The 133,149-nt window shown below is 42.1% G+C and overlaps 2 protein-coding genes across 5 annotated transcripts; one reads left to right on the top strand and one right to left on the bottom strand.

Moving 5' to 3' along the window:
* Nucleotides 1-16,879: 16,879 nt before the first annotated feature.
* Nucleotides 16,880-78,507, bottom strand: LOC122548958 (D-serine dehydratase). The gene is made up of 8 exons (XM_043687978.2): nt 78,374-78,507; nt 70,583-70,789; nt 64,411-64,691; nt 55,018-55,198; nt 31,435-31,556; nt 29,595-29,784; nt 25,883-25,988; nt 16,880-20,037 (listed from the first exon to the last, which is right to left on the bottom strand). The coding sequence occupies exons 2-8, from the start codon at nt 70,729-70,731 to the stop codon at nt 19,948-19,950; spliced, it is 1,119 nt and encodes a 372-aa protein (XP_043543913.1). The 5' UTR covers nt 70,732-70,789; nt 78,374-78,507; the 3' UTR covers nt 16,880-19,947.
* Nucleotides 78,508-90,574: 12,067 nt separating this feature from the next.
* klhl18 (kelch-like family member 18) lies at nt 90,575-131,795 on the top strand. 4 transcript variants are annotated; one of them, XM_087986583.1, is made up of 11 exons: nt 90,575-90,702; nt 90,819-90,949; nt 92,793-92,933; nt 95,299-95,497; nt 97,373-97,533; nt 98,861-98,997; nt 100,964-101,186; nt 104,538-104,642; nt 107,020-107,131; nt 126,041-126,110; nt 129,613-131,795. In XM_087986583.1, the coding sequence occupies exons 1-10, from the start codon at nt 90,586-90,588 to the stop codon at nt 126,095-126,097; spliced, it is 1,383 nt and encodes a 460-aa protein (XP_087842709.1). In that variant the 5' UTR covers nt 90,575-90,585; the 3' UTR covers nt 126,098-126,110; nt 129,613-131,795. The 4 variants fall into 4 exon arrangements, with proteins under 4 accessions (XP_087842709.1, XP_087842708.1, XP_043543915.1 ...); XM_087986582.1 differs by lacking the exon at nt 126,041-126,110; XM_043687980.2 differs by lacking the exons at nt 126,041-126,110; nt 129,613-131,795 and adding an exon at nt 111,670-118,182.
* Nucleotides 131,796-133,149: the final 1,354 nt, after the last annotated feature.

Below are 133,149 nucleotides of genomic sequence, written 5' to 3'. Positions count from 1 at the left end.
TGGTGGGGAAGTTGCTGGAGAAAGTACTGAGGGATAGGATCTATTTATGTTTAAAAAAGAATGAGCTTCTCAGTGATAGGCAACATGGTTTTGTGCAGGAGAGATCATGCCTTACCAACTTAATAGAGTTCTTCGAGGAAGTGACCAAGTTGTTAGATGAAGGAAGGGCTGTTGTTGTCATATACATGGACTTTAGTAAGGCATTTGATAAGGTTCCCCATTGTAGACTAATGGAGAAAGTGAAGTCACATGGTGTGCAGGGTGTTCTAGCTAGGTGGATAAAGAACTGGTTGAGCAACAGGAGACAGAGAGTAGTAGTTTCTCGAAATGGAGAAAGGTGACCAGTGGTGTTCCACAGGGGTCAGTGTTGGGGCCACTGTTGTTTGTAATATACATAAATGATCTGGAAGAGGGCACTGTTGGTTAGATCAGCAAGTTTGCAGATGACACAAAGATTGGTGGAGTAGCAGAAAGCATAAGGGACTGTCAGAGAATAAGGAGGATATAGATAGACTGGAGAGTTGGGTGGAAAAGTGGCAGATGGCTTTCAATCCAGACAGATGTGAGGTGACGCATTTCGGCAAGTCTAATTCTAGAGCGAATTATACAATGAATGGAAGAGCCTTGGGAAAAGTTGATGGGCAGAGAGATCTGAGAGTGCAGATCCATTGTACCCTGAAGGTTGCTGCACAGGTGGATAGAGTGGTCAAGAAGGCATATAGTATGCTTGCCTTCATTAAACAGGGTATTGAGTATAAGAGCTGGCAAGTATTGTTAAAATTGTACAAGACATTGGTTCGGCTGCATTTAGAATATTGTGCATAGTTCTGGTCGCCACATTACCAAAAGGATGTAGACGTTTTGAAGACCGTGCAGTGAAGGTTTACGAGGATGTTGCCTGGTATGGAAGGTGCTAGCTATGAAGAGAGGTTGAATAGGTTAGGTTTATTTTCACTGGAGAAAAGGAGATTGAGGGGGGATCTGATTGAGGTTTACAAAATCATGAAGGGTATAGACAGGGTGGATAGAGACAAGCTTTTTCCAAGGGGAAGGATTCAATAACCAGAAGTCATGCTTTCAAGGTGAGAGGTGGAAAGTTTAAGGGGGATAAAGTCATGGAGTCATAGAGATGTACAGTATGGAAACAGACCCTTCGGTCCAACCTGTCCAGGCCGACCAGATATCCCAACCCAATCTAGTCCCACCTGCCAGCACCCGGCCCATATCCCTCCAAACCCTTCCTATTCATATATCCATCCAAATGCCTCTTAAATGTTGCAATTGTACCAGCCTCCACCACATCCTCTGGCAGCTCATTCCATACACGCACACCCTCTGCGTGAAAAAGTTGTCCCTTAAGTCTCTTTTATATCTTTCCCCTCTCACCCTATACCTATGCCCTCTAGTTCTGGACTCCAGGGAAAAGACTTTGTCTATTTATCCTATCCATCCCCCTCATAATTTTGTAAACCTCTATAAGGTCACCCCTCAGCCTCCGACACTCCAGGGAAAACAGCCCCAGCCTGTTCAGCCTCTCCCTATAGCTCAAGTCCTCCAACCCTGGCAACATCTTTGTAAATCTTTTCTGAACCCCTTCAAGTTTCACAACATCTTTCCGATAGGAAGGAGACCAGAATTGCATGCAATATTCCAACAGTGGCCTAACCAATGTCGTGTACAGGCGCAACATGACCTCCCAACTCCTGTACTCAATACTCTGATACATGCGGCAAGTACTTCACACAGAGGGTGGTGGGCGTTTGGAACGCATTTCCTGCAGAGGTGGTAGGGGCAGGCACGGTAGATTCATTTAGGATGCATCTGGACAGAAACATGAGTAGATAGGGAGCAGAGGGTTACAAATGCTTAGGAATTGACCGACAGGTTTAGACAGAACATTTGGATCGACTCAGGCTTGAAAAGCTGAAGGGCCTCTTCCTGGGCTGTAAATTTTCTTTGTTCTCAATCTGCTCTACCATTCATGGCTACTCTAGGTGTGGCCCCAATTTCGCATTCCAACCTACTCCCGATAAACTTTGACTCCCACAAGCATTATTAAGTTTTAACAGTTTTCCTTTAGTGCCAGCAGTTCCTTAGATCCTAAGCTCAAGAATTATCTCCCTCGACCTCAAATAACATTCCTTCTTTGAGACACTCATTAAAATTCACCTCTTTGTCCAAAAATGTGGACATCTGACCTAACATCTCCTCATGTCGTCCGTTCCTTTACTTTTTACATAACATTCCTGTCAAGAACCTTAGGATTTGTTACATTAATTTAATAATATAATCAAAACAAAAATAAATATAAAATATTGTGGTTGCTGAGCCTTCAACAACGTGTTCAATAGGAAGTCAAGCGACCCCTCCATTCATCCATCCACTCAGTAATGACCCTGCCTCCTCTCTTTGCATATTCACACATGCACCCTCTCCTTTATCTGCACTAGTCCATTAAGAGAAACTGCATATCTGAAGACATTGCCATCCTTTAAACTCTACCCAAATGTAACTTTACCACTGGACAATGCTGCTATAGACAGAATTATTATAATAGAAGTAAGGTAAACTTTGTGTAGAGGTAACTAATTTTCCTGTATTGTCTAAACATCTCCAAAAATATAAATTCATCTTCATTGAAAACAATCGTGAAGGAAACATCATCAGTGCAATGGAAATTTTGTTTTGTTCACTTTTATGAACTCTTATTTATTAGTTGTAGAAGTATTGGACTGGGGGAGTAAAACAAAAACAACAAAGACAAGTATTTGTGGACAGTTTTTCACAACCTCAGGATGAAAGGGTTTTACAGCAATTAAGTACTTTGTTCAAGTGTATGCTGTGATTCTGTGACTGTGGTATGCAGTATACTAACTGACTTTTGTCCAGCCTTCCATGGTCTAGCCTCCATAAAGATGAGTTCATCTATAACTTGTCTGCCTATATGTTTTACATGTATCTTCCTTGTGTTCACTAACAGTAGCTCCTGGTTATGCAATGCCTCAATTTTACACTTCTCATCTTTGATCAAAATCTCAGATCACTAAATTACTATTTTTAGCAATACAGGTTGATAAGGTCACCAAGAGAGTGAACAGTTCTGAGGTTCATTTCTAGAGAATTTGGGTAAAATAGTTAAATTCAAGTGAAAACTCAATTAGTCCATTAAAAAACTGTGCAATTTTATTCGCCATATTATAAAAAGAGCATAATTTTTAAAATGTGGATAATGTTTAAGAAGGGTTTAGAGGAATATGGGCCAAGTACTGGAAAATGGGACTAGATTAACTTAGGATATCTGGCCAACATGGATGAGTTGGACTGATGGGTTTGTTTCCATGCTGTACATCTCTATGGCTCTATGACTCGAAATGAGAAAATCTAATTATTAGTAAAAATTAAGCAGACTAAGTTATTTTCTCTGGAAAGATGATCTAATTAATTTCTTTAAAATTTTGAACTATTTTCATTGAATACAAATTTATTTTTATTTACTTGCGGTGCTGAACGTCACTGGCTGGCCAGCATTTATTGCCCATTCCCAGTTGCCATTGGAAGTGGTAAGCTCTCTTCTTGAACTGCTGCAGAACATGTAATATAGAGATAAATCTACAATGCCTTTAGGGAGGGAATTCCAGGATTTTGACCTGGCAATGGTGAAAGCAATATATTTTCAAGTGAGAATGGTGAATTACTTGAAGGGCAACTTGCAGTTTTTTTAATTTCAAAAATATACTTTATTCATAAAATTATTTGGATACCATTCTTGTGCACACATTACATTGCTTTACATACAGACATCAAAATTTATTTTTCCTATATACAAGTCTGTACATTTACTATCCAGCTCTTCTGCTGAGGCGTCAGTGGAGCCCAACTGACTGCGTGAGGCCCCTGCTCTTCTTAGGCAGGCAGACGTTACACGGTGGTCTTTCCCCATCGTGCCTTGGTGGCAGTTGCCCCAAGCTCAGCGCGTCCCTCAACACGTAGTCCTGGACCTTGGAATGTGCCAGTCTGCAACACTCAGTCGGGGTCAACTCCTTCAGCAGGAAGATCAACAGGTTTCGGACCGCCCAAAGAGCGTCTTTCACCAAGTTGATGATCCTCCAGGCACAGTTGATGTTCGTCTCGGTGTGCGTCCCGGGGAACAGACCGTAGAGCACGGAGTCCCGCATCACGGCGCTGCTCGGGACGAACCTCGACAAACACCACTGCATTCCTCTCCAGACTTCTTCTGCGTAGGCACATTCCAGAAGGAGGTGTGTGACAGTATCGTCCCCCCCTGCAGCCGCTTCAAGGGCAGTGTGCGGTGCGGCTGAGAGTCCGGGAGTGCATAAAGGATCTCACAGGCAGAGGCCTTCTCACCACCAGCCAAGCCATGTCTTAGTGCTTGTTGGAAAGTTCTGGCGATGAGGCATTCTGCCAAATGGCTTTGACAGTCTGCTCAGGGAACCGCTCAATAGGATCCGCCCTCTCCTTTTCCCGAAGGGTCTCAAGGACACTACGTGCTGACCACTTCTGGATGGACTTGTGGTCAAAGGTGTTTTTCTTCATAAACTTCTCCACGAAGGACAGGTGATACCGAACGGTCCAACTACTCGGCAGCGAGGCTAGGCCCATCCTTCACAACACCGGGGACAGGTAGAACCTCAGTACGTAGTGACACTTGGTGTTTGCGTACCGGGGATCCACGCACAGCTTGATGCAGCCACACACAAACGTGGCCATCAGGGTGAGGGTGGCATTGGGTGTATTTTTTCCCCCATTGCCCAGATCTTTATACATCGAGTCCCTTCGGACCCGGTCCATCTTTGATCTCCATATAATCTGGAAGATGGCCCGGGTGACTGCAGCGGCACAGGTTCTGGGAATAGGCCAGACCTGTGCCACGTATAATAGCAATGACAGTGCCTCACACCTGATGACCAGGTTTTTTCCCGCAATGGAGAGCGACCGTAGCTTCCATTTGCCCAGTTTCTGCCTCACTTTGCTGATACGCTCCTCCCAAGACTTGGCGCACGCCCCAGCTCCCCTCCCCGCACCCCCCGAACCAAATACCCAGCACCTTCAGGTGGTCGGTCCTGACGGTGAAGGGGATCGAGGATTGGTCGGCCCAGTTCCCGAAGAGCATGGCCTCGCTCTCGCCTCAGTTTACCTTGGCCCCCAAGGCCCGTTCGAACTGGTCACATATGCACATGAATCTGTGCACGGACAGCGGATCCGAGCAGAAAACGGCGACGTCATCCATGTACAGGGAGGCCTTAACCTGCAGGCCCCCGCTGCCAGGAATAGTTACCCCTCTCAGGCTCACATCCTTCCTGATGGACTTGGCAAATGGCTCTATGCAGCACACAAACAAGGCAGGAGAGAGGGGGCAGCCCTGCCTGACTCCAGATCTGACTGGGAAGCTATCTGATTCCCACCCATTGATTGAGACTGCACTGACAATGTTGGTGTAGAGCAGTCTGATCCAATTGCAGATTCCCTCCCCAAAGCCCATTTTGGAGAGAACATCTCTCATATACCTGTGTGATATCCTGTCAAAGGCTTTCTCCTGGTCCAGGCTGATCAGTTGTTAGAGGTTAGTCATCTCAGTTGCAGAGATCAGGAATTCTGTCAGGGTAGTGTCCAACATGCACAAGTCTCACCTGCCACAGAACTGATCCCAAAGCCTCAGAAGTTGTTCCTGTTCCTCTTACAGCTGTTGTTCAATCACACAATCCTCCTGTACTTAGGATGAGTAGCAAATTACAGTGAGAGTAATTCTGAGATTATTGCTCTTAAGGTCCTGCTTTTTAATTTCTTCCTAACTCCCTGAATTAAGGATCTCATCGCTCTTCTTACCTATGTTGTTGGAACCAATGTGGACCATGACTTCTAGCTAATATCCATCCCTAAAAAGAAGCCTTACAGCCACTCTGCAACATCCTTGATCTTGACACCAGGGAAGCAACACACTATCCCGGAGACATGATTAATGCCATTGAAATACCTATGTGATCCCCTGACTACGGAATCTCTGTCACTATTATTCTTCCATTCTTCTTTCCTCCTCCTCTGTACAGCTAAGATGCCTTGGTGCCATGGATTTGTCTCTGGGTGCATTCATCTGAGGAAGCATTACTTTCCCTAATATCAATTTTTAAGCAAGATAGACTCAGGAGATTCTTGCATTACCTGCCACATGCTTTTAGACTGTACAGCTGCAACATGACCACCCAACTCCTATACTCAATGCTCTGACCAATAAAGAAAAGCATACCAAATGTTTTCTTCACTATCCTATCTATGTGTGACTCCACTTTCAAGGAACTATGTCCCTGTGCTCCAAGGTCTCTTTGTTCAGCAACATACCTTACCATTAAGTGTATAAGTCCTGCCCTGATTTGCCTTAACAAAATGTAGCACCTCATATTTATCTCATTTAAACTTTATCTGCCACTCCTCAGTCCATTGGCCCATTTGATCAAGATCCCATTGTATGCTGAGATAACTGTCTTCACTGTCCATTACACCTCCAATTTTCGTGTCATCTGGGTCTGTTTCCGTGCTGTACATTTCTATGACTCTATGATTGCCTGGAGTAGTCATCCATTCCCTCTCTACCTGCATGTTTCTAATATGCAGTGAAACTGCCTCCTTAAACATGCTATCCACGTAGCCCTCTGCCTCCAGCTGCTGCTCAAGTTAACAGCTCAATCTTTTACAGCCAGTGATATTTCCTACAGATATGTTTGTCTGAAACACGTGGTACGCCCATGACCTCATACATCCCACAGGATGTACACACCTTTTGTCCCCACTGACATGCCATTTTGTAAGTCTGAAAACTATTTGTTACTCTTAGAATAAATAAATTATAAAACTTACGAGCAAGTTAACTTTACTTCACTTATGTTAATTTTACTTTCCTTTGGTTTCACTTTATTATTTAATTTTACTTTGATTTGATTAAATTTTAATTTGCTAGCATTCCTTCCTGAAACAAAAATAACTGCTTAGTCTTTATAAAGTTTAGCACTATTTAGAATCAGTCCCTAACAGCAGGATCTCACAAACAAGAAATGTACAGATTTCCTGTGAAATTGCTCTTGTATTATTTTCCCATTCCATCACTCTGGGTGCTGTGTTCAGAATGAAGCCACTCCCTGCTCATCACACTTATTTTCAACTTGCTGCTGCCTTCCTTTGGCACTGTATTCAGAATAATGCTATTCCCCAATCCCTATTCTCCGCGTTCTTTTTCACCATTCTGCCGCATCTCATGACATTGTGTTCAGATGAGGCCATTCCTGCTCTCCACACTTGTTTAAAATGTGCTGCTGTCTCTCTTGGTACAGTGTTCAAAATGAAGCCATTGCCTGCTTTCCACACACCTTTTGTACTTGCTGTTTCTTCTCTTGGTGATATGTTCAGAATGAAGCCATTCCATACTCTTTCTGCATGTTGGTGCTATGTTTATGCACACTCTTAACACATTTGTTGTTTTCAATGTTGTGGTGTTGAGCCATCTTTCTGGTTACCTGTGTTTTGTTCTGAGGTCTAGCTTGGCCTTTTTATAGAATCCCTACAGTATGGAAACAGGCCATTTGACCCAAAACGTCCACAGCGACCCTCTGAAGAGTATTCCATTACCCTATTACTCTAAATTTTACCCCTGACTAATGTACCTAACCTACCGATCCCTGAACACTATGGGCTACTTAGCACGGCCAATTCACCTAACCTGCACATCTTTGGACTTTGGCAGGAAACCTGAGCACCCAGAGGAAACTTACGCAGACACGGGGAGATTGTGCAAACTCCACACAGATAGTTGCCCGACGCTGGAATCAAACCTTGGTCCCTGGCGCTGTGAGACAGCTTTAAATGCAGCATGCAGTGGTGCACAGGGGATGGGCATACATGAAGAATCTCACAGGTAGTGCGCTTTTCCCCACTAGTCAAGTGATGTCTTGGTGCTTGTTGGAAAGTTCTGGCTGACTTTGACAGTCTGCTCAGGGAACCACATGACAGGATCCACCCTCTCCTTTTCTCATAAGTTCTTGAGGACACTCCATGCTGACCACTTCCTGATGGACTTGTGGTCAAATGTGATTTTCTTTGCATAATTTTTCATGAAGGACAGGTCATATGGAATGGTCCAACTACTCAGAGTGTTCCGCGTTAACGAGGCCAGGCCCATCTTTTGCAACACTGGGGACAGGTAGAACCTCAGTACTTGCTGTTTGCATACCGAGAGTCTATTTACAGCTTGATGTAGCTTCACACAAAGGTGGCCATCAGGATGAGAGCAGTATTGGATAAGATCTTCCCTCATTTTATCCAGAGCTTTGTACATGATGCCCCTTTGGACCCACTCCAGTTTTGACCTCCAGATGAAGTGGAAGATGGCTCGGATGATTGCAATGGTGCAGGTTCTGGGAATGGGCCAGATCTGCACTATGTATAACAACAGAGAGTGGCTCAAATCTGATGACCAGGTTCTTACCTGCAGTGGAGAGCACCTGCAGTGCTCCCAAAAGATCAGTTTCTGCTTCACCTTGGTGATATGCTCCTCCCAAGGTTTTGTGCAAACTCCAGCCCTTAATCTTCAGGTAATCTGTCCTGACAGTAAAGGGAATAAAGGATCAGTTCCCAAAGAGTGTGGCCTTGCTCTTGCCTCAATTTATCTTGGCTCCTAAGGCCAGATTGAACTGGCCACAGATGCTCATGAGTCTGTACACCAACAGCAGATCTGAGCAGAAAATGGCGACATTGTCAATGCTGGCTTCCGCTGTCTGGAATAGTCATCCGTCTCAGGCTCGCATTCTTCCTGATGGACTTGGCAAAAGGTTCTATACAACATAAAAACAAGGCAGGAGAGAGTGGGCAGTCTGTTTGACTCTGGATCGGATCAGGAAGCTTTCTGATTTGCATGATTGAGACTGCACTAACCATGTTGATTAAGTGCAGTTGGACCTAATTGCAAATTCTCTCCGAAAGGCCATTTTGGAAAGCACATCCCACATATATGTGTGCAATATCCTGTGAAAGGCAGCCTGAGGAGCGTGAGGATAAGCACAGGTTTCATCAAGGTGGATCACCAATCCCGGAGCAAACCTGATCCGGTTAGCAATGACCTTAGACAGGATTTTGTAATCTGCATTCAGCGATGAAAGTTTGGTCACCAATTTCTAATTTCCTCCCTCTCCCCCTTCCACTTGTGGATCACGATGATGTTACCTCTTCTCATGGATTTACACGTAGAACATAGAACATAGAAAAGTACAGCACAGAACAGACCTTTTGGCCCAAAGATGTTATGCTGAGGATTAATCCTAATGTAAAATAAAATAACCTAACCTACGCACCCCTCAATTCACTGCTGTCCATGCGCATGTGCATGCGCTTAAATGTCCCTATAGACCAAGTTATCCAGACTGGAAGATTATCTGGGACTACTCCAAGGCAACTGTTATATACAAACATTACAGGCACAGTAGTATCTAGGCTAACATCAAGCTATTGGTTTACAATTGAACAATATGTTTCTAATAACATGTTATGTTTCAAGTGATCCTGGGATAAGATGAAGTATGATACCTTTATACCTTCAGGTCCCATGCTACGATACAGTGATGGTAATATCAAGGGAGTGTGAAATACTGATCAGGAAACATAAAACAACAATCACAATTTTTTTTTTTGTTTTATTCAGTTGTGGGATTTGGGTAACTGTCCACACCTAAAAGCCCTTGAGAGGATGGTGGTGAGCTGCCTACTTTAACTGCTGCAGTCCACATGCTCACAGTAGACTCATCAAACCTTTAGAGAGGGAATTACAGGATTTTATCCCAGCCACACGGAAGGAACAGTGATATATTTCCATGTCTGGATGGTGAGTGGTTTGGAGGGAAGGTGGAATTCCCATTTATATGCTGCCCTGTCCTGGATGGTAGTGGTCATGGGTTTGGAAGACATTGTCAAAGAAGCTTTGGTGAATTTCTGCAGTGCATTTTGTGGATGGTATACACTGATGCTACTGAGTGTCAGCAGGTTGAGCAATGGTTGTTGTGGATGTGATGCCAATCAAGTGTGCTGCTTTGTCCCGAATGGTGTCAAGTTTCTTGATTGTTGTTGGAGTGCACTTATCTAGGCAAATGGGGAGTATTCCATTACACTCCTGATTGGCGCCTTGTAGATAGTGGACAGGTTTTGGGAAATCAAGAAGTGAGTTACTTGCTGCAGTATTCCTAACTTCTGACCTGCTCTTGTAGCCATTGTATTTATATGAAAAGTCTAGTTTCATTTCTAGTGTAGTCAGTTCTGATCAATCTCTACTTGCCTTAAAAGTCTGCTGCATCTCCCTGAGTACTTGCAGTTACAACTGGATGACTTGCGAGACCATTAAGAGTGAACCATTTGGTGTAAGAATGAAGTAATATGTCAGCCCATGTGGTTGATCCCTGAACTGTCCTCTGAAGTAAACAATCAACCTTTCAATTACATCAGAAGGTACATCACCACCACCCCCCCCCCCCCCCCCCCCCCACCAGTGTACATAGTGTACCCCTCCATAGTTAAATGACCTCACAGCACTTACTACCGAGTTCACACAGATCATTAGCTATAAGCCATTGGCTGCTGCTGGAGCAGGAGTTTTTATGTTCAAAGCAAGTTACAGAGGTATCAGTAAAATATCTGGAGACAATTCAGTACAGTTTTGGAAGGGCTATACAGTTTTAGAAGAGATGTTAAACAGTGATCCTATCAGGGGGGCATAGAAATATCCCAAATAATATCATCCTTTAGATGAGAAGGGGCTTTCTCCCCATACCCTGACCAAATAAATTCCTTCAACAAACATGTCTGAAACAGATTTCTGGCTACTATCTATTTTGTATTTGTGGGACCTTGCAAACAAAAGTAAATGAAAGAAAGACTGTCATTAGCCTATTGATCTCCCTCAGTACTGCATTGAGGTGTGATCTTGGATTTAAGAAACAATTCATTTACTAACCCAGCACTCCTTGACCCAGCTGCATCCTCGCTGACTCCCAGTCTTAACTAAAGCTCTCCACCTTAATTTCTTTTTTAAAACACTATAGAATCTACATCTTAAACAAAGCCATTTGGCCATCTGCCTCAGTCTCACCTCTTGTGTGATTCAATGTCGAAACTTGCCTTATTACACCCTTATGAATCCTCTTGGAACATTTTGTTAAGCGAATGTTGCTATGTCAATGCAACTTGTTGCTGTAGATCCTCAGGGATGCTGACGAGAAAAGTTCAAATCATTAAACTGGTTGTTTTTCAGGTGTACTTGTTATTCATCCTTTTGCTCCAGGTGATCTTACAGCAGCTTTGAAGATGCTTCTAGTTACTTCCTTGACACCCAAGTCCATCCCTCACACTTTCTTCTCCTGATCGTTGGGCAAACAGTGTTTACTGCAGCCTCTCATAAACTATTCAAGTCTCATACTGACCATCCCCCATTCCTCTCTCCACCGCTTTCCCACCCCCACCACAACTCCCCACCTCCAGCCCCCCAATACCCCGTGGGGGGGATGGGAGGTGTGTTTGACTTTTAAAGTGACAGATGGATGCTTCCTGCTTAACAATAGCTAGCCCTGGACATCAAAGCAGGCAACTGATGTTCCGAGGTGTGTGTATATGCATTCCAGGCCTATATGCTCCTGCTGGGGAGGAGTCAGGGAGGGAAGTGGGCTTACAGCTGTAAAAAAGGCCAATATTGAAGAGCAATAAAAAGAGATTAGACTCACTACACTTAAACTGCTCTTTTATTCCCTCAGAAGGAGCTTTTCTGTCTCCTTTTAGCCTCAGCTTTTTCTTTAAATAAGGATTTTTTGAAATTAAGAAAACCAAGTCTACAGTGAGAAGTCTGTTCCCAAGAGTAGAATAAAGATAAGATAAAACGAGATTAGAGATTAATTGATACTATGTTTGGATTTTGACCTATTGATTGTCAAGAGGAGAAGGAAAATTGAGAGGGACAGAAGATAAGAAAGAATGAATTACATGTGGGTGACTATGTAAGGAGTTAAGGTAAATCTATGAACAAAATCCTATAAAGAACTTGCATTTAGCTCATATCACACCATAAAGTTTTGATCTACTGGCGCTGATGTACAGGGGAGTACATTTTGAAATTGAAAGTATTTTTAATTCATCGATCACTATGTGCATTCTGGATCAGTGGTGCTGGAAGAGCACAGCAATTCAGGCAGCATCCGAGGACAGGCAAAATCGACGTTTCGGGCAAAAGCCCTTCATCAGGAATGGATCACTATGTGCAGTCTGCTGAGTGTGAACTTGTATTAAAATCCCAGCCATTTCTTAAACTCCTGTCAACACAATCCATACCAGCCAATCATGCTGTCTTATTTGGCAATTATAAACTTAAATATGCATTTCTGAGTTGAAAAATTGAAGCTCTTTTCTCATGTGAATGTAGCCCAAAACTTGTATCAATTAGATGAAAAATGGGAAGTCAACTTCTATGCCAAATATAGGTCTATACATGCATTTTGACATCTAAAAAGAGGGATTGTCTTACCTGCTGGGTTTACTTATAAATAACATGCTATAAATACCATATATATTACATATCTACTATATATGTCTTTCATAATCTCAGGTTGTCCCAAGCTAAACTAAACTGTAGTTTCTATTGTAATATAAATTCCCACCGACAAGGAGCAGAATCCTCTCTCCACAGGATATGAGAGTGAGTAACGGCCATTTCTGGTCCCGATTCAACTCTTGCTGGCAGGATGCTAGCCAATGAGATCTTCCCAATGGTGAGCAAGTAGATTGTTGCCTCCAGGTCTGCCATCCAATTAAAGAGAGTAGGTGACTTGCAGAAGCCCAATCAGAAAGCCTGGAGCTCTGGAAGTATAGTGACCCCACACCCACTTCTGTTCAAAGAGGGCACTGCCACAAGCAGAGGGAAAACCACATGAACAATAGCCATAGCTGTCAGGCCGCTGCTACAGGGCAAACATCTCCACAAGATGGTCATTGGCAGTGGTTGATGACCATGGCTTCTGGGTTAGTGTAGGAGGACTAGTGGGCTCCCCAAGACAGTCACTAACAAACTAGGCAGCCACGGACGTAACCCTCATTGGGGAGCTGATCCACCGTAGAGAAGATCCCAGTTACATCTCTAAACAGCACACAAATAGGCAGTAAATAACGCAAATGGGCTACCTCCTGCTGTTGTGCATATAGCTCCTACAGGTACTGAGTCACTATTTGAAAATAATTCTCATGGACTCCGGGCCTCACTGGCTAGGCTGACCTTTATTGCCCATCTCTAATTGTGTTTGAGAACTGCTGCAACCCTAACAGCATCCATAGTGCTGTTAGGAAGGGCATGTTGACCCACCCACAACAATTATGTTTCTAGGTCAGGATGGTATGTGGCTTGAAGTTTCTAGAGTTGGTGATGGTATTCCCAAGAATCTGCTTCCCAAGTCCATGGGTGGGGCAGGTTGCAGGTTTGGAAGGTGCTGTTAAAAAGCCCTTGGCGAATTGTTGCCATGCATCTTGTATATGATGCAATGTGTTCCTACTTTGCATCAGTGATGGGGAAGGTAAGAATATTGAAGGTGGTGACGGGTTCCAGTCAAGAAGCTGCTTGGATTTGGATGATGTTAAACTTCTCAAGTGTTATTAGGAGTGCACCCATTCAGGTAAGTAAAGAGAATTCCATCACATTCTTGAATTGTACCTTGTAGATTGAGGACAGGCTTTGGGGAGATAGGAAATTAGTTGCTTGACACAGAATTCCCAGCCTCTGGCCTGCCCTTGTCATCAGAGTATTTATATGGCCAGGAAAGTTCAATTTCGGGTCGAATGTAGATAGTAGGGGATGCACTGATGGCAATGCCATTGACTGTCAAAGAGAATGGTTAGATTCTGTCTATCCAGAGACAGTCATTGTGGGCACCTTTGAGGTGCCAAAGTTATTTGCCATTTATCAGCCCAAACTTGGATATTATCCAGACTTTAGGAAAGACAACGCAAAGGGGTAGCACGTCAGGCCACGAGCCTGATGTCCACTACTGGAAAATTCCTCCCAGTGTTGCATTGTGGGGCAGAAAGAATTTATCCCAAAATGTGGATAGCAATCTTCCTCAAACAAAAAATGTAATAAATGGAAGTTAGCTGATTTCACTGATTCTGTTTGAGGGGAAACCATTGACTAGAACATTGTTTCCTTTCAATAGTACGATTAAAATTTATATGTCCACCTGAGAGAGGGCCAAAGGGATCAATGCGTTGACTGAAAACCTGCAACTTCAGCAGCACAGAATTCCCTGGAGTGTCAGCCAGGATCATGAGCTCAGTTCTCTGGACCGAGGCTAGAAACCACAAACCTCCAAAACTGAGGCCACCACTGAGCCACAGCTGACACTTGAAAGAGTATGAGATTATTTTAACACAGGATGCAGGGGGACAAGAATGTGAAATGACGCATTCAAAGCTTGGGAGCAAAGATTCCGAGGAGCAATCCCACGGTTCTAATAAAATAAACACTTTGACAGAGACCTCTAGAGGTGAAAAAATAGGTGATATTTTCGAAGAGTGTGACAGAGTCAGAGTCATGGAGATGTCTAGCACGGAATCAGACCCTTTGGTTGAACCTGTCCATGCCGACCAGATATCCCAACCCAATCTAGTCTCACTTGCCAGCACCCAGCCCATATCCCTCCAAACCCTTCCTATTCATATACCTATCCTGATGCCTTGTATATGTTGCAATTGTACCAGCCTCCACCACTTCCTCTGGCAGCTCATTCCATACACATACCACCCTCTGCATGAAAAAGTTGCCCCTTAGGTCTCTTTTATATCTTTCCCCTCTCACCCTATGCCCTCTAGTTCTGGACTCCCCCACCCCAGGGAAAAGACTTTGTCTATTTATCCTATCCATGCCCCTCATGATTTTATAAACCCCTATAAGGTCACCCCTCAGCTTTCGACACTCCCGAGAAAACAGCGTCAGCCTATTCAGCTTCTCCCTTTAGCTTGAATCCTCCAACCTTGGCAACATCCTTGTCTTTTCTGAACCCTTTCAAATTTCACACCATCCTTCTGATAGGAAGGAGACCAGAACTGCATGCAATAATCCAAAAGCTATCTAACCAATGTCCTGTACAGCTGCAACATGACCTCTCAACTCCTGTACTCAATACTCTGATCAATAAGGGAAAGCATACCAAACGCCTTCTTCTTTATCCTTTCCACCTGCAACTCCTCTTTCAAGGAACAATGTACCTGCACTCCAAAGTGTCTTTGTTCAGCAACACTCCCTTGGACCTTATTGTGGAGCCACAGGAGATGGGGGAGATACTATATGAGTATTTTGCCTCAGTGTTTCCTGTGGAAATGGACATGGAAGATATAGAATGTAGGGAAGTAGATGGTGATATTTTGAAAATTGTCCATATTACAGAGGAGGAAGTACTGGATTTCTTGAAACGCACAAAAGTGGAAATACCCAGGCCCTGATCGGGTGTACCCTAGAACTCTGTGGGAAGCTAGGGAAGTGATTGCTGGGCCCATTGCTGAGATATTTGTATCATCGACAGTCACAGGTGAGGTGCCGGAAGACTGGAGATTGGCTAACATCATGCCACTATTTAAGAAAGGTGGTAAGGACAAGCCAGGGAACTATAGACCGGTGAGCCTGACATCAGTGGTGGGCAAGTTATTGGAGGGAATCCTGACGAGGACTGATTAGGGATAGTCAACCAGGCTTTGTGCGTGGGAAATCAGTCTCATGAACTTGATTGAGTTTTTTGAAGAAGTAACTAAGAGGATTGATGTGAGCAGAGCGGTAGATGTGATCTATGTGGCGTTTGACGAGGCCCCCCACGGGGAACTGGTTAGCAAGGTTAGACCTCATGGAATACAAGGAGAACTAGCCATTTGGATACAGAACTAGCTCAAAGGTAGAAGACAGAGGGTGGTGGTGGAGGGTTGTTTTTCAGACTGGAGGCCTGTGACCAGTGGAGTGCCACAAGGATCGGTGCTGGGTCCACTACTTTTTGTCATTTATATAAATGATTTGGATGTGAGCATAAGAGGTACAGTTAGTAAGTTTGCAGATGACACCAAAATTGGAAGTGGAGTGGACAGTGAAGAAGGTTACCTCAGGTTTCATCAGGATCTTGATCAGATGGGACAATGGGCTGAGGAGTGGCAGATACAGTTTAATTTAGATAAAAATGATGTGCTGCATTTTGTGAAAGCAAATCTTAGCAGGACTTATACACTTAATGGTAAGGTGCTAGAGAGTGTTGTTGATGGTTGCTAAAAGATTCCCTCAGATATAGAAACACTATTCAAATATTAAATAGTCTGGAACTTGATAAGGAGAGAGTTGTTGATGCATTTGGAATGTAGGAGGGATTTGAAACTTAAGATGCAACATTTATTTTAACTATTTTTTGCTATGTGGGTGTCTTTGGGCTGCCTGTCATTTATTACCTACCATATTGCACTGAGAAGGTGGTAAATAGTTTGATAGATCATTTCAAAGTTCAGTTATGTCTCAACTGTATTGATGTCATATTGGTGTCACATATAGTCCAAACAGGATAAGGATGTCATGTTTCCTTCTCAAAAGGACCATCTAACAGCTACACTGTCAGAGTTCCAACTTTTTATTTTAATTGAACTCATGATGTAATTGATTATTCTTTGGATTGCGAGTCTAATAACATAAAACGTATATTTCTGTACCACACCTGACACTGAGAAAAAATGAAAAAAAATGGTTCCCACCTAATGGCAACAACTCTCACTTGATGTGAAGGTGCTGTTGTTGGATTGGGGTGGACAAAGTTAAAAATCACACAACACCAGGTTATAGTCCAACAAGTTTATTTAAAAGTTCAACCTTTCAGAACGCTCCTTTAGCAGGTAGCTAGTGGAGCAGGATCATAGGACACAGAATATATAGTAAAAGATCAAAATGTCATACAACTGGTGCACTGTTTTGAACAAACCTAGATTGCTGTTAAGTCATAGAGTCATAGAGATGTACAGCATAGAAACAGATCCTTCGGTCCAACTCATCCATGTCAACCAGATATCCTAACCTAATCTAGTCCCATTTGCCAGCATGTGGCCCACACTCCTCTAAACCCTTCCTATTCATATACCCATCCAGATGCTTTTTAAATGCTGTAATTGTACTAGCCTCCACCATTTCCTCTGGCAGCTCATTCCATGCACACACAACCTTCGGCGTGAAAAAGTTGCCCCTTAGTTCCCTTTTATATCTTTCCCTTCTCACTCTAAACCTATGCTCTCTAGTTCTGGACTTCCCCACCCTAAGGAAAAGATTCTTGTCTATTTTTCGTATCAACGCCTCTCATGACTTTATAAACCTCTGTGAGGTCACCCCTAAGCCTCTTTAATCACTTGAGTAGCTTGCAACAAATGACAAACCAAAATTAGCAAGGCAAAATCACTTTATTTTATTTGAAATTGTTTCAAATGAACACAACACTGAATCCCTACAGTGTGGAAGCAGGCCATTCAGCTCATTGAGTCCACCTGGCCTCCCGAAGAGCAACCCACTTAGACCCACCCCCTAACCGTATAACCTTTCATTTCCTGTGGATAAACCACCTAACCTGCCCATCCCTTGATATTACAGGCAATTTAACATGGCCAATACACCTAACCTGCACATCTTTGGAAGATGGGAGGAACTGGACCACCCACGCAGACACGGGGATAATGTACAAACTCCACACAGACAATCGCCCAAGGCTGAAATCAAACCTGGGTCCTTGGCACTGAAGCAGCAGTGCTAACCACTGAGCCTTTGCCCACGTATTCAATCAGTGACACAGTGAGGCCCATATTCCAGTCAAGAGTGACTCCCCAGAGTAAAGCTCCCATCTCTAGTGATTACACCTGGTCAATAATGTCTTAGAACTGCAGGTGACAGATTGCAACAGAGTAAAACAATCGATCACTATGTATCTGACAATATGCTGAACACCATAATTTCTTAAAATGCAATCCTAAGAATATCATAATACAGCACTTAGAAAACACCAATGAGATTACACAAAGTTAACATGGAGTTATGAAAGGGAATTACTGTTTGACAAACATTCTGGAAGTTTTATTTTTGAGTACATGACAAATAAAATGGATGAAGGAGACCAATGAATTTGAATTTTCAAACCCATTTGATAAAATCCCACATAGGAGATAATTGAGCAAATGTACACACATTAAGTTGATGGTAATATATTGGTATAGATTGAGATATCTATTTGAGAAACAGAGTGTGTTATTTTTGGAGTGGAGGGCAGTGACGAGTGGAGGACCTCAGGGATCAATGCTTGAGTTCCAGCTATTCACAATGTAAATCAACAATTCGGATGAGAGATTCAAGCATAATATTTCCAAATTAACTGATCAGACAGAACTAGATTGGACTTTGAGCCTTGAAGAAGACAGAGGCAAAAAGACTATTTAGATACGTTGAGTGAGAAAATGCATTACAGATGTAGTGTAATGTAGATAAATGTAAAATTATCCACTTCAGTGGGAAAAACAGATTGGCAAAACAATATTTAAATGGTGTCCACAATGGCTCAGTGGTTAGCACTGTAGCTTCACAGCGCCAGAGACCCGGGTTTGATTCCAGACTTGGTCTACTGTGTGTGTGGAGTTTGCACATTCTCCCCGTGTCTGTGTGGGTTTCCTCCATGTGCTCCAGTTTCCTCCCAGAATCCAAAGATGTGTAGGTCAGGTGAATTGGCCATGCTAAATTGCCCGTAGTGTTCGGTGCATTAGACCAAGGGAAGTGTGTCTGGGTGGGATACTCTTTGGAGGGTTTGTGTGGATTTGTTGGGCCGAAGGGCCTGTTTCCACACTGTAGGGAATCTATTCTATTTTATACTCAGTCTCCCATTCGCCTATTCTTGAAAACATTCTGTTCCCTGGGATTTGCACTCCAGTACCTCACCTTGGAGGTCATTGTTCATTAGGGTGACAGTAGGCTGCCCAGTTGTGGACAGCATCACAGCTGAGATGAATCCAAATTTCCCCTAAATATCACCTAAAAGACTAGTACAGGTAAAAACCCTTGACTCATTTAAAAAGTATCTGGATATGAAGTGCCGTAACTTGCAGAGATATGAAGCACATGCTGAAAAATGGGATTAGGTTGCGTGGTTAATTTTTCCATGGCTGGAGACACAATGGAGAGTATGGCCTCCATCTACACTGGAAATATTTTCACATTTTCAAAACATTTAAATATCTGAGGAGGAAGAGGACTGCATGAGGATGTAGCGAGAGTAAAGGGAGTGGTAGCATTTGAATTGCTACTTAACATGCGTACTTTGAGTCCAAAGCACTTCCTCTGCGCTTTAACAATTCTATGATTCTATGAAATCAGGATTTTCCCAGCGTACAGCAGATTGTCCAGTCAGGACTGCTATTGGTCATTTAGGACAGCACTGTTTCCTCAGTGTTAGTAATGAAATTGATGTGAATTAAAGTACATAGAAAGATAAGATGAAAATAAAATCACAGTCCAGCTTTTTTACCGACTATTATTCTCATAGGTGCATGATGCAACAATAACAGACACATTGGCTAATGACTGCAAACAATCGGTACCAATTAGTCTACAACAGACCCAGATGTCAAATATGGAAAAACAGCACTGGTAGCAAGGTCTGAAACATGGGTGCAAAGACCCAAGATCTTAAGCAGATGGCTAGTGAGTAGCTTGCACGGCACCTTTCATGTGATTCGCTGTGATGTCAATTATGGTGTAATAGGTCTGTTAATCCTCACAGTCCAGATTCATTCTGGGCTTTGGGTGAAGTGGAACTTGGCCGCACTTTCAGGAGAGGGATAGAAACTGAAGTAGACTCTCCTCATGTGATCTCCTTGTTCTTACCAGCCTCGTGTTGGTCTCCATTCAGCTACTATCTTCCCTGCTGAGTGCACATAGTAGACAGGATGCATTGCTGCAGTGGCACAGGCCTATAAGGGAAACAACGAGAGTGAAACAAGAGAGAGAAAGAGTGAAACAAGAGACGAAGAAGCAGAAAAAGAGGATAAGAAATAGAACTCATGTTGCTTGTCATCTTCGTGTGTGGCTACTAAGAATAGCTGTAGTGTACAACCAATGTAGTGTACAAAATCCCATGCAAGAACTGCACAAAACACTACATAGGACAAACAGGAAGACAGCTAACGATCCGCATCCATGAACACCAACTAGCCATGAAACGACACGACCAGCTATCCTTAGTAGCCACACACGCAGATGACAAGCAACATGAGTTTGACTGGGACAACACTACTATTATAGGACAAGCCAAACAGAGAACAGCCAGAGAATTCCTAGAGGCATAGCACTCATCCACTGATTCAATCAACAAGCACATCGACCTGGACCCAATATACCAGCCACTGCAGCGGACAGCTAGAACTGACAACCGGAAGCGGCAGATTCAAACCACTACAAATGCCGGAGGAAAGATCACAGAAGCGCTTCACAGGAGGCTCCCAAGCACTGAGGATGTCACCTAGACAGGGGACGAAACGTCTGCAACACAAATTCCCAGCTCGGCGAACAGAACCACAACAACGAGCATCCGAGCTACAAATCTTCCCACAAACTTAGATTTACAGTGAGTTGAAGGGAGGGATAGGGAAGGTGAAAGGGGGAGGAGAAATGGACAAAGAGGCAGGTAGAGAAGGAAAGAGATAGACAAATGAAAGAGAGAAAAAGGATAGAGGGGTAAGGAACGAATGATGTTACTTCAAAATTTGTTCAGAACATCAGACATTTATTTTACAAAGTCTATAAATATTTTATTTAAAAATAAAACTGCCGTAATATCAAAAGCCGTCACACTCCCTTCACTTCAATTAGATAAAAGTAATTTGTAGCTCAATCTCATTTATCTGAGTTTCAAGTAATTCTTTCATTCCCCTAAATAAAATATCAATGAAAATCAATCCTAAAAATTAATTTGGCATCCATAACATAGGACAGAATTCCAGATTTCCATCACATATGTGAAAATAGGATTCTTGATTTCACTCTGGAATGGCCTAGTTCTGATTTTATGATTGTGTCTCACTAATCTCACTATTAGGATTCATCCATCAGAGAAAATGATTCCATTATCTACCTTTATTTATTTTAAACATCTAGATAGACCACACCTTAATCTTCTAAAGTCAAGGAAAATCAAGCCAACAAGTTCTCATAATTTAACCATTTCAATCCCAATATAATTTTGGAAAATCTGCTCAGCATCCCCTATAAGGCCAAAAACTGAAAAGTAAATGCCCAACTCGAACATGTATTCCATGTGGGGTCTGGATAAGACACATACAATTACTTAACTAAAACTGAAACTGTTGGAGAAACTCAGCCAATTTGGCAGCATCTCTGGGAGAGAAACAGGATTAACATTTTGAGTCCAATATAACCCTCCCTCAGAAATGAGTTTGGAATTTTGGTTTTAAGTTCCATATTGGAAGAGTCATATTGGACTTGAAAAGTTAACCCTGTTTCTGTGTGGATGCTGCCAGACTGGCAGAGTCTCTCCAGCTATTATTTCACGTCTACAGCAGCTGCAGTACATTGCTTTTATTCACTTAGTACTGTAGCAGCTGTGAATCAAAATAAAAGCACTGATGTCCCAGTGGATAACACTGTGGGTTAACAGCAGTCCATCCTACATGTCCTGTACAGTTTAATCATAAATTCAAAATTTGTTTTTCATTTTCTAATGTCAAAAGACTATAATAAATAGAACAAACCTGTAATTTGCTCCCTATCATGTGTAAGGCAAGGCCTTTAATTAAAAATAAAATTATAAGGTGGTAAATACATTTGTACATCAGTGAGTACTGGAGCATACAGCCACTTCATTTTGAGCATACTGGTGTGTGTGTGTGTGTGTGTGTGTGTGTGTGTGTGTGTGTGTGTGTGTGTGTGTGTGTGTGTGTGTGTGTGTGTGTGTGTGTGTGTGTGTGTGTGTGTGTGTGTGTGTGTGTGTGTGTGATAATACCAGCTATTTATCATTCAGCCGTGCAGAATTGGCTAAGAGGGAGACTTGCACCCCCATTAGGGAAAGATGTCCCACTTTAGGGAGTTGTCGAAAAGGGTGGCGCTGCAAAAGCACAGTTGGTTAGGCAGCATCCCGAGGAGCAGCAGAATCTATGTTTTGGGATGTGCCGTTCATCAGGAATGGTGGGTTGGGGGGAAAAGGGGCTCAAAGATAAATAGGAGGGTGGGGTTGGGGCTGGGGGGAAAGTAGCTGGGAAGGCAGTAGGTAGATGCAGGTGGGGGGGGGGGGTTGATGGTGATAAGTCAGAGGGGAGGATGGAGCGGTTAGATGGGAAGGAAGATGGACAGGTAGGACAGGTCAAGAGGGAGCTGTCAACCTCTTCATCCTAGCAGTGTCAGGTTCAGGCAGTGGTCACTGGGGAGCTAATGGAGACTGAACTGAAAGTAAGTCTGAAGTTCCTGCTTAGCAGCTGCATAGCACTTTAGTTAGGCCACATTCAGACTATTGTGTACAGATCTGGTCACCACACTACCAAAGGACGTGGAGGCTTTGGAGAGGGTACAGAAAGAGTTTACCATGATGTTGCCTGGTTTGGCAGGTATTTGCTATGAGGAGAGATTGGACAAACTTGGTTTGTTTTCATTTGAACGTTGAAGGATGAAGTGCGACCTGATAGAAGTTTATAAAATTATGATAGACATAGATAAAATAAATAGTCAGAGTCTTTTTTCCCAGGGTAGAAATGACAATTACTAGGGGTCATAGGTTAAGGTAAAAGGGGGTAAGTTTAATGGAGATGAAAGAGGTAGGTTTTTCACATAAAAGGGTAGTAAGTGCCTGAAATGTGCTGCCAAAGGAGGTAGGGCAGGATGCATTTTGACAAAAACATGAATAGACAGGGAATAGAGCGATAAGCACAGCATAGAGGCAAAAGGTTTTTAATTTAGAAAGGCATCATACATCAAGGTGGTCTTGGTAGGCCAAAGAGTCTGTTCCTGTCCTGTACTATTCTTTGTTCTTTGTACGGCAGGGCTGGCTATCAGGCTGCAGCCAGGAGAGAGAGGGGGCTTCACAGGCAGGTGTGGGTGAGTTAAAGGTGGTTATGATATTCGTCCTTCCTGACACAGACTCCCGACTTATCTTCGGCTGCTGAGCTACCCATTCAGTATGGGCTGGCCCATACAACTGATGGGAAAATGATGAGGGAAGACGGAGGCATGTAAGTGACTATTAATTGGCCTAAGGGTCTCATAGGTGCAAGGGCAGCTGGAATGTCCAATATTTCTACTGCCCTCTGCACCCTGGTAACATAGGAGCTAGATCAGGAGACTATCAGCAGGCTATGTGCTTCAAGTTACAACTTCTCCATCTTCAAACACACCAGCAGAGGACTATAAGATACTGGGTAAAAACAATGACTGCAGATGCTGGAAACCAGAGTCTAGATTAGAGTGGTGCTGGAAAAGCACAGCAGTTCAGGCAGCATCCGAGGAGCAGGAAAATCGATGTTTCGGGAAAAAGCCCTTCATCAGGAATACAGGCAGAGAGCCTGAAGGCTGTCCACCCTTCAGGCTCTCTGCCTGTATTCGTGACGAAGGGCTTTTGCCCGAAACATCGATTTTACTGCTCCTCGGATGCTGCCTGAAAGGCTGTGCTTTTCCAGCACCATTATAATCTAGTATAAGATACTGACCTATGGGTTCTCATACCCAACACACCATGCACACTTTCTGGCACACACAGGTATGCTCATACTGTCACATCATTACATCAAAACCCCCCAGAGTATTCAAGTACATATTGAACTTTTAATTCCAATATGTGTCATTTTAAAAGGGAAGTGCTACATTCCAAAACCTGCCTGTGGATGTAAATTCAGTGACTGCCTCCGGAACCATTGGAATGTCATACCGCTACAGAATCAGGGAAACATGAAGCCTAAAAAGAGAAATAAAATGAGGGACTGGCTATCCTCCCCCTCTCAGCAAGAAGCTATCTCCTGCAATCGTGTTTGGGATGTACAATAACAGGGGTCAAAGAGCAACTGAAAGCCCGGTCTGTGTATGTTACTAGCCTGACATACTAGTGTGTGGTAAAAATAAGGACTGCAGATGCTGGAAACCAGAGTCTAGAGTGGAGTGGTGCTGGAAAAGCACAGCAGGTCAGGCAGCATCCGAGGAGCAGGAAAATCGACGTTTCGGGCAAAAAACCCTTCATCAGGAATAGATGATATTCCTGATTGAAGGGCTTTTGCCCAAAACGTCAATTTTCCTGCTCCTCAGATGCTGCCTGACCTGCTGTGCTTTTCCAGCACCACTCTAATCTAGATACTAGTATGTGGACCAGTGATGTGAAGGTCACATTTGGAGAACAGCCATTAATTGAACTGTAGGTAAACGAGGAATAGACAATTTCTCACTCTGAATGTTGCCATTCAGCAACTGTCAAAGGGAACTAGAACAAAGGAATTTCAATCAACGTTCAAATCCAAGAATCTAAAAACCAAGTGCTTAACTACCAACATAAAACTACTGGTGCCATCCAATATAATGAATACGATGTTCACTATTTATTCTTTATTGCTGACTGAGAAAGACTGATTTTTTTTTAACTTTTATCTTTTTATGGACTCAGTTCTTATTTCTAATTTGATGTGCATTTTATTGCTTCTCACGTTTAGTGAATTAGAAGTCGAATTAGAATTAGCTTTATTGTCACATGTACTCAAATGAAAAGTTTACAAGTCACCACTTACATCGCCATCTTAGGTACAAATGTATAGATTCTTGAGTGCAAATTCTTCGGGAGAAAAAAAATTAGAAAAACAAAGAAATAAAAAGTCCAGCATTACAGTCCTTTCAACTGAGTCCACGCCAGCACCCTAGCCTGTATTCTGCGCCAGGCCTTGACTCCAGACTGCGCTGGGCTTCACTTTGAGGCTGCTGAAGCCAGGAGACTGCTCTGGAATTCCCTCAAGGCTCAGAATCCACGCTGAGGTCACTCTGGGCCGAGAGACCACCATGCCAGACTAAGAGACAGCTACACTGGGCCACCAAGAGACAGCCATGCAGGGCTGTGTGGTTAAATTGGCTCCCTTTAAAACAAATTCAAGAGATAGATACCCACAGGTGACAAGCTCCTTTTAAAATTAACCTTGTTTTCACCAATGGTGGGGACATGAATAAAGAAGGGGAGCTGGTTCATCTCCCCTCACTTGTGATTTGGGGTACACATTTAGAACTGTAACAAACTGGGGACCCTCGCCTGAGGTCTGGTCATGACATATACACACACTGACATGTTCACATATATTCTCAAACATTCGCATCTTCCTGGACACATGCACTCAGACATGCACATACCTAATACTCTCAGATACATACAGAAGTGCCAAGCATGGCTAGTTTTCCTATTCTGATTTCACATACATTGTAGTCAACTACATTGTCAACTTGAACGTGATTAATTAACTCAGAGACTGAGTGTGGCACTTTCTGGACATACTTGGTCCCGTATGACACTGGTTGAGACACTTCGCGACAAGATCTTACTGGAACTCTTATCAAATTGTGGAACTAATTATTAGAACTGAAACAAATATCACTGGAATAGGCACTGAGCTGCTGTGAGCTTTCCTTTTGATTTCCAACTGTGCAAATTTATTTATAGTTTAAACTAAATTCAATGTACCAAAACATCACCTTGATCAGTGAATCTGAGGTTCATGTTCCTTCCTGTTTTGACAATGCTTTGTTACTCTAACACAAGTCTGCACACATCCAAACAGAAATACCTACATGATAAGGAATAAGTGAGATCAAGCTTCCAAGCGGGAACTTGTTAAAATCCAGCTTCCCCGAGGTTGGCTCAATCTTCCCATGTTCCTGCGACATTCCCACCAACCTGCGATGAAAAACAAAGATATAAATAGTAGATTGGGTCCCTGGTAATGCTGGGAACTGGGATATGCATTGGGTTAGACAACAGTCTTTCAACATTCATGGACAAATGGAAATAAGCTCAGAAGTTCCTGAAAATCCACACCACCAGACTGAGTGTATTACAGTAGAATTCATACTCACAAGCCAGGCACCTCACAATCAGTCCTAGGTCTGGATCATGTAGCTAGCTGGGTTAGACAGCACAAGGAAAGTGCGAGAATCTCGTACATTCCAGTTCAACCTGACTCGTCTCTGGTATGCTAACCTTTCCCCCACCTATGGCTTGCTCTTTTATTCTGCTGCTCAAGAAGTGATCTTGGTGGCACAATGGCTCAGTGGTTAGCAGTGTTGCCTCACAGCACCATGAACCAGGGTTCAATTCCAGCCTTGGGCAACCATCTGTGTGGAGTTTGCACATTCTCCCCATGTCTGCCTGGGTGTCCTCTGCATGCTCTGGTTTCCTCTCACAGTCCAAAGATGTGCAGGTTAGATGAATTGATAAAATTGCCCATAGTGTTCAGGGATGTGTAAGTTAGTTGCATTAGTCAGGGATAAATGTAGAGTAATAGTGAAGGGGGATGGGTTACTATTCGGAGGGTCGGTGTGGACATGTTGGGCCTTATGACCTGTTTCCACACTGTATGGATTCTATGAAAGAATGTATTTTCCTAAATGACTTTAAGTCTGGAATGAAGCTTTAAACCAAGGTCCCATCTAAGATGTTAAATGAAAGCACCCATGACCTTATTTCAAAAAAGAGCTGAAGATCTGTCCTGGTGTCTTGGTCAATTTTTATCAGTCACCCAGCATCATCAAAACAGATTTGTATTATTCAGTTGTATTCATTTGCACTTTGTTACATACAATCTGGTGTTTCCTTTACTAAAACAGTGACTGCACTTTAGACAGTACTTCAGCAGTGACCTGCAATACTCCTTTTCTAGGAGTGTTTGATGAGGCAGTGTCAGCCATGTGTTTTGTAGTTCACTCACTTCTGAGTTAGAGGTTATGGATCAAGTTTCACTCCAGAAACTGCAGTGTAAAATATCTAGATTGGCTCAGTACTGCATTGTCAGAGGTAATCCTATCTGCACGAAGGAGGAATTGAAGGATACAATGACAGGACTTACAAGAACAGCAGTGGAAGTATCCCTGGTGTCTAAGCCACTATTTATCCCTTAATAAATGTCACTAATGTAAATTATCTGGTCATGACCACATTACTTTTTATAGAAACTAACTGTGCACAAAATGTCTGCCACTTTTTCTATTTTAATTACAACATTGACTTCTTAATTCGTCAATGGGATGACAATGATGTTGACTCCAACATTTATTGGCTGTTCCTAATTTCCTTTGAGAAGGTGGTATTGAGACACCTTCTTGAACCACTGCAAGTTCATATATTGTAACTGCGCTGACATTGCTCGTTGGAAGGGAGTTCCAGGATCCTGACAGTGAAGAAATAATATATTTTCCAACTATGACTTGGAGGGGATTCTGCAAGTTATGATGTTTCCATGAACCTATTGCCCTGGTCCTTCTATGTGGTAGAGGTTGCAGATCTGAAAGGAACTGACAAAAGATCCTTGGTGTGTTGCTGCATGCATCTTGTAGTGCTGCCACTATATGTAGACAGTGAATGTTCAAGGGTGGATGGGCTCCAATCGAATGGGCTACTATGTGTAGGATTGTATCAACCACCTTGAGTATTGTTGGAGCTGCAAGGCAAATGAAGAATATTCATAGGCTTTGGGGAGTCAGATGGTGAGCAAATTATTACAGAATTCCAAACTTCTACCCTTCTCTTGGAGCTGCAGTACTTATATGGCAGGTTCAATTCAGTTTCTGGTTAATGCTAGCCACTAGGATACGGTAGTGGGGGAATTCAGCAAATTGTTATGTAAGTGGATATCAAGGGTGATGATAAAGTTTCTTTTGTAAGAAATGGTAATTTCCTGGCATTTACGTGTTGTCAAATGTTACTTGCCACTCCTCAGTCCAAGCCTGAATTTTGTCCGGATCTTGTTACATATGGCCATGTGATCATGAAAATGATCATTTATTAGTGTAAAACCCCATCTGATTCATTTCAGTGCTTTGGGGATGGAAATCTGCCATTTTTACTGGTTTACACTACATGTGAATCCAGACCTGCAGAGATGTGGTTGCCTTCTGAAGTATCCTGACAAGCCACTCAATTCAAGGGCAATTGGGACTGGCAAAACATGTTGGCATTACCAGGGATGTCCACATCCTATGAAAGAATAAAGATAAATAAACATGGGCTGCCTTGGTATGTGATGAGTCATGAGTGGCTCAGAACATTGTGAAATCATCAGCAAACATACCCAGTATTGTCCCTGAAATGAAAGTAAGTTCATGGATGAAATAGTTGAAGATGATTGGACCCACGGAGTGGCAGCAATGTTAGGATTATAAACTGAGATGATTGCTCCTGACAACGACACTACAATTCTATAAACTAGATGTGACTCCAGCCAGTGGAGAGTTTTTCCTTTAATTTTTCTAAGTGATTTTTAAGTTTGCTGGAGCTCTTTAATGCCTCAGTCAGTATTTTTGATGCCTTAATGGCAAAGGCAGACGCTCCCACCACACCTCTGGTTAAGGCTCGGACCAAGGGAGGTCTGAAATCATGTGATCCTGGAAGGGACCAAACTAAACGTCAGAGAACAAGTTATTGATAAATAACTGTTGCTTGATAGCAACACCATTGTTTTAAAAATCATGCTGATCGGACATGTTATAACGCCACTGTTGAAGCAGGAGGTCTTGAACCCAAGCCTCCTGGCTTGGAGATAGGGAACTATTATTGCATCAAGTAACATCTTCCAGCACTTTGCTGATTAAGATTGAGACTAGCCTGACCAGATTGGATTGTCCTGCTGAATATATTTCACAGACTGTGAGCTGTTTTGTAATACCTTATTGTCATAAAAATGAGTCTTTTAAATATAAATCTACCTATGTATAAGAGGGAATTTACTCTTTATCTAACCTGATTGTTACCTACCCTGCAAGTATTTAATGGAATGGTTTACAGGAAGTTTTAGTCAATGCTGCACTTATCTTGGAATGTTTCCTCAGTTAGTAAGAGCAATTGTAGATCAAAGATGCTCCACCCACTTTTCCTCTTCCTGACTAACAAACACAGCATACAAAAGGGATCAAGCCTGCAGAATCCTGGCTTGTAGCATACTGTTGGACTATAACCTGGTGTTGTGTGATTTGTAACTTTGTACACCCCAGTCCAACACCAGCATCTCCAAATCATGTAGCATACTGAGTGGTGTATTTACTCATTGATCCACTAAGGGTGCAATTACTCTATCTAGAGAAACAATACCATTAAAACTAACACATAAATGTCTGCGGGGAACTACATTTGGCCTTACCAAATCTAGGTTCTGCACGAGAAATACATTGGCAACAATCACACAAGACATGAGTGCACTTAGTTGTGACACTCTCAGAGGGTGAACAGCACAACCACAAGGGCAGCTTTTATCTGCTTCCTTATACTGTTTCATGAATATGCTTTCCTTACTTCAGCTCAGGATGACCATCAATGATTGTGTAGCCTGTCGGCAGTTTTCCCATACTGTCCAAGCTCAATGCCGCCCATCCACAGTCGACCAACATTTGATTCCGATGAGGATAGTGACCAATGACCCTCGTCAGCACTCGCACAGCAATGTCATCCATCTGACAGGAACCAATCATCATCTGTTGGACATCTGGGGGAAAATGATTCAAAAATGAATACTCAGAGATCTGGACTGAGAAACATGAGTCTTGCACAGTCAGGAGGGCTGTTGGGAATAATTGAGGTTTTGTATACCATTACCCTTATGTAAAATTAGACTAAGGTGTTAACTCATAACCAGCTAATTCTGCATCCCACTATTGTCAAAAAATAGTGGTGAAAACATCATTGAGGACTTGAACATACAACCTATACTGACACTCTTTTGTGTTAATGTCAGAGGTGAAAAATGTGTTGCTGGAAAAGCGCAGCAGGTCAGGCAGCATCCAAGGAGCAGGAGAATCGACATTTCGGGCATAAGCCCTTCTTCAGGAATGAGGAGGGTGTGCCAAGCAGGCTAAGATAAAAGGTAAGGAGGAGGGACTTGGGGGAGGGTGTTGGGAATGCGATAGGTGGAAGGAGGTTAAGGTGAGCATGATAGGCCAGAGAGGGGGTGGTGGGCGGAGAGGTCGGGAAGAAGATTGCAGGCCAAGAAGGCGGTGCTGAGTCCGAGGGTTGGGACTGAGATAAGGTGGGGGGAGGGGAAATGAGGAAGCTGGAGAAATCTGCATTCATCCCTTGTGGTTAGAGGGTTTCTCGGCGGAAGATGAGGCGCTCTTCCTCCAGGCGTTGTGTTGCCATGGTCTGGCGATGGAGGAGGCCAAGGAACTGCATGTCCTTGGCAGAGTGGGAGGGGGAGTTAAAGTGTTCAGCCTGCACCTCCACACACATCATTTACTGCATCCGCTGCACCCGATGTGGCCTCCTCTACACTGGGGAGACAGGCCGCCTACTTGCAGAATGTTTCAGAGAACACCTCTGGGACACCCGCACCAACCAACCCAACCGCCCTGTGGCTGAACACTTTAACTCCCCCTCCCACTCCACCAAGGACATGCATGTCCTTGGCCTCCTCCATCGCCAGACCATGGCAACACAATGCCTGGAGGAAGAGCACCTCATCTTCCGCCTAGGAACCCTCCAACCACAAGGGATGAATGCAGATTTCTCCAGCTTCCTCATTTCCCCTCCCCCCACCTTATCTCAGTCCCAACCCTCTGTCTCAGCACCGCCTTCTTGGCCTGCAATCTTCTTCCCGACCTCTCCGTCCCCACCCCCTCTCTGGCCTATCACCCTCACCTTAACCTCCTTCCAGCTATCGCATTTCCAACGCCCCTCCCCCAAGTCCCTCCTCCCTAACTTTTATCTTAGCCTGCTTGGCACACCCTCCTCATTCCTGAAGAAGGGCTTATGCCCAAAACGTCGATACTCCTGCTCCTTGACCTGCTGCGCTTTTCCAGCAACACATTTTTCACCTCTGATCTCCAGCATCTGCAGTCCTCACTTTCTCCTAATGTCAGAGGTGTCAGCCATTACTGAGATAGAGTCATGTTTGTCTGTCTTGCCAGGAGTGAGAAATTTCAAGCCTTATCTCAAGAAGAGGGACTTCTCCCAGTGCCCTGTCAACAATCAACTATATCCATTGGTATTGCACATTTAACTTAGAAAAACCTCTAAAGGCCCTTCACAGAAGCACAGTTGGACAAAAGAGACAATAAGTTGAAGAAAATAATAAAAGGATAATTAAAATGTGGTTAAAGGGGTAGATTTTAACAAGTTTGCATGGTCAAATGGTTCTCACCATAAAAGACGTAGTTTCCAGGGTGGACCTCAGTGAGTCGAGCTATGTCTGGTATAGGGTGACTGCAGGTGGGTGTTGAACCAATGCTTGAGCGAGGACACCTCACACCTGCCTCTTCCAACCTACAAGGAGACAATGAAATTTTTTAACTTCAATATGTACACAGAAACTTCCAATAACAGGCCCCTCAACAGTCTGAGGACAAAAGATCCTGATCCAAGTGAGACTCAACTGTCTCATCCATTTTAGATTTTGACAGATAGTTTGTTCATTGTTCCAGTTAGATCGCTGTTTATTTTGGATTTCCCACATGTAAATCTTTCTCTCCAATTAAAAAATAAGTTTTATTTTGTGGCTTTGCAGAAACATGAAACATCACTTCTGAAGTTTTGAACATTTCCAGTCGACATTTATCTTGCACTGTTACATTAAACACTCCCAGAGCAGGTGTAGCACAAGTGAGAAAGAGAGCAAGGATCTCTCTATGCTGTCCCATCAAAACAGTCCCACAGAAGGTAGGGTTTGGTTAGATATAGTTTCTATCCCTGGTTTGTCCTGTTAGCTGATCTCTGGTGAGAGTCAGCTGAAATTAGACTTAGCATCCATGGGGCAGGGGTCTTGTTGAAGATTCAGGGGATATAGTTAGAAACTTGCGCTGCCCCTTCCAGTGAAGACCTGCTGAACCACACGCCAAGCAGTCTGTGGCTTCACTATCAACAGGCCTGTGGATGTATTGTCCAGAAGACATTTGATGCCATGTAACATCAAAGATTGCCATGGAAAATAAAAGTTCACAGTAAAAGGGACAACACATTGGCATAGATAGAAAACTGGCAAACAGGAATCAGGAAGTAGTTATAAATGAGTCACTTTCTTGTTGGCAAAATGTGTGAAGTAGTGTGCTACAGGGATTCAACTTATGCTGGAGCCTCAACTTTTTACAATTCATACAAACTACTTGAAATGAAGGGACTGAACATATAGTTGCTAAGTTTGCTGTGACACAAAGGCAGGTGGGAAAGTAAGTTGGGGAGAGAAAATGAGGAAACTACAAAGGGATGCAGATGGTTAAGTGAGTGGGCAAAATTGCAATTAATGGAGCACAATGTAGGAAAATGAGAAATTGTCTATTTTAGCAGGAAGAATAAAAAATGCTATTATCTAAATGTTGAGAGATTGCTGAATTCTAAGATGCAAATAGATCTGGGTGCCCAAATATGTGAATCACAGAAGGGTAGTGAGTAGGTACCCCACCACCAAGGATATATTTCCCTCCCCACCCCTATCTGCGTTCCGGAAAGACCACTCCCTCTGTGACTCCCTCGTCAGAACCACACCCCCCACCAACCCAACCTCCACTCCCGGCACCTTCCCCTGCAACCGCAAGAAATGCAAAACTTGTGCCCACACCTCCCCCCTCACTTCCATCCAAGGCCCCCAGGGATCCTTCCATATCTGTCAGAAATTCACCTGCACCTCCACACACATCATTTACTGCATCCGCTGCACCCGATGTGGCCTCCTATACATTGGGGAAACAGGCCGCCTACTTGCGGAAAGTTTCAAAGAACATCTCTGGGACACCCGCACCAACCAACCCAACCGCCCTGTGGCTGAACACTTTAACTCCCCCTCCCACTCCACCAAGGACATGCAGGTCCTTGGCCTCCTCCATCGCCAGACCATGGAGGAAGAGTGCCTCATCTTCCGCCTAGGAACCCTCCAACCACAAGGGATGAATGCAGATTTCTCCAGCTTTCTCATTTCCCCTCCCCCCACCTTTTCTCAGTCCCAACCCTCAGACTCAGCACCGCCTTCTTGACCTGCAATCTTCTTCCCGACCTCTCCGCCCACCACCCCCTCTCTGGCCTATCATGCTCACCTTAACCTCCTTCCACCTATCGTATTCCCAACGCTCCTTTCCCAAGTCCCTCCTCCCTACCTTTTATCTTAGCCTGCTTGGCACACCCTCCTCATTCCTGAAGAAGGGCTTATGCCCGAAATGTCGATTCTCCTGTTCCTTTGATGCTGCCTGACCTGCTGTGCTTTTCCAGCAACACATTTTTAAGCTCTGATCTCCAGCATCTGCAGCCCTCACTTTCTCCTAGTGAGTAAGTACAGCCAGTAATTATAAAAGTTAGGAGAGTGTTTCACTTATTGCACGTGGAATTAAATATAAATGTCGGGTTGTTAGGCTTCAGCTATGCAGGACGTTGGTGAGACTATATCTGGAGGGTTTTTTTGTGTCCATATTTATTGAAAACGTTTTTCACTCCTTTACAAAAAACAAACCAAAAATGTTATAAAAGTACAAAAGTACAGGCAAGTAGAAATAATATCCTATTATATTATATTACAGTAACTTTGATAATAAACTCACTACTATTCTTCAAGATACAGTCATCTCATATTTAATTAAGCCAAATTAGCATAAACTCAAATTAAATAAAATAACATTAAATTAAATTACAATCCAGTAAAATTAAATTACACTACATTGAACTATATTACTCCACTCACCGCACCTCCATCAAGGCTCCCATCCACGGGAGCAACCGTTATACACATATTTACTAGGCCTTACCGCCGCCAGGGTCCCCAGACCACCATATACGGTCTTCATGGCTAGGTAAAGGCCCTAATAAGTACCGCCGACAGATCCATGTCGATATAATTTAGAAAGGGCTGCTATAACTTATAAAATTGCTCTGTTCCATGGCGCACCATACTTGGCGTATAATCTTGAGGGACATGTTCCATCACAAGTCTGTGCCACCCTGCAAGACCTGGAGGTTTTTCTGATATCCAATTCATTAGGATGTTCTTCCTTGCACATTGTGTAGGAATACTGAATAGCCTCTTCCCGTGCTTCCCCAAAGAGGGAAGATTTGGTAGTTCCAAAAGGAGGGACACCTGATCCTCTCTAACGTTCATTCCCAGGATCCTCTCCAGCTCATTCACTATGGCCCCTCAGTATCCGCGGGTATTGTAACAGGAACAATAGCAATGTGTAAGGGTGCCAATACGGTTTTTACATTTGGGACATTTCGGGTAAGATCCTTTCTTAAACTTTGCTAACCTCTCTGGCGCCATATGGGCCCTGTGGAGGATCTTCAATTGTATCGCTTGTGTCTTATTGCATATTGAAATTTTCTTTACATTCCCCCATATACCCTCTCATGTTTCCAATGAGATATCTTCCCCTAACTCCTGACTCCAAATCTCATGGAGTCTCTCCATATCCCCCAAGGCATTCCCTCTCTGCAGATGATATATGGTACTAACTGGGAGAGTGCCCCACATTGGAGCATTCTTCATTCTATATCTGACTTGTAGGGCTGGGTCAACAGCGTGGTCTTCTTCTGTATGTAATCCCTAACTTGGAAATATCAGAAAAGGTCCCTATTAGGGATTCTGTATTGGCTAAAAGACATCCAAGACCTCTCCCTCAAATAAATCTCCTAGACAGGAGGTTCCTTTACCCTCCCATGCTCTGAAGCCAGAGTCCATTGAACCCGATCTAAATCCTGAGGCTCCCACTAATGGGGTGAATGGCAAAGTCTTAAGCAAATTGCCCTCACCCTGCTGCATTATCCTCCATGCTTTCACCATACTTGTAATAATCGGGCTCTCACAGTGCTCAACCACAGACTTCAGCTTATCCATAAAATGTAAGTTTATGAGGAGACAGCTCACCTGCGAGGCCTCAACATCGACTTCAAGTCACTGCGTACCCATTCACCCACATATGACAACAGGGCACCTATGTGGTATCTCTTCAGATCTGGGAGGTCCAATCCCCTGCAGTAGTTACAACTTGGTAAATTTAATTAGGGGCGCCTACTATACCAAATAAATGATCTAAGCCACCCCGCAAACCTCTGCAGCACTACAACAGGAGCATCCTCATAGGATATAACAACCGAGAAAGAACACACATTTTAATCAAGGCTATACGGCCTAGCCATGAGATGGGCAGTCCCTCCCATCGGTGCAAGTCCTGCATTATTCTCTCAAACAGCTGCACAAAGTTAGCTCCGTACAGCTGCCAGACGCAGGGAGTAATAAAAATTCCCAGATAGAGAAAACTGTTCTGTGACCATCTAAAAGGAAACTCCATTCCGTCCTCTCAACTTTGGTACTTCCACCAATTCCCCCCATGGGCATGACTTCCAATTTTGTGCAATTTATCCTGTATCTCAAAAAGCTGCTGAATAATTTAATTTTTTGTATTAGCCAGAGTATGGACTTTTCGGAGTTAGCCAAAAGCAGAAGGACATCATCCGCATAGAGAGTGATTTTGTGTTTCCCAACTCCCACCTTTGGTGCCATTATTTCAGGGTCCTTCCAACAATGGTTCAAGTACCAAGGTAAACAGCAGCGGCGATAGGGGAAGCCCTGTCAGCTGCCCATACCCACACTAAAATTGCTCAATTTAACCCCATTTATGATAACCACTGCCTTGGGGTCTTTATATAACACTGCCACCCACCTGGCGAAGGCTCCTCCCAGGCCAAAGCGATCTAGAACAGCAAAGAGAGACGACCAATCCACGTGATCAAAAGCCTTTTCTGCATCCAGGGAGACCACCACACCCGGAATCAATCTCTGCTGACATATTTGCACCATATTCAATACCCCTGTCTGATATTGTTGGAGGAGCTGTGGAGCTTGATAAGACCCGTCTGGTCCACTTTTATAATAACGGGGAACATCTATTCCACCTTCAGAGCCAATATCTTTGATAGGATTTTAACATCCACATTCAACAATGAGTGGGTCTATGCGACGCGCAATCCTCGGGATCTTTCCCTTTCTTTAAGATAAGGGAGATATTAGCCTCCCTAAGGGAGGGCGGAAGGCAGTCCTGGCTATACGAATGACTATTACATCTCCAGCAGTGGTTCACCTAACATGTGTACGAACTCCTTGTAAGATTCACTTGGGAACCCATCTGGACTGGTTGCCTTACCACCTTGGAGCTGCCTTACTTCCTTTTGCACCTCCAGCATCATCAGAGGCCTGATTTGTGTTTATACCAGGGAGGTGCAGGTTTTCAAAAAAGGATTCCATTCTCGCTATTCCATCCCCACAGCCCTCCAACCGGTATAACTCTGCATAGAATTCCCGGAACCTGACATTGATCTTCCTTAGTTCACGAATGACATTGCCAGTTCTCTCCCTGATAGACACAATGGACTATGGAGCACTTTTCTTCCTGGACAACACCAAGTCCAAACAAACAGACGGAACAAATAACATATCAATTCTTGTGTGGCACTTGTGCGGGTTGGAGTAATAGGTAAAATCCCTCCCGTTAGGGAGGAGTCACCACCACACATCCACTAGCCCCAACTCCTCACACAAGTTCACTAACTGTGTAGACTGCTGAGGTGTACCCAACAGCCCTCTTGGCATCCTGTTTAACCCAGGGTTCATGAGACAATTAAAGTCTCCTCCTACAATCATATGGCACACCCCAAGAGCAATTAATTTAGAGACTGCATCAACTAGAAATTTGAGAGGATGCGCCAGGGGACAGTAAACGTTCAGGATGCCATACTCTTCTCTGTGTATCAACACCTTGAGAATGACGAACCATCCATGCTCATCCTTAATTTGGTCTATCACCTGAAATGGGAGGTTCCTTTGCACCAGTATGGCCACTCCTCTGCTTTTGGAATTGAAGGAGTAGAAGAATACCCTCTCGTATCTCCCTGCTGAACTTCAGATGTTTCCCATCAGTCAAATGTGACTCTTGCATCAGCGCAATGTCAACCCTTTCCTTCCTAAGATTTGAAAGCACCTTTTTCCTTTTAATGGGGGAATGGCTCCCCTTTATATTCCAGGTGCACCACCTGAACAGATCGCTAGCCATGACCGCACACTACAGCCTGCTGTCCCCCAAGAGAAAGAAGCCCATTCAATGTGCGATGAGTAGAAAAAGCACAGACTTTATCAAATCTAAAGACTATTCCTACAAACACTACTAAAACTAAAAAAAAACTAACCTCTACTCTTAATTTAAACAAATAAACACAAAAAACACAAATCTCCAGAGAACAGATGGAGTTTAATTTAGATAAATGCAAGGTGCTGCATTCTGGGAAAGCAAATCTTAGCAGGACTTATACACTTAATGGTAAGGCCCTAGGGAGTGTTGCTGAACAAAGAGACCTTGCAGTGCAGGTTCATAGCTCCTTGAAAGTAGAGTCGCAGGTGGAAAGGATAAAGAAGGTGTTTAGTATGCTTTCCTTTATTGGTCAGAGTATTGAGTACAGGAGTTGGAAGGTCATGTTGCAGCTGTACAGGACATTGGTTAGGCCACTGTTGGAATATTGCATGCAATTCTGATCTCCTTCCTGTCAGAAAGATGTTGTGAAACTTGAAAGGGTTCAGAAAAGATCTACAAAGATGTTGCCAGGGTTGGAGGATTTGAGCTCTAGGGAGAGGCTGAATAGGCTGGAACTGTCTTTCCTGGAGCGTCGGAAGCTGAGGAGTAACCTTGTAGTGGTTTATAAAATCATGAGGGGCATGGATAGGATAAATAGAGGGGGCCTTTTTCCTGAAACGCCAGAGTCCAGAACTAGAGGGCATAGGTTTTCAGTGAGAGGGGTAAGATATAAAAGAGACCTAAGGGGCAATGTTTTCACGCAGCAGGTGGAATGAGCTGCCAGAGAAAGTGGTGAAGGCTGGTACAATTGCAACATTTAAAAGGCATCTGGATGGGTATATGAATAGGAAGGGTTTGGAGGGATATGGGCTGGGTGTTGGCAAGTGGGACTAGATTGGGTTGGGACATCTGGTCAGCATGGATGACTTGGACCAAAGGGTATGTTTCTGTGCTGTACATCTCTATGACTATAGAAGGCATTCACTCCTAACCTCACAACCAGTTAAGACCATGTCCCAAACCCAAGCAATGGGAAAAAAATACATATTATTTACACTCCTACAAGTTAACAATGGATGCCTATCCCTCCCCCTCCATATCTCAACCCCACACATCTTTACATGAAAGGAATAACCACCCCTACCCCAGCAAAACAGAAAAATACAATAACTAATAGCCACCAAACAGATATAAAACATTCCAGATTTTACACCAAAGCAATACCAACCCTATAAGACCTGAGACCCCAAAAGGGAAAAGAACAAAGAGATGGAAGATTAAAAAAAACTAATATTATGCCATTGTCCACATGCATCTGTTCTGCCTTTCCCCTCGGCCAAAGTCTATCATTTCAGCGAGTTCAAAAATTCTTTTACTTTTTCCGTCAAGTCAAAGTTGTAGACAGTTCTCCCATAAATGAAACGTAGCACTGCTGGGTACCTCAGAGAATACTGAATGTTTAAATCTCTTAATTTTTTCTTTACATCATCAAAGGTCTTCCTTTTCTTAATTATGAAAAAGCATTATCCTCAAACCTTTAGAAACCAAAGCCTGTGGATCTCCTCCAAGTCTTCTGGCTGTTTTTATTATTAATTGCATTTCCTTATTGTGCTGGAGTTACACTAGGACCAGGAGGGGAACTGAACCAGCCCGGACCTATGCAGCCCGATCTGGTGGGCCAGCTTCACACTCACCCAGCCCGACTCGATCTCCAGCCCGAGCAACACCAGACGCCACCTCTCGAGATAATCAGCAAGTTTTCCACCTTCTTCAGTTAGCCCATGATCCGTAGATTTTTTTTCTCCGACCTCAATTTTCAAGGTCGTCTACTTGTTCCTGCAAGGCCTGAACCTGGGCTTCCAAGGTTTGGATCCCCCTCAAAGCTCTCCGTCATGGTCTCTGAGGCCGCAGTCCTCTGTTCCACCGCTTCTACATGCTGATCCAAAGCCCAGATCTCCTGCTCATGCTTTGTCAGTATGGCAGTAATTGGTTCCAGCGCTCCCTCAATATTTTCATGGCGTTTTGTGAACTCCGTGCATAGATACTGTTGCTCCACTGAAAGTAAGGGGACCGCCATAGGAGTTGAGGTAACAGCTGCAAGTGTGCCCGACATAGTAGGAGAGTGTCCTGCTTGCTGTGTTCCCTTTGCTCCCTTTCCCTTGGATGTCTTCATTTCAGTTCCAAATCTGTCAAATCTTCATTTGAAAGGGCTCTAGGTATTCTACCTACTTTACATTACAAACTTTCCTCAGAAGTGGTTGATGGGGATGGGGAGTGGGGTAGGGGTTGTAGGAGCCCACCTTGCCTGGGGTATGGCACAGAGCCCAACACAGCAGACTGTTCAGACAGCTGCAATCTTGAATCCCAGCATATCTGGAGCATTTAGTACAGAGTTGGACTCCTTGTTTAAGATTGGGTGTAAATAGATTGAAAGCAGATCAGGAAAAGGTTTAGTTGACTAGGCTAGGCTTGTATCTGGGGGAGTTTAGTGACGTATCAGGCAACTTAATTGAAACATATGAGATCCTGACAGGATATATGAGGACAGGGTACTTTTTTTTGTTAGAGAATCTAGAACTAGGTAGTCACTATTTAAAAGTAAGGGCCCACCCATTTAAGATGGAATCTTAGCACAGGGCATATGAGTCCTTGGAATTCCATTCCTCAAAGTGGAAGACCCTGAATTGTTTTAAGCCTGAGCTAGATTTTTGAGAAGCAAGGCATGGTAGGTTATCTGTTGTAGGCAGAAATATGGAGTAATCAGATCAGCCACCATCTTATTGAAAGGTGGAGCAGGCTCGAAAGAATGAGTGGCCTACTCCTGCTTGGTGCGTTTGTGCATTTGTACATTCATATAAACTTTCAGAATACATATGCATTACAAAGGCTAACCTCAGGTTACTTCGGGGTATTTTGCCAACCAGAATTAGACAGTATATTCCAATGGGGGCCAAATCTTACACCTAGGTCCACCAGGGAAAACCCTGTGGATGTACCTCCTGCTACCTTGGAATCTGAGAGGGGGAAATGAAGGAAACTTAAGTTGAGGGGAAGAAACAAAGAGTGGATAATAAGTAATTGATTAATTAAAGAGATAGGCAGCAAAGTTACAAACCCACAAATAAAGGAGCAAAGAGGAGATGAACTATTCTACTTTCAAAAGCTGCAAGAAAATTGACATTAATGGATTTTACAAAAAGAGTATATAAGATATTCGCTGGATAAACTTTATGAGGAAAAATGCTCCAGATGTTCTAGATTTGGTGTTAAAACACCATGCTGACTTTTGCCAATCAGAGAATTGGAAGACTAGAATGGTCGCAGCATAAAAGGGGACCATTCAGTCTTTAATGTTTCTGCCAGCTTTCTGCAAGAGTAATACACTGCTGCTACTCCTTGGTAATTTTTAAAAATCTGTTAATGATCCACTTCTCTTTTAAATGTCAGCAATGAATTTGCCACCTCCACAATCTCAGGCAGCATCTTAGAGATGCTAGCCATACATGTGAAAAATAGTAAACCAAAAATAGTTACCAAAAGAAACACAATGTTAACCTTTTAATGCAATAAGTGGTTGGGATTTGGAATGCAGTACCTAATAGGGTGGTGGATACACCAGCAACCTTCAAATGGGATTTGGATCAATATCTGAAGGAGAATAAATGACAGTAATATGAGGAAAAAACAGGGATTGATCTTTGAAAACGGGTGCAGATTCTATGGACCAACGGCCTCCTTCTGTGCTGTGCTATTCTTAAAGGGCAAAACTCAATAGCCCTGCCAGCCAGCATGATGTTTGTGATGAAGGCTTAATCCACACTGCTTTCTGCTATTGTAAAGAGCATGGAAACTTCAAACGGCCTGTTCTTTTAAATTATACTAGCCTGCAGTCCAGCACTAAATGCCTTAATAGGAGCCAAATGTTTGATCAAGTCCAGCACCACTAAAAGCTTGTCTGCATTATTTAAAGCCAGATGCACTTCCTAAGATGCATCACGCTACAAGAGATGCTGTAAGTAACAGGGGAATAATTTCTGATCTGTATAAAACTCTAAAATGTAGGAATAGAAATAGGCCATATTGCCCATCCAGTCTGCTCCACCTTTCAATGAGATCATGACTGATCTGACAATCCTCAACTCAATTTTGTTGATTTATTGCCATAACCCTTGTTAAAGAGTTCAGCATACACCTCTTGACCTAATCACATCAAAGATTAAATTGATGGATCTGTATATTTCTTGACCATTGTGGTAGTCTTTGAAAGAAGCAAGGCACTTGTCAACCAGGGACAGAAACTCAGGGGTCCTGCTCCAACCCCAGGCCCTATCTCTGAATGAAGCACACTGGCCTTGCCCCTGACCCTAACTTCTGACCTGGGTATAGGGGCCTATACCAGATCTGAATACAGGGGACCCATGCCTGATGCCAGTACAGCAGGCTCCCTAGAGGCCTAGGTCATATTACTGGGTCCTGATGTACCCCCTGTCCTGGGTGCTGCTTGCAATGGAGTCCTCTAATGTGAAGAGGCTGTCATATCATAACTACCACACAGTTTTGGCTGGCCAGGAGACTTTCCCACTCTTATCACCTGTCATGAACCTATGAAAGGAGATGAAAGCTGATAAGCGATCTTTGTGGCACACCACAAATGTGCCTTCTTTGACCATCGAATCATGGGAATGGGCTCAAACCCAGAGCTTGTGCTTCACAGTTAAGTGATGTAATTTGTGGTTTTCTATATGTAAAGCCATGCAATAAAAACAGATGGTCAGGGGCTCATTGAGTCAAATATCAGGGCGTTTACTTACAACACTAACTACTTATAAGTGGATAATACCACAGACTTATACAGATAGACTGACTTCTGTGCTATTGATGTTATTGCATGTTACACACATATAGCTGGCATACATTGACTGCATGACACAGAGACACTTAATGTAACGTGAGTACCTCGATACTAGAATGTCACATATTGTCATTTCATGTATCATGATGCGGCTTAAAATATTTCATTAGTGGATATTCTTAGTACAATTTTTGAGGCTTGCAGTGCAAACTGACTGAACTGCTTCTGTTAACCACTTTCAGGCATCAATGAAACTGCCTTCCTGATGTCCACCTCAATTCTTACGGTGTGACCAGCAAAGGCTAGTACGTTTAATAATAACTCCCTTTTAGACTGAGTCTGGAATTTTCTCATGCTCCTTTTGTAGATTATTTTTCCTACTCTTTGGTTTTTGTACTTTTGCTATGTCTTGTTCAAAATTTAATCTCAACTCACCCATTCAATGTGATTTTTCTTCTATAATTTCTGCACACAGCTTCTTTATATCAGCAATCTGCTGCTCTTTGACCTGTTTTCCCTCACTGATGGCAGTTGTTGGTGCTCATCTCTCAGCTGCGAATTTGTGAACTCTCATGTTTGAGCTTAGCTGTTGAACTTTCTTGGCTGCTAGTAGCATCAAGATTGCTAGACTTTAAGTCTAGACTTCTTTAAGTCTAGGTTCCTTTCTGTTAGTAATCTCTTAACATTGCTTCACATGTTAAGCCACACACTAGACCTGTCTCTTACAGCCTTGTTTCAGTTTTCTCCAAATTCACAGTATTCTGCTAAGTTGTTTCAGATTGTTATGAACATTGGTTGCATTTGTAGAATCTGAACCTTTCAGCAATCTTTTAGTGAAAAATGGTAGGATTTCTGCTGTTTCTTTCTAGGTTTCGGAACCCAGCTTCTCTTAGTGTACCAGATTCCTCAGGGTTAAAGGTTATTTCCCCATAATACACAGGAACAGAGGGCTGACTATTCCTGCTTCAATTTTGTTAGCTTGAACAAATGGAATCTCTCTGGTAGGATTTCCAGCTCTGTATTTTCATCTTATTTCCTGCCATTTTTAAATGGGAAGGGCTGTGTAGTATAATGTATCACAAAAGGTATGGCACTGCCTTACTCCTTTCTGTTTGAAACAAGGTATTCCTCAGGCTGCCTGTTTCCTTCCGAGTCCACACTACTACTTCAAGACATTTCCCTCAATGTAGGATACCCATTATTCGCTATGTTCCTTTGCATTGTTCACCTCTTCCCTGTGTGAATTCAGTTTTTTTTTTGCCTACTGTGCTTACTTTGGCACAGCGCTAGTGTCTTAGATTTTTTTCTTCTTTTAATCAAAGTGCCTCCGAGATCTGCAGTAAGGACCATGATTCCTTTTTCTTGACCAATCATTGGATTGATTTGGTGGATCTCAAAGTAGTTTTTCCCCTTAACACAAAAGAAAACTGGTGATAAGATCCAAAACAAACCAGAAAAGCAAATCATTAAACAACCGGAGCTTTATTACGGAGGTGTTCAGGCTATAGGCAAAGAGGTTAGAAAGAGCTGCTTGCCTGCCCAGAATGGTTGATGATGTCACCCTTAGGTCACATGTTTGGGCTCTTAAAGTGACCCTCTGACCAAAAATGCATAACAATTTTGTCTTGTAAAAGGGAATTTCATGGAATAGTCCACCACCATAGTGTAATTGTGTACTTGGACAAGGAAAATATCAATAGCAATCTTGCACAATGACTCAGAAGGAATCTCTTCTGATTCAGAGGTTCTCTTGATTGTTGAAGTTGAGGGATTTTGAGGGAGACATAGCATAATGTAATGTCACTTGTCTAGTAATCCAGAATCCTAGGCTAATGTGGTTCAAATTCCATGAATTGAATAAAAATTTGGAATGATAAAAAATCTTGCCTAATGGCAATCGTGTACCCACTGTCGATTGTCATAAAACCCATCTGGTTCACTGATGTCCTTTAGGGAAGAAAATCTATCATCCTTACATGATGTGGCCTATATGTAACCCCTGCGTAATGCACCCAACCTACACATCCCTGAACACTGTGGACAATTTAGCATGGCCAATCCACCTCACTTGGAAAACTTTGGATTGTGGGAGGAAACCAGAGCACCCGGAGGAAACCCACGTAGACACGGGGAGAATGTGCAAACTCCACACAGACAGTTGCCTGAGCCCGGAATTGAATCCGGGTCCCTGGCGCTGTGAGGCAGCAGTGCTAATCACTGGGGCACCATTCCACCCCCTTGGAAGTTTATTTACTTCACTATTTTCAAGGGTACAATATAAGAGAAATACAGACATAATATGGGTTCTATGCTCAATGTTGTTATTATTCATTATACACACATAGCTGACTTCATTGTGCAGCAAAGAGTGATTGAAGGTGAGACAGGTATCTTTATAATGGAAAGTCAGTTTGTGATATCAGGTAACTGTCTGGTCTGGAATTTATCCACCAGTATGGTTACAAATAACATGCCACAAGATTTTTCAAATGGCTCATCATTTTTTTTTGAACAATCAACCCTTTAGGATGTTCATGGCACACTTTCTTGACCATCACAATCTGAGGCAAGACTTGAATCCAGACTCTCTGGTCTAGAGGTAGGGACATTAAAACATCTTCAAAATTATTCTTTAATTTTTTTTCTCTTTTTTTCCATAGGACACACGACTATAGCCCAGCCAGCACTGAGTCAGTCCCCAAAACTGAGGAGATTCTAAATCTGTGTGAGTGAGTGAGTGAGTGAGTGAGAGAGAGAGAGAGACAGACAGACAGACAGAGAGAGAGATGAAATTGTAATTATTTACTGGTACAATATAACTGTGTCAAGTAACTGAATGAATGAATTCATGTGGGCTAAGTGGCCTCAATTTTGTGATCTTGTAGCTCAGAGTGATATAGAACCCCAGAACTTTTCTGATCTGTCTCATTCTAATAAGGGTGTTTCATGCCATTTCCTCTCTGCTCCACACCTCTCTCCTACTGGCTGGGAATTGACAGTCAGACAAAGGGAGATAATAGCAGTGTTGCCTTGATGATTTCCCTTCTGCCTGAAACCTGTAACCTGATACTTGTTAGACATCTGAGACAGAAAGTAATTAAAGGTTGTAGTATCTGCATGCAGTTATAAAAGGATTGCACATCAAGTCCCTAGGGGAAGGGGTGGGAAAAGGAAATGTCACAAGAGGCTGTTAAGCACTCAACAATTCACATTTTGGAAGCAGCCATTATCTCAGAACAGCTACAGACCTCTTTTACGTTCACAGGCCTTCATCATCACTCAAAATTATCAAACTCCCCAACAACCCCACCACCCTGCCGTTTGATAAGGCTGCTATTACCTGAAGCCTGTTTAAAATAATATCTTCTAATGGATCTCTGTTTCGGAGGCAGGGTGCAGTGAGGGAAAATATTTTAAGGTTGCAAGTAAAGTTTCTGTAGAGAAAATCTATAGGCTGAACTTTACCAGAAAGTGTTGTTTCTGGCAAGTTTCACAGAGGGTTTTTCTCTGTGACACCCAGTGAATTTTCTTGTGCTACATCCCAAACCTCAGCTTAGTAACAATGTGTCATGCCCCTAACATTCAACCATCCCACTCATCTGAAGTTCGTCTGATTTTCACACTTGCAGTAGGGGGATGTATTTGTTATTGCCAGGATGTTGCATGATCCCTGGTGCCAGCACGATCTTTGAACTGCAGCAATGGCAGGAGGGTAGGGCTCCTGAGCCAGAGTTTGTCAGCTCCAACTGCTTTTTTCTTTTTTTTCTATCTTCTATTTTCCTTAGGTAACTCTTGAGCTCAAGTGGCATTGGCAGAGGACCTTCCAGACCTTGAACGAGCTCAGTATGGAGGAGAGGAGGACCAGCGCAGAGGAGAGTAGGCTCAATGCGGACCTCGAGCAAGCTCAGCGTAGAGGAGAGTAGGCTGAACGCGGACCTCGAGCGAGCCCAGCACGGAGGAGAGTAGGCTGAACGCGGACCTCGAGCGAGCCCAGCGCGGAGGAGAGTAGGCTGAACGCGGATCTCGAGCGAGCCCAGCACGGAGGAGAGTAGGCTGAACGCGGACCTCGAGCGAGCCCAGCGCGGAGGAGAGTAGGCTGAACGCGGACCTCGAGCGAGCCCAGCACGGAGGAGAGTAGGCTGAACGCGGACCTCAAGCAAGCCCAGCACGGAGGAGAGTAGGCTGAACGCGGACCTCAAGCAAGCCCAGCACGGAGGAGAGTAGGCTGAATGCAGACCTCGAGCGAGCCCAGCGCGGAGGAGAGTAGGCTGAATGCAGAACTCGAGCGAGCCCAGCGCGGAGGAGAGTAGGCTGAACGCGGACCTCGAGCGAGCCCAGCGCGGAGGAGAGTAGGCTGAACGCGGACCTCGAGCGAGCCCAGCACGGAGGAGAGTAGGCTGAACGCGGACCTCAAGCAAGCCCAGCACGGAAGAGAGTAGGCTGAACGCGGACCTCAAGCAAGCCCAGCACGGAGGAGAGTAGGCTGAACGCGGACCTCAAGCAAGCCCAGCACGGAGGAGAGTAGGCTGAATGCAGACCTCGAGCGAGCCCAGCGCGGAGGAGAGTAGGCTGAACGCGGACCTCGAGCGAGCCCAGCGCGGAGGAGAGTAGGCTGAACGCGGACCTCGAGCGAGCCCAGCGTGGAGGAAAGTGGGCACAATGCAAACCTCGAGCGAGCCCAGTGTGGAAGACAATAGACCCAACAGTGACCCCAAGCAAGCCCAACTCAGAGGAGAATAGGCCCAACACAGACCTCAAGCTTGCCCAGCGTGGAGGAGAGTAGGCCCAACACGGACCTCGAGTGAGCCCAGCACAGAGGAGAATAGGCCCAAAATGGACCTCAAGTGAATCCAGCACAGAGGAGAGTAGGCCTGGTGCAGAGGAGAGTAGGCCCAACGCAGACCTCAAGAGAACCCAGTGCAGACGAGAGTAGGCCTAACACAGACCTTGAGCGAGCTCAGCACAGAGGAGAGTAGGCCCAGCACGAACATCAAGTGTTGGTCAAACTGGAAGCAGTGGTAGTGACAGAGCATGGCAGCAGCTGTGGCCCAGCCCGAGCCCAGAAAGCAGCAGCAGCGATGCAGTGGTCGAAGTTCAAGCCTTGCAAGCAGCAGTGTAGCCTGGCGGGTCTTAGCCCAGCCTTGGGAAAAGCGAACTCTCTTGTGGAAAGCCCAGCTTGGACCATCTGCAGGTCCATGGCTTAAGAGAGGACTGTCATGTTTGACATTTTAACTTTATTTCTTTATTTTTCTACTCGTATGCTAAGAAAACTGTAGTGCTGAACTTTTTAAGTTATTTCTCTATCTCTCGATTACTAAGATTTTATACCTAGGTGCTTTGTACCTAAGTCAGCATCACATGTGGTGATATTGTACACTTTTCACTGTACTCTTGTACGCTGTACTTGAGTAGATGTGATAATAAAACCTAAATCTAAAAATCTAATGAATCTGGTCAAGTATTGGCAATCTTGAGTTTCCCCTCACTGTGCACCTAATGTGACAGTATTCACAATCCAATACTTCTCAGGGCACACGGATGGCATGACTGATGCTTCCTTGCACATAGAAGTGGACATTACTACACCTACCATTGTTTAAGCACCAAGCCATACAGATTACCTGTCCGTAGCCAAATTCCATCAGCTTTTGGGGCAGCACAGTGGCTCAGCAGTTAGCACTGCTGCCTCACAGTACCAGGGTCCCAGGTTCAATTTTAGTCTCGGGCGACTGTTTGTGTGGAGTTCGCACATTCTCCCTGTGTCTGTGCGGGTTACCTTTGGGTGCTCTGGTTTCCAAATATGTGCAGGCCAGGTGAACTGGCCATGCTAGAATTGCCCGTAGTGTTAGGTGCAGTAGTCAGAGGGGAATGGATCTGGGTGGGTTACTCTTCGGAGGGTCAGTGTGGACTGGTTGGGCCAAAGGGCCTGTTTCCACACTGTAGGGAATCTAATCTAATCTTTTGCACCACAGATTTGTACACTTACTTATTTTCACATGCACAATGATATGATTGCAAATGACAGCAACCTGTACTCTGTAAGAGCACAATTGATTCTGGTGCTGGAAGAGCACAGCAGTTTAGGCAGCATCCGAGGTGCAGTGAAATCGACGTTTCGGGCAAGAGCTCTTCCTCAGGAATACAGGCAGAGAGCCTGAAGGGTGGAGAGATAAGTGGGAGGAGGGGGGGGGCGGTGGGGAGAAAGTAGCATAGAATACAATAGGTGAGTGGGGGAGGGGATGAAGGTGATAGGTCGGGGGGGAGGGGAGAGTGGACAGGTGGAAAAGAAGATAGGCAGGTAGGACAAGTCAAGGGGACAGTGCTGAGCTTGAAGTTTGGAACTGGGGTGAGGTGGGGGAAGGGGAAATGAGGAAACTGTTGAAGTCCACATTGATGCCCTGGGGTTGAAGTGCTCTGAGGCGGAAGATGAGGCGTTCTTCCTCCAGGTGTCTGGTGTTGAGGGAGCGGCGGTGAAGGAGGCCCAGGACCTCCATATCCTCGGCAGAGTGGGAGGGGGAGTTGAAATGTTGGGCCACAGGGCGGTGTAGTTGATTGGTGCGGGTGTCCCAGAGATGTTCCCTAAAACGCTCTGCTAGGAGGCGTCCAGTCTCCCCAATGTAGAGGAGACCGCATCGGGAGCAACGGATACAATAAATGATATTGGTGGATGTGCAGGTAAAACTTTGATAAATGTGGAAGACTCCTTTAGGGCCTTGGATGGAGGTGAGGGAGCTGGTGTGGGCGCAGGTTTTGCAATTCCTGCGGTGGCAGTGGAAGTTGCCAGGATGGGAGGGTGGGTTGTAGGGGGGCGTGGACCTGACCTGGTAGTCCCGGAGGGAACGGTCTTTGCGGAAGGCGGAAAGACCGAATTGACACCAACATTTTTTACAAACCCACCGACTCCCACAGTTACCTGGATTACACCTCTTCCCAACCTACCTCCTGCAATAATGCCATCCCGTATTCCCAATTCCTCCGCCTCCGCCGTATCTGCTCCCAGGAGGATCAGTTTCACCACAAAACACATCAGATGGCCTCCTTCTTTAGAGACTGCAATTTCCCTTCCCACGTGGTTAAAGATGCCCTCCAACGCATCTCATCCACATCCCGCCCCTCCGCCCTCAGACCCCACCCCTCCAACTGTAATAAGGACAGAATGCCCCTGGTGCTCACCTTCCACACTACCAACCTTCGCATAAACCAAATCATCTGCCGACATTTCCGCCACCTCCAAACAGACCCCACCGCCAGGGATATATTTCCCTCCCCACCCCTTTCCGCCTTCCGCAAAGACCGTTCCTTCCGTGACTACCTGGTCAGGTCCACGCCCCCCAATAACCCACCCTTCCATCCTGGCAACTTCCCCTGCCAATGCAGGAATTGCAAAACCTGCGCCCACACCTCCCCCCTCACCTCCATCCAAGGCCCTAAAGGAGCCTTCCACATCCATCAAAGTTTTACCTGCACATCCACCAATATCATTTATTGTATCCGTTGCTCCCGATGCGGTCTCCTCGACATTGGGGAGACTGGACGCCTCCTAGCAGAGCGCTTTAGGGAACATCTCTGGGACACCCGCACCAATCAACTACACCGCCCTGTGGCCCAACATTTCAACTCCCCCTCCCACTCTGCCGAGGATATGGAGGTCCTGGGCCTCCTTCACCGCCACTCCCTCACCACCAGACGCCTGGAGGAAGAACGCCTCATCTTCCGCCTCAGAACACTTCAACCCCAGGGCATCAATGTGGACTTCAACAGTTTCCTCATTTCCCCTTCCCCCACCTCACCCCAGTTCCAAACTTCAAGCTCAGCACTGTCCCCTTGACTTGTCCTACCTGCCTATCTTCCTTTCCACTGATCCACTCCACCCCCCCGACCTATCACCTTCATCCCCTCCCCCACTCACCTATCGTACTCTATGCTACTTTCTCCCCTCCCTCCCCCCTCACTTATCTCTCCACCCTTCAGGCTCTCTGCCTGTATTCCTGAGGAAGAGCTCTTGCCCAAAACATCAATTTTACAGCTCCTCGGATGCTGCCTAAACTGCTGTGCTCTTCCAGCACCACTAATCCAGAATCTGTTTTCCAGCATCTGCAGTCATTGTTTTTACCCAAGAGCACAATTGATACAATTGCTCCTTGAAGACTTTCCTGCCTCTTAGCAATGGAATCCATGTGTTGGGACAGAAATAAAACACTGATTCCACACACCCCAAGTGTGGTCACAGTCATTTTCCACTTGCAGTTCTCATTTAGGAATCAAGAGTAAATGGAAAGCAATGCAGGTCACACTTGTCCTGGCTCAGCCTGATCATCAAGGACATATAACTTCCATATTCCTTTCTACCCAGTACTCCCTGGACAGCTCATCACTGCTGATCCCTTACATGTTCCCACCCACCATCTGGACCTACAACTGCACCTTTCCTCCCAAGCCCCAATTCCCAGTTTCGTCGTTTCCACCAGCGTCATCCACACTTCCCCCAGCAAGGCCACAATGATGTGATCACTGACAATCCCTCCCACTCACCTCACTTCCCACAGCATCCCATATTCCCAGGTCAATGCCTTCAATCCCCAGTATTTCGTCCCCACTCCCCTGCTATAGCCATGTCTCTTGGCATCCTCCCTTGACTTTCAATCTGATGTCTCCCCCCAGGATTGAGCATCAGCACTGACTGATGACTAACCAGACTCCTGATTACTCCTTATGCATCTCCCATTTCATGATCTGCAAATCTCCACAGTACTTGCACTGGACCTGGAGGACTGATCATGGCCCACTCCCTGGACTGTAATTATAAGACTCCTTGATCTTGCCACTACGAGTGGACAAACTGACTGCCCAAGCCCCTGGGTTGTGAGTGGATGATGTCTTTCACTGACTGCACTAGCATTTCCTGAATGGCACATTTCCTCTTATCTTGACTGAGGATTACCACATCTTTTGACTTTTTGATATGTCCATTTTGTTGATGCACATACCACATAGTATGTTTGCCATACTGGCTGCTGCTGCCACATGCTGGAAGTGTGAGATTGATAAAAGCACAATCTTCAAGGAGAAAGTGAGGACTGGAGATGCTGGAGATCAGAGCTGAAAATGTGTTGCTGGAAAAGCGCAGCAGGTCAGGCAGCATCCAAGGAGCAGGAAAATCGACATTTCGGGCATAAGCCCTTCTTCAGGAAACGTCGATTTCCTGTTCCTTGGATGCTGCCTGACCTGCTGCGCTTTTCCAGCAGCACATTTTCAGCTCTGATAAAAGCACAATGCCAACATGCCCAGCTCTTGACTGATTACAGCTGAGAAGCACAAAAAAACTGCCTGGTTTCATGTCTGTGCTTATGAGCACCACAAGCTCAAAGTACGGTGAGTCTCTAAAATGCAGCTGTGGGGACAAAGCACCAAACTGCAAGTCAAGGCAAGCAGGGATGCTGTGAGTATCAAAGTAGATAGAAGTAAGTGCTGAGACAGTGAGTGAACAGCCCCATTGCAGCTTGGTCCAAACTGTGAGGTGTGTGCATGGTCTTGTGTAAAGTGTCCTTGCAGCAGCATTGCAATGAGAATGTTGGGATGTGTTCGAAAATGTAATTTTGAAGTGCAGAACCATATTGTAAATGGATTAGAGATGTGCAATGATGATGCAATATGTGTTGGTATCAAAGCCTATGGATGTGGGGTGCATGCACTCACTGGCAATGAGGCAAGATTAATGGGGCGGCACGGTGGCACAGTGGTTAGTACTGCTGCCTCGCAGCGCTAGAGACCCGGGTTCAATTCCTGCCTCAGGCGACTGACTGTGTGGAGTTTGCACGTTCTCCCCGTGTCTGCGTGGGTTTCCTCCGGGTGCTCCGGTTTCCTCCCACAGTCCAAAGATGTGCAGGCCAGGTGAATTGGCCATGCTAAATTGCCCGTAGTGTTAGGTAAGGGTTAATGTAGGGGTATGGGTGGGTTGTGCTTCGGCGGAGCGGTGTGGACTTGTTGGACCGAAGGGCCTGTTTCCACACTGTAAGTAATCTAATCTAATCTAATCTAAAGTAATAATGAGGATGCTAATACATGCTATTTTGCCTCTTGCTGCTTGCTAGTGAGAATCACATCTCCCCATTCAACATTTAGTTGGAAAATGTTCTAAACATCAAGAAAGATGGGGTGGCACGGTGGCTCAGTGGTTAGTACTGCTGCCTCACAGTCCCAGGAACCCAGCCTCGATTCCAGCCTCGGGCGACTGTCTGTGTAAAGTTTGCACATTTTCCCTGTGTCTGAATGGGTTTCCTCCGGGTACTCCAGTTTCCTCCAACAGTCCAAAGATGTGCAGGTTAGGTGAATCGGCCATGCTGAATTGCCCATAGTGTTAGGTGCATGAGTCAAGGGAAATGTAGGATTACAAGGTAGGGGAATGAGTCTGGGTGGCATACTCGTCAGAGGGTGGGTGGGGTCTTGGGCCATACTGTAGGGATTCTATGGTATTCTGTTCTATGGTAAGAACCTCACTGAACATCTGACCTGATTTTCCCAAATTTCTCACCATGACCTACGTTGCTCACAGGCCACCTTTTATCTCCTTTCTCCCTCTCAATTCCACTTGCATTCCAATTGATAGGAATGGGAGTTGGGCATTCTGCCTGTTGATCCTGTTCCTTCATTCAATGAGATCATGGGTGATTTGTGGCCAAATTCTATATACTTGTTTTTGGCCCATATTGCTTAATACCTTTGCTTTACAAAAAATTATTTACCACCCTTTGTGTGTAGAAGTGCTTCCTAACATCTCTCCTGAACAGTCTGGCCCCTAATTCTAGAATCCCCAACCAATGGAAATAGCTTATCATCCACGCTGTCTTTTCCTTTTAATACCTTGACAACTTCGATCAGATCACTCTTTAACCTTCTAAATTCTAGTGAAAACACATTTGATTTGTATCATGTTCCCTCATAACTTAACCCCCAAAACCTAGATACCATTCTTGTAAACCTACGTATACTCGCTCCAAAGCCAGTATATCCTTCTCAAGGAGCATTGCCAGATCCCTCACAGTACTCCAAGGCGTCTAACCAGATTTTTGTATAACTGCATCATAACTTCTTAATCCTTATACTCCAGTCCTTTAGATATAAAAACCAGTATTCCATCAGCTTTCCTGCTTATTTTTGCACTTGTTTGTGGCATTTTAAAGAATAATGCACCTGAACCCCCCAAGTCTCTTTGGATACCTATTGTATTTAACTTCACACCATCTAGAAAGTACCCTGATCTATCATTTTAGGTCCAAAATGAATCATCTCACACTGGTTTACATTGAACTCCATCTGGATAGTTTGGCAATTCACCCAATCTATCAATATCTCTTTGTAATTTTATGCTATTGTTGTGTCCTTAAGTTTACAGGTGTACAATCCTTTACCCGAAATGCTCGGGACCAGCTGGTTTTCCGAATTCAGAATTTTTCGAATTTCAGAATAAGTGGCAGTTTGATGGTGATGTTTTAAAAAATCTTTCCAAAGAATAGACCTACTCTGAGTAAAATGGGCCCGGAAATAAAATTGAGGCCTGCCAGTGCTCGGCCATGCCCCCACACATCGCATCAGAGTGACACGCATGCATTAACTGTTTGCCCGCCAATGAGAAAACAACTTCATAAAAATACCTTCGGACTTGAGCGTTTTGGATTTCAGGATTTCGGATAAAGTGTTGTCTACCTGTACTCAGAGTCATGGAGTTGAACAGCATGGAAACAGATCCTTCATTCAACTTGTCCATGCCAATGAAATATCCTAAGTTAACCTAGTCCCATTTGCCAGTATTTGCCTCATATCCTTCTAAACCCTTCCTATTCATGTACCCATCCAGATACATTTTAAATGTTATATTGTAATTTTAATTGTCATTATAATAGTAATTGTAACCGCTCGGTGCTGGTGAACATCGGATGAGAGCCAGTCCAATTGCCTGCTGGTACACATTACCTAGACTTGCATATGACATAATGACTGTTTAAATGAGATGCTGCAAGCTGCCCAGTGCCCAAGTAACTGGTTCAATGAACAGAGAAAGTTGATTTAAAATCGTGCATACAACAACAGTGGAACTGGGCTCTGGAAATGTAACCCCTGAAACCCAGTCCTGTTTTTTACTTTTACCCCAATTCACTGATTAGTCCTGCTTCAGCTTCCTGGCCCCTGAGGTCTGGAAAGGGTTGCATCACCAGTGGATAAAAATCCTATGCCAATTTTGATTTGTTTCAGGGATACAGGAGAATTATAAGACTGTGGATTCCAACTGTGGTTTTTAAATGACTCACAGATGCAGAAAGCTTGCACAGACATCGACATAATGCCTTTCACAATTTTAGATGTCCCAAAGCACTTAATGAAGTACTTTTGTAGTTACCGTGGTAATTAAGGAAACACAGCAGCCTATTTGAGCACAGCAAGATTCAACAAACAGCAACATGATCATGACCAAATAATCTGTTTTTACTGGTATTGACTAAGGGATTAACAGGCCAAGATGTCAGGGATAACTCCCCTGTATTTGTGCGAAACTATGACATGTGACATCTTTTTGTATTTAAAGAAAAAGTAGTTGGGGCCTTGGATAATATATTGCATCTTAAAGATGGCTCCTCTCACAATGCAGCACTCCCTCAGTATTGCACTGACAGCCTGAATTTTCTCAAGTCTCTGGGCTGGACATCCCGGCTTTTGAGCTAAGATTGCAGTCTCAGCCACCGTTGGCATCTTGGGTTAACCAACATTGTCTGCTGCTTTCCTCCCTCTGAAATCCCCGGAAGAAATGAAAGATTAAATGATTTTGAAACTAAAATGCTCATACTTCTGCACAAAGTCCAGGGTGGCAGTGGTGGTTTCCTGGGCTACTGCTTGAATCTCCTCCAATCCGGTTGCATGGTAGGAATTCCCACAATGTGCATATACCCCTGCAAGCTCCACACCTTCACATTCTGCAATGGATTTTGCCAATATCATTGCTGCTGGATCCTCAGGTCGCACCCCAACTGTAAACAGGAAGAAACTTCATTAAAATTGTAGACCTCCAGCACTTCACAAACACAACAACCTTAATTAGAATCTCTACAGCATGGAAACAGGCCCTTTGGCCCAACAAGTCCATGCCAACCCTCTGAAGAATAACACACCCAGACCCTTTACCAATGAAGCTAGCCTACACATCCCTGCATGCTATGTGCAATTTAGCATGGCTAATTCACCTAACCTGCACATCTTTGTGATTGTGGGAGGAAACCCACGCACACACTGAGTGAACGTGCAAACTCCACACAATCACCTGAGACTGGAATCAAACCCAGGTCCCTGGCGCTGTGAGACAGCAATGCTAACCACTGAGCCACTGTGTCACCCTAAAAGCCACAAACTTGCCTTCTCTGAGGATTGAACTCAGGACCTTCAGATTTGAATCCAAACCTGAACCCACTCCATATTTCCACTGTCAGCCTCACTTATAGTTTTATTTCAATAGACCAGCTCAGATCAGACATCCTTGGCAGTCCCTTGCATCTCTCACACAATCCCCTTGGATTTCAATGATTGGGCAAGGAATTTAGCAGTAAAGATGACTGAGAAATTATGGTAATTGTTTAAGAAAATAGTTCATGGCTCATTACAAATCAGTGAGGAAGAAGTCAATCATGGTTAACCAGGGAAGTTAAGGATATCATCAAATTGCAGAAAAATATTGCAAATGTTAGTGGTAAGTCAGAGGATTGGGAAAGTTTTAAGAATCTACAAAAGATGACCAAAAATATAATAAACAGTGAGAAAATAAACTTTGAGGGTAAACTTCTAAACAATATCAGAATCAACCGCGAGAAAGTTTCTTTATATAAAGACAAAATTTAAGAGTGAGGCCAAAGTCCCTTGGGGAATGAGGCTGGAGAAATAATAATGTGATCCTGGAAGTGTTAAAGGAGTTGAATAAATACTTTTCCCCAGTCATCTCAGTAGAAGGCACTAATACCATTCAAAAATTACTAAATAATCAGGTAGCAGAAAAGAGAGAGGGAACAAATAATGAAGTGGGGGGTGAGGGCATACTTTTACAGTGAAAGGCAAGAGGTTTGGAGGGTATTTAAGGAAAATTATTTTCACCCAGAGCATGGTGAGAATCTGGAATGCATTGCCTGGAGGATTGATGGGTAACCTCACAGCCTTTAAAATTACTCTATAAATATCATAACTATCACTAACAGTACTAGGGAAACTATTGGGGCAAAAGATTTATATGGGTCTGGACCTAATGCATCCTCAGACATTAAAAGAAGTGACAGTGACAGTGACAATTGCTGCATGAGTAGTAATATTCCAGGAATTCTTAAATTTGGATAAGGTCCCGGGGATTGGAAAATTGCTTATTCAAAAAGGGAAGGCAACAAAAGACAGCTAACTACATGCTAGTGTGCTTAATATCTGTGTTTGAGAACATGTTAGAGTCTATTATAAAGGATGTAATAGCAAAGCAGGAATACATCATGTAATCGAGCAGGGTCAGCTTGATTTCATGAAAATAAAATAATATTTGACAAATCTTTTCAAATCTTTGAGGATGTAACAAGCAGGATAGATTAAGGGGATGTCATGGATGTAATATATTTGAATTTCCGGAAGACATTTAATAAAGTACCACATGTTAAACTGCATAATAAGACTCCTTGGCATTGGAGGCAGTATACTAGCATTGATAGAGGATTAGCTAAGTAGTAGAAGACAGAGACTTGGAATAAGGGGGACTTTTTCACCATGGCAATCTGTAATCACTGGAGTACCTCTGGGATCAGTGCTGGAGCAATAATTATTTACAATGAATATTCATGTTTTAGATGAGGAAACTGAATGCAGTACAGCGAAGATGGCTGATGACATAAAAATAGGTGAGAAGGAATATAATGTGGGAAAGTGTGAGGTTATGCACTCTAGCATAGATAAGTTGGATATCATTTAAATGGAGAAAGAATGCAGAAAGCTACAGCACAGAAGGATTTGGGAATTCTTGTCTATAAATCACAAAAATCTAGCATCCAAGTTCAACAGGTAACAGGAATGGAGTACCAAACTGGGGGGATCTTTCTAAAACTATATAATACACTAGTCTGATTGCATTCGGAATACTGTGAACAGTGCTGCCTCTCTTATCTAAGGAAAGATATACTGGCATTTGTGGCAGCCCGAACAACATGCACTAGGTTGTATTCAGGCATGGAGGGATTTCATTATGAGGAGAAGTTGAGTAGGTTGGACCAGTTCTCTTTGGAGTTTAGAAGAATGAGAGGTGACCTTATTGAAAAATGCAAGATCCTTTAACAGGGTAGATGCAGAATTATTGTTTTCCCTTGTGGGAGAGACCAGAACCAGAGGGCATAATCCTATAATGAGGGGTTACCCAGTTAGGACAGAACATTTTTTTCTCTCCATGCATTGTGAATTTATGGAATTCTTTGCAGCAGAGGGCTGTAGGGGATGTGTTGTTAGGAAGGTTCAAGGCTGAGATAGACAGACTTTTAATTCAGAAGGGTACCAAGGGTTATGGGGAAATGGCAGGGAAGTGGATTTGAGGATTATCAGATCTGCCATGATCTCACTGAATGGCAGTGCAGATATGATGGGCTGAATGGCTTATTTCTGCTCCTACATCTTTTGGTGTATTCATCACTAACTACCGCTTCAAACAATCTTACGGTTTTGTGCTCGTCACCAGTTCACCTCAATATCCACAAGTCAACGGTGAGTCTGAATAGGGGTTCTGTACTGTCAAGGCATTGTCGAAGGAAAATTACAATATTGACTTGGCCTTGCTAAGTTACCAGTCCTCATTTTCACATCAGTATAACTCCTTCAGAACTCCTAATGGACAGGGCGTTACACACTCGGCTTCTAAGGTTCCTGTATACTCTCCAACCAGTTATTAGATTAGATTACTTACAGTGTGGAAACAGGCCCTTCGGCCCAACAAGTCCACACCAACTCCTCCAACAAGCAACCCACCCAGACCCATTCCCCTACATTTACCCCTTCACCTAACACTATGAGTAATTTAGCATGGCCAATTCACCTGCACATTTTTGGACTGTGGTAGGAAACCGGAGCAGCCGGAGGAAACACACGCAGACATGGAGAGAATGTGCAAACTCCACACAGACAGTTGCCTGAGGCAGGAATTTAACCCGAGCCTCTGGCGCTGTGAGGCAGCAGTGCTAACCACTGTGCCACCGTGTCACCCATAAAGGTTATCATACAGGCTGATTTAAATAAGGTCAGACAGAAGGAGGATCACGAGAGTGTAAGGGGACAAAAGATTGATATGGGCCTGGACCAGTGCAGACCACCACATTCTCAGGTGGCTTTAGTGACTATCAGCAAGCGGCCTTTACAGACCTGGATTGACCATGTTTGTGAATGGGAAGACACCATAACCACCTTAGTGAACTGTTCACATTCTCCTGCACTGGATGCATGAATAACTATCCTCTCCAAGAGCAATGAGCAGATTGTCAGTCAGATTAGTCAAGCCACTGCAATGTCTTTCCCTCTGACTCAGAGAGCCCAACAGTGACTTCAGCCAATAGGGAAGTAGAAATAGAATAAACATGTAAAAAGTTTATGATATAAATAATCTATGGGTAGAGTCAAAGACTGGGAGGTTGATGGTGCTGCTTAAGTGGTTAATAGATACAGTGCATCATCAGTGAGGATGTCACACCATCTGAAAGCAGGATCTGAAGGAAGAAGGTCTTGCTGAATCATCATTAAACGTTCATTCATTTGCTATGAAATGATTTTGAGTCCACATCCATTGAAAACATCCACAATCTGGCTGCAATTTTGGAAGACAGATCACTAAGTATTTACAGAGGAGAAAAATAGATTTTTGAAATACCGAGGAGTTAAGGCCGTGCCTGAAAGAGGAGTTGAGCCCTGGGGCACATGTTCTTATAGAACAGCAGAGCAGCCTTGAAGGGCTGAATGGCCTATTTGTGATCCTATTTCTTACATTGTTATGAAATCTGTATAGGGCCGTACTTAAGATTAAGAGGAGATCTTGTCTGCTGTCTTAGGATGATGCAAAAGATCCATTGGCACCATTTTGAGGAAGGGCAGAAGACCTCTCCTCACCACTGAGTCAATAATTATCAACATCAGTAAAAATGTTTGTGAGACTTTTGCAAAGGCAGTACTTTTCCTATTTATGTTTTAAAAGCATTAGTTATCTGTAAAGCACTTTGAGACCTTTAAAGACATAATTATCTAAACAAATCTTTCATGCCATTAATATATCTTGTTCAACCTCCCTTTCCTCCTTTGTGACTGTCCTTAAAACTTCATTGACTGATATCTTGATCACTCCTCTGAATCGAACCTTTGGTTCAGTGTCTTTACTTTACCTCATTCCTGTGAAGTGTCTCAGGACATTTATTTTTCTCTGTACAAAAAAGGGAACCTATGAATACCGATCATCACCTAGAGTGTATAGATGACAGCGTAATTTAACAAAGCAGCTTTCACAGTAGAAGCTCTAAATTCCTTTCTGGATGGGCCTCTAGGTCTTTCTCATCTGCATCTGTTTTCTGGGAATACTCTATCCCACAAAAATGTAGGAATCCGGAGTTTTGTTTTGCATCAATTCATACACAACCCTGTTAACCAACACTGCAGGAGAATATGCCACTTCCAAAGGCTGTACTGGCATCTAGTGGCTGTACCATGGAATCTCACTGGAAGCTGACCTAATTTCAGACGCCAGTGCGGGTCAAAAATTTGATCACAGCAAAATCCTTCCATGATTAGCTCATATCAATACCCACTTTGACCCTACAAATGTGTCCAGTAGGTCCAGGTTCAGGTCTCATCTATGCTGCAAATGTGTTACAAGTTGTCTAAACAGTTTGATTCAAAATACTGATAAATATCATCAGCAGACACTATTTACAACAAAAACAGAAATTGCTTTTTAAACACAGCAGGTCTGGCAGTATCTGTACACAGAAAACAGGGCCAACTGATGGTAGCTAGGAAAAGGTTGGTATTTATGCTGAAGATGAGGTTGGGCTGGGGGTGGAGTGAGAGAGGAGTGGATAGATGGAGATGGAACCCAGCGACAGAGATATTAAAGGACTAGGCAGACGAGGGGATTATTGATAGTAAGCCAGGACAGAAGAGAAGCTGAATAAGTGACAATGAGAGCTGACAGTAGGAGAGAATAGGTTGGCTGACTTAAAGAAACCCATATCATGGCAGGACCAGGGTGTGAGATCGGGCAAAACACATACAAGGATGAAATCAGGGCTCTAAGGTTATTGAGTCATAGTCATAGAGTCATACAGCATGAAAATAGACCTTTTGATCCAACCAGTCCATGCCAACCATAATCCAAAATTAAACCAGTCCCACCTGCCTGTGCTAGGCCTATATCCCTCCAAACATTTTTATTCATGTACATGTCTTTTCATGTACATCTAAATGTCTTTTAAATGTTGTAATGCACCCACAACCACCACTTACTCTGGAACTTCATTCCACAAGCAGACCACTCCCTGCGTAAAAATATTGTCCCCTTGTGTCGCTTTTAAGTCTTTCTCCTCTCACCTTAAAAATATGTCCCTTAGTCTTGAAATCCCTCATCCTAGAGAAAAGACACCTGCCATTCACCTTACCTATATTCCTCATGATTTTACAAACCTCTCTAAGATCATCCCTCAACCTTCCACACTTAGTGAAGGAAGTCCCAGCCTATCCAGCCTCTCCATTTACCTTAAATCTTCCATTCCCAGCAACATCCTGTAAAGCTCTTCTGAACCCTGTCCAGCTTAATGATATTCTTCCTATAACGGGGCAATCGGAACTGGACGCAGTACTCCAGATGATGCCTCACCAATGTCCTGTACAACCTCAACATAACATCTCAACGCCTATAGTCAAAGCTCTGAACATGAAGGCAAGTGTGCTAACCACTTTTTTAACCAACCTGTTTACCTGTGATGCAAATTTCAAAGAATTATGTATCTGAACCCCTAGGTTTCTCTGTTTTACAACATTACCAAAGGCCCTACTTTTAATTGTCCGTAAATGTAATACCAAAATGCAATACCACATGATGGGTTAGGGTATGACCATTGGTGGTAGTCACTTCGAGATCACACTTGAAACACCTCCATCATCTGCTTTATCATTTTCTGCTCTAAGGACAACAAGTCCAACTTTTCTGGTTAATCCACATTACTGTAACCCCTCATTCCTGGAACAACTCTTGTAAATCTGCTCTTTACCTCCTTTAAAGTTTTCATATCCTTCCTAAAGCATACTGCCCAGAACTGACCTTCTATCCCAGCTGAGGCCAAACTTGTGTTTTACAAATTTAACTGTCTGGATTTTATATTCTTGCCTCTATATATCAAGCACATAAATCCCATTTGCTTCATGAATCTCTGTTAATTTAACCCAGCCACTTCAGAAATTTGAACACAGACAACACCAGTTCTCTGTCCTGCATTGCCTTTAACACTGTAGCATATTCCATATGGTTGTCCCTTTTCATTTTCCCAACCAAAATGTATTACGTCTTGAAGTCTATTATTACTTCTATGTTTACTGTACTTCTATATATAGTCATTGGCATATTTAAAAATTGTGTCTTCAATTCTGCCAACAATTCTAAGTGATTAATATATATCGAAACAGCAGACATAATTATGGACCCTTGAACAACTTCACTGTACAACTCCCTCTAACCCAAAAACAGTCTTTAATCCCAAGCATTTTCGATATCTCAGTTAATTCTGCATCTATGATGCTACTGCTGCTTTTATCCCATGAACTTTAATTTTGAGAACCAGCTGTGAATCTCTCATACTGTGCTGCGCGAAAAACTGCTAAAAACTCTTTGAAAGAGGTCTGACAATTATAAGGTGTACGTTTAAAAAAAAACACATTTTAAAATCGGAAACTTTTCCTGCACAAAATAAGGAGAGCAATTTTTTCCCATTCACAATGCTGTTTACCCTGGAAAATCAATGCATACCTGCCCAAGCTGTGCAAACAAATGAATTACCCTCCTAAGACATCAAGCTAAGCTGAGTTACAAAAGTATATTTAAAAAGAACTGTAGAATAATATATAGATAATTTTGAAATTAGTTATGTTCATGTTGGACATAAAATCTGTATTGTGACAGTTATTGAACTCGATGTTGAGTCCTAGAAGCTGCAAGGTCCCCAAATGGAAAATGAGATGCTATTCTTCAAGTATGTGTTGACCTTCATTGGAGCACTGCAGCAGGCTTGTGACAGAAATGTTGGTCTCGGAGCACAATGCTGTATTGAAGTAGAAGGCAACTGTAAGCATGGTTTCATTTTTACATACAGAATGTAGATGTTCTGCAAAGCGGTCACTCATTTGGCGTTTTACTTCCCCAGTGCAGAGGACACCTCGTTCTGAGCAGCGACTACAATAGACTGGATTGAATGAAGTGTAGGTAAATTGCTGCTTCATCTGCGAGGTATATCTGGATTGTGAGAAGGGTAAATGGGCAGGTTTAACACTTGCAATTGCAGGGGAAGGTACCACCATGGGGATGATGTTCATAGTATGAATTAACTAAGTAAGATATGACATTATTAAAGTATCCTAAATTGACCTTGGAAACCAGGTGTCTCAGAGTTGGGGCATGCAAAACAAGTGAGCTCCCAGGAAATATCATTGGCTTAATTTATATGTCTACTGGTCACTTTACTTCACTTTATTGAATTAATTTTGCAATTAAGGTTGTTCTGTTTGTTAAGAGACCTATAAAAGTTGTCTGTGTTTTAAGCAAATTGCAGCAGCTTTTCCAGAATACACAGAGGTGCTTAACCCTTGTGTTGCTGGATAACCAAGCCCAGCGTCATAATAAATTATTGAAACAGACCGAGCTGCTAGTGTTTATTTGACCGATCGTGGAACCGAGAGGCCCCTCCCAGCAGTCTGGATTTACTTAGGAAGCTGTTGGGAATGAAGGAGGAGTAGAAGGAATAATCTAGGAGGAATGCTGACAAAGTAGGGGAGGGGAATATGTGTCTGTGCATGGCATTCCACTAGAGGTGAAAGAAATGATGGTTTATGATCCTTTGGATGTGGAGGCTGGTGAGGATGTGAGGTCCCTATCATTGTTGTGGAGGGAAAAGGCTTGCTACCGTGTTCCAGTGAGCCTCAGCAGAAGCTCGAAGAACAGCACCTCACAGTCTGTAGGGAAATGCAACAGCCTATCTGTATACCATATGCCCCGTAAACAATGTGATAATAATCTGATTGATGTTGCCTGAGGGACAGATGTAGGTCAAGGCAACTTTCTTTAAATATGCCACAGAATCTTAGACCCACCTAAATGGAGAAACTGGTCTTCAGTCTAATGTCTCATGCAAAAGCCCATTGCAGGACTGCAATGAAGTATGACACTGAATTATATATTCAAGTCTCTGGAGTGAGGGTGAACACACTAGTTTCTGATGTGGAGATTAAAGCACTACCATGGAACCGAGGCTTACTACCACAATGCCTTAATTTTCCTCTTGGAACTTCATTGATCTAGTATCCTTATTCCACATGAAAATTCACCTTTCTAGTACCCTGACTCTCCTTTAGTCAAAGCAACAGATTTCAAGGAGTATTGTATTAAAGGTGAAAAGAAAGTAAGAGAGACAGAGTTTTTCAGAACAGTAACTCCAAATCCTAGAGTATTAGCAGTTGTAGGCAACATGAACACACGAACAAGGAACAATAGTGGGTCACTCAGACCTCTGAGCTGGCTCTGCCATTAAATAAGATCATAGCTGACCTGATTCTATCCTCAACTCTCCCTTCTTGCATATCCCCAATATTCTTTCATCAATGGTTGAGTGTTTAAAATTGGAGATGCTCAGGAGTCCAGATTGTATATTGTACAATAATATATAAGGGTAATATCAGAGAATTGTAGGGTTGCAGATACTGTAGGGATAGAGAGAGGCCAAGCTATTAATGTCATTTGTACGTAAAAGATCCCATGGCATATTTGAAGATGAGGAGGAGTGTTCTCCCAGTGTCCTGGCAAACATTTATCCCTCAACCAACCTCACTTAATTGACTCAGTTGACTATGAAACACTTGGATTACAAAAGTTGCTATAGAATATCAGTTTCTTTCTTATTTTCTTTCCCAGTGCATGCAATATTCCACATTAGCTTACCTCTTCTATTGTTGCAGTCTATCTTCTGCCAGACCAGCCATGACTTCCCATTTTTCAGTCGCCTCTTTTTGAGCTCTGCCAGGGCTAGTTCATTGTCAATCAACACATGGAACATCTCCAGGCGTTCTGCCAGCTCAGCACAGATGTCCACTTTGTCAAAAGGAAGCGGATAAGCATACAGGATATCATCAAAGCCGTGGTCAGTGTAGAAACGTGCTTCAGCCAGTGTGGAGACAACGATGCACCTTCGAGACCCCCCCGTCATAATATCCGCACATTCCCTGAAATTGAGAAAAGAAAAGGCACAAGCTCAGCAGCAAGAGTAATTCAGTGCAAGTACCTCCTTCCAATCCCTTTATTCTAACACTCTGACTCCAATTTCTCAACCAATTCAGCACACGTCGCGAGGTCACCTGCAAATCTATGTGTTTTCATGTTTGCAAGATTAAAGATTATTGCGGGCATACAGGAATGTAGAATTGAGGTTAAAATTAGATTATGATCTTACTGAAAGGGGGAGTAGTCACAAAGGGCTGAATGGCCTACTCTTGTTTCTTGGTCACATCTATTAATTTTTAAGAATTTATTTTCAGAATGTGGGGGGCTGGGCCAGAATTTATTACCCATCCCTAGTTGCACTTGAGAAGTTTTTGGTGGTGAGCTGCCTTCTTAAACCACTGCAATCCATATGCCGTAGGTTGACCCACAATGCCCTTAAGAAGGACTAATGCCCGAAACGTCGATTCTCCTGTTCCCTAGATGCTGCCTGACCTGCTGCGCTTTTCCAGCAACACATTTCCATCTCTGATCTCCAGCATCTGCAGACCTCACTTTCTCCACAATGCCCTTAGGGAGGAATTTGAGGAGTTCAAACCAGAGACACTAGAGGAAGTTGGGGTAGTGAATGATAATTTGTTGTGCGTAGATCTTGCTATAATCCCTATTGGCAAGATTCATTGACACTTCTCTGTTACTATGTCAGTGAACTTCTCAAGAAGAAATGTAACTAGATTTTTTCAGTCGCTTTATTTCTAAGTTCATCCTGAATCTATTTTCATGGATTTTATCTCAGAGTATATTGCACACGGGTGAAATGCAGAGTGGAACAGAGGGTCCCCGTAGTGAATTTAGCCAAAGGCCTGGGTTATTTCAATTTGAAAGCTAATTTAAATCTTGGATTATGGCTGGAGCAGGAACTGGGCCGAAAGCCCCAGGATGTTAAATCCCAAAGGAATGGTCACCAGCATGAAGTTAATGCTGGGAAGAAAGGGGCTGAGGGAGTGTTGGTGCTGGAAAACACAGACAAGGAAAGTGTAGGGAATGCCCAAAAATTCTCTGTAGGTAGATCCAAATGAAACATTCCAGTTTCTCCAGGCCCCTGAGGAAAGATCAATTTAAATTCTTACTTCGTCTCTTCTGCTCTTAGCAAACTCTGGTTCTGTCACTGACTTTGCCCCAATACAACTCCTATGATTTTCAATAAAAATTACATTATAGCCCCAGCACATCATCAGGATGCATGATTCACATTTTAATTATCGGGTATTCCTGTGTCAAACAGAGGTCCAGGGGTTTAAATAGTGGGAACCCTGGAGCTATGCAACAGTTTCCACAGGTCACCATTTAAATCAGTCCCCACACCCCTTGCCCATTCTGCCATTCCCCGGGCAGGCTGAGATAAAAAAAAAGCTCAAAGAATCTTGGTACCTGTCCTATTTGAGCTACTCTGTTTCTTTTAAGTTATATGAAAAAGAAAAATACTGCCACATCTAAACTGCTTTTGCTGCAGACTTTCATAATCTCCATATTTGTACAACGCTCCTCCCTCACACTTAATGACTAATATCAGGAAAGCTGTAGACTATGCATGCTAGAGTCATATTTATTCTTTGCTGTTTGTAAACTCAATTCCAGTGTTTGCATGGCCTGGTCACCCTCTCCTTCAAATCCCTTTTATCACAGTAATTGTTCCTTTGGTCTATATTCCTGCTGATTTCCCATTTGACCTAATCTTTCTAAAGATTTAATAACTTGGAGTATTAGTTCACAATCATTATCTAGCATGAATCGAAGCTGAATTTGTGTTTCTAACGCAATTATTTAGTTTCTTAGACTATGTAAATTCTTTTACAGAATTTTTATTTGGTTAACTGTTTTCTGCTGTTATGTACTATAATGTGTTTGCTGGATTACTGGATCAGCAATGTAATTTCTTTATTTTTAATCACTTCTTTTTGTGCTGTGACCAAATCCAGAAAGGTGAATAAATGCCTCTATTTTAACTCCAGAGGTTGGTATAACAAAACTTGATTTTTTTAAAAAAGTTGAGCTACCTTCAATTCAATCTGTACTTCACCACACGTAAAGCTACAAAGTAATTCACAGTGCTTGAGCTAGCGAGTAAGGAATCTGTTTTATTATTTTAAACACACTCACTTATTTAAAACATGGAATCATTGTCAATTGTTGAAGCCTATGCCAAATCCTGCAACATACACACACTCAAGCACAAAAGCAAACAGAACAAGTTACAGTGTAGGGAAATGAAGTTGAAAAAAGTATAAGAATTGTATGTTCCAATGTTCCTTTAGTTCTCAGAAAGCCCAGTGGTGTTGTGACAGATGTAAGCTGGTTGTCCTTTTGAAGGCAAATTCTCTAAACACAATCAGACGTTTTCTCAAAAAGGTGGCCTGGCATTTGAAGTACCTTATATTTTTAAATTCTCTGTCACTTTGATGTATTCAAACTTGTAATAGAGATAGAATCCAAGTTTGAAAAAAGGGTGTTGAGAGAGAACTGCTGTTTATCCCATCCAGCAGGTTTTGTTAATGTTGCTGCCTTCTATAACCAGCAGAAAAGCTTCTAATCACAGCCTTTCTTAAGGGTGACTTTTGATCATTTCGAAACTAAGTATTCACGTGCAATTCATGGCAATGAAGAAGCTTCAGCCTCCCATTATCAAAACTATAAAGATGCCATAGAAGCAGAAGAGAGTTTTCAACACCCTCTTTTTTATTATGCTTTTTGTTAAGGTTTCTTTTATCTCTTTACTATTCCTGCAGATAAAAGGTGAATGTTGATAGGGAGCTGAACAATGTGGGCTATGGCGAGAAATGTGGCAGAATTTTGTAAGAAGTCTATCAAGGCCTAGCTTGGGGTCAGGAGCAACTTGCTGCATTTTCTAAATAAGTTCCAGGTGAGATTATTGCTAGGCAGCAGCGTGTTGCCTATTAAGGCAACATTTCTTGTTTATAATCTTATTAACTGCACATCTTACCTGATTAAAATCTTATCTCGCCAAAAATCTGCCATGAGCAAACTAGATGCCAAGAAATCTCAAGATGGATGTTATCTGGCAATGTCAGCTCACCGCTGGCTGCAAAGAGTCTCTATGTCGATCACACATAACAGCATCTCAGGACACGATTCATGGGCACCTGCTGAATGCATCGCTCATCCACGAACATTGACATCTAATGATTACCAAACCTTCCGGATCCTCATGGCCCCTTTCCAATCTGCTTGAAGATACGCAGGAAGTTGAAACCTGCATTTCAGGACACACCTAAAATGCTGCAGCAAGGACATTTATATGCAGGACAGGCACCAGGCTCAGACATTGGACTAGAATGTATCTCAGGGCTGCTCACTTGCTCCCTTAGTGCTACCTGGATCCTCACTGCTTCTCTGCCTTGCCTTACCTATTAACGTAATCACACAACCTTATTGGTGAATAAGGGGCATACATTTTGCTGCATAGCACCGCGCAACACTAATCTCACACCTGCACCATGTGCCAGTGACCTTCACTGTACATGCAGCAAGCAAGCAGCCATGTCTCAAACTCTGAGGGATGTAGTCCGCACAGAAGTCCACGGAGGCACCTGTTAGTCGGAAGTGTTGGCATAGTACGACAGCAGGAGCCTCTCACACCAGTCTAAGGGATTGGCCATGGTCAGGTCAGGGTGCTATTGGTCAGGGGGTCCATGTCTCTGGAGTCTTGGAGTGGATCGTGTGGCTCCAACGTGGCCAATCCAAGGGGATTAGGGCTAACACGATCGGGGAGATAAGCAGCCACCAGTCAGGGGTCCAAGACTCAAGGTCACTTAACAGTGTGGACCACGGTCAGTCCATTGGAACCATTCACAGAAACTGAGAGGGGCTGTGGTTACCAATTACTAGCTGCCATGGGAAGGAGACTTGGGAATTTATTTCTGGTGAATAAGGGTTAAGGGGGTGGTGGGGGAATAATAATTATAAAAGGGGGGGCAACAGTATTTGTAAAGGGGGATTTAATAAAGCATGGATAGGAATGAGTTAATGTGGGAAGTGGGATGGTAAATGGTCAACAGCATTCTGGCTTCAAGGAGCGGCAGTGGGGGTCACAGGTATTAGTATCTGATCATTTCTGGCATTGCCACCCAGTGATGTGGGTTATCAGGAGTTGGGGAGGGTAAAGTGAGTAGGTGCAGACTTTTATGGACTGGCTGGATGCAAAGCTGAGGGAGTTCATGGGAGAGCTATCGGGAAGGGGAACTGGATGTATGAGGCCTCTTTGGGTACTTAGAGGCAGAGGCTGGAAAGCACTGTCTAAAATTTACTCACTATCATCTTCAATGATAACAGAAATGCACAAACTGCAGTAGGAAATGAACTGAAAGTGACCACACCTGGAGTGGGCAGAGTATCTCGAACCATGAGTGAGAGGGGTGTAGGACCCAGTGATGCGAGATGCACATATCCATGCACTGTTCTGGATACAGACATCGGAGCCCCCTAATTTCTGGTGATTCTTATTGCATTGTGTCCCTGTGTGCTGTACACACTCCCTGCCCTGGACATTGCTGGCCCCTTCCTTCATGCCAAGTGAATGAAGTTAGGCATCAGGTTGGCACTGTTACATTCAGGATTTCACAGAGTCTCAAACAAATGGATACACTACAAAACCATTCACATTTATAGAAACATGATACTTTATAAGCAATGTCACCTGTGCCACCAAAGTATCCAAAAGGGACTCTTTCTCTCAGTGTGCCTCAGTCTTGTCCTAGATTCTGCAGCTTGGATGGAGGAAACTTGCTTAGCAGTGGAGCCTGATGGCCTTGAAGATTTAATCAGGCAACCCCAGGGTCATCTGTGGGTCAATGGCTCTGACATGCTGAAGGTCATCTTTTCAGAGGTGGCTGAATCCTCCTTGGTTTGAACGGCCAAGAGTCTGAAGGTGGCCAATCAGGAGAGGACTCACAGAGATGATGGACACATTCAAATAACAAGGCAACTCGCGATTATGGCAATTCTCATGATGTTTGAGTAGCAATCCTGAGATTATCTTACTCAAGTTCCTGATTTTAAATTAGTGCATGCTTATGAAACTCCATTAGGTGGAACGGTTTATCCCTATGTAATTGGTTCCAAGATGAATTATAACAATGGTTATTTCACCTTTTTCAAGTTCCTTTCCATCCTTTACCCTAGTAGCTGGTAGGCAACATACCCGGTTGGTTCTTAGAAGGGAAAATGGTCTATCCTAATTATTCAATGCCTTACAATGAAAATCTTTCCAATCTGCCATTTACAACCCTATAGACTAATTCCTGCTTCATAATGCCTAGATTAACATTCATCTTTATCCACGTAAATGACAAGTACATTATACATGTTGGTCAGGTCAATTTCTGTGGTTCCCCTTTCTTTGCCTCAAATAAATACCCCTTATGTTGCTGGCTGTCAGTTACATGTTTGTCTACCTGTACTTCACTGTGCTGTGTGAATGTATGTTGGAATAACCTATCTAGAAATTTCTCCAAATTCAATTCTTATCGGAATTTCTCCAATTTGTACTTCATACTGTGCTAAACCAGGGTGACTTGTGAGATAGAAATTTTCCAATAGCACCATCACTGGTGCATTTCTGTATGTATGTGGTTGCATATGTGCTCATCTGTATGCATGTCCCTGTGTGTGTGTGCATGCAAACATGTATGAATGCATGTGTTTGTGTATGCCTATGTGTGCCCACAGGTAAGCATGTCTCCAAGCATATTTGAATGTATGTATGTGTGTGTAATACTTGGCTCAACAGTGGAATACACAATTGAACAGCCTCAGCAACTCATGAACAACACTTGCAAGAGCAGAAGAGAAAATTAAAGAAGAAATCTGAGCCACTTACACAGTTTTATGAGTCTTCATGTGTGGTCGGAGACGAACTCCCAGGGCCTGACATCGCTCAATCATTCGTTTTGCATTATTTTCAACTTTCTGGATATCAACGGTGAATGCAGGGGTCAAGAGTTGCTGAACTGATGCTACAGAAGCCATGGCGAACTTGTGAGATGAAAGCCCAGTCTTGGGTTAGTCATTCAGGCAGCACCTAGACCTAGGGTGTCATTGGAAGGAAGAGGAAAATAAAGTTCATGTAACGTTAAGTTTCTCTCTCCGCAGATTGGAGTTTGGTCTATTCCAAACCCTAACTACTCCATGTATGAAAAATACTTTTTTCTTAACGCACATTTGCCACTTTCACAAAACATTTTGAAACGTTGCTCTCTTATTCTCAAACCACTTTTGAGCAGGAACAGTTTCTGCCTATCTACTCTGTCCAGGCCTCTCAGTGATTTTGAACACTTGTTTCAAGTCTCCTCTTAGCATTCTTCTCTCCAAGGAAAACAATCGCATCTCCAAACTTTCTTCATAACTGAAATATCTGGAACCATTCACTTAGGAAAGTCAGTCTTATTCAACAATGCATGCACTCAGTCCTAGGTTAAAAAGTCTGAATTTTTACTTTGTACAAAAGTAGTTCATAGTTTGTAGTTGCCATTGAACTGAAGGCTACAATTTAAATTCTGTAGTTGCCACTCTTAGACAGGGTTTTAATTTTCTCAACGGTTCCAATGAAAGGGCAGTTGAATAAAGAACCAGCTGAAACTGGATCCTCATTAAGTGACTCTGATTGGCCATTTATGTTGAATATATATAAGTAGCCAACTTGGTGTGACTTAGCATGTCTGGAGGCAACTTATAATAGAATGTCACAGTTGAGTGCTTCAAGGAGGTAAGTGAAGGAAGAGTATGTGGTGTTTGATCACTTTTGCCTAAACCTTCCAGCTTCTAATTAAAAAATTGATAACATAAAGATCAGAGGATTCTTCAAGTGTAAAAAGCAGGGATATGAGATTAATCAGATAATAAATTAAACAAAATACAATATTGATGAGTAATGTGCTGTTGCTGTAGCATGTAGAAGGCTGGATACTAAACTGATTCAAAGCAAATTTATCTTTAATAAGTTTGCAGGTCAAGGAACTTTGTATCTGAGTTAAGGAGTTGGAATCCAACCAGACATGCTAGTAAACAGAAAATATATATGAAAAAAAGACATATTTAATGTAAAGTTGTTGACACTAGTCACCAATTCTCATTGTTTTACAGAAGTATTTTATCCAAAATATCTGGATGATCTTGAAAGTGCTGTTGCAGGAAGTTTCAAGAACAATGTTCAATTTTTGTTAGAATTCTTTCTAATTAAATATTCTAGTTTTTGTCAAAAGAAAGACTGGGCAATTTGAAAGATTCATTGTATTATTAAAACACTTGTTAATGATACTATTATATGGAAAATAGATTTTACGAAAGTGCATGCAATCTAAGACATGGAAGATGAAAATAAAAAGTTTCCTCTTCTTTTTTATTAGTTTGTTTGAAGGTAATCTCTATGTCACCAAAGGTTTTATTATAAGAAGAGTGTGGTCTATTACTTTAGCAAATTATTAAAGTTAAGAGAGAAATAAGTGGATATTAATTGTTTTTATAAAATATTTTTATTGTAAAGATTTATTTTTTATAAAATTACAAAACTACAGAATTATAACAACCAACAACCACACTACTCTATGTAAAACAAAAGAACAACAACACAAACAGAACAAAACTATACTCATGGCCAAGATAAACAAATCAGTCAAAGTAATAAACAAATAACACAGCTCAGTGCCACGAAACAATAGCTCCTGACCTTTGACAGCATTAAATATTACACCTGCATTTGTTTGAAGTTCTTCCTCTTGTGACACCAAGTTCACAAAACCAAACCATCATGGCTATACAAAGGCCCAAATTAAAATGTCAGAAAAATCTGCTTCAAGGTAAGCCAAAAAGGGCTACCATGCCTTCGGATTTTTTGGTGCACCATATTTGTGAGAAAGTCCAGGGGAATATGTTCCATGATAGGCTTGCGCCAATCAGACAGGCACGAGAGGTTTTCAGACACCCAGCACGTCAAAATGTCTTTCCTTCTCCATGTGTATCTAAAGAAGCTAAATTGGGCAGGTCCAGGAGAAGACAGAGCGGGTCCATCTTAACGTTGGTCCACAAGACCCTCTCTATTACTCCTCCCACAGCATTCCAATACGTACAAAGCCTGTGGCAGGACCCCAGGCAGTGAGTGAGAGTATCCATATTTATTTTACACTTGGGACACATTGAGGATATCTTAAATTTTGAGAGACAATCTAAGGCCAAATGGACCCTATGAAGACTCTTCAATTGCATGGCATGGGTCCTATTAGAAATGTAAATCTTTTTCGCATTCTCACAAATATTCTCCCATGCCTCAGAAGAGATCTCAACTCATGTAGTCATTCAATATCATCCGAGGGACCACCCCCAACAGATAATAAAGAGTACTCACTAAGAGTGCTCTTGGCATGAAGCACCCTATTCTCTACATCAGATCTGTAGAAGTCAGTCAAAAGTACAGCTTCTTTTTGGATAAAATCTCTAATCTGGAAAAAACGAAATAGGTATCTGCTAGATAATCCATTCTTAAGGATTATTTGGTCAAAAGACATCATTACTTTCCCCTCAAATAAATCATCCAAACAAGAAACTCCCCTAGCTGCCCAGAGTTTAAACCCAGGGTCCATTGTCCCTGGCTGGGAACCCAGCATACCAATAGTAGGGGTAAGAAAAGATGTTTTAGATGTATTACTCACTCTGCCACATTGCCCTCCACACTTTGACAGTATTAATAATTATTGGATTACACTAAGTTTCCACAACTGTCTTCATTTTGTCTAGAGATAATAAGCTAAGAAGAGGACACTTTACCTGGGAGACCTCAATATCCAACCATATTGCTACCGGGTCCTCACAAACCCAGTCACTTACAAAAGATAAAAGGGAGCTTAATTGATATCTTTTAATATCCAGGAGGTCAACTCCTCCCAGTCCTTGGGGTAATTGCAATTTCACGAGCTTAATAAAGGGTCACCTATGGTGCCAGATAAAAGAGCTAAACCAACCATTAAGTCTCTGGGAAAAACCAATGGAAGCATCTGCATAGGGTTTAGCAAACAAGGAAGGACATACATTTCAATAAGAGCTACTCGACCTAACCAAGATATTGAAGGGCCTCCCATCTTTGAAGATCTTGTTTAATCTTGTCAAACAAGTGGACAAAATTAGCCTTAAATAGCTGATCGAAGCTGGGAGTAACTAAAAGGCCTAGGTAGAGAGACCTCCCTGTGACCACTGAAAGGGAAACCGTGACTCACCCTCGACGTCTGGTATTCCCCTAAGATCCACTCCCACCCCACCCCCACCGTAGACATAGCCTCCAATTTTGAAAAATTAATCTTGTAACCCCAAAAAGAGGCACAAAAACTGCTGGGTTCAAAAGAAAAATAAGAACAAAATCTGCAAATAATGTAATCTTATGTGCCTTTGATCCCACTTCTGGGGCGGCTATGTTAGGATCCCTACAAATAGCCTCTGCCAGCGGCTCAATCACCAGCGTAAAATGTAGAGGTGATAGGGGACAACCTTGCCGACTGCCCCTACAAGTATTAAAATTACTAGATCTTACACCATTGGTGAGAACCGCCGCCAGAGCATCACTATGAAGGATCCTTACCCACCTGGTAAAGACTTCACCGAGACCAAACCGTTCCAGGGTATAAAAAAGATATGGCCACTCCACCCAATCAAATGCCTTTTCTGCATCTACAGAAATTATAGAAATCACTTATCCCTGAACCAATTGCTGCTGACACGCTTGAATCATATTGAGTAACCTCCTAACATTGTTGAAGGATCTGCGGCCCTTTACAAAACCAGTCTGGTCCCCTTGGACAATGGAAGGCAACACCATTCCAGCCTTAATGCAAGAGTCTTGGACAGAATTTTAAAATCAGAATTTAAAAGCAAGATGGCTCTACAAGAAGCACAGTCCTCCAGGCTCTTCCCTTTCTTAAGAATGAGAGAGATACTAGCCTCTCTCAAGGGTGGCGGGAGGCAATCATGACTGTACGAGTAGTTGTACATGTCCAACATCGGCCCTGACAATATATTTATAAATTCTTTGTAAAATTCACTAGGAAGACCATCAGGGCTGGGTGCCTTTCTACTTTGAAGGTGCTTCACCGCCTCCTGTATCTCTTGCACTGTTAAAGGGGCATTAAGGAGAGGTGCCTGTTTGGAGGTCCCGCCTGGAAGATTTAGGTTCTTAAAAAAGAACTCCATCTTTTCCCATCTATTCCACAGTGTTCTGACTGGTATACTTCAGAGTAAAACCTCTGAAGTACAGCACTGATCTTTTTAGAATCACAAGTGAGAATCCCAGTCCCTTTCCTAATTGAGGCAATAGATTGTTGAGCATTCTTTTTTCAGAGCCAGATATGCCAAATATTTGCCCTATCACCATGTTCAAACAACCTTTGCTCCTCAAAGAAAAGTTTCTTCCTTGCTGTCTGGGGAAGCATGGAATTAAAGGTTGACCGAAGAGCTGTGACCTGCTGCAACTTAACCACCGATGGCCTCTTAAAATATGCCAACTCGGCTGCCTTCAGTCATGCCTCAGCAGACGCTGCTGCTCTCCCTTCTGCCACTTCCAACTGGCAGAATAAGAAATAATTATCCCTCTAGCATAAACCTGAGCAGTCTCCCAGGGAACAGATGGGTTACTAGCCGTATTTGAACTGATGGCCAAGAATGCTTTAAACTTGTTAGAGAAACACTCAACGAGCTTACTGACGTTGAGAATAAAGGGATCCATTTGCCAGTGCCGTGAACCTGTTACATTGTCCTTAATCTCAACCACTAAATATACTGCTGCATGATTGGAGGTGGCAATATTCCCAATTGCGCAGGGTATCACCAAATCCAAAAAAATAACTGAGGTTAGGAAAAGATCAATCCTTGTACGACGCTTATGCAGATTAGAAAAAAAATGTAAAGTCCCTACCTATAGGGTGGAGCTGTCTCCAAACATCGACCAGCCCCAGTTCCACACAGAAATCAAGTAGCTGCTTAGATTGTGGAGACAGTTTTGGGGGCCTTTGGGCATTCCATCCGCCATAGGGCCCATAAGGCAGTTAAAAATCCCCCCCCCCCCCCCCCACCCCCCCCCTCCACACACACACACATAATGATATGCCATGACCCAAGGGCCATCAATTTGGAAAATGCATCAATCAAAAATTTAAGGGGAAAATGGACGAGGAAAACACCCGATCAAACCCACCCTGCTGTGACTTCAAATTTCTTATCATCAAGGTGAGTCGCCTGCAATCGGGCAATATCCATCTTCTCCTTTTTAAGATTCGACAGTACCTTTTTTCTCTTGACCGGCAAGTGACTCCCTTAATGTTCCAAGTCCATTATTTAATAACACAGTTAGCCATGACCCCCGACAACAAACTTTGGACTCCCAAAAGGAAGAATTCGACTTAGAAAACGCTGAGCATAAATAAAAACAGTCCAAAAACTGCACGCACTATAACTACAATACCTAACATCTACATCTACACTATAACTACAATACTACATCTACAAAAACACTAAAAAACTAAACCAAGTACCAATCATGAAAGGTACTTGATGGGAGATTCTAGCCCCTGCCCACAGGAGCACTTACACCTGCCACATACACCTCCATTTCTCCTTCCAACTTGAGCCGCACCCCAAACCCAAGCAAAAGAAAGAGAGAAAAAAAGTGGTAATGCAAACAAATACATTTAAAAAAGGATGAACACTCTGCCCATCCTCAACTATACCTGAACACCAATTAACATCGGGAAAAAATACTCCAATAACGTTTTCTTTAAGGAAAAGATAGGAGTACAGAAAGCCAAGGAAAAAAAGCATTACTGTGCATATCCTATAGTCCATCCATTCTAATTTAAAGTCTCCAGAAAAATTTTCGCTTTTTCTGAGGAATCAAATGATTTTACAGTGCCCTCATGAGTAAAACGAAGCACCGCTGGGTACCTTACAGAATATTGAATACCAAGGTCCCTCAGTTTTCTCTTAACCTCATCAAATGACTTCCTTTTACGGATCATGGCCGCAGAAAAGTCCTGGAAGCACATCATCCTGGATCCCTTGTAAATCAAGGCCTGTGGATCCTTCCCCACCATTCTGGAAGCTTCCATAACTCTCTGCTTGTCCCTGTAGCACTGGAATCACACCAAGACTGAGTGGGGGTGCTGGTCCAAACTGGACCTGTGCACAACAAACCCAGTGAGTTCTGTCGATGTTCACACTGCCTGCCTTGGCCTCCCAACCAAGAAATCGCAGCAGTCAGTCTTCAAAAAAGCTTGCTGGCTGCTCGCATTCCACTCCCTCCGGCAGCCCAATGACATGGATATTCTTTCTCCTACCTCTGTTTTCGAGGTCGTCGACCTGTTCGATTAAGGTTCAGACCTGTTTCTCGAGGGCCTGGATCCACTCCGTTGAGAACTCGATCACGGTCTCCGACATTGCAGTCCGCCGCTCAACCTCTTCCATTCACTTTCCAAGCACAAGCTCCTGCTCGTGCTTGTGCAGCATGGTCGAGATCGGCTCCAGCCAAGTACGACACTCCTCGATCGGCACCTAGATCATCTCCATGGTCTGTTGGGTAGCTGATTCCATCGCAGTCGTAGTCACCGGCATGCCCAATGCTGTTGGCAAATGTATCCCATGTGTTGGGACTTAGTCGAATGTTTCCCTTTAGTCATTCTTGCTTACCAAAACAAGATTTAAACAGTTCGATAAGTGTTTAACAACTATTTTTTTCTGACAAAAAACTTAAGTGGGGGTGGGTAAAAACACCACTGCACCTGGGTTGGGGTGCAGAGCACAGCAAGGCAGACCTTTCAGCTCGCCGCCATCTTGGATCCCCTGATGTTAATTGCTTAATTGTCTGGGATATATATGTGAAGGGAACTGTTGGAGGATTAGATTAGATTACTTACAGTGTGGAAACAAGCCCTTCAGCCCAACAAGTCCACACCGACCCACTGAAGCGCAACCCACCCAGACCCATTCCCCTACATTTACCCCTTCACCTAACACTACGGGAAATTTAGCATGGCCAATTCACCTAACCTGCACATTTTTTTTGGATTGTGGGAGGAAACCGGAGCACACAAAGGAAACCCACGCAGACACGGGGAGAATGTGCAAACTCCACACACACAGCCGCCTGAGGCGGGAATTGAACCCGGATGTTTTAGTCAATACATTCTCAATCTTATGTCTTAAGCTTAAATCCAATTAGACCATAAGACCATAAGACAAAGATGCAAAAATTAGGCTATTCAGCCCATTGAGTCTATTCTGCCATTCAATCATAGTTGATACGTTTCTCAACCCCATTCTCTCTCTGTAAATAAGCCCGCAAGACATAAGGCATTTGCATTGTTCACCAGTGATCCTTGCAAAATCATACCCATATGAAGACAGGATCTGAGTCAGCTCTGATGTTTCCCATGATTAATGATCTCTATCAGATTTAAACCATGCATGGTTGACACTTGGTTCAGTATGTGATCACTATGCAAATCATATCTCAGTGAGGATTAGGACACAAACAGAAACATTTCATCAAATATAGTCTTACACATCCAAAAGACATGCAACCATCTTTAAAAAAAGGTTAGGTGTTATTTTTACGAAACCAATTTTCTTGGTGAATTACCTTTTCACTTCTTTCCTGTTAGAGTTTGCTGAAAGTGCGGCTTCATTCAGGGTCAATGTTCAACAGTTGAAGGGATCATCCACAAATTGCATAAAAATGAAAAAAGGCTGAATTTAAAGAAATGAGATGACAGCTGGATTCCACAAATAACAACAAATGAACAGTTAAACTCCAAGCGGCATTGCTTCTGGAATAACTAATTGTTGTGCTGCAGGTTTGAGGTTGACATCTACTTGGGGTTGTGCTGTGAGTTCCTGCTGTGGATCTTCATGTAACTGTGAGAAACAAAAGCTCACTCACTTTAATAATTTCAGTCCGAGACAAATATCTGAATCCGCCATTTATTTATACACCTATAGGTGGGTGCCCTGTCTCATTACCAGGTAAGGTAATGACAAAATGCACACCAAATCCAACAAACTCTCGAAATTTATACAGTTTGAATCCCCATATTTTTCCTTATTCCATTGTTTGTTCCCTGCTTCGCTTACGTCACTCATTCCTTAAGACTTATCCCACAACTTCTGTTTATCCTGTTTTGTCCGTGACAAACTCTTATCTCTGACTCCCATAAGGGTGTTTGACGTCAGTCTATTATAGATTATTGATTAGGCATATCTTTTCTTCTATCAGCATCTATTTCCATCCAGAGGCCACTTTGACCTCTTTGATTAGGGTTTGTTCCTGTGTCCCCGTGTAAGGGGGAAACAGATGCTTTCCTGTTTGCCCATATATCCACCATTGTTCTGTATTCACGTCTCATGCTTTCTTTTTGCTGAATATGTATTTTCTCATTCCCATTCTGTATCAGAATTTATACTTGCAGAAATAACATTAATTCATTTATATCCCACAATTTCCCCTTTTCCTTTTCATTACTATCTGTTATCTTCTGCATTTTTGTCTCTTTTTTTTTTAACATTGTTCCCAAAATTCGCAAGCATCATTTCAGAGATTTCATCCATCTTAGTCTCACTCATCTCCTTATTATTTAGTTGATAAAGTTCCTCTGTCAAATGTCCCCTCAGGGGCATTCGTTTCATCAAGGCTGTTTCAATCAGCCTCTGGGTGAGCCCTCGTATACAGGGTATGACACAACAGCCAATGACCACCAATACCCCGACTACTACTATCAGGGAAGTAAGGATAAAAACCACCACCCCCTTTCTCTGCTAAAATCATATCAAGGGCTATTCTGTTTTCCCATGCCATCCAACTTGTCGCATCAAGCTGTTCTGATATTCCTTTAACCGCCTCTCTTGTATAATTTTATAAATCGCTGTTGATTATAAAAAATGTAATTTATCCAGTCTACATTTTTATTAATTGTTGCCCACCAAAAGAGAGCTGACTCAAAGCCTGCTGCAATCTGGTTACGAGCTTTGAATTCAGGTACTCCCCTAGGGACTCCTACCGAATCAAGATAAATCCTGTCATCAAAAGAATTATCTAACAGTAATCTCTTACCCCTTCCCTTTTTCCCTACTATCTTTTCTTTCTCAAATGCCAGGGTAAATGGAATTGCCAATTGTACAATTGCGCATATCCCTCTCCAATCCGGAGGGAGGGTGGGTCTCAATATTTTTCCTCCACAGTACCACCACAGATCCGCTCGGGGAACCTTTAATGCTGAGTAGTTCCCTCCCTTCTTCGTTTCGGTAACATTCTTAATCTCTGTACATAATTTCAGCTCCCCCAAATGTCTCGACCGACTCGTACCTCGCCTGTGCACACATGACGTGTGATTTCCAACTGCGGCGGAAAATGTGGGGGGAACTTTTACATCTTTCTCCTCCAAGGGAGGGAACATCAGAGATAGGGAGGTACAATTCCTATCATTCCATGCAGTCTCATCCTGATACAGGGCTATCATACATTTCATGCCCTTCCTGTCTCGCTTCCACCCGAGCGGAAAGGGAACCACCTGGGCCACTGGCCTACCGGAGGCACATGCATAGCAATTGCTTTTGTTCAGACTTTTTACAGTATACTTTACTCATTCAACCCAGGCATTTGTATCCCCGTACCCAGTCTCTATCTCGATGATCTGTTTCAAATCCTTTACCTCTATAATTTTTACTACTGTAGGATCATTGGGAGGAGTGAAAGGTTGTATCTCATTACCCAGTAATTCTACCCATTTTTCCCTGTCCTATGCTAATTCAAAAACAACAGCCCACAAACTCCTTCCTATTTGCTTTCATTTCAATCCCAAATGTTTCATTTAATTGTACCTCATAAGTGCCACCTCCCAAAACCGCTCCGTGCCATGTGGTTTTTCTTATCGTTAAATATATGGGGTTACACTTTTTATTGGGACAATCGCGTGCTGGTCGGAAGGGGGCCCGGTGTATTGTGACAAAACCATTATACCAGGTACCATCCTCGAGGCCATCCCCATAGGACTTAAGATGTATCTCTGAGTTGCGGTATTGTCTCTGATTAGCTACATTCCCACAATTTACTAAGCTACATATATCAGTGTCTATTACTTGTGGATTATCAGACTCAGGAACCATTAATAATACATATGAAAATGATATGTGACAAAATCCTAATACCAAGAGGGCTAGCATCATAACTCTAAGCATTCCCAGTATCCTGATCATTATGCTAAAACACAAAAAGGCTTAATATACAATCTTACAGAAATAATCCCGCGCCCGCATCGCCACTGTATAGTCAATTACTCAAAGTCTCTTTAGTCTGAGTTTCAGCGGGTCTTGTGTTGATTCGGCTGTCCAGACTTCTTCCTCAACTGGAGGGTCCACTGGCCCTTTGATCCGAATGTAGTGAGTCCAGCCTTTCTCCACCGTCCTTATTGCCGTTTCAGTAGTCAAAAGAGCCTGGTACGGCCCTTCCCAGTCTGGCTGCAGCTTAGTCTCTGTCCATTTTATTAAGATTTTATTAAGACCCAATCTCCTGGCCGGATGGGATGAACAGCAAATTCAAGGGGCGGAGTCTGTGCCAATAGACCCTGTTTTCTGAGGAAAGATAAAGAGGAGGACAAGCCCAGTATATACTTCTTTAAAAACAAATCTTTAGTTTCGGGAATTGGCAATTCTCCCTGTGTTCCCAGATAAGGTAATTCAAATAAGATTTCATAGGGGGATAGTCCCAAATCTTTCCTCCGCCAAGGGACAAGCCCAAAAGGCATCCTTTAAATCTATCACACTAAACCATCTGTAATCATGAGGGATCTTACTTAATAACGTGTAGGGGTTTGGCACCACTGGGTGCCTGATCTGTACTATTCGATTTAATGTTCTCAAATCCTGCACTAATCGATAAGTTCCATCAGATTTCCACACTGGTAGAATTGGGGTATTATAAGGAGACATACATGGCTCCAACAAACCATCTCTAATCAGTCCCTCAATTACTGGCTGCAGTCCCCGTTTACCTTCTATGGAAATAGGATATTGTCGTTCACAGACAACGTCCCCTTTCCGTTTTAAATTTATTGTAAGGGGAGGGATCTGTAGTTTTCCACGATTCCCTTCTCTAGCCCATACTATAGGGTCTATCTCTCTCTCTGCATCCTCTGTCAACATTGCCAGTTGTACAACTAATTCTTCTTCCTGAATTCCAATCTCCAGTCCTAAAAGGATAATTAAATCTCTCCCCAGTAAGTTACTTCCTATATCAAGGATATACAGCAGTTCCCCTGTGATCCTATCCTTAGGACCTTCTATCATCATAGGTTCAAATAGTGGAACAGTAAATCCTTCCCCTTTCACCCCCGAAACAGTAATTGACCGTGTAAACATTTCTACTTTCTTTGGTTTTAAAATTCAGCGATGACCGTGCTGCCCCGTATCTACTAGGGAGATTACCTCCTCCCTACACGGTCCCACCATCAAGTTTATCAAGGGTTCCTGGTGGGCCCCTGAGGGCAGGAACCCCTGACACCCCTATTCTTCAACAAAATTCATAAGTGGAATTGCCTTTTCTTCCCTTCGTAGATCAGGACACTCCCGCTTAAAATGCCCTATGTTTCCACAATAATAGCATCCTGCCTGTGGAGACTTCCATCTCTGCCCCTGTCGCTCAAACCCTCTATCAAATGTTCCCCCTTGTCCTCTCCCTCTTTACAAACACTTTCTGTGCCTCTCTCAACAATTCATCTAATGGTTTTTCACTCCATCCTTCTATCTTCTGTATCTTTCTCTGTATGTCTGGCCATGCTCTTGTCACAAAATGTACTTTCAAAAGACCCTGTGCCACTGGGTCCTCAGGGTTCATTCCAGAGTATTTCCGCATTGAGTCCCTTAATCTTTGCAAGAAAGCTGAGGGAGTCTCATCTTTCTCCTGTCTAATTTCAAAGGCTTTAATCAAATTCTGTGACTTCGGAACTGCCTCCCTTATTCCTTTTAGAATCAGGTCTTTCAATTCCCTCATTTCTTCTCTATGCTCCGGGTTTTGGTTTTCCCACTGGGGGTCTCTGAGGGGAAACTTCATCTCTCCCTGTCCAGCATCCCCATCTCCAATCGGGTGTTCCCTGTCCCATATTTTAATGGCAGTTCCTCGTACAAGTCCCCTTTCCTCCCCAGTAAATAATATATTCAAAATAGACATTAATTCAGCCCAGGTATACAGACTGGGCCCCAAAAATTGAACAATTTGTTCAGACAACCCCACCGGATCCTCAACCAGGACCTCCATTTCCTTTTTAAATGTTCTGACCTCCCCACTGGTGAGGGGGGCACTTACAAACCCAATCTCTTTGTCCCCTATGGGTACCTCCCAAAGGGGATAAGTCGTTACGTTTTTCCCCTTTTTCTTTTTTTTAAAGAAATATTGCAATATTTCTAGCTCCCCATAACTTCAAACACCAATTCATCAATTCATGCTTGACTAACCTTCAAAGCCTGTTCCTAACGTATAAATATATTTATATATATTTACGTTCATTTCTTCAGTATTTAATAGTCAAAATGCAAAATGCATACAGTTCCCAATTTTGCAATTCACTGTAATTACCCAGTTTTAGTCCTTTAATTTAGATCCAGAATTAGTTTCCTTAAATCGTCCTGACCAATCATTGCTCAATTACAATACTATAAGTCGTAAAATAATCAGAACTTGCCTTAAAAGAATTTGTCTACTCAAGTTTTTTTAAAAAAACAACTTCTAATGCATGAACAATGGCTGAATCCAAGGTCACAGATATTAACCATAGAATTTTGCTTTTACTACAATCTAATGTTGAACTGAAACTTCAACTGTCCTCCATAAATCGCTTTTATGTAAAGATAAAAGAGATTAGTTAGAAACTGATAGTAAGGCAGTCATGATCTGTAAAAAGAACAGGAGTTATCATTCCTTTTTTTTTCTTCATAATCACAATAGAATCCTTAACCTTAAAAGAAATCATGTTAAATTTCCATAACAAAAATCAGATTCAAAACAGTCCTGGAACTCAAGCTCCAGGGAATAAAACACAAACATTCAATCACCAACAAACAAATGTTCACTCAAACCAAATCACAAAGGGTTAAACTTCCTACCAGCTGTACAGCTCTTTTCATTCTCTCTCTCTCGCACATTGACATATAAACTCAGATATTCACAAACCCAGTCTTCGTCCGATCTGTACTTTGGCCAGAAGACAGCGGGACGAAGAATGGAGTCCTTAGTCCATACAAAGCAACAATATTTAATCATCTTTCTCCCTTGCACAAGTATTATTTTGCCAATTTCCACAACATCCTGCCCAAAGGACTTTCCGGAGGAATGTTGTAAGGGACCCCGCCTCCATTTCCATTGTCTTTTCCTTACTTTGTTTCCCCAGAGGCTTTTTTCTTACCCAAAGCGCAAGCCATATTGAGTTCCTTCGTTAGTCCCTTATTAACTACTAAAACTCAATCCCGGCCACCAAGGCAATACTTAAAAGTCAATTTTTTTACCTTGGTCTGTGCACAGAGTTGCCTGGCCCCTTTTGTCACCGTATTTTCTATCGAGCTCCTATCACTGTCTGATTCAGATGTCTCTCTTATAGGATTCACATCAGTCACCCAAGGGAGCAGACCAAACCGGGACACGAGACCGCTCCTCAATGGGGAACGGGACGCGTCTTCCCAGTGTCCAAGGCCAGCCACTCCCCCCGGTGATGGAAGAAAATCCCGGACGAGCCCCCAATTGTGAGAAACAAAAGCTCACTCACTTTAATAATTTCAGTCCGAGACAAATATCTGAATCCGCCATTTATTTATATACCTATAGGTGGGTGCCCTGTCTCATTACCAGGTAAGGTAATGACAAAATGCACACCAAATCCAACAAACTCTCGAAATTTATACAGTTTGAATCCCCATATTTTTCCTTATTCCATTGTTTGTTCCCTGCTTCGCTTACGTCACTCATTCCTTAAGACTTATCCCACAACTTCTGTTTATCCTGTTTTGTCCGTGACAAACTCTTATCTCTGACTCCCATAAGGGTGTTTGACGTCAGTCTATTATAGATTATTGATTAGGCATATCTTTTCTTCTATCAGCATCTATTTCCATCCAGAGGCCACTTTGACCTCTTTGATTAGGGTTTGTTCCTGTGTCCCCGTGTAAGGGGGAAACAGATGCTTTCCTGTTTGCCCATATATCCACCATTGTTCTGTATTCACGTCTCATGCTTTCTTTTTGCTGAATATGTATTTTCTCATTCCCATTCTGTATCAGAATTTATACTTGCAGAAATAACATTAATTCATTTATATCCCACATAACTGAACAGGCTGATTGTTAACCTGCAGATCTTTGGCCACATGGGGAAGGATGTCCCAGGAAGTAGAGGGATCCAGCATGCAGAATTTGCTCCTTTTTCACACTTGTCATTAAGGTGTTTTGACTCAAACCATGATGCAGCTTGATGTTCAAGTTGCCACTATTTTGAACAATTGGTAACAAACTCCTCCTGGTCATTAATGTCAATGCTGCCACATTTGAAAAAGAGTGTTAATGTGTGTGTAGCATTTTCCTTGTTCTGCTTTGGAACATTTGACATTGAAAGTTGTGAAAGTAGGACCAGTTTTCCTATATCCAGACAGTGTCCTATCCACTGTGGTTAATTTTGAAAGAGTTTCACTCGGATGCTTACAGAACTGGGTTCAAAAAGGACATCGGGAGTTCTTTTACTGTATTGCATTTGAATCCAGTAACTGCGACAGAAGCATTACCGGTAGAATTTCTCTAGTACTCTTATGTGTCACTGATGCACAATCTAGGTTTCATTCCAAAACAGCTGTCTTGACAACTGTTCTGTACACTTAGAGTTGTGTTGATTTGTGGACATCTTTGTTGTCAAAGACTCAGTTGGTAGACGGCTGAGCTGGTGGAACTGATCCTGTGTTGCATCGTCTCATTGAGGAGTGGCTGCTAAGGCATGGGCAGTGTTCAATATATTTCAGAGTGTCTCCTTCAACTTACATGGGAGGTTGAATATTTGACGCATTCCTGATGAAGGGCTTATGCCCGAAATGTCAACTCTCCTGCTCCTTGGATGCTGACTGACCTGCTTTTCCAGCACCACACCTTTCGTCTCCAGGTTGAATATTTGACCTATCCTTGACAACGTTCATGGATAGAAGTCTCTTGTATGCAAGTCTCTTTAGTGAGATCAAGTGTGGTTTACAAATCTGATGCAGAGTGGGAAACAATGCTACAGTCTACTCCATGCTGTAGGTCATGTAGATGTGGTGGTCAGTTTAGTTTGGTAAACTATTTCAAGGAAGTAGCCCAGACCCTAACTTTGCTAGTTGTTTTAAGCAGGTGTACAGTGGATATTCCAGGAGTGATGCATCTGGTCAAAACACTTCGTTTTAAACAAAACAGATTTTATTTGTAAGATTACCAAGTGAAACACATACAAAAGGGAACAGAATACAGAATATAGAATAACTTAACCTAACCAAAAACCCAACAGGTTATCCCATCTTAATGACGCTGTTCCAAATACTTACAACAATCCCCATAAACACCCCTCAGCAAAAAAGGTAAAATCAAACACAGGGTCTTACAAGAGAGATGTTAGAGAGAGGGACGACATTCGTGTCTCGACAAGGCAATGGCAATCATGTTTTCTTGACCTGCCACATGCACAATTTTCAAATTGAATGGCTGTAACAACAAGCTCCATCTAAACAGTCGGGCATTTTTATCCTTAAATTTCTCCACAAACCTCAATGGGTTATGATCAGTGAATATGATTGTCTCAGATATATCACTGGTTTAACATAAACAATAAATGTTGTAACACCAACACAAGCTCAAAGTCTCCTTCTCAACTGTCGAACATTTCTGTTGATGGATACTCAATTTCCTGGAGAAATACCAGATAGGTCTTTCTATCTTCCTGCAAAATGATGCTATTCCAAATACTTACACAACAATTCCCATAAACAACTTTCGGCAAAAAAGATAAAATCAAACACAGGGTCTTACGGGAGAGATGTCAAAGAGGGAGGATCAGCATGGACCTGCTTCTTTGGGTCCAGCAGCTTCACAATGACTGCTTGCTAAAACCAAACCAAACTAGAGAAAAGCTGAGCTGGGAAACTGGCCACTCCCCTTTCATTGTACAAGTGTTCTATTTTTAAAAGCCTTTTGCCTGAAGCAGTATCTGTTAGCTATAATCAAATTGGCTCAAACTCTTCAAACCTAGACCTTTTGGAATCGCTGTTTTTACAACCTCTCTGAGAAAAGCCAAGGACAGCATATGGACTTCAGCAAGGCATTTGATAGGGTACCCCATGGTAGGCTCATTCATAAAGTCAGGAAGTATGGGATACAGGGAGATTTGGCTATCTGGATTCAATATTGGCTGGCTGACAGAAGGCAGAGAGTGGTTGTAGATGGAAAGTATTCTGCATGGAGGACCGTGTTGAGTGGGATCCCACAGGGCTCTGTTCTTGGGCCTCTGCTCTTTGTAGTTTTTATAAATGACTTGAATGAGGAGGTTGAGGGGTGGGTAAGTAAATTTTCAGATGACACAAAGGTTGGAGGTGTCGTTGATACTGCAGGCTGCAGCACAACATAGACTGGTTGCAGAGCTGGGCTGAGAAATGGCAGATGGAGTTCAACCTGGATAAATGCAAAGTGATACATTTTGGAAGGTCGAACTCGAATGCTGAATATAGGATTAAAGACAGGATTCTTGGTAGTGTGGAGGAACAGAGGGATCTGGGTGTGCAAGTACGTAGATCCCTCAAAGTTGCCACTCAAGTGGATAGGGTTGTTAAGAAAGTATATGGTGTTTTAGCTTTCATTAAAAAAGGGGATCGAGTTTAAGAGCCGCAAGGTTTTGCTGCAGCTCTACAAATCCCTGGTGAGACCACACTTGGAATATTGTGTCCAGTTCTGGTCCCCCTACTATACAGGCTTTGGAGAGGGTGCAAAGAAGGTTTACTACGATGCTGCCTGGACTGGAGCACTTGCCTTATGAAGAAAGGTTGAATAACTTGGACTTTTCTCTCTGGAGAGAAGGAGGAAGAGAGGAGACCTGATCGAGGTGTACAAAATAATGAGAGGAATAGATAGAGTCAATAGTCAGAGACTTTTCCCCAGGGCAGGATGAACTGGTATGAGAAGTCATAGTTTGAAGATATTAGGAGGAAGGTAAAGAGGAGATGTCAGAGGAAGGTTCTTTACGCAGAGAGTTATGAATGCATGGAATGCGTTGCCAGCTGTGGTGGTGGAAGCAGAGTCATTGGGGACACTTAAGCAACTGCTGGACATGCACATGGATAGCAGTAAGTTAAGGGGTGGGTAGATTAAGTTACTATATTTTACATTAGGATTAAATCTTGGCACAATATCATGGGCCAAAGGGCCTGTTCTTTGCTGTACTTTTCTATGTTCTATAACCTTTTTAAAGGAGCAGCATTGTCATAGATAGATAGGAATGGAACCATGCAAGTATAGTGCTATTCAACTGGATGGTACTAGAAAAGCATTGAAGGAGGATGATGTGGTCAACTGTGTCAAACTGAAAGTCAAAATGGATAAGAGGAATAATTTACCTTGGTCACGATCACATGTCATTTGTTGTTTTGCTAAGAGCTACTTGGGACTGTGGGGTGGAAGGAAATCTAATTGGAAGATTCAAACATTGAATTAAGACAGAACATTCTGTTAAAACTTATGCAATATCCATGGAGAGAGATACAGTTACTGTTTCAGATCTGTGAATTTTTTACCAGTTCTGGTGAGGAATGAAGATCAGTGATAAAGTAGAATGAAGTGATTTGTATAGCTGTTCACAATGAGGTAGTGCCAAGTGCTTAAATGAGATCTTCTGAGCATGCCTAAGAAGCACAGAGGGAAGCTGTAGGCTTAATTCACAGGTGAATTCTGGTACATTGGCGGGTCAGGTAGGTGAGGAGTTTGGGTAACACAAGCAGTACTGCTGAATTCTAGCAGAGAATTGGGAAGGCAGAATACCGCAGAGTGGAGAAATGAAACATATTATAAGAAGAGATGAATCAGCGAATGAGGTGAGAAAAAAGAAAAATTGCAACTGGATGAGCTGTGTTCATGTCTGTAGTGCAGTCAAAATACATATGTAATACATAGACAAGGAAAACTCAAGTTTTAATGGCCTGGTTAAATAAAAATCTGAATACATAAAGACCTGAAAGTATATAGGAAATAGATAGGAAATAACAGGAAGGAGTTCAGGGTTAAATAATAGTGTTTGAGGTGAGTTATTGGTGAAATAAGATGGAGTCAAAAAGAGGCATCAATAAGGTGCTTGGAGATAGGTGAAGCTAGCGGAGTCGAGAAGCTGTTTGAAGGCAGAACATCAGGGAACACACAGGTATTTTTTTGGAAATAAGGATTCAGGAGGTGTTAAGTCCCTTGTAGGAGTAGAAAGATGGTAGCAAAGTTATAGGACAACATAAAATCCAGAAGCAGCAGAGGGTTGCTCTTTGGCTAGTGCTGTAAACTGATCAAATTTACTCATATCATTTGTATGCATCTTTGATGCCACTAATTTATCCCAAACATCCCCTCTCCCATGAAATAACAGCAGCTGCAGAATCATTCAAAGTTCAGAGTGACTCTATTATTATTTCTGAATCCTCTGACAGAGTTGTAACTGTTCAAGTCCATTTTCCTGAAGGCCTAACACATTGCAGTGGCCCTGGAACCAGTTTGAACAGAGCTGAACCCTATTTAAGTAATTTCTTTTTTCTCTTTTTGTAAATCAAAATGGCACTACATTTTGGCAACCACTTTTCACTATATCTTCCTAGATACGTATGACAATGAGATCATTCATTCATGTTGATATCTCTGTCACAATGAGGAGCTGTATTATTAATGGTGAGAATACACAGCTTGGTAAGATCAAAATTCACAAAATTGTCTGAGCCTAATGTTTAACAACAAGAAATAGTGTATTATATAGAACTAAATATCTTTAAGCAGACACAGTGAAGGAGTCAATAAGATGGTGGTGAGACAGTGCTGGGTGTTATCAATGTTGTGGAAAATGTGTCTAAGTGTTGCTTCTGCAGAAGTCAGGTACTCAGAAGTCATAAAGACTCAGCTATCAAGGGGGGGGGGGGGGAAGGGGTTGCACGCTAACAACAGGCCACAGACAGATGTGGTAAGCCGGTTAGATTAGCAGCTGCACAGAGCAATACAACTGTCACATATGAGGTAAAAGGGAAGGTACAGAGAGGCTCATAGAAAACTGCATAAATGTGCAATATTATTATTCAGAAGTATGCCTACTTTGTGCTCACCCAAGCTGGCAAGCACATATGAATAAAGACTGCTTCGGAATTTGACTCGGGCTAAAATTATTTGGCAGTGAGCTTCGTTTCTGACAATGCACTGTACATGAAGAAACTGTCCTGATGTTGGCATAAGAAGTGGGCAAGAGGCTTAAAATGAGACAGTGCTTCTAATGGACAATGGCAATTATTAACTGCTGAGGGGAAGGAATAATATATAGCCAAGTGGACCGAGGGGTGGGTAGGTGATCAGCAGTTTAGTAACAACAGAATAAAGGGAGCAAGGGCACAGAACTCCAAACTCCCTGGATCCACCTGAATCCAGCTCCATTTTGCGTTTTTCACCGGGTACGGAATTTTCTGACGCTCCCTCGCGGAGGTGAGCGTCAAGGACAGGATCCGGAAGTGAAAAATTAAAGGCGGATGAAAAGGCCGTGACCCGGAACCGGAAGTAAGGTGTTAGCCCCTGAGTAAGATGGCGGACCCGGAGGAGGATTTGCTGCTTTTCAGTGTCAGTGACCTGCCGGTTCGTGGCTACGGCCTGATGGAGGAGATCCGGCGGCAGGGCAAACTCTGCGACGTGACCCTGCGGGTAAGGCCCGGCAGCCCCACACCCTCCCTCACTAACCCCATGCTGTCGAGTTAGTTTCGTGTCCGGGGGACTCCTTATTGACTCGTGGGTCTTTAAATAAATCTGGCCTTTTGCAGGTTGGTGACCACAAGTACACTGCACATCGCATTGTGCTGGCTGCATCTATTCCCTACTTCCATGCCATGTTTACAAACGACATGATCGAATGCAAGCAGGATGAGATTGTCATGCAGGGAATGGACCCCAGGTAGGAAGAGCTCACATCCTACTCTCTGTCATTTACAGATACTGAGCTATTCCCATTTATTTTGTCGCTTCTTGTTCTGTGCAGCGTCAATGCGTGCTGGGGGTGGAGGTTGCTCCATCTGCAAAGACGTTGCCCGAAGAACAGTATATGAAACTGGTGGATTTTAAGTATCCTGTGCCACTGTTTAAACACCATGGTGTTTTGTTCGAATGTTCCTCCTCACGCACCAAAACAAATGAAACTACCTTCATAATATTTGTGGAATGCACTGGTATATGGCTCTTATGGTTTTCTTTGTCATTGAATTCAATGAAGTATTTTAATATGTGATATGTTCTGTATTGTTTTTGGAAAGGTTTGGAACTTTTTTTCATGATTTTTCCCTACCATCTCACCTCAACATTGAGGAGAAGAGCAAGGTATAGCCAGTCTCCAATGTTTACACCATTTGTAGTAATCACAGTCAATCATCTACCTTTTGGAAAATGTTATGATCAGAATAGACATCAGAAGGCTTTTGCCTGAAATGTCGATTTTCCTGCTCCTCGGATGCTGCCTGACCTGCTTGACTCTAATCTCCACCATCTGCAATCCTCACTTTTGCCTATAAATTACAATGGATCCACTTTAACAGGTGTTCTGAACACCTGTTATATTCTGTAGTTATTTTTAACCTGCTAATTTTTAAAAGGTTATCGTGTATGTATACCTGTATCCAGTCAACAATGTTTATAGGTAAAAACAATGACTGCAGATGCTGGAAACCAGATTCTCGATTAGAGTGGTGCTGGAAAAACACAGCAGTTCAGGCAGCATCCAAGGAGCAGGAAAATCGATGTTTCAGGCAAAAGCCCTCCATCAGGAATATAGTTGGATGTTAGAATCCAGAGACGTACCAATAGAACCAAGACATGGTAACAGTGAAACTAATCTCACTGTACAGTTATTAGCTGATTGAAACTGTAGTTGTTAACAATGTGAACAGATGACAACGACTTAGCAGCTCACTATAACCCGTTGCAGGGCAATTAAGGATGGGCAATAAATGGCCATCAATACCCACATAATAAATGAAAGGAACAAATCAATAAAAAGACTTTCCAGTTAGTTCAATCAGCTAAAATATTTAATATAGGATCAGGTCAATCTCTGCTACAACCTTTGACTTGGTTTAATCCAATGAACTTTCTATGAACTATACATTGTTGAAGAATCATATTAGGGCAAATGCATCTCAATGTACAGTGGTGACTACATTTTACTAATCATGGACAAGTTGCTGAAGGATGGTTAACCGCTCTGGTTAACAAGGATTCAAAAGTTATGTTGCAATTATATAAAACGCTGGTTAGACCTCACTTAGTATTGTGAGCAGATCAGGGCACCACATCTTAGGAAAGATGTATTGGTCTTAGGAGGAGTACAACGTGGGTTTACAAGAATGATATCTGGACTTCAGGAGTTATGAGGTGAGATTATACAAAGTCGTTTTCTTTAGAATGATAAGCAATGATTTGATTTGAAGTCTTCAAGATATTAATCGTCTCTTGAACGGTGGAACAGGCTTGACAGGCTGAATCGCCTACACTTGCTCCTATGTTCCCAAGTTCTGAAGTTAAACATTAATATAAGTCAGTACTTCTAGGGAATAAGCAAGATGACCAATGTCTTACCAATGAATCTGGATTAAATGACTGTAGCATGGTAGTGCAGTACTCCAACCATGAGGTGAATGAGAGCATGCTTAAAACAAAATATTGATGGGATTTTTGTCATTTTTGTGTAGCTTTGAGAAGTGTAAAGGTGATAAATTCTGAAATGAACCTGTCTTGTATTCTCACAGTGCTTTGGAAGCGCTCATTAACTTCGCCTATAATGGCCGGCTGGCAATAGACCAGCAGAACGTGCAGTCGTTGCTAATTGGTGCCAGTTTCTTGCAGCTTCAGAATGTAAAGGATGTATGCTGCACCTTCCTGAGAGAGCGGTGAGTGTTGGGAGTGGGGGAGAAAAATGCAATCATAATTCGGAAGTGTTGCTTCCAGACCTCAGTATGTCAATACAGTGCACACTGGCCAGGGAGGGTCCAATCTTGACAGAACCGATCCCAGCATGAAGTGAAATTTGACCACTTTAATTGATGTTTTATTCCTTGGTCACAGGAGGAGAAAGAGACAAGCTAGAGTTCTGCTTTCTGATTGTTCTTTTGTTTCCTGCTGAAGTATTTATCTCATCGGATATTTAGAGGATATGATTCAACTTAGCTGTGATGCACTAGAGACTTAATGACTTTCTGATAATTGAATAAATGGAAATTGAACTGTGTTGAGAGACTAACTAATGCAGACCATTGGGGAAAAATATTTCAGGGTGTTTAAATCCAGAACTGAACCCTGGCAGAAGTCTGTGCCTTCAGGGGAAGAAACCATGATTTGAAAACTAATCTGGGGTGGAAGATTGCACTGGTTAGACTGTACGCAGTGGTATGGTATTAAGGTGATTGTGGTGATAAGACTGAAGAAGGTACTTGGCCCTCTGGTGCTTAACTGCATCGATCAGGAGGTTTTTAGTTTCAGTCCCAGAGTCTGCTTTCAATGAGCTCAGACAGCTGACCATCACAGTGCCACATTTAGTCTCTGTGCAATAAGAAGAGAGCAAGTGTTTCCTCTGCTAGGGAATATCTTTTAAAAATGAGGGGAATTGAGAAGAATTACTAGTTTCAGTGGTGGCAAAAATTTGGAACCTGTACCTTTTTTTTAAAAGACTGTAAATATTGATTCAATTTAAATTTGTCATACAATTATTAATAGAATCATATCGGACTCAAAATGATAACTGTTTCTCTCCAAATATACTGAGTTTCTCCAGCATTTTGTGTTTTGATTTCACATTGCTATATCAGGTTGGTGTAACAATTTCCTCAATTATGTTTGGCTTGTAACTAACTCCTGTATTCATGGATAATAACAAAATCTGTTTCCTAATGATTTCCAATATAGAAGGATTAGTCATAGTGATCAATTCTAGTTTTTAGAAAGTTTCCACTAACGAGTCATAGAGATGTACAGCATGGAAACAGACCCTTCGGCCCAACCCGTCCATGCCGGCCAGATATCCCAACCAATCTAGCTCCACCTGCCAGCACCCGGCCCATATCCCTCCAAACCCTTCCTATTCATATACCCATCCAAATGTCTCTTAAATGTTGAAATTGTACCTCCACCACATCCTCTGCGTGAAAAAGTTGCCCCTTAGGTCTCTTTTATATCTTTCCCCTCTTACCCTAAACCTATGCCCTCTAGTTCTGGGGGAAAAGACTTTGTCTATTTATCCTATCCATGCCCCTCATAATTTTGTAAACCTCTATAAGGTCACCCCTCAGCCTCCAACGCTCCAGGGAAAACAGCCCCAGCCTGTTCAGTCTCTCCCTGTAGCTCAGATCCTCCAACTCTGGCAACATCCTTGTAAATCTTTATTGAAACCTTTCAAGTTTCACAACATCTTTCCGATAGGAGGGAGACCAGAATTGCACACGATATTCCAACCGTGGTCTAACCAATGTCCTGTACAGCTGCAACATGACCTCCCAACTCCTGTACTCAATACTCTGACCAATAAAGGAAAGCACTCCGCCTTCACTATCCTATCTACTTGCAACTCCACTTTCAAGGAGCTATGAACCTGCACTCCAAGGTCTCTTTGTTCAGCAACACTCCCTAGGACCTTACCATTAAGTGTATACATCCTGCTAAGAATTGCTTTCCCAAAATGCAGCACCTCGCATTTATCTGAATTAAACTCCATCTGCCACTTCTCAACCCATTGGCCTATCTGGTCCAGATCCTGTTGTATTGAGGTAACCCTCTTTGCTGTCCACTACACCTCCAATTTTGGTGTCATATGCAAACTTACTAACTGTACCTCTAATGCTCGCATCCAAATCATTTATGAGAAGAAAGTGAGGACTGCAGGTGCTGGAGATTAGAGCTGAAAAATGTGTTGCTGGAAAAGCGCAGCAGGTCAGGCAACATCCAAGGATGCTCCAAATCATTTATGTAAATGACAAAAAGTAGAGGGCCCAGCACCGATCCTTGTGGCACTCCACTGGTCACAGGCCTCCAGTCTGAAAAACAACCCTCCACCACCACCTTCTGTCTTCTACCTTTGAGCCAGTTCTGTATCCAAATGGCTAGTTCTCCCTGTATTCCATGAGATCTAACCTTGCTTATCAGTCTCCCATGGAGAACCTTGTCGAATGCCTTACTGAAGTCCATATTGATCACATCTACTGCTCTGCCCTCATCAATCTTCTTTGTTACTTCTGTTCTGTTACCCTTCTCATTTTTTTATAGACTGCATCCTAAAAACTGCCTTGGAGTGCGTCAGTTTGCAGAGACAATGATGTGTACAGTCCTTTATGATGCATCCAACAGTTTCATCCATCAACACTTTGTGGAGGTATCCATGTCTGAGGAGTTCCTTGCATTGCCCTTTGAGGAGGTGTTTGAGCTTGTTGCTCGGGATGAGCTCAATGTAAAGTCTGAAGAACAGGTATGATGGGTTTACTGTGAGCGTTTGAGTTGGGACAATTGGTAGTGAGACTAGAGGGAAGGTGTTTACGTTGATAGTATTAGAGATCGTTGTTGATTTAAAATCTTAGTAAGAAACATGATCTGGATTATTCCCAATCTCTTCCAGAAAACAACAAATTTTCAGTTACTGTTGATCACATCATTGACCATCAACAACATCATAGCCTGAGACTATTCTGTGGCTTTATGAAACTTTGATAATGTTACTTTGTTTTCAAACCACTTAAAAATAACAACTGCAAATCCTTTCTGATAACAAAATAAATTAAAATGTGTAGGAGGAATGGAATGGAAATAGCATAGGAAGAGGAGGGAATGATGTAGAAATGATAGGATGGACGAAAGGAATGAAATACTATCGGAAACAGAACCGTAGTATGGATGGGATGGGATTTAAATAAGTTCTGTTGTGATTTTAAATTTCGGAAACTGCCTTGATTTAGGAAAGGTCCATTAAATTGGAAGATAGAAAATGTAAGTAATTTTAAAAGAAAGGGAAGGCAGCAAAACACTACAGGACAGTTGGCTTAAAATCTGTCATAATGAAGATAATTGACACCATTAATAAAGAAGTTAGAGCAGGATATTTGGAAAAATTCAACGAAATCGGGCAGAGTCAGAATTGTTTTATGGAAGGGAAGTCACGTTTAGCCAATCTGTTGAAGTTTTTTGATGAAGGAGCATGTGATGTGTACAAAAGTAACTGTTGATGTAATACACTTACATTTCCAGAAGACATTTGGTGAAGTGCCACATTAATATTTATGGTGTAGGGGATAACATATTGGCCTGATATAAGATGGGTTGGCTAAAAGGAAGCCAAGAGTAGGCATAAATGGATTTTTTTTCGGGTTAGCAAGACGTAACAACTGGTGTCTTACAGGGATTGGTGCTGGGACCTCAACTCACGATAATTTATATAAATGACCTAATGAACGTATGATTGCCAAATTTGCTGATGACACAAAAATAGCTAGGAAAGTAAGTTGTGAAGAGGACATGAGAGACTATAAAATATTGAGAGTGAGCAAAGATATGATAAATGGAGTATAATGTGGGAAGATATGTAATTGTCTTTTTGGCAGAAAGAATAAAAAATGTCTGCTCCCTAAGTGATGAGAGATTGCAAAAATCTGAGATGCAGAGGGATGAGTGTCCTTATGCGTGAATCTCAGTGGTTAGTTGCAGGTACACCAAATGATTAAATGAAATAGAATGTAACCATTCATAGTGAGGAGAATTAAATACAAAAGTAGAAAAGTTATGCTTCACTTACATAGGATGCTTATGACCTTATATAGTGTACTGAGTACAGTTTTGGTTTCTTTAAGAAGGGTTGTAAATGCATTGCAAACATTTCAGGGAAGATTTACCAGACTAATAATATGGGAAGATGTATCATCTTATGAGGAAAGGCTGGACTGGATGGGCTTGCATCTACTGCAGTCTAGAAGAGTAAGAGGCAGATTGATTGAAAAACATAAGATCCTGGGGGGAGTCTTAACTGAGTTGACATAGAAATGATGTTTATCCATTTGGGCAATTCTAGAACTAGGAGTAACTATTTAAAATAAGGTGTCACTTATGTAAGACAGATAGGAAAAATTTATTTTTGCAGATCGCTGAGTGGATTTGGAACTCTTTCTCAAAAGGTGGTGAAAGCAGTGTCTTTGAATGTTGTTAAGGTAGAGGTAATTAGATTCCTGATAAACAAGTGGGTAGATGGAGATGTGGAGTAATCGGATCAACCTGCTCCCATTTAAATTATGGAGCAAGCTTGTGGAATAGCAAGACGATTCCTGCTCCTAATTCCTACGTTTGTTCCCTTTGCCAGGTATTTGAGGCGGCCCTTGCTTGGGTACGATTTGATCGGGAGAGCCGTGAGGAGTATTTGCCTCAGCTGCTAACTAGAGTGCGCCTGCCTCTCTGTCGACCACAATTCCTAACAGACAGGGTTCAGCAGGATGATTTAGTTCGCTGCTGCCATAAGTGCAGGTAAGATGGTGGGACATCATGGTAATTCCCCCACAATGTTCCTCAACAGGAAACAAGGTTCAGCTTGACTGGGCAACTCTGTATCATCACGTTGAAACTGACTTAGTTTCTGCCAACAGGTGCTGCCTGACCTGCTGAATATTTCTAGCATTTTTGTCTTTTTATCTCTGGATTGTGAGGAAGCGTGGATAGTTAAAGCAGAAGAGCAGTGGAAGAGAGTATGAAAATTCTGGTGAAGGGAAAGCATCCCTGGACCAGATGTGGTGGAAGAAAGCAGGTAGCTCCAAGGGTGAGGCAGCCCTGATGGCCATGTCAGTATGGGGTTCTTAAGCTAAGTCGCAGCCTGCATCTCCTCCATTTTCAGTGGTTCTTGTGCAGGTAACCTCCAATAATAGCACTTAGTCTTGAGTTAAAAAGGTAAAAACCTGAGCATAAAATTCCGACTGATGTCTTAGTAGAACAATAGTGGAGAGCTTCACTGGCTGAATTACTGTCTTCCAGATGAAATATTAAACCAAGTTAGAGGTCTTTTTCCCTTTTTTTTTAAACCAGATATTAATGCCTAGATCTCCAGATTATTTGGTTATTATTTCATCATGTGTGGACACTTGCTATGCCCTAATTGGCTGACACGTTTTGTCCTTTGAGGTTGCATAATTTGCTATCTATATTTGGGAAATCCCGAATTGTGAATGATTCTGTAATGCTTTTAGTCAATTGTCTGTTCAGGTCTCGGACAGGTGGGACATGAATTTGGACCTTCTGGCCCAGAGGTCAGCTCCTTACTACTGTACTACCACAACAAATTTAAAAATCCAGTACTTTGAGCTGTAGTGAAGCTCATGGACTTGATTAATTTGAGCAAACAATGTTCTGATCTGGATGCACTACCATTTCAACAGTTTCTTGAAAGGTTCTGTGTAATTGCAAGTTTATCTTTCTTTTATGATCTTGTTTATTTGGTGAGTGGGGACTGTTTGATACAGTGAATTTGAATAGTGAATGAGGAAGAGCCTACCTTTGCTTATTTATTGATGATGTGTAAGTTGACCTTCATGGGCAAGGAAAGGAAGTAATGGAGGAACAGGCAGAGTTCCTGCTCCAGACTACCATCTATTCATATCTGCTGGAAAGTGCTTTGTTAAGGCCCACATCGGTCTCATCTGTGATTCTGACCTTCCTGGCAGTGGTCATTAGATGGTAGCACTTGTAGTTCTTTATGATCTGGCATGACCGCTTAGGTGTGTCTCTGTCATGAGTTTGAGTTAATCAAGATCAAAGAAGATTCTGGAAGCAGGAGAGTTGCTTATGTGTGTTTGTTTTTCAGGGACCTTGTTGATGAGGCAAAGGACTATCACCTCATGCCCGAGCGCCGTCCTCATCTGCCGTCCTTCAAGACCCGGCCACGATGCTGCACCTCCATTGCTGGCTTGATCTACGCAGTGGGAGGCCTCAATTCTGCCGGTGTGTTAACTCACTGTTCCAATGATCTGGATTAGGGAAATTAAGGGAAATTTTATGACCACATTTTAATGTTTTTGTACTTGTCTGAAAATAGGAGAGGATTATTGCATTCAAAAAGCAATTTCCATCAAGTGAAAAAGGCCTGCATTGAGTTGCAGATGAACCTCCTGCAGAAAATAAGCCTTTCTCTCAATGCATTATCGAATGGAGGCAACTTTCACCAAATGGCTCTTCAAGAAACTTTGCCAATCCCTCTCCTTCACTTCAGCTTCCCAACAAATTGTGTGGTTTACCTGATTGATTTCATTGCTCCACAAAACTTGAACATGTACACCTGTGTGTTGTTCAAAACCAAATAGCATACAAAGCATAATCTCATTATGTGTGTATAGCATTAGCATTACATTAGGGGTTAAGTGGGTGAAAAGTATGTAAGGAAAGAGACAGTGAAACTTTGAAGAGAAAATTACTATCCAGATTCGAATTGTTGGTCTCAGATATTTGTTGCTTCTTATTTTCCTTCCTTGTTCCAGAAATATTAGCCTTGCACTCCCACGCACCTCTATCCCCTGGGTTGGGATATTGCTTTATGTAACCAGTCAGCTTAGTGGTCAATCCAAGCTTTAGCTGTAGCTGATTCCAGTCAAGGAACCAATTTTCTTCAGTGCCCTGCATGTGTGGTTTGGAAAATCACTCTCTGCTCCTGTATGTGTTTTCTAGCAAGGGCTTCTGAGTGAGAGACAGATGTGGCAAGGCTGTGATGTGCTTTATAATGCATTACCCTGAGATATCTACTGCAGAGACTCTTTTAATGAAGAATGAGCAAGATAATAGTAGAGGCACTGCTCATATTCCAGAATCTGACCAAGGGCTCTGCCCCTTTCCCTTCAAGGGAAAGAGTGAATTAGGAAAGATTTTTTAAAACAACAAAAAAAATTAGATGATTTAACCAAAGGTTGATTGGCATTAGTGGGTCACTTGTGACAATGCTGCTCCTTTAACAAGGTTATATTGTCCATGGGTCTTTTCAGAGAGGTCATCAAAGACACGGACTTCAAAAGTCTTAAGTTGATGGATCTTATGGCCAGTTTGATTATAGCTAACAGACACTGCCTCAGGCAAAAAGTTTCAAACTTTTTTTAAAAAGTTTTTAATATTGAAAGAGGAGTGGCCAGTTCTCCCAGCTCAGTTTTTCTCTGGTTTGGTTTGGTTTTTAGCAGTAGTTGTAAAAGCTGCTGGACCCAAAGAAGCAGGTCTATATGGATCTCTCTTTGACTCCTCTCCTGTAAGACCCTGTATTTGATTTTTACCTTTTGTGTGAAGAGGTGTTTGTGAGATTTGTCGCATGTATTTGGAACAGCACCATTAGGTTGGTATAATCTGTTTGGTTTTCGGATAGGTTGTTATTCTATTCTCTTTTGTTTGTGTTTCACTTGGTAATCTTGTAAATGAATTCTGTTTTGTTTAAAACAAAGTGGTTTGACCAGCTGCGTCACTCCTGGGATAGCTGTATTACACCTGCTTTAAACAACTAGCAAAGTTACGGTCTGGGCTACTTTCTTGAAATGTTTTGAGGGGGTCAGGCCTGGTCCATAACACGTTAAAAGGGAAATGTGTTTTGCATCTCAGTGTATTGTCATTGGATTCAGTGGAGTCCACAAAACACCTTCACAGTTATCTTATCTATAAAAGGAAAGCTGTCAACTTGGACCAAACCTAAACAGTAATTTCCTTTTGCGGTGGATGTATTACTTAATATTTTTATCCCTGACCCCATTCATGCTTGTGACTGGATGTTTACTAGATGTTATAAATTCTGTAGAGCTGTTACTGAATATTAAGACATTGATGGATAGTTAAGACAGTGATTCACTCTCTAACATTTATAAAGCTGTTACTGGTCTGTACTACAAATGCTGCCTGTCTCCCATTCTAACTGCCCTTCCTGCCATGTTTGCCTTTATAGGTGACTCTCTGAATGTGGCAGAGGTGTTTGATCCCATTGCCAATCGATGGGAGCGGTGTCAGGAGATGACAACCTCTCGGAGTCGTGTGGGTGTGGCCATGGTCAATGGGCTGTTGTATGCAATAGGCGGGTTTGATGGGCAATCGAGGTTAAACACAGTGGAAGTTTATAACCCAGAGACAGACAAGTGGACCAAAGTGGCCAGCATGAACAGTAAGCGCAGGTAGGACTGTTTGCGCAATGCCAAACCTGCATTTGCCATCCCCTTTCTTTCACATTGTATTCTATCTCCTCACTCGACCATCTCTGTGTCTTCCCATCTGCGACCCAGTGCTTAACAAATTTGGTAATACACAACTTGAACGTGGCTGCACATATACATGTTTTGTCAAAGCTTTTCATTTTGCACTCATCAGGATAATTTGCAAGAATACTAATTCCAGGGCAAAGCTGGTGCTGCTTGGTTGGCATTTGGATTCTGGTAGAAGAATTGCCAAGGAAAAAATGCCCATTAATAGAGACATACAGCATGGCAACTGACCCTTCAGTTTAATTCATCCATGCTGACCAGATATCCAAAATTAATCTAGCCCCATTTGCCAGCATTTGGTCCATATCCCTCAACTCTTCCTGTTCATGTACCCTTCTAAATGTTGTAATTTTACCAACCTCCACCACTCTTTGTCACCTCGTTCCATACACACACCACTCTCTGTATGAAAAAGTTGCCCCTAAAGTCTCTCTTATATCTTTCCCTCTCACCTTAAACCTATGCCTTCTAGTTTTGGATGCCTCTCCCTCGGGGAAAAAGACCTTGGCTGCTCACGCTATCCATAGCTCAAGCCCTCCAATTCTGGCAGCATTCTTCGATATCTTTTCTGAACACTTCCATGTTCAACATCTTCCTGATACTAGGGAGACTAAAATTGAATGCCATATTCTAAAAGTGACCTAATAAATGTCCTGTACAGTAGCAATATGACATTCCAGCTCCTATACTCAATGCACTGTCTAATGAAGGCAAGCATGCCAAAAGCTCCCTTCTCTCCCTGTCTACCTGCGACTCCACTTTCGAGGAACTGTACATGTGCGTCCCCAGGTTTCTTTTTTTTTTTGGCAACTACCATTAAACATAAGTCTTTACCAATTTCAGACTGTAACTCACTCCCCAGTATGTGTTATGTTAATATAAAAGCCCTGAGACCCTCGCTTAGTTTACATTCTGTAACTCACTCCCCATTATGTTATATCATATATATAAACTTGCTGAGAACAATTAAATTCCAGTCTCTAACTGAGTATAAAGCAAATGTTGAACTGGGACCAGAACCAGAGAAAGCTGCAGTTTAATTTCTGCTACATTCTGTTCTCTAAAGAAATTGGTTTTATGGAATGCAGTGGTTCAATACTGCAGCTCACTACCATCTCCTCATGGCTGATAGGAATCAATACTGGCCCAGACAGTGATGCTCACATCCTGTGAATGAATGAGAAAAAAAACCCTTTGCCTTCTCAATGCTTGCTGCTCTTGTAGACTAACCCAATGTGACTCATATGCCAGGACACCCAGCTCCCCCTGTACCTCCAGACGTCTGCAACATCTCCCCAGTTAAACTGAAGTCTCTTTATTGATTCTTCCTGACAAACATCACATTCTCCACTTTATACTGTACTGGGCTAAATTTGACCCTCTCATTTACCAGCTCTATATTGCTGAATTTGAATACCCTTGCACCTTCATTGCAATTTATCTTCCAAAGTATTCTCACCAATAACCAGTTCAATTTTTAAATCAAAGACTGACCTGATTTGATGCCTGTTGAAATCTAAATATCCTTCTGTTGCTCTCTGTCCCTTGATCGGTGTGTGTCTGCCTGTTTCTCTCTCCTGTCCCAGAATATCTCTTCAACACCCCCCCCCCCCCCCACCCCACAACCAAAACGCTGATGTTGATCAATAGCTAACTACCAGGTTTTATTTAAATTTTAACCAGTAAGGTTTTCTGTCTTTTTTGAGCAATGCAGAGCTCAACTAATGATTCGCAATTTGAGAAGGTGCATTTTCTGTGAAGTTAAAGCATTAAATACTTATTGTCTCTGGAACAACATGACATATATAAAAGTTGAATCTGATTAGAATATCCATATTTTTACTGAATAAAATTGCTTTGTTGCTTTATTTTAGTGGTTTGCTAGTGTTGCCATTATTATTGTTGATTTGGTATGACAGTAAAGCTGTAAACTAGATGTCCTCAGTAGATTATTGAGTGACAGTATTGTCAGAATATGCAGTATTGAACCACTAGGATTAGGAGGGTCCCAAGCCAGTGCTGGTGTTAACCAGAATAGTGGTTAAGTCTGGTCACTTAAGCAAAATTTAAGAAGGCACCCAGAGCCCTGTGCGTCAGAGAGGGTGGCAATATCGAAGAAACCTCTCTCGTTACAGCTGTAATCCTTTTCATCAATTTGATTGTTTTTTTACTACACGTAGCGGGTATCAATGAAACTATAACTGGAGTACTGTGTCCCGTGAAAGGACATGCTTGTCCTAGTGGGAATGCAACAAAGTATCATTCGACTGGATCTTGGGATACGGGTATAGTTGCATGGGCTGCAAATATATATCCCGGAGTTCACAAAAGTAAGGAATAATCTAATTGAACCATGTTAAACGTCTAGGGAGCTTGATGAAGTAAAACTTAAAGATGCTTCCTGAGCTGTGGAATCTGAATAAAGGATTGGCCATTTAGGGCTAATATGAACAGAAATTTCTTCACTCAGAGTTGTGAATCTTTGGAATTCTCTACCCCAGTGTGCTTTAGATACAGAACATTGAGTATATTCAAGGCACAGATCTGTAGATTTTTAAATAATGAAGGATATGGGGAAAGTGGAGTTGTGATTTAATGAATGGAGGAGCAGATTTGGAGAGCCAAATATCTAGTATTGCTTCTATTTTATTTCTTGAAATGGATCCATATTGTGTTACTTTGTATGTGCCAAAGAACACTCAGAGAATCTACAAGAAGGAGTAGAAGATTTAACATTGTTTCATTACCTTTATAATGTGCCAGTGGACTGCATAGTTCACTGTTGTAAGATGTCCATATAGAAATGTAAAAATGTTATGCATGCATGGCTATATGCAGAAATCAATTTAGTGAATTGTGAGAAAGGATTATAGAGACTTGGGATTTTAAGCTTGAATGTAGGTGGCTGATGGGTGATCTTATAAAGGAATAGAAAATGATAATGGAAAGGTAAATCTGGAACCTTAATTTAACTGTGACAAGCAAAAGAGTACAGCTTCAAACCAGTGAAGAATAAATTTAGGATTGATGTCAAGAAATTCTTGAATCAGTGATCCAGCAGGTGGGATGGACTCCCTATAAAACACTGGAGGTCTGACCTTGGTACAATTTAACAAATAGCTAAATTTGTACCCTGGGTGGATGTATCATTCAAGTTCATCCATACAATGGAAAATCTGTTTTTCCTTACATGTGAATGGACACTGACTGTTTACTGGAGGGAGTTCTACAACCAGCAACTCAAATTGTCTCTATTTGTTTCAGTGCAATGGGAACAGCTGTCATGGATGGACACATCTATGTTTGTGGTGGATATGATGGAATCTCCTCCCTCAACTCTGTGGAATGTTACAGTCCAGAAGCTGACAAGTAAGTATTGTTAATACTATTTTATTATTTTTATAACCATATGTCAATTATGATGAAATGTTGGCGATGCATGAGCACTTTGCCTAATTTTTTTATGGAAGAATATGATGGTAGTAAAGAATTGGAAGTGTGGATTAATGAATCAATAGTTAAGGATGGAATGTTGAGAATGCTGGACCTCCATAATGGAAAAGGCTGCATCAGAACATTAAGAGAATCTACAAGAAATAGTAGAGGGTCTAACATTTCATCTTGATAATATACCAGTGGACCGCAGAGTCCACTATTATAACACATCCATGTAGATTAGATTCCCTACAGTGTGGAAACAGGCCCTTCAGCCCAACCAGTCCACACTGACCCTCCGAAGAGAAACCCACCCAGACCCATTTCCCTCTGACTAATGCACCTAACACTTTGGGCAATTTAGCATAGTCAATTCACCTGACCTGATCATCTTTGGACTGTGGGAGGAAACCGGAGCACCCAGAGGAAACCTACGCAGACATGGGGAGAATGTGTAAACTCCACACAGACAGTAGCCCTAGGCTGGAATCGAACCTGGGACCCTGGTACTGTGAAGCAGCAATGCTAACCACTGAGCCACCGTGCCACCCTAATACAAAAAGGTTCTGCATTCTGGTCAACCTGTCTTTGTAAATGTCTAGAAATCATTAATTTACAATGAAATAAATAAATGCTAATCCAGAATGCAATGAGTTAATTAAAGACATGATGTGGATTTTTTAAAAAGCAAGTAGTATATGATAAATTTAATGGCGTTGAGGCAGAAATGCTCAATGTATTTAAAAGTTGCTTGTACATCAACTTGAAGAACTCTAATGCTGGTACAAAACTGATCAAGAGCAAGAAATGAAATTAAATCAGATCACTCATAGCTCAAACATATTGGGCAGAATGGTTCCCTGTGCTGTTGATTTTCAATGTTATTGCAACAGCAAATGCCTTTCAAAAATATTCCCTTCATTGAAAACAGTTTGGGAAATGCTATGCTCTTGGAAAACTATACAAGGGAAGCTTTTTAAAAAAAGAATTACAGTTGTGATCACCTTCCCTCTGGCTCCCCAAAAACCTGCATTGGGAACTTTTATAATTCAAAAAATATGAACATACAAACAAGCATATAAATGTTTGAATTAGGAGCTTACGTAGGTCATTTGGCCCCTTTTTAGCCTGCCATTCAATGGGATCATGGCTGATCTAATTGTGGCCTGAATTCCACATTCCCACCTACCCCCAATAAATATCCACCCCCTTAGTCAGTCCTTGTCAGTGAATAATCTGTTCTCTACTGCCTTAAAAATATTCAAAGATTCTACCTTTACTGTTCTCTGGGGAAGAGACTCTCTCAAGATTAAAAAAAAAACATAGTTCCTCCTTATCTCCGCATCAAATGGGGACCTTTTAAGAATGGAATAAATGGTAGTAGAATCTTTCATTTGACTGGTCAATGTAGGAAAATTGAGGTGATTAATTTTAGAAGGAAGAAGCCAAAATGTGCACTAAATGGGAAAACAGAGGAATTGGATGTTCAGGGACACAAATCTTTTAAAAGTGAGGGAACTTTAATAAACCTGACATCATATTTTTATAAAGAGTGCATAGAATATAGGAGGAAAAAGGAAACACAAATTATTATTTGGATCTCATTAACTTACTCTTAAAGTAAGACCACGGAAAGCCTGCAGAAATGAGTTACTTTAACATATTTCATGATCTCCCAAAATGTGATACTTCACAATCAAGAATTATTTTTAAAATGTAGTCACTATTCAAATAGAATGAAATGAGGTGGTCAAATTGTGTGAGAATCCTACAAGCCATAAGATAATGAATATATAATTTTGTTTCCGGCTTAAATATTGGCTAGACCATGAAGGAGAAGTCCCCTTCTCTTTGTATGATGCTGTGGGGGTGTCTTTGTACTTAGCTGAGAGAGAATGCAAATCTTAGCTGAACGTCACACCTGAAAGACAGTGCAGCACTTTCTCAATACTGCACTGGGTGTGTTAGCCTAGATTTTGTGTTCAAACCTCAAGTGTCCTGCCTTCTGACTCAAGATAAGAATGATGCAAACTGAGCACAGCTGTTGTCAGAAGAGATTCACTTAAATTATATCAACAGGGGTGTAGATTTAATTTGCAAAATCCCAAAGCAATCGTCTGAAAAGATTGTTAAATATTGAGTGCAACTAAAACTTTAACCAAGACATCAGTTTTAAAAACACTATAAGTTTTGGTAAGCTGAGGAAGATTAAATAATTCAATTAATTTAACTGATTTAAAAGTAACAGCAACAATGAGAAGTTCAAGGAAATGATTTTGCTAACCCATTTCTTTGCCCTGATTCCCAACAGATGGGTGTCTGTGACTCCAATGAGTGCCTGCCGCAGTGCTGCAGGGGTCACCGTGTTTGAAGGGAGGATCTATGTCTCTGGAGGGCATGATGGGCTGCAAATATTTAATACGGTACGTTCTGGGATTCATTTCAAAAAAAGTTCAAGCTTGGAATAAAGGGAACAGAGTCGTGCGTGAACAACGCAGTTCTAAATCCATGTGATAGCATTTCGTAAGAAGACAGCAAGCAGCTAGAGCACAACTATGGCATATTAAATAATTTCCTCACCTCTTTTTCATGATGCTCACTTTTGCTATCAAGTTTTTAAAATTCACTCATTTGAATATGGGCAGCATTAAGCAGTGCATGCTTGGCAATAACCTGTTTGTTGACACTCCGTTTGGATTTCACCTGTGCCACTCACCTGCCTGAATTTCAGCCTTGGTTCAAAAATGTACAAAAGAGCTGAATTCTAGAGCTGAAGTGAAAGGACTAACCTTGATGATGTGTTGCCAACCAAATGGTGATCTGTCCTAGATGGTGACAAGCTCTAATGTTATTGGAACTTCACCACCTCAAGTAAATGAGGAGAATTCATCACACTCCTGATTGGGCCTTCTGGATCAGCGATAGGATGTGTGGAGTCGAGAGGTGACTGCTGGCCTCCAAGTCTCTGACCTGTTCTTTTAGCCACAGTATTTGCATGGCTAGTCCAAGTTCAGTTACTAGTAAATGGGTAACCCCCATGATGTTGATGGTGGTAGACTCAGTAATAGTAATGCTATTGAATGTTAAGAGCAATGATAAAATTCTCTTTTGTTGGAGAGGGTCATAGCCAGGTTTTTGTGTCGCAGATGTTAAATGTCACTTCTCAGCCCAAACGTGGATATTGTCCAGGTCTTGCTGGATTTGGACGTGGGCTGCTTCAGTATCTGAGGAGTTACGAATGATGTTGAAAATTATGCAATCATCAGCAAACGATCCCAACTTCTAACCTTCTGATGAAGAGAGAGTCATTAACAAAGTCATGGTTGGGCCGAGGATACTCCTCTGAGAAACTCCTGCAGAGATGTCCTGAAGCTGAGATGACTGACCTTCTACAACCACAATCCTTTTTTTGTCTTGTATGACTTTAACCAGCAGAAAGTTGACCTCTGTTTCTCATTGTCTCTGGCTTTTTTAATGCTTCTTTGCTGCACTTCGTCAAATGCCAGCTTGATGTCATTAGCTGTCACTTTCTCTTCACCTCTAGAATTTAGCTTTTTTGTACATTTTTGAGCCAAGGCTATATTGAGATCAGAAGCTGATTGGCCCAGGTGGAATTGAAACTGGGCATCCAAAGAGCGGTTTATTGCTTAGCAAGTGCCGCTTGATACCACTATTGATGATAGCTTCCATCACCTTTACTGATAATTGAGAGTAGACTAGTGGGATAGTAATTGACTAAGATTTGTCCTATATTTTGTGTACAGGGCATACCAAAACAATTTTCCATATTGTTGGGTAGATGCTGTGCTGGAATTACTTAGTTCGGGGCGTGGCAAAATCGTGAGGTCAAGACTTCTGTTGGAATGTTGTCAGAGTCCATAGCCTTTGTCATATCCAGTGTCTCCAACCATTTCTTGATACCTCCTGGAGTGAATCTAACTGAAGACACTAATCTATGATCCCATTGACTTCTGCAGGAAGCCAAGATGGATCATCCGCTCGGCACTTCTGGCTGACAATTGTTGTGAATGTTTCACCTTTTATCTTTTGTACTGTTGTGCTGGACTCTTCCATTATTGAAGATGGGGATATTTGTGGAACTTTCTGTTCCAGTGAGTTGTTTAATTGTCCACCTGTATTCTCATCTGGATTTGACAGAATTACAGAGTTGAGATCTGATTTGTCAGTTGTGGAATCACTTCGCCCTGACTATCACTTAACTGCACATGCTCCTTGGTATGTAAGTAGTTACGATCTAGCCAAAGTAGAATGAGAACAGTTACTTCTGTGTAAATCTACAGTTGAACACTTAGAGTTATAGATTTGTAGAGTCATACAGCATGTTGCCAAGGGTAGTGAGGGATATTCAGGATGGGATTGGTGAGAGTGAAAGCCAAGTATGTTCCCTTTAGGGTGAAATGTAGGAGCAACAAGCCCAGAGATCTCTGGCTGCCCAGGTATATTCAGACTTGGTAAGAAGGAAAGAGAGGTTTTTAACACTTACAAAGGGAGCTAATCAAAAGTAGCCCTAGGACAATATAGAAAGTGCAGAGGAGAATTAGAGAAAGCAATTAGAAATGCAAAGAGGGGTCATGACAAAACACTGACAGGCAAGATTAGGGAGAAATCCAAGATATTCTAAGGGGAAGAGAATAACCAGAGAGAGTCAGGACCGTTAGGAGCCAAGGATTCAATCTGTACTTGGAGCCAGAGAACATTGGTAGGATGTTAAATGAGTATTTCACTTCTGTCTTTGGAGAAGGAAGATGTAGATACAGAATTTGAGGATGGGGACTGTGGTTCAAGGTCAATCTTGAAATAGGAAGTGAAGAGGTATAGGAAGTTTGGTGAATTGAAAAGTGGAAAAGTCCCTGGGTCTTGATGAGTTGCATCCCAGACTGCTGCAGGAGATGAGGGTGAAAATTACAGGGGTTATGACTCAAGTCTTTAATTCCTTTCTGGCCACGGGAGTTGCCAAAGGATTGATTAAATCATAGGTAAAGTGTATGGAAGGTAGTATATTGGCATGGATAGAGAATTGGCTCATTGACAGGAAACAGTCAGTGGGGTTAAGGAGTTCTCTTTTTAGGTGGGCAACCTGTGATTAGTAGGGTTTCATAGGGGTCAGTGCTGGAACCACAACTGTTTACAAAATATATTAATAACTTGGAGGAAGGAAACAAATGTACTGTAGCTACATTTGCAAATGACATCAAAACAGATGGAAAGACAGGTCGTCTGAGAGATAGAGATAGATTAAGAAGCTGGCAAAAAGTTGGTAAATGGAGTATAACGTTGACAAATGCAAACTTATTTATTTTGATAGGGAAACAAAAGAACAGATTATTTAAATGGAGAAAAGCTGCAGAAAGCTGCAACATAAAGAGACTTGGGGGGTGTATGTGCGTGAAATACAGACAGCTAGCACACAGGTGCAGCAGGTAATCTGGAAGACTAATGGAATATTGGCCCTTATTTCAATCGAGTTGAAGTAAAAGAATAAGGGGTGTCTTACTGCAACTGTGTAAGGTGCTGGTGAGACCGCATCTAGACTACTATGAGCAGTTTTGGGTCCCTTATTTAAGAACAGATATCATATCGTTAGAGGCAGTTCAGGGAAGGTTGTGAAGGGGTGAACAAATGCTAAACAGATTTGGACTGTACTCACTGCAGTTTAGAAGAATGAGAGGTGATCTCGTTGAAACATGTAGGATTCTTAAGGGGTAAATGCTGACAGGATGTTTCCACTCATGCAAGTGTCTAGGACCAGAGGGCACAGTCACAGATCAAGGGGCACCAATTTAAGACCGAGTTGAGGAGGAATTTCTCCTCTCAGAAGTTTGAGTGTCTTTGGAACTCCTTGTTACAGAGCTATGGGGGAAGAGCCCTGGTGTTTATTTAAGACTGAGATAGATTGTTGATCAGTAGGTGAGTAGAGTGTTACGGGGAAAGCACACTAAAGTGGATGTGAAGAATGTCAGATCAGCCATGATCCTATTGAATGATGGAGCAGACTCGAGGGCCGAATGGCCTACTGCTGTTACTATTTCTTATGGTCTTAGACTGGACAACAGCTAATGCAACAATTAGGGTTTTGGAGATAAACCAGCAAGTTAAAGATCAGTGAGTGACATCCTGAGAAGAGGTCACGCCTAACAAATTTGATTGAATTTTTGAGGTATGCAGATGAGGGTAGTGCAGTTGATGTAGTTTGTGGACTTCAGCAAAGTCTTTGACAAGGTCCAATGTGGGAAACTGATAAGCTAACTTGGCAAGTTGTACAAGCTTGGATTGTTTCCTTTTAGAGCAGAGAAGGCAGGGAGGGACCTCATAAGATGTATAAGATTATGAAGTTCTGTTTTGTAGCTTCACCAGGTTGACATCTCTGTTTTAGATAGGACTAATGCCACTCCTGGCATGCCCTCCTGCACTCCTCTTCAAACCAAGGTTGATCCCTGGCCTGTTGGTAAGGGTGGAATGGAGTGTACAATGTAGCAAGTCACTGAAGATTTTCTGGTGTTAACTTGTAAACTCTCAATCTTCAAAAACTATAAAGATCAGGATAAGCTGATGCATGAAAGTAGCATCAGTTCCAAGGTGCACACCACCTGATTTGAACAAGTATCACTGTTCTTTCATAGCTACTGGAGTAAAATCCTTGACTCATTTTTAAAAAAAAACCACAACTACCACCTTTTTGTGGGAAACTAGGGATAAGCAATGACTGTTAGTCTTATCATCAGCTTGGATATACCAGAAATGAATGTAAAAATCATAGTTTGACAAACGTGAGATTCTCCACACCAGGGACTCTTTGTGCAGGCAAAGAATTAAACCGTTTACCGATGATCTGGGTAATGAGTTGAGTTCAAGTTCAATCTAGATGAGCACAGTAACATGGACCAAATGACATGTACTTGTTTTAATTTTGTTCTTAAATTCACTTTTTTTTTGGAAACAGGTTGAATGTTATAATCATCACACCACTACCTGGTACCCCGTGCCGAGTATGCTGAATAAACGCTGTCGGCATGGGGCTGCATCACTAGGCAGCCAGATGTACGTCTGCGGTGGTTACGATGGCTCGGGTTTCTTGAGTATTGTGGAAGTTTACAATTCTTCTTCGGACCAGTGGTATCCACTTGTTCCTATGAATACTCGTCGCAGCCGGGTGTCTCTCGTGTCAAGCTGTGGCCGCCTCTATGCCATCGGTGGCTATGATGGACAGTACAACTTGAACTCAATGGAGATGTATGACGTTGATACAAATCGCTGGACGTTTATGGCCCCCATGGTGTGTCATGAAGGTGGGGTTGGTGTAGGGTGCATTCCCCTCCTCAGTGTGTAAGACAGTCATCGTTCCCCTCGTCGGGGAAGTCGAGCATTTAGTAGAGATATGGAAACAATGGTATATTTATGGGAGCCCAGTTTTCAGTGTCTGTTGATCATTGTCTGTGGCCAAAGATGACACAGTGACAATTACGTCTTTCCAACAGAGACTGGTAACTTATCAGTACTCTGTCACTATCAGTAGAATCTGTGGTATTTTTAAAGGCAGCCCTTTAATTAAAATTATAAGTACTTTATATATTACACTTTCATAAATAACCAGGTGTTTTTAATAGTTTGTGTCCATGATTAACCAAATTCACATCAGCATATCAGTAAAAGCCAGTGTCTGACTGAGTGTTACCATGAGTTAGGGACTTCCCTTTCACCATTGGGATGTAGATTTTAATGTGTGAAATAGAAAGCTGAGATACTGACAGTCCTGTTGTACATTGTTTTGCATCTGATCTATGCACCTTGTTCTTGAGTACTTGCTGCTGGAACTAGATGTCTGCAATAGGAGTGTTCCTGGAATTAACAACCCCTCATCTGGCTGTAAAGACCAGGTCGAGCATTCGCTTCATGGCCTACTTGGTGGCCTGTCTACCATTCCTGCAAGGCTGATCAGTCAATGTGTATATTTATCTTCTTATTGGTCTAAGTAATGTGTTGAATAGTACTTTGTCTTGGGATAGTTGAGTGAGTGTATGAATATGAAAAGTTCTAATGGTTTTACATTTCCAGGACGGTATAATCGTTCTTTGTATACTATGATAGTGCAGTTTGCTGCTGTTTCCAACCCAGGTAAAACCACTCCTTCTGGTTATTTTCCTCCTGGTCCTGCTCCTTATTCTACATTCTCTCCTTCCAAGTGCTGTTTGTCCTTAGGAGCTTATAGACATAAATATAATATCGTGATTTTTTTTTTAAAGTTTACGGTAATCAAAAGGTAGGGAGACTACCTGCTGGTGATGTGAGTCTTTACTTATCAGTACTTTGTTTATCAAGAGTAATGGATATCTGGGAGAGAATTACAGAATGCAATTAGTGGTTATGCCACAACTGGGGGAATGTGTAAAGTCTGCCTGCTGCACCATGGAGAACACCAAACTGTACAATTTTGTTCTTCCAAGCAATTGAAGACAGCATTGATCTGAACAGTGAAATGTTGGTTGATGTGGGTTTGCCTTTGGGAGTGTGACAGAAGGAAAGTATTGCACAATATTAAATGTGATTTAAAATGACATTTTATTCTCAATATTATGTTGGTAGCTACTGTATGTTAATAAACTATAAATGTCATTTACTGGGTAGACATTTAGCTGGGGACGGTGTTGGGGTTTGCACAGTTTGCATATAGAATAAAAGACACCTAGGAGTCAGTTGGAGAATAGAATCTCACCGTGAATTTTTTTTATGTAAGTAGAGTAATAAAGATCCAAGATGGAAATACAAGCTAGAATCGAAAAGATGATTTGGGGTGTGTTAAGATTGAACACGTAATTAGATTCCAGTGTAGCATAGCAGACACCTGACATTGATTCGTTGACTGGAATGTAAGGCAAGAGGATTCTCTGTTTATATAGTCCATAGAATATAATGGGTACCCAGAGAAATGAACCAGAAGGTGCACATGTTTTACGTAGCATCACAGACTGAGAGCTGCAAATGAAGTTGTGTTGAAATTGCTTTTGTGTGCTATTCTCCTTGCTTTACAGTTGGTTCTCTGTGTAGTACAGTTCTCTAATTAGAAACTGTAATCTACTATTACCAACAAGTAACCATTAATTATGTATGTAGGAATTAAATCTCACCTGATTATTTGATGTGGAAGCATATTCTGTTCTCCTGCTCCTTGACATTTTACAGCAGAAATCAATGGATAGCCATCTCCCTATTATAATAGTACTGAGGTAACTGCAGGCTCCTACTGCTGGCACAACTGAGAAACCTGAGTGCTCGTGTTTTAATGACTCATTAAGGAGGGCTAGAAATATAATTAATTTACACTACATGGGTCATGTGTTCCAGGTTATGATGCTTGAATGAGTTAACTGAGCCATATTTAAATAAACTTACAGCCAAATACTGCATTGTTGAATAATATCACTTATTTCAAAATCTTGCTCCAATGAAGCATGCCATTTGCCCCAGTATGGATTTTTCTGCTCTTGACCCACTGCCCTGCTCTTTTACTAGATCCATGTATATTTTTTTCTCCAATTTATAAACTTAATTCCCAAATAAAACAAAAATTAGAAACAAATTATTTATTTAGTCAATATGACTTCAATGGCACAGGCTCGCTCATTCACTTTACTGGTCAGTTAAAAAATCTGAAACTGTTTCACTGTCCCAAAAAACAAAGTGGGGTAAAACGTCTGCCAAAGTCACAGCAATGTGGAATAAACGGGGAAGTAAAGCATTTGCTGTCTGCTGAATTATTCCTGGAACCAATTACCAAGCCAAGAGATCATATATCAAATCCACTGATTGAATGGTGCTCATTTTCTGCACAAATTGATTTCTGATGTGAAGCCAGAATGTTGTCTCCAAATCTGTCTGAGAATCCCAGCTGCACTTGTTTAATCAGCTAAAACATATGCTTATCACAGACTTGGGGAATCTATATATGTGTTCTTCAGTTTAAACCCTGTGAGCCAGTTTCTTGAGTACTTTGTCTCTTAATATAAGTAAAGAAGAGGCAGTGTCCCAAAGTAATTTCCACTAAGCCCCAGTTATGAGATTGATTTCTGTTTGGCTCCATTGGGATTGGTGAAGAATCAGTGCATCCAAGTCCTTTTAAGTTTGTCCTGCCCTCCTCAAATGTCCTGAATTTTGAATTTGAGCTCTACAGCTTTGGACATTGTTTCTATTCATGGTACTACATAAATGCAACTTGTTATAGGCAATGGTTATTGCCATGAGATGATTTATGCTGGCTAGGTCTTTGACATTAACTTAAAACTGTTAGGCTGACTCTCTCTCCACAGAAGAATCATTATTCTAATAGGGGAAGGAAAGGAGGAGAATTGAGCCCCTAGATATCTATCCTTTTTACAATATCAAATGTGAAACCTAGATTCCTAACTTGGCAAGAATAAGACACAGGAGTTGGCCATTCAACCCCTTGTGTAGATTACTATCAGAAAACAGGTAATCATGAAAATCTACTTCTATCCATCCATCTGTTTCACAAAGGTTACTGTATCAGTGGTACATATTCTATGTGCTGTCTCTGAAGTGTACACAATATTTTATTACCAGGTTACTTTGGAACACTTGAATGTTTTTTAATGTAAAGTTGTATTAAATTATGTACATTCCTACAGAACCGATTCAGAGTTTGCATTTCATTTATAAATATGTGGAAGTTATCAATACGTGGAAGTTACCAAGACTGTGAAGCCAACCAGTTAATTGGACTTTCTTGTTGATTAAGTTAAAAGTTGAATATTCTCCCATTGTATACAACTTACAAAATACCTGCAGAGGTCTACATGTGACTGCTTGCCTCTTACAGTGCTCATGTATACCTTTGGTATCAAAAATAGCAGAACAAAGTTCCTAATTTTCAGTGGTTTTATGACACTCTAACTCACAACCTTTGGAGTAACTTACTTTGAAGGTTGTGTTTGAGCTTCAAAAACACAAAGTACTCTGTTGATGTTATCATGTTAACGACTTTGCCTTTTATGCCATTTGCTGGTTAGGTGGGTCATGTTGCAACTTTAGTTGCTGACTCTGCAATGTAGCTGCGAGGCTACAAGATATGCCTAACATTACTGCCTGATAGTCAGCTGTATATCAATTTCTGCACACAGATTGCATCACGCATGTGCAGTGCCATGAATTTCATTTAAAAAATTACACCTAAGAAGGAGCCTATTTGGCCAATGTCTGTGTTGTCTGCAAATAATATATCCAGGGTATACCCAATAATTTTCTTTTAAAGGTGAAGAGGGTATCTGCTCTACTGTCCTTTCAAGTAGTGAATTCCAAACTTCCACCACCGTTTGGGTGAAAAAGGTGCTCAGTGCTCCTGTAATCCTTCTTTGTATCCCTGATTATTTGTTAAGGAAAATACTATCCACACTTTCTAGGCCTCTCTTGCCATAGGTATATCTCCTCTAATTCCTCTGTTCAAAAAACATGTTTTATTTTCAGACTTCCAAACTCCACAATCTTTCCTTATAGTTAAAATTCTCCATTCCTGGCAGCACTCTTCTGTACAGTTTGTATTCTTCCAGTATTGCAGTGACCAACTGTATACAGTATACTTGCTGTGACTTAAGTAATGCTTTATACAATTCTGTGGCTAACTATTCAAGGAAAATGTGTGCTTGCTTTAATTTACCTACTTATTGCAACCTGCTACCTTCAGGAATCTGTAGCTGCACACTCCAATATCTCTTCCTGTTTTTTAGTATCCTAGCATTTTATTATGTATTTATTTTATGATTATCATATGCAAATTTTAAAATTGTGCTCAGTAATGAGTTTAAATCATTGTCTGAAAGTAAGGAATTTATGACGGTTTTGCAGTGTCTCACTGGAAACAGCCCTCCAGTTTTGTTTGTTTTTCAAAAAAATGTTACTGATTAAGAATACATCTCTTGTCCAAAGCTACAAAGATCCGTTTCATTCAACACGGATGTGGGACTCTTTGGTGTTTCACTACACTTATTACAGTTTATAATATTTATTCTTGTTTGCCATGGTTTCCATTCCGTATTTTGTGTCTGCCTGTCTCTGTCTGCCTGTCGGTGACTTGGCTGAGCGGTCTAAGGCACTGGATTCAAGTTCTGATCACGATTAGAAGCATGGGTTCAAATCCCACTACTGCCTATGATGTAGTTGTGTTTGCAGGTCATTTCTCAAAAACTTTGGTTTGGGGCAGCATGGTGGCTCAGTGGTCAGCACTGTTGCCTCACAGTGCCAAGGACTCTGGTTCAATTCCAACCTTGGACAACTGCCTGTGTGGAGTTTGCATGTTCTGTGTCTGCGTGGGTTTCCTCCCACAGTCCAAAGGTGTGCGGGCTGTGGATTAGCCGTGGGGAATGCAGGGTTACAGGGGAGTGAGCTGATCTTTGAGGACTCAATGGGCCAAATGGCCTGCTTTCACACTGTAGGGATTCTATTGATCTTTATTGGAAGTTGACCCAATATTTACTGCATCCCTCAGTACATAATCCTTCCAATCAGAGTTACTATTTGCTTCTTGCCACTGAGCTAGTTTTGGATCCAAGATGCTCTTCCTTCTCTCTCCAGAACTCTCGGAGACATGCTGCTTGTGATTTGTTCTTATAATTCACCAATAGATCTACACAACAACATTAACTGACTTGTACAGTGGGCCTCTATCAGTTTTCTATCATATTTATTTTAGTTATTTACCAGAGATGACAACATTGAAGCCAACGTTTTGAAGCTTCAAGAAATTCTTCCAAAGACAGGACCAACATATATGTTGTGTAAAATGTGAACCACTAGTATTGGTCTAGATGGTCTCCATTTGAACAGTGACAAAAACCATATCACTGGTAGTCTAAATTGAAGCAGTGTTAAATGTTATTTAATGAAGTAGTTCTACACTATTTGTACAATTATAACATTTTAAAAATTAAAGTTATTATCTTTGGCATTTGTCATAAGTTCATTGAATCCCTCTTGAATCATGTTGATTATGGCACTATAATAACACCATAAGGATTTCACTCTGGATCATTTTAGGTGTTTTAATTTTAGCATCATTCCTCCTCTGTATATCATTTCCCGGTCCATTTGACTTGAATATTCTGTATTTTTTTAGCATTTAATTGCTAGGTATGCCAAATTTTCATTGGTTTCACCCTTATGTCATTGAGGCATAATGTTGGCTTTTGTTTTGGACACTGTTGAACCACAGGAAATTCAGAACCCTGATTCTTTGCAAGACTAGATATTTTTGTTGTATAAAGCAGCTGCAACTAGTGATTGCTATTGTCATTTTAGAGCATTCCGATGAATTTCAAGGATTGATTCTGTCGTAATCTTTTCAAGATCAGGCTAGTGGAGAGACATTCTAGTACATTTCTTCGTGGGCATTTTCAGCCATTTTGTTCTTTCATTATTGTACAAGATTTCAACTAACATTAAACAATAAAACATGTTGCAGTGTATTTTTTGAAGAATTAACAAACGTTATTTATTTCGATTTGCATCTAGCTTTGTAATTCATTCTTTTTGCAGGAGTACCACCTTGTTATCTTATTAGATCTTGATGAGTTTCTGACCACCCATCCACATCATCTCTATGTCCAATGTATACATTTTGTAACATTACTCTGGTTCTGCCTCATCTATTGCAACATCTATTCATGGCTTAATTAATTCTGGATTTGACTGTTCCAACATAACCCTGACTGTTCTCCACATGTAACCCTCTGTATACTCGAGACAACTACTGAATGTGTCCTTAGTGGCACTCTGATTTCAGTCACTCATAATGCAGGTTAGCAACCATGGGAATAACTTCCTGTCAAGGAGTTCTGTTGTAAATATACTGGCTTTGTACATCCTTCCATGATCCAAACCTCTCTTTGAAACCTCTTCTACCCCTACAACCCTTAAATACCTGTGTACATTTAATTCTGACTTTGTGAACTCATTCATTTTAATCATTTAACCTTTGGTAGAGCTGCCTATATTCTGGAATTCCCTCCCTGCATCTTTCTCTTTATCTCCTTTCTTTGAGAAAGCTCCTAAAAAAAGTCTCTCTTTGATCAAAGTTTTGGCCACCTTTGTATGGTAAAGTTGAAGCATTCATAACAATTTCATTTAGGCAGGCTGAGCGGATGATCCACCTCAAGAGGTGACCAGCATCACAGACGTCAGTCTTCAGCCAGTTTTATTTGCTCCATGTAATATCGAGAAATAATTAGAGGCACTGATTCTGGAAAAACTACAGTCCCTAACAATACTTCAGCAATAAAACTGAAGACTTGTGCTCCAAGACTTGCTGCACCATTCGCCAAGCTGTTCTTGATTGGCATCTACCTGACAATGTGAAAATCCCCCAAGTATGTCCTGTACACAAGCAGGGCAAATCCAAGCTGGCCAATTACTGCCCCATTAGTCTACTCTTAATCATCAGTAAAAGTTTGGAAGGTATCAGCAACAGTGTTGTCAAGCAGCACCTGTTCAGTAATAGCCTCAGTGACACCCACGGTAGTGTCCATCTTCAGCTCCTTCATCAATGACCTTCCCTCTGGCATGAGGTCAGGAGTGGGTATATTTGCCAATGATTGTGGAATGCTCAGCACTATTCATGACGACTCAGATACTGAAGCTGTTCATGTCTCAATGTACAAAGATCTGGTGTGAAAAGTGGCAAGTAATATTTGTGTGAGATAAGTGTAAGCCAATGACCATCTCCAATAAGAGGCAATCTAACCATCACTCCTTGACATTCAGTGGCGATATCATCACTCAATCCCTCACTATCAGCATCTGGGGTTACCATTGACAGAAACTCAACAGGACTCGCCACATAAATACAGTGGCTACAAGAGCATTCAGAGTATGAATACTGCAATGAGTAACTCCCCTCTTGATTCCCTAAAGCCTTTCCACTATCTACAAGGCAGAAGCAAGGACTATGTTGGAATGCTCTCCACTTGCCTAGATGTACAAGATGCACGGCAGAAATTCTTCAGAGATCCTGAGACAGAATGTTCTAAACCCATGACCATTGCTAGCTGGAAGAGTAACAGCAGCAGGTACAAGGAACACCCACGACTTCCAAGTTCCCCTCCTGCAGTGATGTAGAGTCAAAATCGTGGAATTCCTTCCCTAATGGCAGTATGGGTCTACCTACTGCAAATGGATTCCACTGGCTCAAGAAGTCAATTCAGCATCACCTTCTCAAGGGTAACTAGGGCCAGAAATAAATGCTAGTCCAGCCAACAATGCCCATGTGCATAAGAAATAGTAGCAAGCTGTCAAATTTGTTTTCTGACGCTCCTGGCTTGGGCATTTTAACAATGTTATATTAATACAAGTTGTTACGTATGACTCTAATTCTGATCTCAATCTTCCAATTGAGAATTTGCACCTGTTTCTGTGCTAAGGGTTTATGAACACAAAATATGTTGAGGCTAAATTCATGGATAATCTTTAAAGTCATGAGTGAGCGTGCTAGATTGGGATATAGACTAACAGTCCTTTCTAGAGGTACTGATAAAAGGTACTTGTACATAAATATTTTTCTCCCCTAGAAGTTGGAAGAACTGCAGAAGGTATGGCAAATCAGTGGTGACAAAATGTAATGAGCCCATTCACAATGCAGTAAAGTGCTAGAAAAACAAACTTGGAGCTTTGTGTCTGTGCCAGGAATGAAGTTGCTACATACAGCTTTATAGTATTTATTAACTAACGTGCACAGCAAGTAAAAGTAGCAATGTATTACAGTTCTGAGTTCAGTTGCAGCTGATTAGCCCCTCGGTCTTCCCTAATTATTCTTAGAATGTATCTCTTTTAATCCTCCAGCTGAAAGCATTATGTAATGTTCCCAGCCAGGCACAGTGCAGCTTAGATACAAAGTAGAACTCTTAGTACACTGCTTGATAAAATATTCCACGCCAGGTACAGCAAGGGTTAAACTACATTGTTCCAGCAATGTGTCCTATCATAGTTTGAGAAGAGTGTTCACTTTTCAGACCTGTTCCAATTTTTCTCTCACCCACTGTTCTTTGGTTCCTGAAAGAATTACTAGTTGGTTTGATATAGGATCAAAATTTGTACTCTCAGGAATGGATTGACAGTTCCAACTCTCAAAATCTCCAAATCCCTTACTGAAAATTGCCAAGATATTTGTTATGTAGACTGGATTTAAATACAGGAGTGAAAGGCCAGTATCTAATCAATTACAGATTTTGTAAATAACACCAGATTACAACATGGAAATATAGGAAATGTACACACCAAGGGGTGTGATATGATGAGAAAACAGGCAATATCTTCGCCAACTAAAACATTTTGACTAAAACATTGCAATTATGCCATGGCAAAGCTCATAGAGCAAATAAAGTTACTTGTTATGAAGGGCTTTTGCTTGAAACGTTGATTCTCCTGCTCCTCTGGTGCTAACTGACCTGCTGTGTTTTTCCAGCACTGCACTCTCGACTCTCATTTCCAGCATCTGCAGTCCTCACTTTCGCCTGTGATCAGTATGCACCTGATCACTTCATTACAAATCACACATGATGTTGCAATGACCATATTCTGCCAGAAGATGTCAGTTATTCACATTTCTTTGCTACTCTCAGATATTTATTGGTACAAATAAAGACAAAGAACAGCCAAATCACTTTTAAGTTTCTTGCCTCGTTGCATACTGTACTAACTCTGATATCTCATTTACATGATACATGAATGTATTACGCTGATTACCCCTTTTAAACCAAAAGCATTTTGTTTGCTTCAAGAACAAACCATACTTTCTTTCCTGTGCTTTGTTTTGATGCATTTTCGAATGGCTATGAGGTATGTGTAAAGCAGATTCCTTTATTCTTTAAAAATATGCATCTTATGCCATGCAATTTTTATTCTGTTCTTTAATTATGTTCAGGAGAATTTTCGAGCACAATATGGGCCAATGGGATAGGAGACATTGCTAGATTTGATTCTTAGGAATGAGGTGGGTCAAGTAGATCAAGTGTCAGTGGGGAGGTATTTAGGATGCTTCAGGTCCTTGTAAAGAGCAAAGAATGGTCCAGAGAATGAATAATTACCTGGGAATAGCCAACTTTGATGGGGTAAGAACAGAGCTGGGCAGACTAGCTGGAACTAAAGGTTGGCAGGGAAAACTGTAGCTGAACAAAGAAATGATGGGAGTTCAGGCATAATCGAGGCATATTCTTTCAAAAGGGGAAGGTAATCCAAACAAATCCAAAGTTATCTGGTTGAAAACAAAGGTAGAAATTTAAATTAAAAGATAGAAAATACAACTGAGAACCAAGCTGAATACAAAAGGTTCAGAAGGGAGGTGAAATAAAGAACCTAAGCAAAAATAGATTATGAAAAGAGACTGTCAGGAGACATAAAAGGGAATCTGAAAGTCTTCTATAGGCACATAAATAGAAAAAGGCTCTAAAAGATGGAGTAGGGCTGATTAGGGTCTAAAAAGGGGATGCACATATGAAAACAAAGGGTGGTAGGGCATAGCTGAGGTATTTGCATCCGTCTTTACTTAGGAAGCAGAAGCTACCCAAGCCATGGTGATCCAGGAGAATTCAGTCACTGGAAGTATTCAAAATTGATAAGAAAGGGATATTAGGTAGGTAGTACTTAAGGTTGACAAGGTATCTGGACTGGGTGAGATACACCCAAAGATGTGGAAGCATGTAAGACTGGAAATTGTGTCAGCAAGGTCTGTGGATGGTACAAAAATTGAAATTTTTGTAAACTGTGAAAAGAACAGTGTAGGACTTCAAAAGGACAGACATGTTGGTGGAGTTGCCAGATGAGTTTAATGCAAAGAAATGAGAACTGATATATTTTGGTAGAAAAAAAAGGTGACACTTTAAGATCAAGGGTACTATTGTAAAGTGTGTACAGGACCAGAGAGATGGAGCTATATTTGTACATAAGTCATTAGAAGTAACAGGACAAATTGAAAAAGTGGTTAATAGTGCATAACCTATTGTAGGATTTACTAATGGGGGCTTACAGTGTAGAAGAAAGGAGGGTTCTGCTGAACTTGTATGAGATATTAGTTACACACACTGTTCTGGGTTGCACAGTTCAGGTAGGATGCGAATACATTAGAGACAGTGAAGAAAAAATTTAAATGTATGGTTCCAGGAATGAGAAAATTCAGTTATGACAAGAGACAGGAGAAGTTAGAACTGAGATGGTAAGAAGGGAGGTTTGTTATAAATTTTCAATATCATAAGGGGTCTGGATGGGGTTGATAGAGAGAAACTGTTCCCACTTGTAAAAAGATTGATAATAAAGGGCTACACATTTAAAGTCATTAGCAAAAGAATCAAATGCGATGTGAGAAAAACTTCTTTCTTTCAATGAGTAGTTGGGTCTGGACCGTATTACCTGGAAGTGTGCTAGGGGGCGGGTTCAATTGAGGCTTCAAGAGGGTATTTGATCATTGCTTTTATTCAAATAATGTGCACTAATATGGGTAAAAGGCAGGAGAATAATACTAAGTAATAATGTTCATTCAGAGAGCCGGTACAGACACAATGGATTGAATGGCCTCCTTCTGCACCTTAACAATTCTGTGATACACCCAATAACTATACTTTATAATCTGAGCTCATAGGAACAGTGGACAATTCAAGATCTAAAATGAAACTTGGCTTAGCAGATTGTGTTATTATTGCAATTTGCTTACTGTGATGATCAGTCACTGAGCATACTCAGATGAGGCTGCCAATGTACTTTTAACAAAAGTACATTGTTAAAATTTCTTACAGACGGAAAAGAAAAAAAATCGACAATTTGAAAGTATGTTATCATAAACAACAAATAAAAGGATTTAGACCATTTCCCAGCAATATCCTTTAGATGGAATGCCAGTGAAGTATCACTCCTATCTTCAATTTTTAATTTCTTACTCAATTGCTGATGTTGCAAGCATTTCTTTTCAGCAACTTTCTGCATATTTACTAGATGTGATTCTCTTTGTAAATGTCTCTCCATGAGACACACAGGTACAGGATAACTCAGTGATTTTTTCCTCACAGAATTCTAAGAAAAGCTCACAGTTTTCCCAGCTGTGTCTCATAGACTGGTAAAAGTTCTCAAGACTTCAGCTGTGTTGGCCCAGAGACTGCATTGTGTGACTGCTATCTGGGTTGAGTAGTTCAGCTGTTTCTTTAGGGCAGCTGGATCTCTCCAACTCTTGGTTACTTTTAACGTTTTCAAGCTCCCTTTAGAAACACAGAAATTAGGAACTAGTTGGCCCTTTGAGCTTATGATCATGGCCGATCCTCCCCATCAATGGCATATTCCCCCCTTCTCCTTGTAGCCCTTAATGCCATTAAAATCTAAGAAATATCTGTCTCTTTTTTTGAATATACTCTGTGAATTGATCTCCAAAACCTTCTGTGGTAGAGAATTCTATAGATTTACTACCCTTTGAGTGAAGAATTCATTCCTCATGTCAGTCCTAAATGATTTACCTTGCATCCTGAGACTGTCCCCTGGTTCTAGACTCCCAAACAGGGAAAACATCCACCCTGTTTTTAGACTACCCAGCCCTCTTAGAAATGTACATGTTTCTCAACTTTCTAAACTCTACTGAATACAGGATCAGTCAAACCAATCTCTCTTTATAAAACAGTCCCCAGTGTCAGCGTTGTGACCCTCCACTGCACTTCACCTGTGGCAATATATCCTTTCTTAGGTAGGATGACCATAACTAACTGACCCGACGAAGACCACCAGGCCTCAGACACATCCTGAGGTGAAAACCAGACCCACAAAACCATCAGAAAGTAAAGAAAACTAGGTACTTACCCAATAGATCCAATACATCAGCAGACTCAACCCAAACTGAAAAGCCTCCGCCGTCTGAAGTCTTCCTCCAGGCTCCAGAACAGCCAAGCATATTTCAAAATGATGCTTTCCTCAGGGATGAGCTGAAACTTCCGAGACCCCCAAATTTCCAACCTCGCCAGCAGGGAGTGGAAGGAGGGTGATGACGGTGCATTGGGACCCCAAAGAGTATTACAAGGGGACATAAATTTAAGGTGACGGGTGGAAGATATAGGGGGGATGTCAGGGGTAGGTTCTTTACCCAGAGAGTGGTGGGGGCATGGAATGTGCTGCCTGTGGGAGTGGCAGAGTCAGAATCATTGGTGACCTTTAAGCGGCAATTGGATAGGTACATGGATGGGTGCTTAAGCTAGGACAAATGTTCGGCACAACATCGTGGGCCGAAGGGCCTGTTCTGTGCTGTATTGTTCTATGTTCTAAAGCTAGGAATTCTGATTAAAGTTTCTGTAATTAAACTGTTGTTTTTAGCTTCTAATAGTGTTTAATCTAGCCAATTTAGTAATGTCCTGTGTGCAGTTGATTGCGTCAATTTCCCTGTTTATTACATTTACCTATATTTCTTACATTATTATTACCTTTTGTATTTTAAATAAATTCAGAGATTCTTTTGCCCTGAAAACACCATCTACTACCCTTTTCACTTCACATTCCCGAAATGAGTCCAGGAGTTCGAGGTGTGAGACTTAAAAAGCAGAAATAACTGCAACCCAGAATCCTATACCGCCATTTGCTATAAACTGTGACATGAAAATCTGAACAATTAATTATGTATTAACCACACTGCAGCTTCAGCAAAGAACTGAATGAATGTGGAGCTAAGGGAATCAGAGATTAGAAGGACTTGGAAGTGACACCAAATTGAATCCTGTGGACTAGTGCGAGTGAACTGTTTCCCTGGACTATTTGCCTCCCTCCCTAACATCTATGTTTGTTTGTCTGCGACTTCCTGTATGGGTATCAAGGGATTTAGGAAGGAGATATATCTTAAGATAACAGAGTTATAAGTGAGGAACTAAAATTTGAATTTAGGCTGTTGTCAGAAGCAACAAGTATATGTAATTTTTTATTAACCACAAAATGGCTTTTCAATTTAAAATAACACAACAAAATGGCTGAAAGTAATGATTTGACTCTGTGAATTTGTGCTGCTGCTTTGCTGAGCTAAACTAAATAGAAGATGAGAGAATACAATGGATTTTTCATAATATGAATTATAAGACAGTGATTTGGTATTTGAACTACCTTGAACGAGTAAACATGGGGTGATTCTGTGTGTATAACAATCTGTTTCCCAGGAAATATCATTGGATTAGTCTGTTGTCAATAATGTCACCTTATTATATGTGATTGGTCTTTTCTTTTCTTGTAATTAAGGCTGTACTATTTCTTTAAAAATATATAAATACTGTGTAATTTTCAAATGTAATTGTGCCATTTCTCCACAGAACACAGAAGCTTTTAACATCCGTGTTGCTGGACAAATCTGTGCCAGGCTGCTTTAATTTATTAAACTGGGTAACTTTGCTTTAAAACAGACGGTACTCCTAGTGATTCTTTTGACCAATCTCGAACCAAGGGGGCCTCTCTGGAGGAGTCCAGATCTTCATAAGTTCATTCATATTTGTTTTCCTGTGGTTAGAGCTGATGCTTTGTAATAAATAAGCACAGGAACGTGGTCGGTATTTTCTGTTAACCTGAATCTGTCAGGCAGTAGACTGTTTTGTGATGACCCCGGAATAGTGAGTCTTGAGCATCCAAATGTGTCATGATACTGTTACAGTTTAGTGGTGAAATGTACCTCCAATGTTATTGCTTTGAAAGACATAACTTTTGCCTTTTGGGAACAAGACGGTTATTTGTTTGGCCATACTAAGGCTAAGTTCAATTAGCAAAATTGTTTTTTTGTGTGTCCAAGGATTGCCTCATTCTGTATTTTTACCTCTTGATGTTGGCCTTCATGTTATAATGCCCAAAATGTTCTTAGCTCTAAAGAAGAGTCCATTCTTTAATTAACCGAATGGTTTTGGAGCGCTATCAAATGTAGCCTTGTTGATGATTTACAAACCCTTCATATAGTGAGACTTCCATGCACACATAATGTAGATGAGGAGCAAAGATGATTCAACAGAAATATTTACAATAAAATATGGTGATAAGTTAGTTGAAGAGGAACAAATTCATCTAAAAGCAGTGTAGTTTGTAGTTAAAACACACAAGTATACATGCACACAAATGCACCAGTGATGCTAGGCTACCTTTAGAAATTCTGCTTTAGCTGAACATAGACAGAGGTTGAATTACCTGGATAAATCAGGTTTCAAGATGAAGCTTACATATTTTTGGCTATGTCTGAGTTGCATCAAGACTTTTAGAGAGTTTCTCGCTGTGGCGCCTCTTGCCAAAGCTCACATCACTAATTACCCATCATGCTCCAATGGCATTTTTCACATCTGATTTTCATCCCACCGTACCACATACTGCTCCTGGAGTAACTCACCACTCAGCAGATATCCACCAAAACAAAACAGCTTCCCTTCAGCCTGTTCCATCTTTGAAATTCAATAGTACACCTCCACAGCACTTTCAGTCCAGAGCTGCCCTGCATGGTTCCTAACATTTACCATCGACATGGCAGATCATAGAATCATAGAACCCCTACAGTGTGGAAGCAGGCCATTCAGCCCATTGAGTCCATACCGACCTCCAAAGAGCGTCCCACTCAGACCCACCCCCTACTGTATTCCTGTAACCCTGCATTTCCCACAGAATCACCTAGCCTGCACATCCCTGGATACTATGAAGCAATTCAGTACAACCAATCCACCTAACCTGCAAACCTTTGGACTGTGGGAGGAAATCAGAGCACTTGAAGGACACCCACACAGATATGGAAAGAATATGCAAACTCCACACAGACAGTTGCCCAAGGCTGGAATCGAACACAAGTCCCTGGTGCTAACCACTGAGCCACCATGCCACAGATAGTGGGGGAGATCTGCATCCACTTCATTAGCAGTGTCTTGGAGGTCCTGCTGAACAGGTGGTGCACATACGGAACTTTCTCCTCTCCCCGGACCAGCAGTGGAGACCACAACCAGACCATGTCAGTGTAGTCTGAAGGTGCCACCTAGATTAAAGTGGTCTCAGCTGAGTGGAAGAATGCCCACACTGTAGGAAGAAGGTCAATGACCTTCTCCATGCTGCCAATGTACGTGCCACCATCTTCTCTTTGATACCTCCCAATCTCTCTATTGCTGCTCCTGTAGCTTTTGCACCTATGCTCATGCTCTACCAGTTTCTCTATTGCCTGCAACACCTACCTCAGTCTTCCCAACACCAACAGCACTGCTCTCTGTGCTGCTTATCCACTCGCTCAGGACATCTCCTCACCTGCACCAAAAGTAATAGCTGTGCCACCCGCTGTCATCTTTCATATTATTTGTCTCTCTCAGGAGGTAAAGAGTCCAGGGTAGGATAGAAATAGTCAAGACAGCTGGTGGGTTGCCTGACAATTGGTTCCTGACCTCTTAGTTGGGGAAGATCCTAACTCAAATCATCCTGAGAAGGCCATGGACTGGTATCGGAGTCTGCCCTTGACTTCCCTCCTGAGTAAAGGTTATCTCCCTTAGTTTAACTGATTACTGCTGATAGCATAACAATATTCCTGATTTTGTATCTATGCTTCACAGCACAGCAGGACAGCCGGAGTAAGAGGCGGTATCTCTGGTTGAAGGGGCGAGGCGTAAAAAGGCAAGGCAACATGAGGCAGGGGAGCTGTGAGCATCCAGGTAGGCTTAGAGTGAGTGTGCTCTATGACAGTAAGTGAAGAGCCCACGGTGCAGCCTGGTACAGTCCAGGAGCTGGGTGTGTGTCCCCAATCATAGTGCCCTCGTTGTGGCACTATAATGACAGTTGCTGGTGCAGCATCAAGATGCAGAAGTGTGAGCCTGGCACATGTTAAATGCCAATGTCCATGGATGTGGGATGTGTGTTAGTTGATGCTTACGGACTGTGCCCAGGGATGTTGATACCCAGTTTCCAACACGGAGATTGTTCAGAGCAACTGTCTTGAGTTTTCCAGTTATCAAGTTTATTTGGTGAGTTTGGTAAGATGGGAGGCTGAATATTAGTAAGACTGGATGAGCTCTAAGCGAGGTGTTTTACAAACAATAATCATCATCAATTGGCAACCCACCGTTGGCTGGTGAAAAACTCAGCATGCCCCTTGTGAAGAAACAGAAAATTAGATTAGATTACTTACAGTGTGAAAACAGGCCCTTCGGCCCAACAAGTCCACACCGACCCGCCGAAGCGCACCCACCCAGACCCATTCCCCTACATTTACCCCTGCACCTAACACTACAGGCAATTTAGCGTGGCCAATTCACCTAACCTGCACATTTTTGGAGTGTGGGAGGAAACCGGAGCACCCGGAGGAAACCCACGCAGACACGGGGAGAATGTGCAAACTCCACACAGTCGGTCGCCTGAGGAGGGAATTGAACCCGGGTCTCTGGCGCTGTGAGGCAGCAGTGCTAACCACTGTGCCACTGTGCCGCCCACAAAATATGTTGTGAAAACCTCCCAATGTCAAAATGGGGCTCACCTCACTTCTTGTTTGATTCTGCTACACACCTCACCACAGCATACGTCACTCAGACCATATAAGATTCTACCTTTATCTTTTCTGCATTGGGCCTTAACCTGTTACACCACGGTTGCTTGTTGATACCAGTATTACTTGTGCAGGAAAGTGGAATGGAGGTAAACAGTGAGCCATGACTTTATTGAATGGTGGAGCAGTCCCATAGGGCCAAATGACCTACTTCTTCTCCTATTTCTTATTGGTTTTCTCATTTCAAATTGACTGTTATGTTTTCTGTGTATGATACATTATATTACATTACTGGCTGCAAACATCTTTAAGATACCAAAGGTGATGAAAACCACCATACTATTGGAAATTACAAAAGTTAGGTTCAATTCAAATCATTAACTCTACTTCTTTATTCCACAGATGCTGTCAGTTCTGTTAAGTTCAATCCAGCAATTTCTGGAAAAGTCAACTCTTTCGCTATTTTCTGGTCTGTATTGCCTTTAGAGTCATAGAGTCATAGAGATGTACAGCATGGAAACAGACCCTTCGGTCCAACCCGTCCATGCCGACCAGACATCCCAACCCAATCTAGTCCCACCTGCCAGCACCCGGCCCATATCCCTCCAAACCTTCCTATTCATATCCCATCCAAATGCCTCTTAAATGTTGCAATTGTACCAGACTCCACCACATCCTCTGGCAGCTCATTCCATACACATACCACCCTCTGCATGAAAAAGTTGCCCCTTAGGTCTCTTTTATATCATTCGCCTCACCCTAAACCTATGCCCTCTAGTTCTGGACTCTCCGACCCCAGGGAAAAGACTTTGTCTATTTATCCTATCCATGCCCCTCATAATTTTGTAAACCTCTATAAGGTCACCCCTCAGCTTCCGACGCTCCAGGGAAAACAGCCCCGGCCTGTTCAGTCTCGCCTTTGTTGAGCTACAGTAGTTTTCAGAGCTCCTTAGTCAGGCAGGATAAAATAATTGTCAAGTCTTGTCAGGGATAACTGTCCAGTGATTGATGTACATACGTGTATGTCCAGATGATTGATAGATTTATTTATTGTCACATATTTATTAAAGTGCTGTCACCACTATTCAGCGCCATCTTAAAAACATAGAAAGTAAACCAAAATGTAGAATATTAAGGTAAAATAAGACATAAAGTTAAAAAGTTCAATATTACAGTTCTTCTTGTTAAAATGTTTTGTCTTACACTCATCAGACAATTCACAAACATATCAATGCAAAGGGGAACAACGTGCTAACACTGTATGAGAAGAAAGTGCTGTTGAATATAAGAACATAAGAACTAGGAGCAGGAGTAGGCCATCTGGCCCTTCGAGTCTGCTCTGCCACTCAGTAAGATCATGGCTGATTTTTTTGTGGCTTCAGCTCCACTTACTGTACCTCTCACTGTACCCCTTAATTCCTTTATTGTTCAAAAAAAGCTATCTTAGCTTTAAAAATGTTTTCTGAAGTAGCATCAACTACTTCACTGAGCAGGTAATTCCATAGATTTACAAATCTCTGGGTGAAGAAGTTCTTTCTCAATTCAGTCCTAAATCTGCTCCCCCTAATTTTGAGGCTATGCCCTCTTGACCTAGCTTCACCTGTCAGTGGAAACATCCTCTCTACTTCTATCTTACCTATTCCCTTCATAATTCTATATGTTCCTATAAGATCTCCTCCCTCATTCTTCTAAATTCCAATGAATATAATCCCAGTCTACTCAGTTTCTCCTCATAAACCAACCCCCTCAACTCCGGAATCAGCCTAGTGAACCTCCTCTGCACCCTCTCTAGTGTCACTACATCATTTCTCAAGTAAGGAGACCAAAACTGCACACAGTACTCCAGGTGTGACCTCACCAGCACCTTGTACAGCTATAAGATTACCTCCCTGCTTTTAAGCTTAATCCCTTTAGCAATGAAGGACAAAATTTCATTTTCCTTCTGAATTACTTGTTGTAATTACATGAATTACAGATCAACCTTCTGTAATTCATGCACAAGGACATCCAGGTTCCTCTGCATAGCAGCAAGCTGCAACTTTTTACCATTCAAGTAATAATCCCTTTTACTCTTACTCCTACCAAAATGGATGACTTCACATTTATTAACATTGTATTCCATCTGCCAGACCTTTGCCACTCAATTAAAATATCTATGTTCTTCTGGTTAGCAAGTGGACACAATTGATACATAGCAGATCACATGGTGTGTGCAGTACCCTGACTGTGTTTTATACAGTCTTACAGTAACCCCTCTCCTGCTATAGTATATGCATCAACCATTAAAGGAAATAATATCGACCTGTCATGCTACCCTCAGGGACTACCACTTTCTGCCCACCCGACCAGTCCACTGATATCTTCAAGATTGATGTCTTCAGGGTCTTCCATTGTTTCTCAGTCGGCTTATCCTGAGCCAGGAGCTGTTAACTGAACTGTGATGAACTTTGTCTTAATTTTACATTTTTCTTATTATTATGTATGACTTCTGTCATTGATGTAGGTGCCATGTTGTGGTGACTTATAAAATTTTTCACTGTATTTTTCACTGTATTGTACACGTGACAATAAATTTCTATTCTATCTTCTTGCAGTTGACAGCTTTATTCCTCATTATTAGCCACACAGCAATTTTTATGTCATCTGCAAAATTCTTAATCCTCCCCCCATATTAAGAAAATATGTTTGATATCAATCACAAAACTGAGGTGAACCAGTACTAACCCCATGGGACCCTACTGCAAACAACTTTTCAGCCATATAAACACCCATCAACCATAAATAAAGGATAACTAGGGAGAAGATAGGACCCACTCAAGGATAAAAGAGGGAACTTGTGCTTGAAGGCAGAGGATGTGGATGAGATTCTAAATCAGTACTTTGCATTGGTATTCACCCAGGAAATGGATATGGAGAATAGTGAGATTTCTGTGGAGCATGCTAATAGTTAGGGCAATTTGAGGTCAAGAAAGAAGTGGTGTTGGATCTCTTGAAGACCATTAAGGTAGATGAGTCCCCAGTACCTGATGGTGTCTACCTCAGGCTATTGAGAGAGGTAAGAGAAGAGATTGCTGGGGTCTTGACTAAGATCTTTGTATCTTCACTAGCCACTGGAAAGGTCCCAGAGGCATGGTGAGTAGCTAATGTTGGTCCTCTGTTCAAGAATGGAAATAGGGATAATACAGGAAACATTGACTAGTGAGTCTCACATCGGTGGTTGGGAAGCTATTGGAGAGAATTCTTAGGGAAAGGATTTATGCACATTTGGAAAAATATGGCCTAATTAGGGATAGTCAGCATGGCTTTGTGCAGGCAGGTCATGTCTTACTAACTTGATTAAATGTTTCAAGGAGGTGACAAATGTTGGCAATAAGGGTAGAGCAGTGGATGCTGTTTACATGGATTTTGGTAACAATTTCAACAAGGCTCCTCATGGTAGGCTCATCCAGAAGATTAAGATGCATGGAATCCACAGTGACATGGCCACCTGGTTTCAGAATTGGCTTGCCCATAGAAGAGAGTCATGGTGGAATAGTGTTTTTCAGGCTAACACTAGTGGTGTTCTGCAATGGTCTGTACTGGGACCTCTGCCGTTTGTGATATATATAAATGACCTAGAGATGAAAATGTAGGTAGGGTGGTCTTAGTAAATTTGCAGATGATACAAAGATCAGTGGAGTTGTGGATAGTGTAGAAGGTTGTTAAAGGATACAGCAGGATATAGATCAGTTGCAGATATGGGCGGAGAAATGGCAGATGGAGTCTAATCCAGGTCAGTGTGAGGTGCTGCACTTTGGGCGGTCAAATGTTAAGGAAAAGTATACAGTTACTGGCAGCCCTCTGAACAATATTGATGTACGGAAGGATCTTGGGGTTCAAGTCCATAGTTCCCTGAAAGTGGCCACGCAAGCAGATTGAGAGGTAAAGAAGATGTATGGT

This window comes from Chiloscyllium plagiosum, unplaced genomic scaffold (genome assembly GCF_037043375.1).
Source record: "Chiloscyllium plagiosum isolate Xiang-an unplaced genomic scaffold, Cpla_swu_hap1 HiC_scaffold_4, whole genome shotgun sequence".
NCBI classification, from domain to species: Eukaryota; Metazoa; Chordata; class Chondrichthyes; order Orectolobiformes; family Hemiscylliidae; genus Chiloscyllium; species Chiloscyllium plagiosum.
The sequence above is the reverse complement of the archived record's forward strand: the minus strand, read 5'-3'. Positions and strand labels throughout refer to the sequence as shown.

Bases quoted from the DNA above. Each gene is read 5' to 3' on its own strand.
- LOC122548958 (XM_043687978.2), bottom strand. From the start codon at position 70,731: ATGGCTTCTGTAGCATCAGTTCAGCAACTCTTGACCCCTGCATTCACC. The intron at 31,557-55,017 runs GTATGAGCATTT...GTCTCCTTGTAG, and splicing joins ACCCTGGACTTTGTGCAGAA to GTTGGAAGAGGCAGGTGTGA. The intron at 20,038-25,882 runs GTAGGTATTTCT...TTTCCCTTATAG, and splicing joins TCTCACTTATTCCTTATCAT to GCCTGTGCCACTGCAGCAAT.
- klhl18 (XM_043687980.2), top strand. From the start codon at position 90,586: ATGGCGGACCCGGAGGAGGATTTGCTGCTTTTCAGTGTCAGTGACCTG. The intron at 95,498-97,372 runs GTATGATGGGTT...TCCCTTTGCCAG, and splicing joins ATGTAAAGTCTGAAGAACAG to GTATTTGAGGCGGCCCTTGC. The intron at 97,534-98,860 runs GTAAGATGGTGG...TTTGTTTTTCAG, and splicing joins CGCTGCTGCCATAAGTGCAG to GGACCTTGTTGATGAGGCAA.